The following is a 144,179-nucleotide window of genomic DNA, read 5'->3' as shown; positions in this document are numbered from 1 at the left end:
TTTAAAAACGTATTTCTGGGATGGAGGCATCGCCGGCTAGATCCACATTTGTTGCCCATCTCTAATTTCTTTTGAGAAGGTGGTGATGAGCCGTCTTCTTGAACTGCTGCAGTCCCTGAGGTGTAGGTACACCCAAGGTGCTGTTAGGGTCGGGAGTTACAGGATTTTGACCCAGCGCAAGTAAGGGACCGATGATATATTTTCATGTCAGGGTGGTGAGGGACTTGGAGGGGAACCTCCAGTGGTGCCGTTCGCAGGTATCTGCGGCCCTCGTCCTTCTAGATGGTAGCATTCGTGGGTTTGAAAGATGTTGCCAGATACAGACCTAGACGGACTAGAAAGGGTGATTCCTGGTTTGTTCTGAGTTGTCAAATCTCAAGATGGCACTGGGCTACTTTATTTCTTCATGTCAAACTGAAAAAGTCCACTTAATTTCCAGTTCTTGAGTACACTCCAATGAAGATTACTTTTTGAAGATGCTGAGACCATCTTTCTGTGTATTCACTATCATTTCCACTTAAAACCTCACCTCATCTCCATGCATAATAGAGGACAGAGTTTTCCCATCTAGGTGTAGAGAGGTTTCAGTCTGTGTGGACCGGTACGGTCCTGGAAAACTACATTGGGTCAGGATTTCTGACCTTATCCAGTCATCTTCCAGTCTTCCCACAGTGGGTTCTGATTCCCATGGAGGAACCCCCAGCTGGTCTAGCATGAATGCAATTAAGGTTTGAAGCCTTTTTAACAATGAATTTCATCTTTCCCAACAGCACCCAGCTTCCGCGCTGTTTCTGCATTTTGCCACAATCACTGAGGTAAGTGCACAGCTCCTTCAGTGAAGCGACAGCCTGGAAAGCCTTTGATCAGTGACTCAGAAGAGCTTCAGCCATGGCCATCGGGCTGCTGTTGTTGAAAGTGCTTCTTCTCTCCGAGAGTGCTTTCACTGTTTGACATGTGATTGTCAACTTCTTAGAAGGCACATCACTTGTCTGGCTTTTCACTCACATTCAGTGGCACTTCGCTGCCTTCATCATGACATGGGAGTAGCTTATTCAGCTTTTCTGAAAGGCAAGATCAGAGGCCTCACCACTGCCACCATTTCCAGCTGCAGCAGCAGCAACACCAGAATCGGCTCCAGCTGCCTTCCACTCAACCGTATACCTCTCCACCGGACATTGAGATCCAGCTTGAAGAAGCCAAATCCACCCATGGTGGGACTACAGACGGACGATCAACTCACTTGATATGTCCAAGCACCATTGCCTCAGGAAGCTCTGGCTGCCATGACGGACCACCAGTCACATCTGAGGCCTCCTTGAGCAAGACGTCCTTCCCACTGGAGCAGATGAGCATGCATTACCAATGGCTGACAATGTGCCTGTTACTATTGGGCACTCTCCACTCCTGCCGCCTCCACATCTCTGCCTCTCACCAAGTTATGTGCTCTTTCCTCGTAGAAGGAGAGAAAACAGAGAGTTGTGAATGCCAGTCATGGTTTGTAAGGAGAGGAAGGAAGGTGACCATCTGTGAAGCATCACTGTGAGGCTTGGGAATCAGACATTCTATTCAATGCAGCTACATGACTCTCAATTGACGGATGTGCTTCCTTAACACAAAATTTTGTGCAAAGATTTTAGAATTGTAAAATATCTAGTAAGGCAATCATTAGCATCATTCTTCCATTGTAAACTATTTTATGATAGTTACAATTTTCTTGGTAGTGTCTGTAACGGGCAATAAGAGGAGGCAGAAATGGTGCCCGATTGGAAAACATACATATTTTTCAAGCAAAGTTCTTGCTGTCAGTCCTTAGCAAGCGCACTGGACTACAATTTGTACAGTTAAGGGGGTTTGTGTCAGGCTATGAACAAGGGTAATTAAGGCTGTGGTCTGAAAGTGCTGCACTGAATTTCTTTTATACATCTCTTGGTATAAATCCAGGAGCACAGGAGGCAGTACATCAATCCAGGTCTTAGAAAATTCAGCTGCAAATCCATCTATAGCTGACGATTTTTACCACAGTATATAACAGATTGCATTCTGAACATCTCTGGTCTTAGGGATGATTGAGGTTGAGTCTTTCTGGAGCTGAAGTATATGTTAGTGAGATATGAAGTAGCAAAACGAAGAGTCCAGATGTTGCTCTGCTGAGGGAGGCTCTGATTTACCACAGTTGTTGCAGAATTCTATAAACATCTAATGTGTTTATTTTACTGAGGTCTTGGATTTCTCCATTAGTACGTAATTGTCAGAATCTGACATTTTAATTCATGCTTTTTAGTGCTCCTGGCAATTAGCCAGCCTTTTCATTATGCTCATATTACCCATTTTATTCACATTAGTACATATTCGGTCATATTTATGAAAATTATATTCTGTTTAGATATTAGGACAAGGAGATTGCTTAATATTCATTGTACTCCAGTGTCTACGCGCTCCAGTTCTGATATTTGAAGATAACTCCCGATAAACAATGACCAAATCCTTTTGCCTTTTAATATGTTGCACTGTGAGTGCCCCATTCTAATCTCCTTAAGTTCTGCTGTGCCTCAACTAGTTGGGTCAAATTTATGAGATATAGATCTTGGGGATTCAGTGTTGGCAGTAAAGGGGGATGGGGGGGGGGGGGGGGGGGGGGGGGGGGGGGGGTGGTAACGATTCTGCTTGCCTACTAAATGTAAATGATTTACAAAGAATGGGTTTATGATTTTGCAGCCTGCTCTAGAGAAATTGTTCCCTCTCCCATTTGCATTCCTGTAATCTTATACACACAAAAGGGTTATTCTGCCTCTCACAGGAATCCTGGAAGTGTTCAGCCACAATTGACATCAGGACATATATCTATCTTGTAGAATGGATGCCTTTAACCTCCACTGAAATGTCCTATTAGCCTGTACACCTAATGAAAGATGTGAGAAGTTTGCATGATTTGACAATGTGTTACGCTCTATGAGCATATTTATTACCAAATTTAACAAGACAGTTGGCACTGACAAATAGTCAATCCATGTGTATAGATCATGTCGAGGACAAATTGTCTTTATCTGTTGGATGTTGTCACCGCTATATATCTGTCAGACCTAATTCTCTGGCTATCTCATCAATCACTGACCAGGATCCAGAAGGACAGCAGGTCACCCAGTTAAAAGCCTATGTAATAATCTAGAAGCTGTTTGAAGTAATCTCCCAAGAATATTGTTTCTCGAACACATTTGAATGTGATTGAGGCCACGTTATGTCACAAAAAGCTGCAAAATTATTTTCCGTATTTATCGCACATTTGAACCTTGATCTAAGCCACCTCGGAAACTGCCTCAATTCAGGAACTGAGGTAAATAGTTGCCTGGGAAGGAAGAATAATACTTATTCTTTCGACTGCCAGAAACATTAAACAACATCAGATTGGAATCCAGTCTCATATTTAGATATTTGTCCATATTTATTACAAATGTACACAATAATAGTTGGCTGGAGTGTGTTTTAAAGTTGTATCATGAGTGAGAGATTCCAAAGTTGATGTTTGTTACATCCCTAGAACGTATTCCCTTTTTCCATCACATGTAATTGTTTTGCGTGGTTATCATTGGTCCCCTGTTAACCAGTTTTTGCCTACCTTCTGTGACTATATTTTTCTGTTCAGACTCACATTACATCACAAGAAGAGATGCTCAATGTATCATAGAACATCCAGTGCAGAAGGAAGCCATTCGGCCCATCGAGTCTGCACCGACCCACTTAAGCCCTCACTTCCACCCTATTCCCGTAACTCAATACCCCTCCCAATCTTTTTGGACACTAAGAGCAATTTAGCATGGCCAATCCACCTAACCTACACGTCTTTGGACTGTGGGGGGAAACCGGAGCACCCGAAGGAAACCTACGCAGACACAGGGAGAACGTGCAGACTCCGCACAGACAGTGACCCAGCGAGGAATCGACCGTGGGACCCTGGCGCTGTGAAGCCACAGTGCTATCCACAATGCTACCGTGCTGCCCCACGTATCCTCAGGATAATCCTAAATTTCATCTTTCTTCAAGCGACAGTAAAGTCTCAATGAATTAAATCCCTGAGGAACTGTCTGGAAATTCAGGATAAGCAGAGCTTAGTGATAGCCGCAGAGGCTCAATGGCCAGATGAACGCATCTCTCTGTAACCCGGAATGCCTACAAATATGGCCAATTGGAAAAACTATATATTGAACCCTTGCTGCAATGCATTAAACACCGCCCTAATGCAGTGGTTCGAAAAGAGTAAAAAAATCTTTATTCCATTTGTTTACTGAGATTGTAACTGTTTGACATGCTTCTTTTTTGTCAGATTCAACTGCACATTCACAATTTTTCAGCTCAGCAGATTTCTGGCACTGTGAAAGGGATGAATCTCACATGCCACCATGTGATGGCAGAATCTCCCACTCTTTCACAATGTCCACTTTCTGCCTCACACCATGGTTTTCCACTTCCTCAATCAACTTTTTTCACCCTCTCTCCAATCGACTTCTTTAACTTTTTCATAGGTTTTGCCCAACGTGCCCAGTTTGCATGTCACTTCAGAGAGAAATCACTACGTGAATGTATAAAATCGCTACAGTGCAGAAGGAGTCCATTTGGCCCATCAGGTCTGCACTGACCCTCCGAAAGAGCTCTCTTACTTGGCCCGCTTCCCCGCCCTATCCCTGTAACCATGCGCTTTGATCATGACCAATCCACCTAACCTACACATCTTTAGAGTATCCAATTAATCTTTTCCAATTAAGGGGCAATTTAGCATGGCCAATCCACCTAACCTGCATATCTTTGGACTGTGGGAGGAAACCGGAGCATCTGAAGGAAACCCATGCAGGGATGGGGAGAACGTGCAAATTACACAGTCACCCAAGGCCAGAATCGAACCCGGGTCCTTAGCAGCAGTGCTAACCATTGATGTTTTTCCCAACATTTCATATTTGAGACATGCTTGGGTCGAACCACACTGCCCAATTGGTCGGTGTCGTCACTTGACCGCTGTCAGAAGAGGCTGGTTTGCTTACACCGAGGAAGCACCTTTTTTGCCAAAAGTTTTGCCATTATTTTTCTTGGCAGAGCCAAACAAAAGGTTCAGCTAAATTGAATCAACAGCTGCAGAAGTTTGGCTAATTACAGGCATTGTTCTGTGGCTTTTCTAATTCTGTTGGTAGGAATGGTTGAAATTTTGACACAAGCATAACTTTGTGTCATTCGAGTTGAAATCATTGAGATTTAACTGTATTATGACGTATTCACAACAGAGAAACAGACCATTTGGCTCAACAGGCTTAGTCCACTGTTTATGCTCATGACCCTCCTCGTCATCTAACCTCATCAATATATCCTTCTATTCCTTTCTCCCATCTACACTTATTTAGCTTTCCCTTAAATTTGCCTCAACATTGAGTTCCAACGAGTTGCAATGCTGGGTCTAGTTTGGGGAATGAAGTGGAGCAAGTAGGGTATGGAAAACAATGATCACGATATGTTTGAAGTAATTATGGAAAAAGAAATAACAAAGATCAAAAACTACTCAACTGATAAAGTTGCCAGAAATTTCACCAATTTGAGAAAGAAACTGTCCCAGGTAGGATGGAATAAAGATTGGCAGATGCAACAGTAAATTAACAATAGGGGCCGTTCAAATTGGAGAGAACTCACAGACATGTTCGCACAAGGGAAACAAGAAAGACAGCCAAAACCAATGTTTGTTGAATGACTGAAGATATAAGGATTAAAATGACCAAAACAGAATGCTTTTGATAAATGTTAGGCTCATCATATAATAGAGAAGAAAGTGAAATACAGAAAGTACAGAAGAAGTTAAAAAAATAAAAAATAAGAGAAGCAAAGAAGGTGTATGAAAATAGATCAGTGGATAACATAAAACTGAGCCCTAAAATCTTTTTAGAAACATATAAATAGTAAAAGAGTCAATAAGGAAAGGGTGAGACCAACTCAAGACCAAAAAGGAAATTTTCATGTGGAGGCAAATGGAACGGCTGAGGTACTAAATCGGTCTCCACTAAAGGTGAAGGTGCTGCCTATGTCACAGGAAAGCAAGAGTTTTCAGAGGAATTGGTTCGGATAAAAATAGATAAAGAAGTTCATAAAATGTTGGGTGGGCTCATAGTAGAAAAATCACCTGCTTCAGACGAGATGCACCCCAGGTTGCTAAGTGAAGCTGGCCTGAAAAATTCATAGAATCTGGCCATCATCGTCCAATTCTGCTCAGATATCCAAGCGGTGCCAGAGGGCTGGACGGCTGCAAATGTGATACCCCTATTTACAAAGAAATGGAGGAGGGACAAAATCATAAACCACAGGCCAGCCAACCTAGCTTTGGTGGCTGTATTAATCCAGGTCAAATTAATTGGCGCTAATAACATATGGGTTGATAAATGAAAGCATCCAGGGAAATGTTCGAGGGAAATTAGGTTTGACTCGATTGATTGAGTTCTTTGAAATGAAAGATCGGTATGGACTTTCCAAAGATAAAGTACCACACAATATACTTGTTAACATAATTTAAACCCATTGATACAAATTTGGTTAAGGGACAATAGTAAATGATTGGTTTTCAGTTGTATTGTATACGGATCGGTATTAGGGCCTCAGTTCCATTTAAATATATATTAATGACCTTGACTTGGGTAATTAGAGCATAGTTTCAAAGTATGAAGATAATATAAAACACAAAAATGAGGATAGTAGTAATAAACTCCAGGAGGGAAGAGATCTTTGAAATGGGAAGACAGGTGGGAGATAAAATTTAATTTTGAGAAGTGAGAAGTGTGAAGTGTTTTAATTTAAGGGAAGTGTTGAATAAGGAGAGGCATTTAAAATGTATATTTTTAATGTGGATTCAGGAACAAAAAGGCCTGGGGGTGGGAGTATTAAAAAATTTGAAGTTGATAGTACAAGTTGAGAAGGCTGTCAGAAAGCAACCAGGAGAGATCCTCAACCTTAGAACTAGAAGCATAGAGTGCAAGGAAGTTATGGTAAACAGTATAAAATACTGGGCAGGCCTCAGATGGAGTATCCTGGTCAAATCTGAATAATAATAATAAAAATCTTTATTTGTGTCATGAGTAGACTTACATTAATATCGCAATGAAGTTACTGTGATATTCCCCTCGTCACCACATTCCGGCACCTGCTCGAGTAGACTTGAAGGAGAAGTCAGAATGATCAATTCACTTTACAAGCATGCCTTTCGGGACTTCTGGGAGGAAACCAGAGCGCCTGGAGGAAATCCACGCAGACACGGGGAGAAAGTGCAGACTCCGCACAGACAGTAACCCAAGCTGGGAATCGAACCTGGGTCCCTGCCGCTGTGAAGCAACAGTGCTACAGTTTAAAACAGAAGACCTCCTCAATAGAGGAGCGTTATGAGAATGATACCATGAATGCAAGACTTCGATAATGAGTGAGACCAAAGAACGGAAAATTGTTACCCTTAGAGCAGAAAAGTTAGAAGTTATAAGTGTTCGAAATTTCGGAGAGTAAATTAGGAGATGCTGGCAGAAAGAAACAGATTTAATGTATTTGCAAAGGGACCAAACAAAGAACAAAGAACAAAGAAATGTACAGCACAGGAACAGGCCCTTCGGCCCTCCAAGCCCGTGCCGACCATACTGCCCGACTAAACTACAATCTTCTACACTTCCTGGGTCCGTATCCTTCTATTCCCATCCTATTCATATATTTGTCAAGATGCCCCTTAAATGTCCCTATCGTCCCTGCTTCCACTACCTCCTCCGGTAGTGAGTTCCAGGCACCCACTACCCTCTGCGTAAAAAACTTGCCTCGTACATCTACTCTAAACCTTGCCCCTCTCACCTTAAACCTATGCCCCCTAGTAATTGACCCCTCTACCCTGGGGAAAAGCCTCTGACTATCCACTCTGTCTATGCCCCTCATAATTTTGTATACCTCTATCAGGTCGCCCCTCAACCTCCTTCGTTCCAGTGAGAACAAACCGAGTTTATTCAATCGCTCCTCATAGCTTATGCCCTCCATACCAGGCAACATTCTGGTAAATCTCTTCTGCACCCTCTCTAAAGCCTCCACATCCTTCTGGTAGTGTGGCGACCAGAATTGAACACTATACTCCAAGTGTGGCCTAACTAAGGTTCTATACAGCTGCAACATGACTTGCCAATTCTTATACTCAATGCCCCGGCCAATGAAGGCAAGCATGCCGTATGCCTTCTTGACTACCTTCTCCACCTGTGTTGCCCCTTTCAATGACCTGTGGACCTGTACTCCTAGATCTCTTTGACTTTCAATACTCTTGAGGGTTCTACCATTCACTGTATATTCCCTACCTGCATTAGCCCTTCCAAAATGCATTACCTCACATTTGTCCGGATTAAACTCCATCTGCCATCTCTCCGCCCAAGTCTCCAGACAATCTAAATCCTGCTGTATCCTCTGACAGTCCTCATCGCTATCCGCAATTCCACCAACCTTTGTGTCGTCTGCAGACACAGACCAGAGATGATGTGAGATAAAAACAGCTTTACAGAGCGAGTTATTGTGACCTGGAATGTATTTTCTGAGAGGGTTGAAGCAGATACAAAGGGAATTGTATAAATAATTGAAGAAGAAACATTTGCATCTAATAGCGACATTTGATGCTGTGGAAATATTTTTCACTTATCATTCGAAATGTTCCAGACACGTCAGCTGTCACAAACTCTCTGAAGGCGTGCATTTTTAGGGCTTCTGAAACCCCCACCAGCACGTGAAAATAGTGTGCGGGGGGAAGGGAAATACAGATTTCCTGCGATCCTCACAATAGGGGCTCCGACCTTGGATGAGGTTTGCGTACGCTTTCCACCCAAGGCATTCCCTACCCCACTGAAAGACCACACATAAAATGGCACGGTGTCAGGAAGGCACTGGAAAATTGTTTCTTCAGAAACAAAAAATTGAGTCGGCTTTTCATGACCTAATTCGCACTTTCATTGGGAGTTGAAAATCTGGCACCATATCCAGATGATGCATATTATTTATTTATTATTTTAATAAATTTAGAGTATCCAATTATTTTTTTCCAATTAAGGGGCAATTTAGCATGGCTAATTCACCTACCCTGCACATCTTTGGGTTGTGCAGGTAAAACCCACACAGATACAGGGAGAATGTGCAAACTCCACACGGACAGTGACTCGGGGCCGGGATCAAACGTGGGTTCTCGGCACCGTGAGGCAGCAGTGCGAACCACTGTGCCACCGTGCTGCCCAAGGCATATTATTTTAAATGTCACTGGGGAGTATGTACCCAGATCAGTAGTAAATCTACTCTGTATATTGCAAGCGTGTAAAGCATTTTTGACTGATTCAGAAAACACTGGTTTTGGGGATGTTATTTCACAGGAAAAGGAGATGTAACCCATAGCATTCCGTCTCTGCATCTATTATGTGCGTTTTCCATCCTAATGGGCCATGGCAAGGATAGAGTAAGCTTCTCCCTGAAAGAGCTGAGAGAATGATTATAGTATTGAAATGACACTGGAATGATATGATAAAAAGCCCATATATTTTTTTACAAGATTGCACTGACCCGATACTACATTCAAAATATATCATATGAATAAGCATCCACGTGCTGCATTGTATAAGGAAATTACATTAGGTTTTCATAAATCTCGGTGCCAATTGCTTATATTTTTATGTTCTAGTGTCATGACTGAGACTAATGAGCTTCTCGATGAGGATCGTCCAATATGGTGTGTAGATAAGACGTGTGGGCATAGCAGGCTCTTTCTGCCAATAGCAAGGGGTGAGTTTTGCCCTGGTTCCAATACCAGTAAACCCACCCTTGCAGGCTGAGGTGATCATATCATGTTTTGGCAATTATCATAGGAACATTAAGAACGTTCATCCCTCCAACCTGCTTCATTGTTTTATTAGATCACAGCAGATCAATCCTCCAACTTTAAGTAGCTGCCTTTGCACCACACGGACAAACATATGAACGTATGAATTCAGAGCAGGAATAAGCCACTCAACCCTTAGTGCTTGCTCTGCTTTTCGATAAGCTCATGGCTGATCTCAAATTCACATTCCTACCAACCCCGATAACATTTCACCCTCTCGCTTATCAAGAATCTATCCACCTCTGCCCTAAACATATTCAAGGACTCTGCCTTGATCATTTTTTGAGGAAAAGAGTTACAAAGACTTTCAACCCTCTGAGAGAAAAAGATCTTCCTTATATCTGTCCTAAATAGACAACCCCTTGTTTTGAAACAGTGGTCTTGAGTTGCAGATTCACCCACAAGAATCCTTTCCACATCCACTCTGCCAAATCCCCTCAGAATCTTATCTGTTTCAATCAAGCCTCCTCTGATTGTTCTAAACTCCAGCGGATACAAGTTCAGCCTGCCCAACCTTCCCTCATATTAATCTAGTAAATGTTCCCTGAACACATTTACATCCTTCTTTAAGTAAGGAGACCAATACTGTACACAATACTCCAGATGTGAGCTCACCAATGCCCTGTATAATTGATGCATCACCTCACTGCTTTGTTATTGAATTCCCTGCTATAAATAATTACATTCTATTAGCTTGCTAAATACTTGCTGCATCTGCATATTAGCCTTTTGGGCAGGATCTTCCGGTCCCGCTGATGGCGGTCCCCTACTGTGGGTTTCCCAACGGCAGAGGGTGTGAAGAACTGGAAATACCATAGACAGCAGCAAGACCCACCGCCGGCCAATAGTGGCCATCTCTGCTGCCGCAAAATCCCATCCTTTGTGGTAAATGCACCATGACACCCAGATCCCTCTGCATCTCAGAGCTCTACAATTCCTCACCATTTAGATAATATGCCTTTCTTATTCACGCTGCCCAAATGGACATGCTCACACTTTCCCACATAACACTCATCTTGCCAGATCTTTGCCACTAATCTAACCTATCTATATCTTTTTTAACCTCCTTATGTCCTCTTCACAACTTACTTTCCGACCTAACTTTGTGTCATTAGCAAATTTAGCAACCATACCATTGGTCCCTTCACCTCCATTTATATAAATTATAAAGAGTTGATGTCCCTGCACTGACCCCTGTGACACACCACACGTTACATCCAACAAGAAAATGAGCCATTCATGCCTACACTGTTTTTTGTTAACCAGCCAATGTTCTATCCATGGCAGCATGTTTCCACTCCCCACCATCACCCTCTCCCCCCCCCCCACCCGCCGCCACCCCCCCCCCCCCACCCCCCCCCCCCCCCACCCACCCCCCCCCCCACCCCCACCATGAGCATTTATTTTCTACAATAATCTTTGATGTGGCTCCTTATCAAATGCCTTCTGGAAATCTAAATACAGTACATTCATTGATTCCCCTTTATCAACAGCACCTGTTGCTTCTTCAAAGAACTCCAATAAATTGATTTGACATGGTGGCACAATGGCTAGCACTGCTGTTTCACAATACCAGGAACCTGGGTTCAATTCCGCCACACTTCACTGTGGAGTTTGCACATTCTCCCCGTGTCTGCGTGGGTTTCCTCCGGGTACTCCAGTTTTCTTCCACAGTCCAAAGATGTGCAGTTTCGGTGGATTGACCATGCTAAATTGCCCCTTAGTGTTCAATGGTTAATTGGGTTGCAGGGTTATGGGTAAGGACAGGGGATTGAGCCTAGGTAGGGTACTGTTTTGGAGGGTGGGTACAGAATCGGTGGGCTGTGTAGCCTCCTTCTGCACTGGAGGCATTCTATGATTTTATTCTATGAAGTTTGATAAATATTATTTTCCTTTCACAAAACCATGTTTAATCTGTCTGATTACCTTTAATTTACCCAATTGCCCTGTTATAATGTCTTTAATAATAGCTTTGAACAATTGTCTGATGACAGATATTAAGCTAATTGGCCAGTGGTTTCCTGCTCTCTGTATCCTTCCCTTTCTAAATAAAGGAGACACTTTGGGCGCAATTCCCCAGAAAGATTTCTAAGTGTGGTAGCGAGTGGGAACTGCTGCGTGTTCCCCAGCGCTCAACTCAGCAATGCTGGCAATGCTGTTCAACGTTAATTGGTACACTTAACAAGGTCACACGGGCTTCTCGTCGCAAATGAAGGCTCGCCAGTTGATTCGCCTGTCCCCCGCTAACAAGGTCGAGCAGCACATAAACAGCTCTTGCACAGCCAACCCCAGTCAGCTCACAACCATGTCACCGAGAAGACCGGTCCCACGATTCAGCGATGCGTATCTGGCGAAGCCCCTAAACGCAAAGGAGGCCAGGAGGGATGCCCTGTTCCTCCAAGGGTCCAGGGGAGTGAGCCACAGGGCAACCAGTACTGCCTGAGATGAGATGTTGGTGGTTTAAGCTCTGGGAGTGGGACCAGGTGGCCCTGTTCCTCCAAGGGTCCAGGGGAGTGAGCCACAGGGCAACCAGTACTGCCTGAGATTAGATGTTGGTGGTTTAAGCTCTGGGAGTGGGACCAGGTGGCCCTGTTCCTCCAAGGGTCCAGGGGAGTGAGCCACAGGGCAACCAGTACTGCCTGAGATGAGATGTTGGTGGTTTAAGCTCTGGGAGTGGGACCAGGTGGCCCTGTTCCTCCAAGGGTCCAGGGGAGTGAGCCACAGGGCAACCAGTACTGCCTGAGATGAGATGTTGGTGGTTTAAGCTCTGGGAGTGGGACCAGTTCTCGCACAATTGTTGGGAGAGGGTCCAGACTGGCAGTGGGGTGCCGGCCGTAAGAATCCTCACCACCTCTGAGGAATGGGCCCTTGAGGTGACGGGAGTGAACAGAGAGAGAGCGGTCACCAACGCAGAAGTTGGTAGAAGCTGCAGGGATGAGGAACCACTTGGTCCAAATCGGGGGACCTGTCAAAAGTGAGTTGTTATTGCCTTACTGACTAACCCATTCCTCCTACTGACCACGTGTCCATTCTCCCACAGATCCTGCAGCCGACGGCGTGGCCAATCCGGGGTGCCCTCCTCTCCAGCCTCTCATGATGCATCCTCAGCGGAGAGCTCCGAGGAAGACACGATCGATGCGCCAGAGCTGTCATCCCCAGCCTCCACTGACGCAGATGCACGCATCTCGGTGGGAAACGTTTGTCAGGCTTCTGGGGCACAATCTGTTGAGCACCACACAGCTGCTGATGCACATGAGGTGGAGGCAGTAACCCCCAGGCCAGACAGCAGTCGGAGGTCTTCTGGATCCCAGGACCCAGCTGGGTCCCAGCCAGATGTTCAGCCTCTGGAACAGGGTTACCCAGAGCAGATGAACATGTTAGGGAGCAGCGGGACATTCAGAGGGAGATGTCTGCGACACACCAGCAAGTCGATAGTTGACTGGAGGAGTCCCAGAGTCTACGGGCGCAGGGGATGTCACCGGCAATGCGTAGCACCGAAGCCAACACTGCTAGGGTGGCACCCCCAGTGGAGAGCCTGGTGCACGACATCGGCACAATGAGTGAAGGTGTCCAAGGCATTGCACAGTTGGTGAGGGCCACGGCTGAGGGTCTCAGCAGAATGCCCACTCGCTCGGGGATGTGACCCAGTACCAGGCTGACCCTGATGAGGCTCTGCGGGACATGTCCAGCTCTCAGATGGGAATGGCCGAGTCACTGCGGAGCTTGTCCCAGTCACAGGTGGGCATGGCTGAGGTGCTGCAGAGCTTGTCCCAGTCACTGAGGAGCACCGCCGAGGGTGTTGACACCATGGTGCAGTCATCGGGGAGGCACCAGGGCTGGCAGAGCCAGAGGATGCCGGGGCAGCCGGGACTCAAACCAGCTGCCCCTCCCTCCCAAGGTGAAATCCAAGGTCCTTTGGGCGCCGCTCGGGAGGAGGTGATGCCGGGTGCCAACCTGGACCCGTCCCCTGGTGTGGCGAAGGTGGCCACCAGCTCCCCTGGGTTCCACCCCTCTGATGAGGCCGTGTCTCAAGGTCAGCACACGGGAAAGAATGGCACGGCTGTGCATGTGCCATCGACAAGCTTGTCGGGGCCCTCCGGCCCCAGAGCCCCCAGGTGATGCCTGCCAGGGGCATTAAAGGCCACGTGACAAGGTAAGCAGCTGGCTACCTCCATCTCAGATGTGCATCCTGGGGAGATGCTTAGATGTGCTAGGGGCTGTTTAGCACAGGGCTAAACTGCTGGCTTTGAAAGCAGACCAAGGCAGGCCAGCAGCACGGTTCAATTCCCATGTCAGCCTCCCCGAACAGGCGCCGGAATGTGGCGACTAGGGGCTTTTCACAGTAACTTCATTTGAAGCCTACTTGTGACAATAAGCGATTTTCATTTCATGTCATTCATGTCGCGGTAGAGTTAGGGGGCCAAGCACTTCTAGGATCACTGAGGGCACCGGGGGAGGGGAGAAGTGGAAGGGTGGTGGGGAGCATGGGGCGGCACCATCGGGAGAGTGGGGAATTGTATGACACCTGTGATACATTAAAAACATTGAGCACAATCAGTATGATGTCTCTGTCACTTTCTTCCACAATGCGGGCCAACCTCTGAACGTTTGGCCCATCTCTCCAGCCATCTCCCCCTCCCCGGGCACACCGTGTGCAGGTGATGGGTGTAAATGAGCAATCAGCAGGGGTCAGACTGGCTAGATTGCGGAGCACCAGCGCTCAGCTCTCTGCAGGTTATCATCACGCCCCTGCCTTCGACACTGACCCGCTGACGGTGCCGACACAGTCCCAGCACCCTGGAGTGATGTAACGCATGTCCTGGGAAGGTGCGAAATGGGCTGGGGGGTGGATAAGGTGTCGATGATGGACCAGGCCATGTCCTATGCGAAGTGGGGAAGTATAAGGGCCTCCCTGGCCCTCATACTGCAGGGCAGCCCTGGAGCGATCGAGGCATCAAAAATGCATTTTGAGCAATCCGACGCACCTCTCAAATATAGCCCAAGTGGCCACATGGGTCTCATTGTATCGGGTCTCCTTCGGCCTCCATCTTCCATACTGGTGTCATTAGCCAGGTCCTCAGCAGATACCCCTTATCCCCCAAGAGCCAGCCGAGGTGGTCCTCAAAGAGGCCGGGAATGACCACCTACCCCAGGATGTAGCTGTTGTGCACACATCCCGGGAAGTGTGCACACACGTGCATGACCTTCATGTGGTGGTCGCACACGAGCTGAATGTCGAGGGAGTGGAACCCCTTCCTGTTTATGTAGGGCACTCCCAGATTGCCCGATGAGCGCAGGGCAACATGTGTGCAGTCTATCAGCCTGGGGCATCCCAGCGATGGTGGAGAATCCTGCTGCCCGGGCATCCTGTTGGTCTTGGTCCATGTCAAAATATTCATAGATTTCTGCCCGGGGAAACAAGGCACCTGTGACCTGTTGGATGCACTTGTGGGCTGTGGTCTGCGAGATGCCGCACAGATCCATGCTCGAGACTGGGAATGATCCCAAGGCATATAAGTTCAGGGCTGTGGTGATGACCTTGACGGCCACCGCAAGCAAGTGTCCTCCTCCTCCACATGGTGCCAAGTCCACGAGGATATGGCACAGTTGTTGCACCATCTCCTTGTTGAGGCGGAGCCTCTAGTGGCACACGCATTCCGTCATCTGCCCGAACGGCCAGCGACCCTTGTACAGCTGGGGCATCACAGGGTTCCCCCTCGGAGTTCCTCCCTAGCCTGATGGGTCGAGTCTTCAGGGTGTGGGGCGGGGTCCGGCACATGGGCTGCTGCTGTCAGCCTCTCTGGTATCTGGCCACTCAGCCTAGTAGCAGCATCACGAAGGCAAGTTCTGCTGGGTCCAATATACTGTCCATACCATTCAATATCTGTCAGGTATTGGGAGAGGGTGTCAGACTGACAAACAGTGGTGGCTCCCACCCCGGGACCCTCCATTAACCCATTGGTTCCCCACACCCGGAACACCGTGCCGATGCACTCCCGGTGACAGCAGGCCCCCTCAACGGACCCCCGACCCTGTACTCCAGGCATCCACACATAACCTAAGCTGGACCGGGCGATGGTCCCCTCTCCATAGCACTCACACACCCTCCGGCAGTGGACATGTCCCTGCCATCCCCGGGGTGTTCGAATGTTGGCTGCTGCGTCCATGGTGTTGCCTCCTGCAGTGTTCAGGCACAGTGCCCAGGCACCACGGTCTCATTGGGATGCTCGGCAATGATTCCCACGTGCTACATGGCCCACCCACCCAGGGGACCCACTTGGGTTTTCTGAAGTGCTCACTTAACCACGATTGTCAATTCCCTATAAGCAATAGCCTTCGGCCACAAGGCCAGAGGCCTCGGTTTTAGTTGGGGTTTATGATGTGGTCAGCGGGGCAGACGGGAAGGCACAAGGGTTGCTTCCAGAACAGACACACATGATGCACGGGTTGACATGGTGGTGCTGAATGTGGTTGCCCCTCCCCCCCAGCACCTCCCTCACCCTCCCATGGTGGCCCACCAATGCGGAGGGCTCCCCCCCTTTGGGAGCAGGCCAATTGCATTGTAAACTGTTTGGCACCTGGCAAGGTTCTTGTTTTCGGCCTCTCCCGCTATTCTCCGGCCTCGTTTTGCTCGAGCCGAGAGTGCAACGAGGCCAGGGAATCGCGCCCGTAAGCTATTTTCCAATCTAATGGAACCTTCCCTAAATCTCATTAATTTTGGGAAATTAAAACCAACACGTCAACAATCTCACTCGGCACTTCTTTCAAGACCCCAGGATGAAATCCATCAGGACCTGAGGACTTGTTAACACTTGGTTCCAACATGATTGCAATTTTCCTGTTAATTTTCCTCCCTTCTAATTCCTGCTTTACAGCTATCTCTGGAATGTTACATGTATCTCCTGCAGTGAAGACCAATGCAAGATATCTATTCAGTTTATCTCCCCAAACACACTTCCTATAGGACAAACACTCACATGTTAACGTTTCTTTCTTAAATACCTATAGAAACTCTTACTATCTGTCTTTATAGTCCCAGTTGGCTTTCTTTCGTGCTCAAATTTTCCCTCATTATTAATTTTTTCGTCATTCTTTGCTGTTTTTTACATCCTGTCCAACCATCTTTGCACAATTATATGTTTTTTCTTTAAGTTTAATACTACTCTTCAATTTTTTTCAGTTAACTGCAGATAATGGATCCTCCTCTTGGAATTTTTCTTTCGAGTTGGAATATACCTATTTTGTGTTTTCTGAAATATCCTCTTAAATATCTGCTACTGTATTTCTAGGAATCTATCCCTTAACTTAAATTCCAAGTTCACTTCCGCAGTTGTGCTCTCATGCTTTCATAATTGTTCTTATTTAAGTTTAAAATACCAGTCTTAGATCCACCCTTCTCTCCTTCAAACCGGAATGTAAAATTCAATCATATTATGATCACTGCTACCGAGAAGCCCCTTCATTTTGATGTCATTAATGAATCTTATCGTGTTGCACAATGCGAGGTCTAGTGTAGCCTTCACTTTGGTTAGCTCCAGAATGTGCTCTTTTAAGGAACTATCCGATACAACATTCTATGAACTCCTCAAATAGGCTACATTTGCCCATCCGATTGTTGCAGTCTATATATAAATTAAAATTCCCCATTATAATCACTGTTCCTTTCTGACAAGCTCCACTATTTCTTCTTTGAAACAGTGTCTGACCATGTGATTACTGTTAGGGGCCCTGAACACCACTCTTACAAGTTAACATTCCTATCTCTACTCAAATTGCTTCTGTATCCTGGTTTCCTGAACGTAGGTCATCCCTCTCTATTGTGATGTAATCTTCAATGAATAAAGCCACCCCCACACCTTTTCCTAAGTTCCTATCCCTTCCTAAATGTCACATATCTTTCAATACTCAGGTCTCAATCCATGCCATCTCTTGAAAAGGATGAGGAAGTAGAGGAGTTAGATTGCAGGATCTTAGAATTAGACACCACAGAAGGTATTTCTTTACAACATGTAAAAACCCAGTCAATAGAATTTACTGACCTCGAAGGTCTTGCTTAGAATTTTCTATCGATTAGTGCCTTAGAAGATTGTGTTTCACCCTTGGAGGAGATTGGGAAACTATGCCTGTAACTGATGGAAAATATGCTTCCCACTTCAATAAGGAAACAAACATTGTTAGTTGCAGCTAAAGTGGCCACTGCATTGATTTTTCGTCTTGTCTTTGGACCTTACAAGTAGCCTCAGATTACACTTTTCACAGCAATTAAGGCAGCAGTTCACCACTGTGGGTCGCATTTGCTCTCTTCAGGCAGGTCTAACAGTTTATATGCTTCCTCAGGGAACTGTAATTCTAAAACCAGCAGAGTCCCATCGGTAGAACTCATGATGGAACCTATGTCAACGAACAGATAAACCCATCAATATTATAAATAATAATGGGTCCCATTCAATAAATAAATATAAAATATAAATAATCTTTATTGTCACAGTAGGCTTACATTAAAGCCCCTAGCCACCACATTCCGGCGCCTGTTCGGATACATAGAATTTACAGTGCAGAAGGAGGCCATTCGGCCCATCGAGTCTGCACCGGCTCTTGGAAAGAGCACCCCACCCAAGGTCAACGCCTCCACCCTATCCCCATAACCCAGTAACCCCACCCAACACTAAGGGCAATTTTGGATACTAAGGGCAATTTATCATGGCCAATCCACCTAACCTGCACATCTTTGGACTGTGGGAGGAAACCGGAGCACCCGGAGGAAACCCACGCACACACGGGGAGGATGTGCAGACTCCGCACAGACAGTGACCCAAGCCAGAATCAAACCTGGGACCCTGGAGCTGTGAAGCAATTGTGCTATCCACAATCACAGAATTTACAATGCAGAAGGAGGCCATTCAGCCCATCGAGTCTGCACCGGCTCTTGGAAAGAGCACCCTACCCAAGGTCAACACCTCCACCCTATCCCCATAACCCAGTAACCCCACACTAAGGGCAATTTATCATGGCCAATCCACCTAACCTGCACATCTTTGGACTGTGGGAGGAAACCGGAGCACCCGGAGGAAACCCACGCACACACGGGGAGGACATGCAGACTCCGCACAGACAGCGACCCAAGCCGGAATCGAACCTGGGACTCTGGAGCTGTGAAGCAATTGTGCTATCCACAATGCTACCGTGCTGCCACAGAGGGAGAATTCAGAATTCTCAGCTGGTACGCAAATTGAACCCACGTTGCTGGCCTTGTTCTGCATCACAAACCTGCTGTCTAGCCCACTGGTCTAAACCAGCCCCATAGTGGGCATATATGTAGTGTGCAAAACCACCCATCTTTTCATGCAAAATAATTTTCATTACTTTGGAAGGTGTAATTACGTATCCTGTACCAATCTATCAGGTCAGATCAGAAGACCTAATAGAATGGAATAGTTGAATGGGGATCAAGGCTCGTCAGTCTAGCCACCGTTTATGACTTTAGTATGGTGCTACAGATATAAAGGACCCAAGCAATCATAAGAAATGCATTGGAACAATCATGTTTTGAAGTCTCATTTTAGGTTGCTGATTTTTGAAGCTGAAGTGAATGATGATGATGAAGCTAAAGAAGATGTAGATCAGAAGAAGGTTGCGTATGCAGCAGAGGAAGAAGAACAAGACAGGCATTCAGTAAAGTCGGCAGACTATATAATATTTTCTTCCATTTCACTCACCACACCCAACTATTTCACTCGGGTTGCATTCCTCGTGGTTTCTGTAATTTGCCTGTAATGTACAGAAAAAACACATGTCATCATCCAAGTCCCAAACATCTGGACAGCCAAGCTATATAGCCTCATTGGTAAAATTATGTTTATATTTTAGAACAAAATCAAACAAATGGAATGCAATAATTTCAGATTGATTACTGCTACTATTTCTTATCCCTATGAGTAAAGCCTGTGTCAGCTACCTTACTTGCTCTCTGAGCTGCTCCCTGTCAGATGCAAGATTGAGAGACAGGTGACTGGGAAGATTCCTTCAGTATAAATAAATAATAATCTTTATTGTCACAAGTCGGCTTACATTAACACTGCAATGAAGTTACTGTGAAAGTCCCCCAGTCACCACACTGAACATGCACGAACAGACTCAAAAACAGCTTCTTCCCCACTCTTACTAGACTCCTAAATGACCCTCTTACAGACTGACCTCATTAACACTACACCCCTGTCTGCTTCACCCAATATCGGTGTTATCTAGTTACATTGTGTACCCTGTGTTGTCCTATTATGTATTTTCTTTTCTTTCCTTTTCTGTTCATGTACTTAATGATCTGTTGAGCTGCTTGCAGAAAAATACTTTTCACGGTATCTCGGTACACGTGACAATAAACAAATCCAATCCAATCCGCCGCCTGTTTGGGTACACAGAGGGAGAATTCAGAATGTCCAATTCACCTAACAGCACGTCTTTCTGGACTTGTGGGAGGAAACCAGAGCACCCGGAGGAAACCCACGCAAACATTGTGAGAATGCAGACTCCGTTCAGACAGTGACCCAAGCCGAGAATTGAAACTGGGACCCTGGCGCTGCGAAGTAACAGTGCTAACCACGCCTATGTATTTGCATGTATTTGAGAACTAAGGTGGTTCATCTCAGCAGAATTGTTCTCCACGAGTGATCCATTTCCATTCATCATTCTTTTCTTGGCATCGGGATTTCTGAGCTTTCAAAGTTCCATCAGCCATAATTTTCACCACCATGAGAGGAAATAAAATCTGCTCCAACTCATTGCAGCTCACTGCTGCAGGCCCTAGGCCCAGATTTGGCCACTTCAGACAAATAGTTCCAACACGTCTTGAAAATTATGTTCCGTCTGACCTTCAAATAGTCAATTGAAGCACTGTTAACTGCTAGTCTCGAAGATATCAATGTCCTTCGAGCTTCTTCCAGGCACTATGTTGCCATGGAAACATCCTGGACTTTCATTCTCTCCAGGGTGTTTAGAAAGCTATGAGAAGCTCCCTGCAGTGTTTTGCAGATGTCAATTCTTCCAATTGTCCATCACCGCAGCCCTAAGAGTGGAAACCATTTCCTTCCATCAGTACATGTGATCTATGCTCCCTAATCATAATTTTTTGGAAGATCAAGCACTTGGTTTATTGACAAAAGTATAATTACACATCCACTTAATACAGAATTGGTTCACTTCCTCCCTTCTTCACTCCCACGGTCATTCTGTTTCGTATCACCCCTTGGCTAATGAGGGCTAATTCAAGAAACTTCAGAGGTTAGTTTACGTGGCATAAAGTTAGTTGTACCACCAATGGAAGAATAATTCAGCTTCTCACTTCAATTTAAAACCGTTCAGAAGAAGTGGGGGTAATTTAGCAAAGCTGCCCTCTCAGCCTCATTTGGCTTAAAATGTCTACAGCTGTTTTGTGACAAAACCTCGAGACACATTTTCTGGGATCAGCCTGGATAATATCCTAGATGCTGATAATGCAGGGGCTGTTTAGCACAGGGCTAAATCACTGGCTTTGAAAGCAGACCAAGGCAGGCCAGTAGCACAGTCCAATTCCCGTACCAGCCTCCCTGAACAGGCGCCAGAATGTGGCGACTAGGGGCGTTTCACAGTAACTTCATTTGAAGCCTACTTGTGACAATAAGCGATTTTCATTTTTCATTCATTTTTCAATCCCACAGGCAGCATTGACAGAAAATCAGCCTCCAAAAACCATACGATCCAACACTTCAGGAGTTGACTACATTCCAGACCCTAATTGAGCCAAGCCAACTGTAGGAGTAGATTGCAATTCAGCTCCCCTGTCAGCTGAATCAACATGCAGAGCGAGCTGTAAGCCAGCCCATATGTTCACTGTACAAACCAACAGAGCCTTTGGAAAATGGCCCCATGTTATGTGAAGTAATGCAGGAAAAGTTGATCTGAAAATTACCTCGAGTGAGTCACCTCTGATGGAATTGTAATTACCGGATCCTAATTCATTGCTGCAATAGAAAATGTTAAAACAGGAATCACAGCCAGAAGTTCAAATTACATCAATAAATAATTAACCCTTAGCATATCTTAATGTCGCTGAGCCTGGAATTACATCATTGGATACAAATGTATAAATCCTCAATGCACTCACCTGAAATTGCCTATATATTTTGAATACATTGCTCCGCTCTGACAATGGAATATCACAGGAGTGCACAACGCATTGGTACCACAGAAAAGCATTTCAGGACTATTACGTCCTTAATTCAATATATTCTTTTGGGTGGGAGAGGGTTGATTTCTCGTCTTTGGGGTGGGAGTTCTTCCTGCTTCATCCACTTCCCTACTCATCCCAACCGCTCCTTTAAACATCTCCTGGGGCCGCACCCATGTCCCGATATTTAAAGGGAGGTGAGGAAAAAGTAGAGGTTACAAGAAGTAGATGAATTACCCGGCAAGGCAAGTACCCGATGTGAACCATTTTATCCGACGGTAGGGCATCAGTGAGTGCCATCTGTTTTTGATGGTGTTGGTGATATAACTGAATAGCTGGCAACGTGAGCAACCTGCGTACTGTGGATTTGAGACTTGCAGAAGTGCTATGTGCCTGTGATAAGGTGAAATAACATAGAAAAAAGCACAAATTGTTCGGGATTGTTGATCATAGAATCGAATCATAGAATTCCTACATGCAGAAGGGGGTCATTCAGCTCATTGAGCCTGTCCCGACCCTCTGAAAGAGTACCCTATCTAGGCCCACCTCCTCCACCCCTATCCCTGTAACCCCATAACCCCACCTAACCTGCACATCTTTGAACACTAAGGGCAATTATAGCATGGCCAATCCACCTAACCTGCACATCTTTGGACTGTGGGAAGAAACAGGAGCACCCGGAGGAAACTCATGTAGTCACAGGTGTTATGGGCTAAGGTTTAGAAAGCTCCAAAGTATGTCATGGAGTTCATCTGACCTACAACTGTCCATTTATTTTGGTTACGATGAGCACAAGGGCCTGCCTTTCAGGTGTTATTCAACAGAGGCCTTAAGCATTTTTAATAAAAAACAAAGTTTATTCTACGAATTTAGTTAACATTTTTATGAACACACAAAATAAGCATTTTTATCAACTACCAGCATAAATACCCCACACAGCTACAGTACTCTATGTATAACCCTTAATAAATTTCCCCTTTTAACTGTCCTAACTTAATAACAAGATCCAAGTAGAAACCAGAAACCCCTTTGAAAGGTGTGGCCCAGCATTCGGCACTCTAACTATCTTTAAGACTTGGTATTGATACTCTGTTTCCCTTCGCAAACAGCAGGTTTGAATTCCTTCTGGAAAGCAGTTATCTCTTTGCAAGTTATCAAGCAGTCTGGAAACAGCTTTTAAAATGAATATGGAGAAAAAAATCTTCTTTTAACCTGTGCAGAACAAAACCAGTTCAAACTCAAAGCGAAAGTAAAACCGCCACAGTCCAGTTCCACCCACACAATGACATCACTGAAACCATGTGATAAGACAAAAACATTTCTTAAAGGGACACTCCCATGACACAGGGAGAAAGTGCAAACTCCACACAGTTACTCAAGGCCGGAATTGAATCTAGGTCCCTGGCACTATGAGGCAGGATTGCTAACAACTGTGTCAGCGTGTCGCCCTTCATGAGTGATGGGGGTGTGGTGATTTGAGTATGGCTGAGGCAAATGGTGCAGTGATAAGATATGGCATTTGAAGGTGTATTCACAGACCTTGACCATCGTATGAAGTTATGGAACTTCTTTCTGCATTGTATCAGATCCTCAGGGTTGCCATATATCTGCCTATTGTACCAGTCTATCTATATTCTCTGAACTCTGCAACTATCCTCTGCATTTTTTTAATTCATTCTAGAGATGTGGGCTTTGCTGGCTAGGCCAGCACACATTGTCCGTCCAAATTACCTGTGAGAAGGTGATGGCGAGCTGCCTTCTTGAACCATTGCAATCCATGTGGTGTAGCTACACACACCATGCCATTAGGCAGGGAGTTCCAAGATTTTGACTCAGCAATAATGATGCAACGATGAAATATTTCCAAGTCAGGATGGTGAGTAGCGGGGCGGCACAGTGGTGCTCTGAGGACCCAGGTTCGATCGCAGCCCGGGATCGCTGTCCATGTGGAGGTGGCACATTCTCCCTGTGTTTGCATGTGTCTCACCACCCACAACCCAAAGATGTGTATGTCGGTGGATTGGCCATGCTAAATTGCCCCTTAATAGGAAAAAAAAAGAATTGGGTAGTCTAAATTTAAATAAATAAATAAAAAGGATGGTGAACAGCTTGAAGGAAATTTTCTCAGAGGTGATGTTGTCATGTATCTGCTGCCCTTAACCTTCTAGATGCTAGTAGTCGTGGGTTTGGAAGATGGTGTGTAAGGAGCCTTGGTAAGTCCCTGCCGTGCATCTTGTAGATAGTACACACTGCTCATTGGTGGTGGAGAGAGTGAATGTTTGTGGAAGGGTTGCTAATCAAGCGGGCTGCTTTGTCCTGGATGGTATCAAGCTTTTTGAATGCTGGAGCTGCACTCATCCGGGCAACGGGAGAGTATCCCATCAGACTCCTGAGTTGTGCCTTGTGGATTGTGGAAAGATTTTGGGGGTGGAGGGGGGAGGTGAGTTACTCTCTGCACAATTCTAGCCTCCGACCTAGCTCTTGAACTATAGTATTTATATGGCCAGTCCACTTCAGTTTCTGCTTAGTGGGAATAGAGAGTTGATAATGGGAGATGGTAATGCCATCGAAAGTGAAGGGATGATGGTTAGATCTTCTCTTGTTGAAGATGGTCATTGTCTATCACGTGTGGCATTAATGTTACTTGCCACTTGTCATTTGGATATTATCTAAAGCTTGTTGTATTTGGACATGGACTGCTTTATTGTTTACTAAATTTCTAAGTTTTGTGTAATCTGTAAATATGAAAATCATGTCCAAGGTACCCAAATCTTGGTCATTAATATATATCAAAACAAAGAGTGGTCCCAACATTGACACCTGGGTAACACCTCCATAAACTTCCCTTCAATCTGACAAAAACACCTGTTCCCTCCTTCAGTCTGCTTTCTCTCACACAGTCACTGGCCGTTTAATCCCATGAGCTTCAATTTTAATAAAGTCTACGATGTGGAACGTTATCAAACATCAACTATATTATCCTGATCCTCCCTTTCCATTACTTCTTCAAAGAACTCAATCAAGTTAGTCAATATGATTTGCCTTTAAATAAATTCCTGTTGGCTTTCATTCATTAAACTAAAGGCTGATCTAAACGAATTGAAATAAAATCCTGCGTCGAGCGCATTTAGCCGGGTATTTCCTGGCACTCACAGTGGCAAGAAACACCATGCTGCCTAATGGGACCCCTGGACCCCCCCCCCCCCCCCCCCCCCCCCCGCAAAGGGCAGGTCAACTCACCGATAAGGGGGTTTAACACGGACACGGCACTCCCAGGCCAGATCCCTGGCATGGGAAAAATGCCAGCCTGGCACTTTTGCACTGCCAGCCTAGCACCCTGGCAGTGCCCCTGCAGTGCCAGGATGGCACCCAGGTGGCACTGCCAGGGTGAAAGGCTGGCTGTGCCAATGAACCCAGGTGGAACCAGCAGTGCCAGGGTGTTACCCTGCCCAGCGGACAACTGCCTGGGGATTTCCGATTCCTTAGGAGGCTCCTCAAGTGCCATTCCATTTGGTCCCTGTTTGTAGGGACCAGCACTGAACAGCGTTCACTTGAAGTCTCCAAAGCGAAAGGATTAAATCCCTGTGCCACGCTAGATCAGATCAGCGCATATTGGAATGAGACTAGCTGTCTCACTCTTTGCCAGATACTGATCCCACCCACAATGGGCTGGATTCAGATCGCGTTGTCTCGTGCAATCCCATTGGATCTCACGAGGTGTGGTGAGCTGTGTGGATCTCAGAAGACGAATCTCCCAGCATTTACCAGCTGTGCCATACCCCCATTCACCCAAATGGTGGCGTGACCTATAGATGAAATGAAATGAAAATCGCTTATTGTCACAAGTAGTCTTCAAATGAAGTTACTGTGAAAATCCCCTAGTCGCCACATTCCAGCGCCTGTTCGGGGAGGCTGGTACAGGAATTGAACTGTGCTGCTGGCCTGCCTTGGTCTGCTTTAAAAGCCAGCGATTTAGCCCAGTGAGCTAAACCAGCCCCTGATGTTTCATAAACATCGCTCCCTAAATGTTTCCAAGTGCTGGATAGTGTCTCTGAAAATGTTCTCCTCAGTTAGGTTTGTTGGTTTGCAATTGCTAGATTTATCCTCTCTCCCGTTTTTTGAACTGAATTGGAACAATGGCAAGCTCTAGTCCTCCAGGACCACACTTGTATCTAAGGAGGATTGGACAATTTTATCCAGAGCCTTGGCAATTTTCACTGTTGCTTCCCCCAGCAACCTAGGATGCAGCTCATGTAGTCCTACTAACTTTTCTGTGTTTGCTAATTAAGTATCCCATCGTTGCAAGATGGAAGACCTGCCTGCCTCATTACCAGCTGCTGTACAAATGGCAACAACCACATACACCTCCAGTTGGTGTTGTTTCTTGCTGTTTTATTCAAGGATTAAAAATCCCTGCCCATCCTTGGAGGGTAGGGTTAATTTGTAGACAATTGTTTTTGGACAGCTGGCAGCCAGTAGAATGTCCAGCAAGGAGTTGGTTGATGCAAGTGAGGGAACTTTGGCAAGGCAACAGCAGATATGTTGCCTCAGAACAACAAGAGCTGGCGAGATCTTAAATCGGCAAAAATATCCCTAAAGATCTGAAGGAAACAAGGAAAGTCCCCACCCAAAAGCCAAGATCAGAGGTCTTCAGCAGATGAACTTTTAAACCAAAGAGATGGAGATTAGGCCAGCACTCTATCCTTTCCTACCACTGGGGAATGGCATTTCAATGGACCGTAGGAGCAGAGAAATAAAAGTAGACAATTCAACCCATCGAACTGTAACTAATTCCATTTACCATCATTTCATCATAGAATTTACAGTGCAGAAGAAGGCCATTTGGCCCATCGAGTCTGCACCAGCCCTTGGAAAGAGCACCCTACCCAAGCCCATACCTCCACCCTATTCCCGTAACCCAGCAACCGCACCTCACCTTTTGGACACTAAGAGGCAATGTAGCATGGCCAATCCACCTAACCTGCACATCTTTGGCCTGTGGGAGGAAACCGGAGTGCCCGGAGGAAACTCACCCAGACACGGGGACAACAAGGATTTGCCCATAAGCTTTGTACCATTATATGACAAAAAACAATAATCTCAATCTTGAAAATCCCAAATATCCAAGCATCTGCAATCCTTTGGAGAGAGAGGTCTAGATATTGACTGCCCTTTGTGTGCAAATAACCTAGTTCTAGTTTCAGATTGTGTCCACTTGTCTATGATTCCCAGACCAGAGGGATTAGGGTAGATATGGAGAAACTAGCAAATCCCTCTAACATTTCAAGCACTCCAATCTAACTACCTTTCAATCTCCTATATTCAAGGGATTACAAGTCAGGTTTATGCACAATTGAACCCTTTAAGCTTTAATATCATGCTGGTGAATCAATGTTGCATTTCCTTAAGGCCAATATGTTCTTCATGAGGTGCCATGCCGAAAATTGTACTCCAGTTGGTATTCGATCAACTGGAATCAGCATTCTATTGGACCAAACAATAGATGTTCTGAATCTTGAGGGAGGAAAGAAAAGTCACAAGCCTTAGAACTTACCCAGGAACCAAGTTATCAAACACAGGCACTCATACGCAGAATTATAGAGTCATTTATGGTGCCAAAGGAAGCTGTTCAACCCATCAGGCCACGGAACAATCCAGTAGTCCCATTCACCGTTCTACCCCTCCTTGTCCTTGGCCATATATGAGGAAACCCACCATGGAAAAAATAGTTTTTTCCGCTGGAAACTGATGTGCCTGATAGCTTTTTTCTGATCCTTTCCTTTGACACCACTGTTTAAAAAAGGAGGTAGGCAGAAAGCGGGTAATTATAGGCCAGTGAGCTTAACTTCGGTAGTAAGGAAGAGGCTGGAATCTATCATCAAGGAAGAAATAGCGAGGCATCTGGATGGAAATTGTCCCATTGGGCAGACGCAGCATGGGTTCATAAAGGGCAGGTCGTGCCTAACTAATTTAGTGGAATTGTTTGAGGACATTACCAGTGCGGTAGATGACGGGGAGCCAATGGATGTGGTACATCTGGATTTCCAGAAAGCCTTTGACATGGTGCCACACAAAAGGTTGCTGCATAAGATAAAGATACATGGCATTAAGGGGAAAGTAGGAGCATGGATAGAGGATTGGTTAATTAATAGAAAGCAAAGAGTGGGGATTAATGGATGTTTCTCTGGTTGGCAATCAGTAGCTAGTGGTGTCCCTCAGGGATCAGTGTTGGGCCCACAATTGTTCACAATTTACATAGATGATTTGGAGTTGGGGACCAAGGGAAATGTGTCCAAGTTTGCAGACGACACCAAGATGAGTGGTAAAGCAAAAAGTGCAGAGGATACTGGAAGTCTGCAGAGGGATTTGGATAGGTTAAATGAATGGGCTAGGGTCTGGCAAATGGAATACAATGTTGACAAATTTGAGGTTATCCATTTTGGTAGGAATAACAGCAAAAGGGATTATTATTTAAATGATAAAATATTAAAACATGCTGTTGTGCAGAGAGACCTGGGTGTGCTAGTGCATGAGTCGCAAAAAGTTGGTTGACAGGTGCAATAGATGATTAAGAAGGCAAATGGAATTTTGTCTTTCATTGCTAGAGGGATGGAGTTTAAGACTAGGGAGGTTCTGCTGCAATTGTATAAGGTGTTAGTGAGGCCACACCTGGAGTATTGTGTTCAGTTTTGGTCTCCTTACTTGAGAAAGGACGTACTGGCACTGGAGGGTGTGCAGAGGAGATTCACTAGGTTAATCCCAGAACTGAAGGGGTTGGATTATGAGGAGAGGTTGAGTAGACTGGGACTGCACTCGTTGGAATTTAGAAGGATGAGGGGGGGATCTGATAGAAACATATAAAATTATGAAGGGAATAGATAGGATAGATGCGGGCAGGTTGTTTCCACTGGTGGGTGAAAGCAGAACTAGGGGACATAGCCTCAAAATAAGGGGAAATAAATTTAGGACTGAGTTTAGGAGGAACTTCTTCACCAAAAGGGTTGTGAATCTATGGAATTCCTTGCCCAGTGAAGCAGTCGAACCTCCTTCATTAAATGTTTTTAAGATAAAGATAGATAGTTTTTTGAAGAATAAAGGGATTAAGGGTTATGGTGTTCGGGCCGGAAAGTGGAGCTGAGTCCAGAAAAGATCAGCCATGATCTCATTGAATGGTGGAGCAGGCTCGAGGGGCCCGATGGCCTACTCCTGCTCCTAGTTCTTATGTTCTTATGACTCCTAGCACTGAAATACAGAGGGGTGTTCAATCCAATACACATCAAAACATATTTGATTACGGCAATAAAAAATGAGGCAATAAAGTTTTAAATGCTCACTACTTGGAAGTCGAGAGAACGCCTTGTCTTAAATGGCCATTTCATACGAGTGAGCTGGATGGACAATATCTTCCTCCCGGGAAAATTATGAAATCGTGCTCATCTCCTTTATTTCCATAGATCAGAATGTTCAAATAAGGCTTTTGCATGGCACGGTGCATTACTTCAGTGGGAATTTGCCGAGCTGGAGCTACACCTCTTTATCTGGCCCTCACTTTGGCCAAGTGGGGAAAAGGATCGACATTTCAGAAATAAACCTTTTCAGAACTGTGGGGGAAGACCAAGGGAGTGAGACGAACTGAATAGCTTTAACAAAGAGCAATAATGTGCTCAGTGTCTTCCTTTGACTCCAGAGGATTCCAATGATTGGAAGCAATTGGATATATACTTGAAAAGGATTTTAAAAATTGCAGGGCTATGGGGAAAGAGGTAAGGGAGTGGGACTATTTGGATAGATCTTGCAGACTGCCAGGCTCAGTACAATGGGCCGACTGGCCTCCTTATATGCTGTAGGTCTCTGTGGTTCTATTTCCCTATCAGTTCTATAACATAGTAGTTTATAAAAAGCATACTCCAGTGTATAAACTGTATATAATACTCCTCTGTATCCTCGTAACAAGGACAAATCCTTACATTTCTATGAAGCTGGCAAAGCATGTCCTATAGCACAAGGATCACTCCTACCCTTCACCCTGTCACCCATACCAATTAGAACACCTTTCAACTTCCCAGCAGCAGCTGGGCAAAGCCAGACAGGAGCCATGGCCAAGTGACTCAAACCAATGAGACATATTAACCTGCACTATTATAATGCGATCAAAAATGGCTGGCAGATACAACGTAGAAATTAAATCAAGGTTTATAATTTCAACAGAGCCCCTTGATTCAATTATAGTCTCATGTCCTGCCGTCAGCTAGCTATTACTTTCCATTTAATTATTGCATTACTTCTCTGTAGTGCTCAGCATGCAGCTTCTTACCTTTTGTCATTTTTCAAACATGTTCCAGCCTGCACCACAATTCAAAATTCATTAGTAATGCTCCCAACATATGGAAAAGGAGAGGATGAGAAGGTGGGGGAAGAAGAGGGGTTGAGAAGAGGTGAGGGAATGAAGAAGTGATGCGGAGTTAACATTGAACATACAGTGCAGAAGGAGGCCATTCGGCCCATCGAGTCTGCACCGACCCACCCAAGTCCCCACCTCCACCCCATCCCCGCAACCCAACAACCCCTCCAAACCTTCCTGGTCACCAAGGGCAATTTATCATGGCCAATCCACCTAACCTGCACGTCTTTGGACTGTGGGGGGAAACCGGAGCACCCGGAGGAAACCCATGCAGACACGGGGAGAACGTGCAGACTCCGCACAGACAGTGACCCAGCGGGGAATCAAACCTGGGACCCTGGCGCTGTGAAGCCACAGTGCTATCCACTTGTGCTACCGTGCTGCTGATAGGAAGGAGAAAGAGGCAGGGAAGGGTTATAAAGTGCTGGGGCACATTAAGGTTGTGAAAGGTGCGCTATAAATGCAAGTCCTTTTCCAGAGAAGAGAATAGGTGATTGGAGAATGGGGACAGGTTTGGAGAATAGGAGGAAATGAGGGGAAAGGGACAAGGGAAGCACAGAGAGGAGGAGTGCAAGGATAAGATTTTGGAAAGAAAGGGAGTGGAGAGGTAGAGGAGGAAAGAAAGGGTCCAGAAGAAGAGCAGGAGGATGGAGAAGTGGATGAGGAGGTGGTAGGAAGGTGTTGTACCCTCAATAATGATGCGAGAAAGTAAAACGGTAAAGAAGGCTTTAATAAGCTAAGAACTAGCCTGGTGCCGAGACGGGTGCTCCCTGGGTGCCGCCTGCAAGGCGGCCCCTTCTATACGGCTCCCAGGTGGGCGGAGCCAGAGACGGAGTCCCCCAGGGTTCCAAGCCCGGTCTTAAAGGGGACATCACCTTGCATGATGATAAGGGTACAGTAATACAATAACCGTTCATCACAGAAGGGATGAGAGGAGAATGGGAAACAAAGGTCGTGAAAATTTCTCAGCAAGGAAAAATGAGACTTAAAGCACATGGGGGGGGGATCGAAATGGATACTGGCCTCCACTTCAACTTCCTCGCTGTGTGAGAGGGAGAGTTTACAAGTTCAGAAATATGGAAACCGTGTGACCTAACATTTCACACAGCGACAGGTGTAGGGGCTGAGAAAAGCCATCAGGAATTGGCGAATCTTAAATCGGCATTTGTTTCGGAAACATTCAAGTTCAGGCGATGAGCGGTTATCTCAGGCTATTTGCCTGCCCCAGCTGCAATTATGTTTCCCTGAGGTTAGGGACACAGAGGGAGGTTTGCTGACCATGACTCATCTTTTCAAAAGACAGCAAAAACAAAGCTGCAAGAATATAAATCCATTTCTACTTCAGCTACCGATCTGGAAGATTAGAACAACAAGCCTGTAAGGGAAAAATAGATTATGATAGTGATATCCAAAGTCCTGTCAAAACATTTACTGCTGCAGTGTGGGATGCCATGCTGGGTGACTGTGTGGTAAGGAAGAGGTGCTATCCTTGACAATCACAACGACAGTGAGGTTAAGGTGATGGTAATCGGGTCGAAATGGAAATAAAAGTTGATAATAAGATGCGGGCCCCGTGTACTGAGTTTCATTGATAGTAGATTCTGCTGCTTGTAAATTAGCTCTGTGAAAACATGAAAATCATTTGCCAGTTGTCCACTGTAGATTTGTATTTGGAATACTCCAATGTTTTCATCATTAACTCAGTTGTTTTATTTAAACCAGACCCAGTGAGTCGGCTTCGTCATTCAATCATGGCTGACTTACTTCTCCCCATAACCCCTGATCCCCTTATTAATCAAGAACCTATCTATCTCTGTCTTAAAGACACTCAGTGATTTGACCTCCACAGCCTTCTGCAGCAAAGCGTTCCGCAGATTCACCACCGTCTGGCTGAAACATTTCCTCCTCATCTCTGTTTTAAAGGATCGTCCCTTTAGTCTGAGATTGTGCCCTCTGCTTCTAGTTTTTCCTACAAGTGGAAACATCTTCTCCACGTCCACTCGATCTAGGCCTTGCGGCATCCTGTAAGTTTCAATAAGGTCCCCCCTCATCCTTCTAAACTCCAACGAGTGCAGACCCAGAGTCCTCAACCGTTTCTCAATGACAAACTCTTCATTTCAGGGATCATTCTTGTGAACCTCCTCTGGCCCTTTCCGAGGCCGGCCCATCCTTCCTTAGATACGGGCCCAAAACTGCTCACTGTACTCTAAAAGAGGTCTGACCAGAGCCTTATAAAGCCTCAGAAGTACATCTTGTATTCTAGCCCTCTTGACATGAATGCTAACATTGCATTTGCCTTCCTAACTGTCGACTGAACCTGTATGTTAACCTTAAGAGAATCGTGAACAAGGACTCCCAAGTTCCTTTGTGCTTCTGATTTCCTAAGCATTTCCCCATTTCGAAAATAGTCTATGCCTCCATTTCTCTTTCCAAAGTGCATAACCTCACGCTTTTCCACATTGTATTCCATCTGCCACTGCTTTGCTCACTCTCCCAGCCTGTCCAAGTCCTTCTGCAGCACCCCTGCTTTCTCAATACTACCTGACACTCTACAGATCTTTGCATCATCTGCAAACTTAGCAACGGTGCCTTCAGTCCCTTCTTCCAGATCATTAATGTATATTGTCAAAAGTTGTGGTCCCTGCACTGACCCCTGAGGCACACCACAAACACCATGGGCTGGATTCTCCTTTTGGGAGACTAAGTGCTGACGCCAGCGGAGCATGTGTGGACTTCCACGACTGAAAAATCGGCGTGTAACCCTCACCGATTACCGGTGAGGGGCTAGCACTGGCATCGACTGAAACTCCTACGGACCATGCCGAAAATGGCTGGAGAATGGGCCCTGGCCGCGAATGCGCACGATCGAGGCTGGTGACCTGCACCGGTCACACCGCCAACATGGCGCCAGCCGTGCACGACCCCAACCCGCCAATCGCGACCCAACAGCCCACCCTCTTGGCACCCCGTACAGTCTGAGCAGTGACCTCCCCCCGGCCAGCGACCCGGATCCCAGCCGAGTGTGACTGCGCTGGACACAGTCTGCAGCTGGCACGCTGGGTTCCCGCACGGTTGGGACGACACGTGGTCTACGCCGCCAGGAACCCGGCCCACCGAGGATGGCGCATCGTGGGTGGGCTGGCCGATGTTGCACCAATGGCGTTGAAACGGCGCTCATCACGATACTGCCAGTTTAGAGGGGGCAGAGCATGGCAAACCGGTTTCAAACCGGCAATGTCCCTGATTTCGGCTTGGGAATCCATTTTCTGCCCGATTGCCAAACACGATTTCAGTGTCGGGCTATGGAGAATCCAGCCCCATGTCCCTTTGACTTTTCGCATCAGCAAGAATGCTGACAATACTCAACCAAACTGTACTTGCAGAGCTCAGATGCATAATGTAGATGTAATTCTACCATTGGGCAGCATTTGATGAACAATCCCAAGTGTGCTTCAAATTATGCGAACAATCAATTTAAGACTATCAGTTGGGCTTTCAATGTAGCTCACTCATGCTAGCTAGAAGGTACATATATTAGTATTCAGGGAGTCGGCTCTGCAGGCAAATGAGGGATATACAGACATTGCATCTATCCTGGATAAATAGTAGCAGTATCTCCCTGGACATTCGCTTAGGCAATGCCTTGACCAATCAGAACTAATTTGCAAACCAATTAATTGAGTGTATGTGGTAGGGGCTCAAGAAACGTGGTTTTGATCTTCTCACCATTTAACTGCAGAAAGCTGCGGATGTGGATAAATGGTCCAACAATATAAAAACCAAAGAATTGGGTACCATCAGCATACAATTGGAAACTGACCCAATTGTGGAGAATTACATTTCTGTCGAACTGAAGGCTATTTGGGCAGTTCAGTGTGAAGCTAAAGGCATTTAAGTGATTGGTACAAAATTGGTTTCATCTGACCCTCGCACATTACCATCTACCTTTATGTGAAGAGGTGGTGTAGAGACGTTTACTTTTCTTAAACGCTTGCAGATTTTACCTTTTGTTTCTTTTGTAAATGAGGGATGAAGCTCTCCAGAACCTGACACATTCTTACACAGCACCCACTGAAAACCATCCATCATTTCTATGCTAAGCTTGGGATAAATCTTATCTGTTTCAGCAGTTGCCCTTCTGTCAGCAATGTACCATCACCATAAACTCACTGCACTTCAGAATATACCACTCAGACATCTCTCTCCCAAATACTCTTACCATTTTGGTCTCTCTGAGTGAGGTTGCCAAATTAGTGCTAATCAGTGTCAAATTTCAAGATGTGTTTATATCATGTCCACTGAACTAGATTGAGATTGTCAAAACTAATTTTGCTTTTGAAGTTTCATACTAATCAGAGGAGACATCTATTGCATCTAAGCTAAAATCAAACCTTTGTCCGCTGAAGGACTATGAGTATCCAGTTACTTGCCAAAGACCTGCATATTAAGTATGCTTTGTCTCCCCTGAGTTTTGAAATGTCCTTTATAATGTAACATGCAACAGAGTCAGCAAGTTCATGTATCACCATGGAACAGAGTCACATTCCCAGTTTGAATCTGGGTCATGTTAGCTGATCTCAGCAAGGGGAGGCTTTAAACATGTAGTTAGCCAAGATAGCTATGGACAATGGATTTGCCAGAAAGAGCTGTGCATCTTTCTGGTTCAGAGACCCATACTTGAATACATGACGAGCATGTTATCCAATTGTTTACTGCCTCATCAAGTGTAAAAGTGCATTTTGATGATTTTTGAGTCCAATTCAATCTTGATCCAATGTGGGTAAGCTTGCCTCTGTGCAATTCTACAAAACAGGTGTACATCTAGTATCCACCTCTCCAGATGTTTATTTCCCAATGAAGTGAGTGAAAATCAAAAGCATGCAAAATGGTAACATGGGCTGTCAATTATCTATTAATTATTTTATTCTATTGCACAAAGTCAAAGTGAACCCCAGTGCCTTCACATGGTCATTTTAGAGCCGGGGCGGTTACTGCAAATTTGAGTTAACATTTAGTTCACCTAACCCAGCTGCACCGAGGCCAATGGTAACCCTACCAACATCCCAGCTGAAATTAGCTAAGAGAATGCAAAATGGATAGAGAAGGTGGTACATTGTTCAAATGTGTGGTTCAGTTACACCCCAGATAAACATTTCCTCTGTCACTGAACCATTGTGAGAACTCCATCGCAATTTATTTTTTCCAAAATAAAGAGCAGGATTCAATCATTGATATTGGTAGTTTCATGCCTGGTTGAGCTGCCATAGATATGTAGGTAGACAGATTACATGGTTAATATATATATAGATAACAGATCGATGGTCATAGATAGGATAGATAAGGATAGATAACTCAGTTGAACAGATAGAATAGGGTATAAGACCATAAGACATAGGAGTGGAAGTAAGGCCATTCGGCCCATCGAGTCCACTCCGCCATTCAATCATGGCCGATTTCAACTCCATTTACCCGCTCTCTCTCCATAGCCCTTAATTCCTCGAGAAATCAAGAATTTATCAACTTCTGTCTTCAAGACACTCAACGTCCCGGCCTCCACCGCCCTCTGTGGCAATGAATTCCACAGACCCACCACTCTCTGGCTGAAGAAATTTCTCCTCATCTCTGTTCTAAAGTGACTCCCTTTTATTCTAAGGCTGTGCCCCCGGGTCCTAGTCTCCCCTGCTAATGGAAACAACTTCCCTACATCCACCCTACCTAAGCCATTCATTATCTTGTAAGTTTCTATAAGACCATAAGACATAGGAGTATAAAGGTATTGAATAGGCAAATCTATTGGATAAAAAACTGTAGCATGTCATAAATGTATCATAGTACAGAACAAAGAACAAAGAACAAAGAAATGTACAGCACAGGAACAGGCCCTTCGGCCCTCCAAGCCCGCGCCGACCATACTGCCCGACTAAACTACAATCTTCTACACTTCCTGGGTCCGTATCCTTCTATTCCCATCCTATTCATATATTTGTCAAGATGCCCCTTAAATGTCCCTATCGTCCCTGCTTCCACTACCTCCTCCGGTAGCGAGTTCCAGGCACCCACTACCCTCTGCGTAAAAAACTTGCCTCGTACATCTACTCTAAACCTTGCCCCTCTCACCTTAAACCTATGCCCCCTAGTAATTGACCCCTCTACCCTGGGGAAAAGCCTCTGACTATCCACTCTGTCTATGCCCCTCATAATTTTGTAGACCTCTATCAGGTCGCCCCTCAACCTCCTTCGTTCCAGAGAGAACAAACCGAGTTTATTCAATCGCTCCTCATAGCTTATGCCCTCCATACCAGGCAACATTCTGGTAAATCTCTTCTGCACCCTCTCTAAAGCCTCCACATCCTTCTGGTAGTGTGGCGACCAGAATTGAACACTATACTCCAAGTGTGGCCTAACTAAGGTTCTATACAGCTGCAACATGACTTGCCAATTCTTATACTCAATGCCCCGTCCAATGAAGGCAAGCATGCCGTATGCCTTCTTGACTACCTTCTCCACCTGTGTTGCCCCTTTCAATGACCTGTGGACCTGTACTCCTAGATCTCTTTGACTTTCAATACTCTTGAGGGTTCTACCATTCACTGTATATTCCCTACCTGCATTAGCCCTTCCAAAATGCATTACCTCACATTTGTCCGGATTAAACTCCATCTGCCATCTCTCCGCCCAAGTCTCCAGACAATCTAACTCCTGCTGTATCCTCAGACAGTCCTCATCGCTATCCGCAATTCCACCAACCTTTGTGTCGTCTGCAAACTTACTAATCAGACCAGTTACATTTTCCTCCAAATCATTTATATATACTACAAACAGCAAAGGTCCCAGCACTGATCCCTGTGGAACACCACTGGTCACAGCCCTCCAATTAGAAAAGCATCCCTCCATTGCTACCCTCTGCCTTCTATGGCCTAGCCAGTTCTGAATCCACCTTGCCAGCTCACCCCTGATCCCGTGTGACTTCACCTTTTGTACTAGTCTACCATGAGGGACCTTGTCAAAGGCCTTACTGAAGTCCATGTAGACAACATCCACTGCCCTACCTGCATCAATCATCTTAGTGACCTCCTCGAAAAACTCTGTCAAGTTAGTGAGACACGACCTCCCCTTCACAAAACCGTGCTGCCTCTCACTAATACGTCCATTTGCTTCCAAATGGGAGTAGATCCTGTCTCGAAGAATTCTCTCCAGTAATTTCCCTACCACTGAAGTAAGGCTCACCGGCCTGTAGTTCCCGGGATTATCCTTGCTACCCTTCTTAAACAGAGGAACAACATTGGCTATTCTCCAGTCCTCCGGGACATCCCCTGAAGACAGCGAGGATCCAAAGATTTCTGTCAAGGCCTCAGCAATTTCCTCTCCAGCCTCCTTCAGTATTCTGGGGTAGATCCCATCAGGCCCTGGGGACTTATCTACCTTAATATTTTTTAAGACACCCAACACCTCGTCTTTTTGGATCACAATGTGACCCAGGCTATCTACACCCCCTTCTCCAGACTCAACATCTACCAATTCCTTCTCTTTGGTGAATACTGATGCAAAGTATTCATTTAGTACCTCGCCCATTTCCTCTGGCTCCAGACATAGATTCCCTTGCCTATCCTTCAGTGGGCCAACCCTTTCCCTGGCTACCCTCTTGCTTTTTATGTACGTGTAAAAAGCCTTGGGATTTTCCTTAACCCTATTTGCCAATGACTTTTCATGACCCCTTCTAGCCCTCCTGACTCCTTGCTTAAGTTCCTTCCTACTTTCCTTATATGCCACACAGGCTTCGTCTGTTCCCAGCCTTTTAGCCCTGACAAATGCCTCCTTTTTCTTTTTGACGAGGCCTACAATATCACTCGTCATCCAAGGTTCCCGAAAATTGCCGTATTTATCTTTCTTCCTCACAGGAACATGCCTGTCCTGTATTCCCTTCAACTGACACTTGAAAGCCTCCCACATGTCAGATGTTGATTTGCCCTCAAACATCCGCCCCCAATCTATGTTCTTCAGTTCCCACCTAATATTGTCATAATTAGCCTTCCCCCAATTTAGCACATTCATCCTCGGACCACTCTTATCCTTGTCCACCAGTACTTTAAAACTTACTGAATTGTGGTCACTGTTACCGAAATGCTCCCCTACTGAAACATCTACCACCTGGCCGGGCTCATTCCCCAATACCAGGTCCAGTACCGCCCCTTCCCTAGTTGGACTGTTTACATATTGTTTTAAGAAGCCCTCCTGGATGCTCCTTACAAACTCCGCCCCGTCTAAGCCCCTGGCACTAAGTGAGTCCCAGTCAATATTGGGGAAGTTGAAGTCTCCCATCACCACAACCCTGTTGTTTTTACTCTTTTCCAAAATCTGTCTACCTATCTGCTCCTCTATCTCCCGCTGGCTGTTGGGAGGCCTGTAGTATACCCCCAACATTGTGACTGCACCCTTCTTATTCCTGATCTCTACCCATATAGCCTCACTGCCCTCTGAGGTGTCCTCTCGCAGTATAGCTGTGATATTCTCCCGAACAAGTAGCGCAACTCCGCCTCCCCTTTTACATCCCCCTCTATCCCGCCTGAAACATCTAAATCCTGGAACGTTTAGCTGCCAATCCTGCCCTTCCCTCAACCAGGTCTCTGTAATGGCAATAACATCATAGTTCCAAGTAGTAATCCAAGCTCTAAGTTCATCTGCCTTACCCGTAATGCTCCTTGCATTAAAACATATGCACTTCAGGCCACCAGACCCGCTGTGTTCAGCAACTTTTCCCCGTCTGCTCTGCCTCAGAGCCACACTGTCCCTATTCCCTAGTTCTCCCTCAATGCTCTCACCTTCTGACCTATTGCTCCCGTACCCACCCCCCTGCCATACTAGTTTAAACCCTCCCGTGTGACACTAGCAAACCTCGCGGCCAGGATATTTATGCCTCTCCGGTTTAGATGCAACCCGTCCATCTTATACAGGTCACACCTGCCCCGGAAGAGCTCCCAGTGGTCCAGAAAACGGAAACCCTCCCTCCTACACCAGCTGTTTAGCCACGTGTTTGTCTGCTCTATCTTCCTATTTCTAGCCTCACTGGCACGTGGCACAGGGAGTAATCCCGAGATTACAACCCTCGAGGTCCTGTCCTTTAACTTTCTGCCTAGCTCCCTGAACTCCTGCTGCAGGACCTCATGCCCCTTCCTGCCTATGTCGTTAGTACCAATATGTACAACGACCTCTGCCTGTTTGCCCTCCCCCTTCAGGATTCCCTCTACCCGTTCGGAGACATCCTGGACCCTGGCACCAGGGAGGCAACATACCATCCTGGAAGCATTCTGCCCATTGTGACAGTCCAAATTCTTTGGTAGAACTATCTCATTAATCCCACTCCCCTGCTCTGTCTCCAATGCCTTTAACACATTTTGTTTCCAAGTCTGCATTACCTTTTGAAAGTTACTATTACATCTATAGTTCCACCTCTCTTCAGTCATGGCAACCTGGTACTTAAAAGAAAACCAAATCACATCTCATCTGCCATCCTCTTAAATCTGTGTCATCTGGTTTTACATTGTGTATTTATCGTATGTTTTTCATGTATGGAACGATCTGTCTGGACTGTGTGCAGAACAGTACTTTTCACTGTACCTCGGCACACGTGACAATAAATCTAAATCTAATCTAATAGTTATATAGTCAGTCGAAGCAGTTTCCTCTCATTTACTCTATCAAAGCCTTGCATAATTTTGCACACCTTCATTAAAACCGCCCTTAACCTACCTGTTCTTGGAAGAACAATCCCAACTGCTCCAGTCTCTCCACATAACTACAGCTCCAATTCCCTGGTGCCATTCTGCTTAACCCCCCCTGCTGCCATTCTGCTTAACCCCCCTGCTCCTCTCCGACTCGCAGATATTTGCCCCAGAGCACGGTTTCAGAACTGGACTCCAATAGGGGGCTAAACAGTGATTTATAAAGGTTGAGCAGAACTTCTTTTTTCTTTCGCTTTTAATAAACAGATTGACATACAAACAAATCAATGATCCAGCCAGCCTAACCATTTTGTTTTATCATTACCAGCCGAGCGGTTCATGCATGACCATTCTACAAAATCTTCTCAATCGACAGAAAGAACCGGGATCCTATCCTTTAAGCACAGTAGATACTTGGAGCAGACACTGATCCTCGCAATGCCTGTCTCCTGTAAGCAGCTTTGACAAGCTTCGATTGCTTCTCATTAAAAGTGAGTCGACTTTGAAACACTATTACTTTAAACTGGGAAGCGATATTAAATTTATTATTATTTTTTTTTTTTAACTTTCTTTTTCCACAAAAGACCTGTCCTGGCACGATTTGCTTCCATAAGCATCACTTAAATCCCACAGCATGCATGTCACAACAGCTTCCATTATAAGCCTCTGATGGCTGCTGCGGCCACTGCGTGCGGCTTTTGGTTCATTAAATTTTGCAGCTGAACAAGCTCCCCTCCTCCCATTTCAGCTATTAGTCTTGCTTCCAATGAATCATTGCTGGACCCGACATCCTCGATGCTCTGCACCTGCTCACAGCTATTAGTGAAGTCACTGAAATGGTAAATAAAAGGCGGTGAGTGCGGGAGTTGTGGTGGCGCTTTCCCTGTGCTCTCCTCACTCTGAGGTAGCTCATCCCTTGCATCCCTCACTCTCTCTCACACTCAGCAAAGTCAAAACCTTTTCAATCACCAAATCTTCCGCGGTAAATTTCACAAATTAGACCAGGCACTCAGTCATAATAAACCTGCTATTGTTTTTAGGTGCGGGGAAAGCGTGTCCCTGCCAGATGTGCCCACAGTCCCAGTTATGCCACGGAGCGCATAATAATAAAAGGAAAAATAAATGGCCCATTGTTTGCTTATTTTCACATAGCTTTTTGCTAAATGCTCATCACCATTTTAAAACTCTTGAAATTGAGGTGCTGTCCCTTCTTCATCGTGACATTTCTTCACCCACAGAGTGGTGAGCCTGTGGAATTCGTTACCACACAAAGTAGTTGAGGCTAAAACATTATGGGCGTGTTCGGCGATCGGGCGGATAATGAATTTCCGCGCGGACATCGGGGCCGGTGCCAGCCTGACGCCTGTCCGCCATGCTCCAAGCTGCTGGCATCATGATGCGCGCCGCGCGCCATATCAACGCCGTTGGCGCGTCAGCGGCCGGCCCACCCACGATTCTCCGCCCCGGATGGGCCGAGTTCCCAATGGTGCATGCCACATGCCGCATTCCCAACCATGCGGAACCAGGCGTGGCAGCTGCGGACTGTGTCCAGCGCCGCCACACTTGTACGGGATCTGTGCCGCTGGCCGGCGTGGCTTCTGCCAGGGCGGGGGGAGTGGTGGGGGTAGCCAGGGGTTGAGCTATGCAGTCATGGTTGGCGGGTTGAGGTCACACATGTCCGGCGCTATGTTGTCGGGGGAAACCAGTGCAGGCCTCAACCGTGCGCATGGGCGGCCTGGGACCAGGCCATTCTACAGCCGTGGGTGGCTGGAGTTTCAGTCGGCGTTGGTGCTAGCCCCTCACTGGTACCGGAATTGGCAAGGGTTTCACACTGATATTTAGGTCACACATACTCTGCTGGCATCAGCACTACTCTCCCATATGGAGAATCCAACCCTATATGTTTTCAGGGAGCAGTTAGATATTGCATTTAAGGCGAAGGGGATCAAAGGGTATTGGGGGAAAGCGGGATTAGGCTAGAGTTGGATGATCAGCCATGATCATAATGAATAGCACAGCTGGCTCGAAGGGCCGAATGGCCTCCACCTGCTCCTATTTTCTCTGAAGATGTATTCAGCGAAGCCTTTTCTATTCAGATCTATTTATGATGTAAGTTGAAACTTAACAGTCACCAAGTCAAAAAGAAAAGTCACAGTTTTTTTAAAAAGCAGAAAAAAAAAGGTCACGGTGGTTTGGGTTCCGATCTTTTATTTTGCTACCAGTGACAATTTCTGAAAATATCTATGTAAGCCTTGACAATGCGGGTTTGTTTTTAACCAAGAACCCCCATCTGATTTCCTCTCCCCCAGCAGCTACTCAACTGTAGCAATCATCACTCGAATTGTGCTAAGCAGATTGCACAGATAGGAATTAATCTCGGAACTTTTTTTCAGGCTTGGATCACCAATTCGTTGGGGGCCCTGATACTTTTTGTTTTCAATGTCTTTTTTTTTGCTGCCGATGTTATGGCAGAAATGTAGGAATGTAGAAAATTGTCAAATATTCATCAGTGTGAGGTTATTGTATGAATCATTGAATACAGGTGTTTGTTTTGCTATCTGATTTTTTTTATTTCAGATTTCCAGCCCACAGTATCTTGCTTTCATTGTGAACCGGTGATATACTAGTGTACGCATTTCAGTTGGGTCCATGGTCCGTGTGAGAATAACCAATTTCTGTTGGAGGAACAACGGCGCTACTTTTGACTCCAGATCTCCAGTATGGCTGGATAAACATCAGCCACGGGTTGCCCCATCCTATACACATGTGGATATATACAGACATTGTAACCTCATGGTTAAATAACCAGTTGACATTCACTGCCTGGGGACATTAAGCGGAACATAGGAACAGGAGTGGGCCATTCAGTCCCTCGGGCCTGCTCGAGATCATGACTGATCTGTGCCCTAACTCCATAAACCTGCCTTTGGCCCATGTCTCTTAATATTTTTGCTCAACAAAATGCATTCATCACAGATTTAAAATTAACAACTCATCTAGCATCATTTGCAGTTTGTGGAAGAGAGTCCCAAACGTCTCCCACCTTTTGTGTGTAGATGTACCTTCTAACATCTCTCCTGAATGGTCTGGCCCAATTTGTTAGACTATACACCCCCCCCCCCCCCTCCCACCCCAGTTCTAGAATCTCCAAGATGAGGATTTAATTCTCCAAGACGCTGTGATCCCCGCCATCGCAGTTAAAATGTCAGGAAGGGGAGCCTGAGCAGCGGAAGGCCGGCCGCCACGCTGTCATCGGACCAGAGGTGGGATTTTTGCCCCTCTGGAATAGGAAGTGTCGCCTCAGGGAGCTGGCAGCCAATCAGAGGCTGGAAAACTCTTGCCAGCCAGGAGCATGTCCATTGCCGGGACTGCACTCTGGTCAATAAGGAGGCAAGCTGATCTGCATTTTCTCAATGTTTAGGGGTCAGTGAGGAGGGTGGGAGCTGATGTTGAGAGACCATTGGGGAAGGAAACCTATGGGGGGTGGGGTAAGGCTGTGGGTTACGCCCAGAGTGGGCCCTTCTATGGGCTCTTTAAGTATGGACTCCCACCCACCACCAGCGGATACAAGGAAACCTCCAGGCTGGGCAATGCCCAAGGACTTCAATTGTTTCAATGGCAGTCACGCCATCCCTGTCACTGATAAAACTGCTGTGAAGACAGGGACTGATGGGTAGTCTGGTGGGCAGGCTGTCCATTGAATTTAATGAAATCCCCCACCTGTGAATCAGCAGCAAGGGTAGGGGCTGCATTAAATCCAGCTAAAATGCTTAAGGAGGCTCTGGAAGGCCACCAATGCCAATGGATCTAGTTTCAATGTGAGTTACTGCCTTGTTCAAGAGAAGAGATGAAAGAGAGAGGGCGAGGAAACAGAAAGACCTTGAAGCTTTATTTCCAGGCTGCATTTTAACTATTTTCTACTGGTCTTGTCTTCCCTTGAGTACAGCAAATTAATAGGTAATTTACTGAGATGTTTAAGATAATTAAAGGCTTTGACTGGATAGGTAGAGATAAATTGGTCTAGGGGGAATGCAGAACAAGAGGGGATAACCTTAAAGGTAGAACTAGGATATTCAGTGGTGATGTTCGGAAGCACTTCTTCCCACAAAGGACATGGAAATCTGGAACTCTCTTCAGTGAAAGATTTTTGAATCTAGGTCAATTGAAAACTTAAAACTGAGGTGGCGATATTTTTGTCAGGTAAATATATTGGGGGATAGAGTGCAAAGGCTGGTAAATGGAATTGAAGTGCAGATCATCCATGATCTAACTGAATGACAGAACAGACTTGAGGGGCTGAATGGTCCATTCCTGTTTCCTCCCTCTGTTCCCATTGCTGAATACTATTCAGCTTACGGATTTCTCTGATGAGGCTTGGCGATGTACTTTCACTTAAAAAAGAACCTGTCGTTTTACAAACCTGCATTTCTTCAAGGGAGCGCCGTTATCCCTGCCACATGTATCCAGATATTTTGATATTTAATAATCTTTATTAGTGTCACAAGTAGACTTGCAGTAACACTGCAACGAAGTTACTGTGAAAATCCCCTCATCGCCATATTACGGCGCCTGTTCGGGCACACTGAGGAGATTTCTGAATGTCCAATTCACATAACAGCATGTCTTTCGGGATTTGTGGGAGGAAACCGGAACAGCCGGAGGAAACCCAAGCCGGGTCCCTGGCACTGTGAAGGAACAATGCTAACCACTGGGCTACTGTGCCACATTTAGCCATTCGCAGCACAAACGCGTATGATTCACTTCAGGAACCAAGCTGAATCTTTAAGGGGACTATTTTACATTAACTCCCATTTCGCAGATGAATGGTGGATAGTGTTTAAACTGAAAATGAAATGAAAATCGCTTATTGTCACAAGTAGGTTTCAAATGAAGTTACTGCGAAAAGCCCCTAGTTGCCACATTCCGGCGTCTGTTCGGGGAGGCTGGTACGGGAATTGAACTGTGCTGCTGGCCTGCCTTGGTCTACTTTCAAAGCCAGCGATTTAGCCCTGTGTTAAACCAGCCCCAGACTGACCAACTGTCCTGTAAGTCCATGAATAACGAGCGGCATGTGTCAGCTTTGTATGCAATTTGAGGAAATGTCTATCACCTGGTCCCTCAACTGGGGATTTTTCAATGAGGACTGAAAGTAATTATGGGTAATTTGCATTGGATCAAAGGAGACCATGATGGGCATAATCACTGAGATCACAATGTCAACCCACCAATAAATGTTCATTTTTTTTCTAAACATACATTATTCTAATTTTAGAACTGCAATAAAATACAAATACATTAGTTTGTATTTCCCCTCCACCAATCCCACCTCCCCACCCCCAATGGCAAAGTGCGTAAAGTTTCCAGAAGAAAGGTCAGAAAGGTCCAAATATAATTTCAATATTACTGGGTTAAGGAAGAGAAAGGATCAGTCAAAGCTCCTATTGGCCTCTATGGCAAAGTATAAATAAGTAAAACAAGTAGGGGCTGGTTTAGCACACTGGGCCAAATAGCTGGCTTGTAATGCAGAACAAGGCAGCAGCGCGGGTTCAGCTCTCCTACCGGCCTCCCCGAACAGGCGCATGAATGTGGTAACTGGGGGCTTTTTCACAGTAACTTCACTGAAGCCTACTTGTGACATTAAGTGATTATTATTATTAAGTATAATATGTTGTCCTATGGGAATGTACAAAGGTTCCTTAGGCAGCACATCCCAAATCCATGACCACCACCATCTAGAAGGACAAGGGCAGCAAATACATGAGAACACCATCACCTGGAAGTTCCTCTCCAAGTCACTCACCATCCTGACTTGGAAATATATTGCCATTTCTTCATTGTCACTGGGCCAAAATCCCTCCCTAATAGCAAAGTGGGTGTATCCACATCTTAGGGACTGCAGCAGTTCAAGAAAGCAGCTCACCACCACCTTCTCAAGGGTAATTAAGGATGGACAAAAAATACTGACCTAGCCAGCAATGCCCACATCCACAAATTCTACTACTTTTTGTACCAAGGTTAATAAAAATCAAACTGGATGGACCATCCAGCATTTACCGAGGCACCAGATTCAGACATGACAGAGGCACACCTAGGCCAGTTGAACCTGTCAAGTCCACCTCACAAATATAGAACATAGAACATTACAGTGCAGTACAGGCCCTTCGGCCTCAATGTTGCGCCGACCTGTGAAACCACTCTAAAGCCCATCTACACTATTCCCTTATTGTCCATATGTCTATCCAATGACCATTTGAATGCCCTTAGTGTTGGCGAGTCCACTACTGTTGCAGGCAGGGCATTCCACGCCCTTACTACTCACTGAGTAAAGAACCTACCTTTGACATCTGTCTTATATCTATCTCCCCTCAATTTAAAGCTATGTCCCCTCGTGCTAGACATAACCATCCGAGGAAAAAGGCTCTCACTGTCACCCTATCCAATCCTCTGATCATCTTGTATGCCTCAATTAAGTCACCTCTTAATCTTCTTCTCTCTAACAAAAACAGCCTCAAGTCCCTCAGCCTTTCCTCATAAGATCTTCCCTCCATACCAGGCAACATTCTGGTAAATCTCCTCTGCACCCTTTCCAATGCTTTCACATCCTTCCTATAATGCGGCGACCAGAATTGCACGCAATACTCCAAATGGTACACAGGGCTGGTTTAGCACAGGGCTAAATCGCTGGCTTTGAAAGCAGACCAAGGCAGGCCAGCAGCACTGTTCAATTCCCGTACCAGCTTCCCGAACAGGTGCCGGAATGTGGCGACTAGGGGCTTTTCACAGTAACTTCATTTGAAGCCTACTTGTGACAATATGCGATTTTCATTTTCATTTCATTTCATTCATTTTCATTTCATTCATTTTCATGCGGGCGCACCAGAGTTTTGTACAGCTGCAACATGACCTCATGGCTCCGAAACTCAATCCCTCTACCAATAAAAGCTAACACACCGTACGCCTTCTTCACAACCCTCTCAACCTGGGTGGCAACTTTCAGGGATCTATGTACATGGACACCGAGATCTCGCTGCTCATCCACACTGCCAAGAATCTTACCATTAGCCCAGTACTCTGTCTTCCTGTTATTCCTTCCCAAATGAATCACCTCACACTTTTCTGCATCAAACTCCATTTGACACCTCTCAGCCCAGCGCTGCAGCTTATCTATGTCCCTCTGTAACTTGTAACATCCTTCCGCACTGTCCACAACTCCACCGACTTTAGTGTCATCTGCAAATTTACTCACCGATCTTTCTACGCCCTCCTCCAGGTCATTTATAAAAATGACAAACAGCAGTGGCCCCAAAACAGATCCTTGGGGTACACCACTAGTAACTGGACTCCAGTCTGAACATTTCCCATCAACCACCACCCTGTGTCTTCTTCCAGCTAGCCAAACATCTGCCTGATGGCAAAACATCTGCCAAAAATGGAAGAGCTCTACCACAGATTTGTCAATCAACAACCAGATATCGATATATTGCCAGAATCATATCTATTAACCAATGTTCCTGACTCCTCTATCATCATCCCTGGGTATGAGCAGTTACATTGGCAGGGTAGACCTACCAGAGCTAGTATCTGGTAAGCAGTTAGAAGGAAGTGGCCCTTTGAATTTTCAATATTGACTCTAACATAGGGGACACGAGGGCTCTGGGGGGAGAGGGGGTGGTGCTGGATGTAGGAGATTGAAATTGACATGGGGGCATGATGGACACCTTTTGAATTTACCTTAAAAAATGTCTCCTCCTGCAGACTAGGATTCACAACTACTCTGAGGTGCTGTGAACAAGAACACTTTAAAAGTCCTGCCCAACTCTATGAAAATTGCAGTTACCAATTATTGGGATAGCGTTGGTTACATAATGGGCTGGATTCTCCCATTTTCAGAATATGTCCTGATGCCGGCGTGGGAACAGTGTCGTTTTACGACTGAAAAATCAGCGCAAAACGGTCACCGATCCTCTGTTTGGTGGGGGGCTAGCAGGCAGGCAGTGTGGAGCACCCGGCTCCAGCTGCCGATATGGCCGGAGAATTTCCGGGTCCGTGGCAGCGCATGCCCATGTGCAACATGGGGCCAGCCGCGCGCGGACTCAGCCTACCAAATAGGGATCCCCTTTGGCCAGACTTGCGACCCCCGGATCACCCCCCAACAGTGCCCCCAACCCCTGCCAAAGTCCTCCCCTGCCCGCGGTTCATCTCTCCCCCGACTGTGGTGGTGCTGGACTGAGTCCACAGCCGCTGCGAGTTCCCGACAAAAAATAACTCGGCCGGTCGGGGGCGGAGCCTCAGGCAATGTCCTAAGGCCGTCAATATGGCGCACGGCATTGGAGGGGGCGGCACATCCCGAAAGCTGATTTCGTCGGAAACAGGGATTCTCCGGCCGATCGGCGAACGCGGTTTTGGTGTTGGTGACCAGAGAATCCCGCCCAAAATGTTTTCGTTCATTTGGAGGTCATTCAGTAAATTTGGTTATTTTGGTTTACAGGTGGCCACAGGGATCTTAACAGAGTGCAGGAAAGAGAAAAACAATGTTAAATGAGTGTTTCGGAAAAGATAAGAGAGAGGCATACAGAGCCTAGCTAAACACCTTTGTACACTGTTGCATACCATAGTCATGGGACCTCTGATGATATCATTTGTAAACAAAAGTTTTAGGGCAGTCGGCATTTTACACAATGCTAAATGGAATTCCCCTGCTCCTCAGCGATGCAGCCCGTACTCCTCGAGAACAAAGGGAAGATAATCATTCCCACCTTGTGAGGCAACAATATACAGGCGTATAATATCCGTACGGGATATTATAATGGGCAAACAGAGTTCACTGAAAATAATTCTGTGAAGGTGAAGTATAAATGACATAATAGTTTGGTGTGACATATTCGGAATAGGATTTTAATATCTGACTATGGGTCATTAATAGGTAATTAATGCTGCACAATAGAAGATGGAAGGGATCAATGTCACCTTAACTCACTAGTCGGGAGGACAGTGTAATTAAAGAAGCTTCTCTGAGCATCAGTATAATTCATTCATTTGAAATGGACATTCGGTCACCAATCAGCTGCTATTAAAGTTTTCATCACCGTGGGCCCGATTCTAACACAGTCAAAACCCACCATTTGCACAGAGTTAAAGTCAGGCCTCATAGAATTGTACAGCACAAAAAGAGGCCATTCCACTTATTCTACCTGTGATGATTCTTTGAAAGAGCTGTATCTTTATTCACACTCCCTGTTTCCTGTTTTTCTTTCCCTTGGCCCTGCATCTTTTCCTTTAAGTATCTTTTCTTTTAATTTCTCTACATTACCACCCTCTGTGCACATCCCGCCCGCCCCCCCCACCCCATCACTTCTAATTTGTTCCCTACCTGTTGTGAAGATGTTGACTCCAGTTGGTACAAAGTTCCACAGGTACAATCGCCCTTCTAGTACCTCACCAAAGGTGAAGAAAAATGATTGAGCCAGGCAAACTTTAATTCTGTGGAACAGAAAAATATGCCTAATGGCATGGAATCTTCACTGAGGAGCCTATCGGCCAAGCTCTAAGTTGAAGATTGTGCTCTCTTGTTGTGGTTTCCCACACCAGTCATGCTTGACCTCATCCTCACCAACTTGCATGCCACTGATGCATCTGTCCATGACAGTATTGGTGGGAGTGACCACCGCACAGTCCTGCTGGATGTAAAATCCGGTTTTCACATTCACACCCTCCATCGTTTTGTGCGGCAGTACCACCGTGCTAAATGGGATAGACTGCAAACAGGTCTGGCAACTCAAGACTGGGCATCCATGAGGGGCTGTGGGTCATCAGCAGCAGCAGAATTGTACTCAACCAAAATCTGTAACTTCTTAACCTAACATATCCCGCACTGTACCATTACTACTAAGCCAGGGGATGAACCCTGGTTCAATGAAGAGTGCAGGAGAGCATGCCAGGGGCAACACCAGGCATACCTAAAAATGAGGTGCCAACCTAGTGAAGCTACAACACAGGACTATTCCCAATGCTTTGTTCAGGCAAATTAAGCGGGATTCTCCGCAATCGGCGCGATGGCCCGACGCCGGCGTCAAGAACGGCGCGAACCACTCCGGCATCGGGCTGAACGGAAGTAGCGGAATTCTTTGCACTTCGGGAGGCTAGGTGGACGCCGGAGGGGTTGGCGCCAGGCCAGCCGGCACCGAAGGGACTGCGTGAGTCTACCCATGCGGCAAAGGGCCGGCGTGCTCCCGCGCATGCGCGGGATGATCCTGCATCCAACGGGCTTGCAGAAAAGGCCATACAGACTTTTAAAAATGCTACGAGGAAGCCGTGCTTGTATATAGTTGCCTTTGCTTACTGATAATAAACCCGTTGTAGTTGTTATGGAATTTCCAGGGTATTGTCTCGAGCCACCACTCCCTCCATGACGCTCACCATTCTGACTTGGAAATATATCGCCATTCCTTCACTGTCCTGGAACTCCCTCCCTAACAGCACTGTAGGCGTACCTACATCTCCGGGACTGCAGCGGTTGGAGAAGGCTTCTCGCATCCCGTGAACGAATAAAGCAGAATAAAAAAATGAGCCAAAAAATGAGCCAAATGATTTGGGTGTTCAGGTACACAAAACACTGGAAGCAAGTGGACAGATACAGAAAAGCAATCAAAAATGCAAATGGGAGTGTTTTTTATTCATGTATGGGATGTGGGCATCGCTAGCTAGGCCAGCATTTATTGCCCATCCCTAGTTGCCCTTGAGAAGCTGGCTAGCCACCTTGAACGGTGAATAAAGGAAAGGGGATTCAAAGGACAGTCATAGATGTATATATTCTGCACATAGAGTGATGCACAATCAATTGCACAAAGACAAGAGTTGAATAAAACTGAGGCTTTATTGTTCTAAGATTTGTGGCCTCCCACAGCAGCTGGTGAAATGGCTGCTGCACGGAGGACAGACATATTTGTACACCGCCTACTGGGCGGAGCCAGCAGGCAGGGACTACCGTCGTACCTGTAGTACAGGTCCTACCATACATCACCTAATATAGGTGCAACAGTGGTTTACCACATTCACCCCCTGTTAAAATTGAGTCCGGCGGGGGTGGTGGAGAATTATATACAACGACTGAATTTTACATGTACAATATTTGTGAGAAAAAAAAATGTCTTTTGAAGTCCAGTGGACCAGTTAGAGATGCAACCGTTCGGGGCCTTGATGTGCCACTGGGAGCGACGCAGTGGTGGCGGCGATGCCAATGCTGGTCTGGTCTTCGGTGACTCCGGGAGCATGCCAAAATCCTCTTCATCCTCGGGCATGGGCAGGGGGAGGACGGATGGTCCTGGGGGGGCATACTGCTGGGAGCGCCGGGGGAGGGGAGGGTGGCACCGGGCCGGAGGGGTGTGTTTGTGGTGAACCTGCTGGTGCCAGGTCCCTGAGGGAGACAGTATCCTGGCGGCCATCGGGGTACGCCACGTAGGCACACTAGGGGTTCGGTTCGCATGGATCAACTGCACCCTATCCACCAACGGGTGCGCCTTGTGGAGTTGGACGTGCCTACGGAGAAGGACGGGTCCTGGAGCTGCGAGCCAGGTCGGGAGCGACACCCCGGATGTGGACTTCCTGGGGAAGGCAAAGAGACGTTCATGGGGTGTGTTGTTAGTGGCAGTGCACAGTAGTGACCGAATGGAGTGCAGTGCATCAGGGAGGACCTTCTGCCAGTGGGAGGCCAGGAGGTTCCTGGACTGTAGGGCCAGTTGGACGGCCCTCCATACCGTCCCATTCTCCCTCTCTACCTGTCCATTTCCCCGGGGGTTATAGCTTGTCGTCCTGCTGGAGGCGATACCCCTGCTGAGCAGGAACTGACGCAGCTCATCACTCATGAATGAGGATCCCCTGTCACTGTGGATGTAGGCGGGGAAACTGAACAGAGCGAAGATTAGGTTGAGGGCTTTGATGACGGTGGCAGACGTCATGTCGGGGTATGGGATGGCGAAGGGGAATCTGGGGTACTCATCGACCACACTGAGAAAATACGTGTTACGGTCGATGGAGAGGAGGGGCCCTTTGAAATCCACGATGAGGCGCTCAAAGGGACAGGAGGCCTACACCAGGCGCGCACGGTCCGGCTGGTAGAAGTGTGGCTTGCACTCCGCACAGATTTGGCAGTCCCTGGTGATTGTCCGTACTTCCACGACAGAGTAGGGCAGGTTGCGGGCCTTTATAAAATGGTACAACCATGTGACTCCCGGGTGACAAAGGCTGTCATGCAGGGCCTGGAGTCGGTCTACTTGTGCGCTGGCACATGTACCTCGGGCTAGGGCGTCTCGGGGCTCGTTGAGCTTGCCGGGTCGATACAAAATCTCGTAATTGTAGGTGGAGTGCTCGATCCTCCAGCTCAAGATCTGATCATTCTTGATCTTGCCCTGCTGTGTGTTATTGAACATGAAGGCTACCAGCCGTTGGTCAGTGAGAAGAGTGAATCTCCTGCCGGCCAGGTAATGCCTCCAATGCCGCACAGCTTCAGCGATAGCTTGGGCCTCTTTCTCGACGGATGAGTACCGAACTTCTGAGGCATGAAGGGTGCGGGAAAAGAATGCCACGGGCCTGTCAGCCTGATTGAGGGTGGCGGCTGGCAACGTCTGATGCGTCGCTCTCCACTTGAAAGGGCAGCGTCTCGTCTACTGCGTGCATCGCGGCCTTGGCAATATCGGCTCTGATATGGGCGAAGGCCTGTTGAGCCTCGGCCATCAGGGGAAAATGGGTGGACTGTATGAGTGGGCGGGCCTTGTCCGCATAGTTTGGGACACACTGGGAGTAGTATGAAAGGAACCCCAGGCAGCGTTTGAGGGCCTTGGGGCAGTGGGGGAGGGGGAGCTCCATGAGGGGACGCATGCGGTCGGGATCGGGCCCCAGAACTCCATTCTGGACCACATAGCCGAGGATGGCTAAGCGGTTCATGCTGAACATGCACTTCTCCTTGTTGTAGGTGAGGTTTAGGAGAGTGGCGGTGTGGAGAAATTTGGCAAGGTTGGCATCATAGTCCTGCTGACCATGGCCGCAGATGGTGACGTTGTCTAGGTACGGAAAGGTCGACCATTCGGTCCATCTCCCTTTGGAAGACCGAGACCCCGTTGGTGACGCCGAAGGGAACCCTGAGGAAGTGATAGAGGCGACCGTCTGCCTCGAAGGCAGTGTGTGGACGGTCCGCTTTACGGATGGGGAGCTGGTGGTAGGCGGATTTGAGGTCTACCGTTCAGAAGACCCGGTACTGTGCAATCTGATTGACCATATCAGATATGCGTGGGAGGGGGTACACGTCAAGCTGCGTGTACCGATTGATGGTCTGTCTGTAGTCCACGACCATTCTGTGTTTCTCCCCAGTTTTAACTACTATCACTTGGGCTCTCCAGGGGCTCTTGCTGGCCTCGATGATGCCTTCCCGAAGGTCCTGTCCTGAGTGCTGTACCGTCTGCTCCTGGTGGCGACGGGTTTGCAATCCGGGGTTAGATTTGCAAAGAGGGAAGGTGGATCGACCTTTGGGGTCGCGAGGCCGCACACAGTAAGGGGTGGTAGGGGCCCGCCGAATTTCAGGGTTAGGTTCTGGAGGTTACATTGGAAGTCCAGGCCGAGTAGTAGGGCAGTGCAGAGATTAGGGAGGACGTACAGGCGGAAGCCGCTGAATTCTACGCCCTGGACCGTGAATGTGACCGTACAGGACCCCCGGATCGCCACGGAATGGGATCCGGAGGCCAGGGAGATTCTTTGATTGGTGGGGTGTACCACGAGGGAGCAGCACCTTATCGTATCCGGGTGGATGAAGCTTTCGGTGCTCTCGGAGTCCAGCAGGCAGGAGGACACGTGTCCATCGATTTTAACGCTGGTCGATGTGGTAGCCAGGTTGTGTGGACGAGACTGGTCGATGGTCACTGAAGCAAGTCGTGGTTGGTCGTCGCTGGTGTCGGATGATGGGATGCCCGGGGGGCACGGGGTCCTGGAACGCTGGTGGTGCCCATGTGCCGTGGGGGAGACAAGATGGCGGCACCTGAAGATCTTGGGGAGAACAAAATGGCAGCGCCCATGGGCCGCACGTGTTGCGCGGAGGTGAAGATGGTGGCACCAACTGGCCGCGCTTGGTCTGAGGGGAGAAGATGGCGGCGCCCACTAGCCGCGCATGCTCTGAGGGGGAGAAGATGGCGGCGCCCACTGGCCGCACGTGGTCCGAGAAGGTGAAGATTGCGGCGCCCATTGTCCGTAAACGAGGAGAGTGGGGGCGATAGTGGCAACTGCGCGGGCCTGGCACACCGCGGCGAAGTGCCCCTTCTTACCGCAAGCCTTACAAAGGGCAACGCGGGCTGGGCAGCGTTGGCGGGGGTGGTTCTGCTGGCCGCAAAAGTAACATCGGGGACCCCCGGGGTTCACTGGCTGGCACGTGGGGCAGGCGTATTGGCTGGGTAAGGCCCCCGCTGGGGCAGCCGTCTGCGGGGTCCACGACGCGTAAGAGGGGTGGGCCGCGTGGCTGGGGGTGTAGGCCTGGATATTGCACGAGGCAACCATCATAGAGAGCGCTAGCTTCTTTGTCTCTGTGAGATCGAGCGTGGCCCCCTCTAGAAGTCGCTGGCGTATGAGGTCCGACCCAATCCCCGTAACAAAAGCATCCCGCATAAGGAGGTTTGAATGTTCCGTGGCTGTAACGCCCTGACAGTCACAGTCCCGGACTAGTGGGATTATGGCCCGCCAGAAGTCTCCTATGGACTCACCAGGGAGTTGAGAGCAGCGGCGAGTACGTGCCTGGCGAAGAGCGTGTTCGTCTTCTGGGTTAATTTTCTTTGAGTAGCGTCATGGCTTCGGCGTAGTTTGGCACGTCCTGGATCAGCGGAAAGACGTTGGAGCTCAACCTCGAGTATAATATCTGTATTTTCTGAGCCTCCGGAACAGGGCTGGGTGCCGAGTTGATGTACGCCTCGAAACAAGCTAGCCAGTGCTGAAAGTCCTTTTTGGCGTCGCTTGATTGCGGATCCAGCTGCAGGCAACCCGGCTTGATACGGAGGTCCATCTTCTGAAAATCTTAGAGCAATAAATTGATGCACGATCAATTGCACAAAGAAGACAGTTTAATACAACTGAGGCTTTATTGCTTGAAGATGTGTGGCCTCCCACAGCAGCTGGCGAAATGGCTGCTGCATGGAGGACACACATATTTATACTCTACCTACTGGGTGGAGCCAGCAGGCAGGGACTACCGTTGTACCTGTAGTACAGGTCCTACCATACATCACCTAATATAGGTGCAACAGTGGTTTACCACATAGAGAATTATAAAGAAGATACAATATGGAAACAGAACATCAGGTCCAACTAGTCTGTTTTGGTGTTTTCCCTCCAGGCAAGCAAATAATTCATACCGCATTTACCCACCATGTTCCTATATCCCTTCAACTTCTTTTCCTTCATTCACCCATCCCAATTTAATCCTGAATGTTGACATAATTTCTATCCTGACCTTCAACCCTGGAAGTGTTATCTGCAGCCTCATGACTTCCTGCGGAAATAATTTTTCCCTGCCCTTTCTGTTTCAATGGCCCCTGTGGTCTTCAACCCCCAATGAGGCTGCTTCTACCGACTCATCTTTTAATCATGATAAACACTTCTCCCTGTAATTTGCAATGTTCAAACAAAACAAAAAAAAAGTTGATTTTCCAATTCTAAAATTAACTGAAATTTAAATTTAATTTATTTCACATGGAAATTAGCCCCTCTCTGCCTGGTTTTTAATTAAATGGTAGCACAAGCAAAATGAAAGCTCAGAAACCTCATTTAATGAATCACACACCATGCATCCATCTCAAGCGGAGTTGGAAACAATTGATTTAATAGATAGTCACAATTAAGAAATAGGCTATGTAAGGAATGATATTCCCGCATCAAGAAAAGTGCAGAATGTCTGCTTTCTTCTGAAATTAATGACCCACTGTGAATATTACGTTCTCAGAAATTGGCAATTAAAGGCACGGTCTGGATCGTAGAGCGTGAGGCCATTCTGACAGGAATTATCTGACACTAAACCCAAGCAAGATAACTAGCCTGAATGCTGAAAATATCCCACATTCAAAGCCATTTTTTCCTGCACTTTTATTAGCAGATTGTTAATTATAGAGAAAAATTGGCACCCTTCATCCTCCTGTTTTTTTCATTCAGAATGACATTTCAGTCCTGCGATGTGATTTTTTTTCCCCCAGTCACTTAGAGCAGAGCTCGCTCTCTCTCTAATTCAACTGCATATTTTTGCAAGCCTTGTGGCTGCATTCAAAATGAGAAGCATCAGAGGGAGGCAGAGTGGCACTATGCATTCTGCCACAAAGCACCAGCTCGAACTTGCAAATTCTCTGCACCGCATGACATTGATTTCAATCTTGGCCAAGCACTTCTGCCTATAGTGAGGGAGGGAAAATGAGTCACTGACAGGCTGCTCACATACACCTTCCATGAGGTACAACAAAGATCCGAGTGCAGACTGTCTTACTGTCTCTCATCCAGAAATGGTAGGTGACATTTAAGAGACTAACAAATCAAAGGGTGGAGGGGGCATGGTGAGACTGTCTGCACTATCTCACTTACTGATTTTACAGAGTAAAAGAAAAATTAGGCGAAATAAATGATACATATACTCCACAAATGGTAGCGATGTGGCGAAGGGTACAGATGAAGATTAATACGTTCAATGCTAAAAATGGCCAACTATTGGAGAGAGCAATAATTGCAAAGGTAATAGGATGTTGAATACATAGACAAAATAAAATGAACAAATCTTCAGCATGATCATGGGTCAGAAGAGTCTTGTATTTTCCCCGAGTAGCAAATACTCCAAGCTATACCCATCAAATGACTGGGTACTGTGTTCACTAATTCCTTCAACAAGAATCAGTCTAAATGTCTGGTTGGAAAAAAGGATTGGAGATTGTAAAATAGGCTGAGTTGGGCAAGTCAGCAGTGAGGCAGTGGTGTTGTGGTATTGTCACTGAACTAGTAATCCACAGGCCCGGTGTAATGCCCATGGGGACTGGGGTTCAATCCCACCCGGGCAGCTGGCAAAATTTGAATTCAATAAAGAAAACAACCTGGTCCGTGAAGGGAATTTTCCATCCTTACCTGGTCTGGTTTACATGTGACTCCACATGCAGAGCAATGTGGTTGACTCTTATATGCCCTACGAAATGGCCTAGCAGGGCAATTAGGGATGGGCAATAAATGCTGGCCCAGCCAGCAATGTCCAGTTCCCATGAATTAATAAAATATAAATTAAGCCATGAGGCGGAATTTCTGAAGTGATTTGCCCAACCTCTCATCCAGAAATAGTGGGTGACATTTAAGAGACTAACAAATCAAAAGGCGGATGGGGTGGGTGGGGGCTCGGTGACTCTTGACTATCTCACTTACTAATTTTATAGAGTAAAATAAAAATTAGGTAAGATAAATGATGCCTATCTTGATAAATATATGACAAAGCTTTGGCAAAGTGTCATCCAGACTCGAAACGTTAGCTCCCTTCTCCCTCCACACAGGCTGTCACACACTCTAATAATAATAATCTTTATCGTCACAAGTAGGCTTACATTGTAATGACGTTACTGTGAAAAGCCCCTAGTCGCCACATTCCGGTGCCTGTTCGGGTACACAGAGGGAGACTTCAGAATGTCCAAAAATACCTAACAGCACATCTTTCGGGACTTGTGGGAGGAAACTGGAGCACCCGGAGGAAACCCACGCAGACATGGGGAGAACGGACAGACTCCACACAGACATGTGGGGCGGCACAGTGGCACAGTGGTTAGCACTGCTGCCACACAGCGCCAGGACTTGGGTTCAATTTCGGCCTTGGTCACTGTCTGTGTGGAGTTTGTACATTCCCCCCGTGCCTGCGTGGGTTTCCTCCGGGTGCTCCAGTTTCCTCCCACAGTCCAAAGATGTACAGGTTAGGTGGATTGTCCAAGCTAACGTGCCCCTTAGTGTCCAGGGAAGTGCAGTTTAGGTTATGGAGTTAGGGGCTAGGGAGAAGTAGTTAGGTAAGTAGATATTGTTGGTGCAGACTCAATGGACCAAATGGCCTCCTTCTGCACTGTGGGAATTCAATGATTCTTTGACTGATAATCAAATTTGATCACACAGGTAGATTTCAAAGCTTTCAACAAAGAAAAAAGTAGTGAGAAGAGAGTTTTAGGGGGAAAATTCCAGAACTTAGCAGCTAGAAAGCTGAAGGCATGAATACCAATGGTGGGAAAAAGGAAATCTGGAATGCACCTGAGGTCTGAGTTAGAGGAGCACAGTTTCAGCGGGTTGGAGAGGGAAAATGTGCGGGTGCGTGGGGGAAGCATGGAAGAATTTAAACATGAGATTATGCAAATTTTACAGTTGAAGTAGCCATTATATTTCAGTGATCCAGAGGCACACAGAGCAATTGGTGCATCCATAATGCCGCCACAACTGGAAATAAATAATTGGTGCCTTCTGGTCAGCACAACCTAGCATTCTACCACTTAACTAACTCAGAAACTGAACTAGCGCATCCAGTAAGTCCACTTTCTTTCAGACTGAAAGATTTGAGAGAAGCAAACAGCTTCATACAAGGGCAAGTTATTATTATTACATTATGAGTGTGAAGTGAAAAGAGGAAAGTCGTTGATGTAGTATGTCGAAATTATAATGAAAATGCCAGATAATCCTTCTGAAAGTGGGAGGATTAAGATGTATAAAGCAGGGAATTCTATAATAAAGAGCAATGAACCAATTAATATCACTGAGCACCTGAAAGTCTCCCAGTTGAAAATTATAATGTCAACCCCCAAAAATCCAAAGTTACAGATTTAACAAGGAAAACAATACTTAGTCTATTACCATGATATTTACAACATTTAGATGCTCTAGTGGTTTGTACAAGGCTATGGAGAGAAACCTGTCCCCTTCAAAAATTAATCAAGGGGCAGGGTCATTTCTGGATTCCAACCCTGCACTTGCTGTCAGGAAGTACATCTTGGAAACCTTCCTGGATCCAGCCAATTAAGAGGCCGCTTCCAAATCCACTGTCCTTTGGCCGACGCCCAATTAAGGAAGGCGGGAAGGTCCCTGAGATTGCAAGTACATTCAGAGGGCATGCAACATTGGAAAGATGGCAGAATCACCACCAGAGGTGGGAACGGCCACCATCAGAAAGTATGGGGGGTGGGGGGTGGGGGGGGGGGGGGGGGGGGGGGGGGAGTCATCTCAGTATTGAGATGTATTCTGAACAGATTTAAGTTTAATAAAATAGATAGAGACCTTCAGGCACATGCTGGGCTTGATCCTCATTCAGGGTGGCTGGGAGTTGCTATCCACTGGAGGGAAGATCCAGCCTGCCCAGAGATGGGCAGTTAATTCTTCAAATTAGCTACCCGCCTCTGTTGGGTGGGCAGCCACTGCTGGTGATGATTTATCTCTGGAAGATCAACCAGAGGTGGGTATGTGCCAGACCACTGACCCAACACCAGGATATTTTAATTTTCCCCTGTCTTCAAGCCCATGCCCAATCCAATGATTTGAGCTCCAAATCTAGACTGTCATGCCATGCAATACTGATGGGGAATTATGCTGTTTCAAGTGTTGTCCTTCAGCTGGTACTGCAAATCCAATGGATGTGGACAAAAGTGTGAGGAGGTTCGTGTGGAGAATAAAACACCTTGACAAACCATTTGGGCCTAATTACCTGTTTCTGGCACATAGATTCTGTGTAATTCTACATCAGGGGTCTTGCCTTTCAATGGGATGTCAAGTCAAATCCTTACTCCTGTCATTATTGAAAAGGAAAAAAAGGTCCCGTGTAGTGTCCACCTGGCCCAGTGCCAGCATCATTGTGGATAACCAAATGGAACAAAAATACAAGGCAGAATCTTTCACTTTAGTCCCTGCCAGGAGAGTAGACACATTTTCATTTTGGGCCTCTGAGGCATTGATTTTCATGCCCTGATTACAATATGGCCTCCAGGTTCCCTGACCAACTGGGAGATCAGGCAGGGAAGCACTCCGATAGAAGCAAGGACAGATCTCTATTTATAGGCACTCTGTCAGCATGATTGCAGGAAACAATCTAATGTGAGGATGAAAGGACTAGAGGATAGGTGGAAAATGTGGAAAATAAAGAACAATACAGCTCAGGAATAGGCCCTTCGGCCCTCCAAGCCTGTACCAGCCATGGTACTACCCTTAGCCAAAACTCTCAGCACTTCCCAGTGCTGTATCCCTCTATACCCATTCTATCCATGTATTTGTCGAGATGCCTTTTGAACGGCCTTAATATATCTGCTTCCACAACCTCCCCAGGCAACGCGTCCCAGGCACTCACCACACTCTATGTAAAAATAAAACCTGCCTTGCACATCTCCTCTAAACTTTGCCCCATGGACCTTAAACTTACGCCCCCTGGGAAAGAGTGCATGCCCAGCCACTGTATCCATGCCCCTCATAATCTTGTAGACCTCTATCAGGTCACCCCTAGTCTGTCATAATATACACCAGTATATCATGGTGCAGACACACACTGATGGACACACAGTGGGACCAATCAACACACACAACACCGCAGCCAATCACCAGTTAAAGCACACGCACTATAAAGACAGGGGGCATCAGAGTTCCCGCTCATTCGAGCTGCAGCTAGCTAGGAGGACAGAGCTCACAGACTGCAGCACAGACATTCACCATGTGCTGAGTGCATCGACTGGTTAGGACAAGGCAAAGGTCTTTAGTTAAAGCTAGTATCGTGTTAACCCACAGTCAGAGTATGTTAAACAGTTAATGATTCAATAAAATAGTGTTGCACTATTTCAAGTGTTGGTGACCTGTATGTGTTCCACGGATCCAGAGCACCCACCACAACGTGATACCAGGAGTTGAGGGAAAATAGCACTTCTTAGACCTACCTGCAAGTGATCCGCCTTCCGCCAGTATTCTGTCATCCTGCAACATGGACAACATCAGCCCGCCGCCGCCGCTCCGCATCGCCGGCAACCTCAGGGGCCAACTGGAAGATATTCAAACAGCGCTTCCAGCTCTTCCTTGAGGCCACAGACAGGGAGGACGCCTTGGACACCAGGAAGATTGCTCTCCTCCTCTCCACGGCTGGAGACCATGCCATCCACATTTTCAATTCTCTCACCTTTGCGGATGGTGAAGATAAAACAAAGTTCAAGATGGTCCTCCTCAAGTTTGACACTCACAGCAGCGTAGCGGTGAATGAAAGTTTTGAGCGCTACGTGTTCCGTCTGACAGGGTAAGGATGAACCTTTCCAATACTTTCTCACGCACCTTCGCATCCTTGCGCAGTCTTGCACCTACGGGCCCACCTCCGACTCCATGATATGCGACCAGATCGTTTTCAGTGTTCAGTCGGACCCCCTACAACAGCAGCTCCTCAAAGTAAAGCGCTCACACTAGCGAACCCAATTGAGACCTGTGTCTTACACGAAAACGCCACGAGTCAGTATTCCAACATCCAAGCGGCTGAAACGAGGCGGAACGGGTCCAAGCGATTGAGCAACTCCAGGGCCTCAGCCTGGATGAGGGCGGCCATTTCACGCTCTTTTCGCAGACTCCCTCGCTTGTGCACACCAAACGAGGGAACGGCGACGTCGAAGAACGTAATGCGCAGGCGCGCACCACGCACGACCGCACCGCGCATGTGCGGTGGTGCAGCGAACCTGCTGACGCTACGACGTGCGGCAACTGTGGCTCCGCCCATTTAAAACGCAATGCCCTGCCAAATTTCGACAATGCCTAAGATGTGGCAGACTTGGCCACTATGTTGCCTTCTGCCGAGCAGCTCAGCCTGCCAATTCATATCGCTTCAGCCAGCCTCGCAGTAATGTCCGGGCAATTCAACCCAAGGTCACCAAGTCCGATGTGGACCCCCCACACAGCACTGACACCGAGGACCCAAAGGCGCCTTTCCGAGACGGTGTCGTGACAAAAAACAGGGTGTCCCCGAAGCAAAGACACCAGCCATTGTCGGTATACAGCATCGATCCGGACGATGAGTGGTGTGCCAACCTGACGGTCAACCAGTCCCAAATACGATTCCGCCTGGACACTGGTGCTTCCGCCAATCTCATTTTGCGGTCTGACTTCCAAAGCCTTCGTGACAAACCAGCCATCCTTCCATCAGCCTGCCAGCTATTGGATTACAATGGCAATGTCATTGCTGCTAGCGGCTCGTGCCAACTTGAAGTGACACACAGGTCACGCAAAGCCATCCTTCCTTTTGAAATCGTGGGCTCCTCGAAAGCCTCCCTGCTTGGCGCACAGGCATGCAAGCTGTTGAACCTAGTTCAGAGAGTTCACTCTCTCTCTCCTGATGACACGTCTGCCTTTCAGGACTCTGACTTCAGGGCGCAACTCGACGCCATCATCAACCAGCACCACAACGTCTTCTAAGGCATGGGCACGCTCCCATATGCCTACAAGTTCTTATTGAAACAAAATGCCACGCCTGTGGTGCACGCACCTCGCAGGGTCCCAGCACCCCTTAAGGACCGCCTCAAGCAGCAGCTGCAGGACCTCCAGAACCAAGGAGTGATTTCCAGAGTCACGGAACCAACCGACTGGGTCAGTTCCATGGTATGTGTAAAAATGCCTTCTGGCGAATTGAGAATTTGCATTGATCCCAAGGATCTAAATCGCAATATCATGAGGGAGCATTATCCAATTCCCAAGCGCCAAGAGATCACATGCGAGATGGCTCGCGCCAAGCTCTTCACCAAACTCGACGCCTCAGAAGGATTCTGGCAAATCCAGCTCGACAAATCCAGCAGGAAACTCTGCACATTTAACACCCCCTTTGAATTGGATTGGATTGGATGGATTGGATTGGATTTGTTTATTGTCACGTGTACCGAGGTACAATGAAAAGTATTTTCCTGCAAGCAGCTCAACAGATCATTAAGTACATGAGAAGAAAAGGGAATAAAAGAAAATACATAATAGGGCAACACAGCATATACAATGTAACTACATAAGCACAGGCATCGGATGAAGCATACAGGGTGTAGTGTTAATGAAATCAGTCCATAAGAGGGTCATTTAGGAGTCTGGTGACAGTGGGGAAGAAGCTGTTTTGAGTCTGTTCGTGCGTGTTCTCAGACTTCTGTATCTCCTGCCCGATGGAAGAAGTTGGAAGAGTGAGTAAGCCGGGTGGGAGGGATCTTTGATTATACTGCCCGCTTTCCCCAGGCAGCGGGAGGTGTAGATGGAGTCAATGGGTGGGAGGCAGGTTCGTGTGATGGACTGGGCGGTGATCACGACTCTCTGAAGTTTCTTGCAGTCCTGGGCCGAGCAGTTGCCATACCAGGCTGTGATGCAGCCTGATAGGATGCTTTCTATGGTGCATCTGTAAAAGTTGGTAAGAGTTAATGTGGACATGCCGAATTTCCTTAGTTTCCTGAGGAAGTATAGGCGCCTATATGCATATAGGCGCTCTTTGGCAGATATTGTTACAACAGGATGCCGTTTGGGATAATATCTGCATCAGAAGTGTTCCATAGGATTATGGAACAAATGATGGAAGGTATTGAAGGTGTTCGTGTCTATGTCGACGACATAATCATTTGGTCCACCACCCCGCAGGAGCAGGTCAGTCGCCTCCAGCGCTTGTTCAAACGTATAGGTGAGCATGTCCTCCGCCTCAACAGGGCCAAATGCTCTTTTGGTCAGACGGAACTCAAGTTCCTTGGGGACCACATCTCCCAGTTGGGTGTGCGGCCGGATGCGGACAAGGTGGCTGCTATCACAGCCATGAAAACGCCAGAGGACAAGAAGGCGGTCCTCCGATTTCTGGGCATGGTCAACTTTTTAGTGAAGTTCATCCCTAACCTCTCCTCTTATACCACGGCTCTCAGGAACCTGGTCAGGAAGACGACAGACTTCCAATGGCTCCCTGCTCACGAGCGCGAATGGAGAGAACTCAAAACCAAACTCACCACGGCCCCGGTCTTAGCTTTCTTTGATCCAGCAAAAGAGACCATAATTTCAGCATTGCGGACGCTCCCTCCAGGGCAGTCAACATTCCATGTGACCCAGCGGGATTTGTCTGCCAGGTTGACACCCATGTGGCCTTCGTGGCCTCCAATCTACATGCCACGGATGAACGCCTCGTCCAAACTCGCTGCGAGACGGCGGCTGACCCTTTGCTACAGCGTGTCATGCGCCACCTAACAGACAGGTGGCTCAAGAGCCAATGCCCTCAGTTCCATAATGTCCGAGATGATCTGGCGGTAGTAGACGGGGTTCTTCTGAAATTGGACCGCATTGTCATCCTGCGCATAGCATGCGCCAGCTCGTCCTGGAACAACTACACGAGGGCCACCTTGGCCGCCGACGGGCCCGAGAGGCAGTGTACTGGCCCGGCATTAATGACGACATAGCCAACACAGTGCTCAACTGCCCCACTTGTCAGCGCTTCCAGCCGACCCAACCACGTGAGACCCTGCAGCCCCATGAGTTGGTCACGTCACCTTGGACCAAGGTGGGCATCGACCTGTTCCATGCGCTGGGTAGAGACTATGTCCTGATCGGGACTACTTTTCAAATTACCCAGAGGTGATTCGGTTGCACGATATCACATTGTCTACAGTCAACCGTGCCTGTAAGGACACCTTTGCTCGACACGGCATCCCACTCACGGTTATGTCGGACAATGGCCCCTGCTTCACAAGCCAGGAATGGTCCAACTTTGCCAGGCGGTACAATTTTGCACATGTGACATCCAGTCCCCTGTACCCCCAATCCAACGGCAAAGCGGAGAAGGGCATCCACATAGTCAAACGGTTCCTCTGCAAGGCTGCCGATACTGGGTCCGACTTCTACCTCACCTAGCTGGCCTATCACTCCGCCCCACTGTCCACTGGCCTGTCGCCAGCCCAGTTGCTCATAGGTCGCACCCTGAGGACGACGGTGCTGTCCATTCATGTCCCAGACCTTGACCACGTTCCGGTCCTTCGACGGATGCAGCTGTCTCGTGCACAGCACAAGGCGGCTCATGACTCCCGTGCAGCTGATCTCCCTGCTCTGGCTCCAGATGACAACGTTCGCATCCATCTTCCGGATGGTGGCTGGTCTGCAATCGCTGTGGTCCTTCGGCAGGTGGCCCCCCCGCTCATTCCTGGTTCGTCTACCGGATGGCTCTATTCTACGCCGCAATCAACGCGCCCTTCGTCTCGTTCCTAACTCGCTACGTGATCCTCCACTGTCGCCTCGCCCTCCTGCTGACCCTGCCATGGACTATGCAGAGATATCCCGGTCACTCTGCATCCTCCTCACTCTGACGCAGTCCAGCCCGCTCCTCAGCCGGCGGCTCCCGACCCACCCTTGAGGCGGTCGACCAGAATTTGTCACCCACCTCAGAGACTTAATTTGTGAACTTTGTGGACTTATGGACTTTCTGATTTGTTCTGTTCTTCCGTTTGATCGTTTACATGGTCTGTATATAGTGTTCATCTCGTTATTCTTGTGGCATACTGTTTTTCTGCACCAGGCACCTTCCCATGTAAATAGCTTAGTTCTTATGTACATAGCCCTGTAATTATTTCGCACACACATAGTCAGGGATATTCTCACCATACACGATTTATTGCCACACAGGTACATTCATTTATAAAAGGGGGGATGTCATAATATACACCAGTATATCATGGTGCAGATACACACTGATGGACACACAGTGGGACCAATCAACACACACAACACCGCAGCCAATCACCAGTTAGAGTACACGCACTATAAACACAGGGGGCATCAGAGTTCCCGCTCATTCAAGCTGCAGCTAGCGAGGAGGACAGAGCTCACAGCCTGCAACACAGACATTCACCATGTGCTGAGTGCATCAACTGGTTAGGACAAGGCAAAGGTCTTTAGTTAAAGCTAGTATTGTGTTAACCCACAGTCAGAGTATGTTAAACAGTTAATGATTCAATGAACTAGTGTTGCACTATTTCAAGTGTTGGTGACCTGTAGGTGTTCCACGGATCCAGAGCACCCAACACAACATAGTCTATTCAGCCTCTCAACACAGCTAACACCATCCAGCCGAGCAACATCCTGGTAAACCTTCTCTGCACCCTCTCTAAAGCCTCCACATCCTTATGATAGTGTGGCAACCAGAATTGTGCGCAATATTCCAAGTGCGGCCTTACCAAGGTGCTATACAACTGTAGCATGACTTGCCAGTTTTTATACTCGATGCCCCGTCCAATGAAGGCAAACATTGCGTACGCTTTCTTGACTACCTTGTCCACTTGTGTTGCCACTTTCAAAGATCTGTGGACCTGCACGCCCAGGTCTGTCTGACTTTCTACAGTCCTAAGAGTTTTGCCATTTACGGTATATTTCCCCTCTATGTTAGACTTACCAAAAAACAACCCCACCCCTCCCTCCCTTCCCCCCCCCTGCCCTGCTCCATTCGTTGGTTCAATGATTCATCCCTGACTGTGATTATTCAGGTACATTGCCCGAGGCCAGCAGGAGGAGGTTAACCGGCCTTACCAGGCAGGCATCGATTCAAGTTTCTAAGTCTGTCAGCAGCCAAAGTTCGTTACAAAGACCTGGGGCGAAATTCTCCGGTATCGGCGTCCGCCGACCGGTGCCCAAAACGGCGCATATCAATCGGGCATCGCGCCGCCCCAAAGGTGCGGAATCCTCCGCATCTTGGGGGGCCGAGCCCCAACCTTAAGGGGCTAGGCCCGCGCTGGACTAATTTCCGCCCCGCCAGCTGGCGGGAAAGGCCTTTGGTGCCCGCCAGCTGGCGCGGAAATGACATCTCCGGGCGGCGCATGCGTGGGAGCGTTAGCGGCCGCTCACGGCATCCCCGCGCATGCCCTGTGGAGGGAGTCTCTTCCACCTCCACCATGGTGGAGACCGTGGCGAAGGCGGAAGGAAAAGAGTGCCCCCACGGCACAGGCCCGCCCGCGGATCGGTGGGCCCCGATCGCGGGCCAGGCCACCGTGGGAGCCCCCCCAGGGCCAGATCGCCCCGCGCCCCACCTAGGACCTCGGAGCCTGCCCGCGCCGCCTTGTCCCGCCGGTAAGGTAGGCGGTTTAATCTACGCCGGCGGGACAGGCATTCTAGCAGCGGGACTTCGGCTTATCCGGGCCGGAGAATCGCGGGGGGGGGTGCCTGCCAACCGGCGTGGCGCGATTCCCGCCCCCGCCGAATATCCGGTGCCGGAGAATTCGGCAACCGGTGGAGGCGGGATTCACGCCAGCCCCCGGCGATTCTCCGACTCGGTGGGGGGTCGGAGAATCTCGCCCCTGAATCCAGAAAAGCTGCAATGATCTCATGAGGTCCAGACAAGGTAAGTGGCGTGCAACTCTCAGCCATCCCTCTCTCACATCCGCAGCCTTCTCCTGTATAGCAATCCTCTCACCCATACACCTTGTGGCCACACACAAGCCTTTCTCTCCACCTTCCTCCTTAAATTTCCATCAATGTTTTTCTTTCATGAGATGTGGGCATCACTGGCAAAGCCAGCATTTGTTGCCCATCCCTAATTGCCATTGAACTGAGTGGCCTGCAGGGCCATTTCAGAGGGCATTTAAGAGTCAACCACTTTACTGTGGATCTGGAGTCACATGTTGGCCAGACCAGGTAAGGATGGCAGATTTCCTTCCCTTAAAGGACATTAGTGGACAAAATGGCTTTTTTTTTTTACTGACAATTGATAATAGTTGTCATGGTCACCATTACTAAGACTACTTTTCAATTCCGTATTTATTAATTGAATTTAAATTCCACCAGCTGCCGTGGTGGGATTTGAGCTTCTGTCCCAAGAGCCTAGGGACTAGTCCAGTGGCATTTTCACTCTGCCACCACCTGCCCCTCAATAGGCAACACCTATTATTCACTCTTTTTATTCCTCTTTCAATCTCATTTCTCAGTCACCCTCTGCAAATTTTACCCTCCATTTCACTGGAGTGAATCAATTTGGCTTGTGCAAGGCTTCCATAGTGGTGTTATAGGTGGCACTACATGGACCAAATTCTGATGCACAATGTTGTGAAGGCCTACCTGGGGAGGGTTGGATGTCATAGGCCTCCCGAGGAATTCCATGAGTCGTGCCTTTGTTCGTCCTATTGGCAGTTCGACTTGTGGCTAGTAAAGGGTCAAAACAGTTCTGAAAAAGGAAGTAAGCAATCCCAATTTAAATTGATTGTCCCATCAAAATAGTTATTCTTTAGAGGATGTTAAAATACATTTCCCATTGTTTTCTTTCTTGGCACTCCCGGGGCCTCAGACTTGCCATGGAATTAGTCCAATCTTTTTGCTGGCAGGCGAGACAGGCCATCCTGCTGTGTGGACACAGAAGTGAGTCACCTGACCCAAATATCCACATCGGAGCTTTGGGACAGGATGTGTGACCTCACCTGTCGACTGCATTTCTCAACACGTCAGGCCCAAATTCCATTCCCACTTCTGGGGCATTAAATCGCCAACTGGAGGATAAGGGCACACACAGCTGCCCAAATCATTTGGTAATTCCATTATCAAGAGGTTGTGCCCTGACACAACAGTGCCATCTTATCCAGAAGAGTGTGAACTCTGCACTATATTCTGGTATTGCTGTGAAAATATGTCACGATAAAAATAAAACGCCTGGAGAAAAAGTGAGCTTTTACAGACCTTGGCAATGACACAGGACCATAAACCAATGCCAGGAGTACTCACAGAATAAATTGCTCGAGGTGTTATGCTCAAACATATTCTCAAAAGATGCAACATATTGTAGGCCGGAGCTCATTTTCTTCATCAAACATTTAGTGTTATTTTCAGTCTATAAATAATCAACAAATTGGAGATTATTTCCTGTCTCTTCAGGAGATTATTTTATCTGCTCATCTTATCCACATGGTATATCTGTGTCACAATAAAACTTACTCAGTTGGAATATTATAAGGGTTGTGCTGGTACGAAGCTGTCAATAGTGGACAAATGTGGAGTGCAAGGTTTTCAGTCAGGGGGGAATCTGCTTACCCAGAGCATCCCCGGCTGGTGAAATAAAAACCAGGCTAAAAGCAGCATTGCTGCATCACATGGGTCACAAGGGGGCAAACCAGTCCACAGGAGTTTTAGTTTTCAGTTAGGGCTGGTGCAGCTGTGGTCAATCAATGATTTCCTTCTGTTGGTGATTCTGAGCCAAATCCCCGTGCAACTATCGGAAGAGATTTTTGTGCCATACATTCATCAGGAATGAGCTGAAAGAGCTGGTTCCTCAGTGGGGCAAGCAAACTTTGGCAACACTGCCAGGAAAAAGAAATATGTACAAGCTTTTAAAGTTAAAATACTGGAAGCCGAACCCTCAACAATCTTGGTGGAAAAGGTCAAGGCGGACCTGTAAAGATGGAATGGTCTCCCATTATCCCTGGCAGACCGAGTGCAATCGGTTAAGATGAATATCTTGCCGAGATTTGTATTTTATTCCACTACCTTCTGATATTCTTGCCCAAGGTGATTTTTACAGACATTGACAGGTTGGTGACTGGGTTTATTTGGAGGGGTAAAGGCCCGAATATCAGGAGGATGGTGCTCCAGAGTGAGAGGCAGGTAGGGCGCTTGGCCTTGCCAAACGTTCAGTACCACTACTGGGCGGCTAACAGTGAAAAGTTGCTCGGGTGATGTGGGGATTCGGATGAACTTTGGGTCCGGCGGAAGTTGTCTGTGAGGGGAGCAAGCCTAGCGGCATTGGTAACGGCTCCATTACCAGTGGTCCTGAAGAAATACTCGGCTAACCCGGTGGTCACGACCACCTTAAAAATTTGGGGCAACGCAGTCAACATGTTAACTTGAGAGCTTCCTCAAGGCTATTGCCCATCTGTGGGAACCAACTTTTCGAGCATGCTAGGTCAGATGTGAGGTTTAGGGAGTAGAAGGAAGAGGATTTGGAGAGGGTGGGAAACTTATTTTTTCGCGGATCGGTTTGCTATTGGGGGAACTAAAGGAAAACTATGGCTTACAGAAGCTGATGGGTTCAGGTACCTCCGGTGCATAACTGGGTCAAAAAGTACCTCTCTGACAGCCAGACCTCCGGTGGCGATCGCGAACGGAGCGGCCGCAGCAAAGACGCTCCCGCACAGCCACAAAATCATGGCTTTTTTCAGGCGGTTTTCTCGGGGAATTTTCAAAAAAAAAAAAAAAATTCCTTAGGCCCCGCGAATTCGGCCCTGCCCAGACGCCAAAGCTCCGATCCACGGAGCTGGAGAGGGAGACAAAAAAAAAGGAGAGACTGGTCCCGGTGAGCTGCTCGTGGAGGAGGAGTGGGGATCGCTCAGAAACGGCCTGAAAATCGGAGCACGGAGAGGATCACAAGAACAAAATAAGAATTTTTAAATTCAACCTTCCTTGTTCGTCTCCTGCAAATTTTTTTTTGAAAAGAAAAACTTTTTTAAAGGGGAAAAAAAACTTTTTTTTTTTTAAATTCCTTTTCATAAAAAAAAAATCGTGGATACAAGCCTAATATGTCCAACATTTCCTCATAAGACAGCCCACTCATTCCTGGTATGAATCTAGTAAGGCTTCTCTAATGCATTTATATCTTTCCTTCAATAAGGAGACCAATACCACAATACTCCAGGTGTGGTGCCGCCAGTATCCTGTACAACTGAAGCAATCCCTCCCTACTTTTGTTATACCCATGGCCACACTTTTTGTTTGCAGGAAGTGAGACCAGTTAAAGAAGGAATTATTGAGTGACATAGAATAACTTCAGCAAGGCGGAGGAGAGTAGTGGTAGTCCCCCAACTCCACACAGCCAGCTTCCACCTCCATATCAAAATCCGTAAACAGGACTGCTGTGGTGAATGTCCCTTTAAGGGTAACAAAGCAGAAAAGGGTCACCTTGCTTGTGGGGCCAATTGACAAAAGTCTATTGTCATGATATGCAAACATGCAGCTAATGAACACACAGAATAGGACACGGCCAATGAGCAGTCAGGATACTCAGGGGTGGTATCTCACTATAAAAGGGATGAGGCACTCACACCCCGCCTCATTCCACAGACCAACATCTACAGAGTGAGACAGGGTGTATCCTCAGCATCACGCCCCAGCACGTGACTTAGAGCAAGGCTGGTTCAGTTAGACTGAGTTACTACATTTAGATTAGCAGAGAGTCAAACTCATTGAGAACTGTGCTAATAGTTCAATAAAACACAGTGAACTCACTCAAAACTGCATCAAGTGGCAGCTTGTGTTATTCTAAATTACATAACACAACATGATACCAGGAGTCTGTTCAATCTAGTTAGTTCAACTCAGCAAGATCCGTGACGACCAGCGAATGTATACCGGCACAATGGAAAAGATTCAGGCTCCTCACCAGCTCAGGACCTCCGGCAATCTCAGTGCCAACTGGTGGACATTCAAGCAGAAATTTCAGCTTTACGTCGAAGCACCAGAACTCAATGCTGTGTCTGATGCACGGAAGATAGCTCTTTTCCTCACCACAGCGGGTGATCACGCCTTGGAAATATTCAACTCCGTTCACTTCGCCGAAGACCAGGACAAGGCAAAGTTTCAGATCATCCTGGACAGGTTTGACAGCCACTGTGAGGTGGACACCAACAAAATCTTCGAGTGTTACATATTCAAGCATCGATTGCAAGGTAAAGACAAAACCATCAACTCATATTTAACTAACCTTAGACTGCTCGCGCAATCCTGCAACTTCGGTGATATCACTGACTCCATGATCAGAGACCAAATCGTTTTTGGAGTTCACTCTGATCCTCTGAGAGAGCAGTTATTGAAGATCAAGCATATGACCCTGCCAGTCGCGATTGAAACATGTACAGTGCATGAGCACGCTGAAAATCGCTATTCCCAGTACAAAACAACAGAAAATGATAAACTATCCTTCCACGAGGTGGAGAGTGTGCAGGCCATCTCCCGGATGCAGCGCCTCAACATTGACGAAAGCGGCCATTTTGCGCGCTCTTCCCGGGACCTGCGCATGCGCGATGCGAACGGGATAACAAAGCGGTGGAAACCCACACTGCGCAGGTGCAGACGTCTGAGAACCGCACTGCGCATGTGCAATGACGCACGGAGCGTCAGGACGGCGACGTCATGACGTATTCGAACTGTGGCACCGACCATTTAAAGAAACACTGCCCTGCAAGAGGCTGACGCTGTTTAAACTGCGGGAAGCCAGGCCACTATGCAGCCCTGTGCAGATCTGCACCACCAGTCAGGAGCCAGCGCTCCCAATTCCAACTACGGCGCATCCGGAGTGTGCAACAATGCCTACAGGATTCTGACCCCGGCAGTGCAACGGATCCAGATGATGAATGCCTGGACAACGCCTACCTTGTGGGCAGTATTACAACGTGTGAATATGCCACACCAGACTCATCGCAAGTCCAGTCAATCCTAGCTGTGAATTCCAAGGACGAATGGCGAGCAGTGATGAAGGTCAACCACTGCCCAATCCAATTCAAGCTGGACACATGTGCCTCTGCCAACCTCCTCTCACAGGCAGACTGCAGACGCATTAAAAAGCCCCCCACGGTCCTTCCAGCTGCCTGCAAGCTCCTGGATTACAACGGGAATGCCATCACGGCACTGGGATCCTGCCATCTGCATGGATCCAAGCGACACACACAAGCACGGTTACGCTTTGAAATTGTTAAGCTGGACAATGAAAGTGAAAAGTGAAAATCGCTTATTGTCACAAGTAGGCTTCAAATGAAGTTACTGTGAAAATCCCCTAGTCGCCACATTCTGGCACCTGTTCAGGACATCCCTACTAGGTGCGCACACCTGCAAGCAGCTGAACCTCATTCAACGGGTTTACACCACAACATCCTCCCATGTGGATCTTCAGGCGAGCATCGACGACATCCTCGCCCAGTATCCAGATATGTTCAACGGGATGGGCATGCTGCCGTATCGATACAAGATTCTGCTACGACCTGATGCCAAGCCAGTGGTCCACGCACCACGACATGTCCCTGCTCCACTGAGACAGCGCCTGAAGGCACAGCTCAAGGATCTTCAGCAAAAAGGCATAATATCCAAGGTAACCGAACCGACTGACTGGGTCAGCTCGATGGTGTGCGTAGAGAAGCCTTTGGGGGACCTGCGCATCTGCATTGATCACAAGGATCTCAATAAGAATATCATGCGGGAACGCTCCCCTCCTGAAGTGGGAAGAACACACGAGTGAGAGGGCACACGCGTGCTTCTTCACCAAATTGGATGCATCACAGGGATTTTGGCAAATCCAGCTGGAAGAGTCCAGCAGAAGGTTCTGCACCTTCAAAACGCCTTTTGGCAGATACTGCAAAATCACATGCCATTTGGAGATATTCCATCGCATCATGGAGCAGATGATGGGAGGCATTGAAGGGGTTTGTGTAAGCGTGAATGACATCATCATATGGTCCACGTCCCCTGAAGAACATGTGCCCCGTCTCCAGAAAGTATTCCGCCGTGTACATGCCAACAGCCTAACGTTAAACAGGTCCAAATGTTGTTTTGGCACATCGACGCTCAAGTTCCTAGGCGACCAGATCTCACAGCATGGTGTGCGCCCGGACACAGACAAAATCAAGGCCATCGCGCGATGAAGGTCCCTGAGGACAAAAAAGCGGTGCTGCGCTTCTTGGTATGGTCAATTTTCTGGGCAAGTTCATTCCAAACATGGCCACACACACCACGGCCCTACGCAACCTGGTGAAAAAGTCAACTGCCTTTGAGTGGAAGGCAGAGAGTCGAACTCATTGAGAACTGTGCTAATAGTTCAATAAAACACATTGAACTCTGGAGCATCTTTTACTCAAAACTGCATCAAGTGGCAGCTTGTGTTATTCCAAATTACATAACACAACATCTATAATAATATTTATTAGTGTCACAAGTAGGCTTTACATTAACACTGCAATGAAGTTACTGGGAAAAGCCCCTAGTCGCCACACTCCAGCGCCTGTTCGTGTACATTGAGGAAGAAATCAGAATGTCCAAATTACCTAACAGCACAAGTTTTGGGACATGTGGGAGGAAACTGGAGCACCCGGAGGAAACCCGTGCAGACACGGGGCGAACGGGCAGACTCCGCACAGACAGCTACCCAAACCGGGAATCAAACCTGGGACCCTGGCACTTTGAGGACAGGGGAGGGTGGGGGCTCAGTTAGCGAGGCCAAAGGGAGGGTTAAAGGGGAGGAATGAACTTTAGGGGAAGGGGGAAGCATTTGATGGGTTCAGGGGCCTGAAAAGGGGGCTCCTGAGCACAGCCAATGCACCTGAAGCTGCCACGCTTCCTACTTGTTGTAGGCCTCCCTGCGGGAGGTAAAATAACAACAGGGGTGGGATGAGGCCCTAAAGTGGCCTCTTATGGGCCTCAATAAGCCTAAGGGTGACAAACTACCCGAAACTTCTCGCGCATCCCGTAAAATTTCAGGCAGGTCGAGAAGGCCACCCACTGGATTTTGCATGTTGTCCACTGCCCAACCACGTTCAAAACCTTCGGTGGGGGATAATGGGCAGGATTCTCCCAGCCCCGCACCGGGCTGGAGAATCCCCGCATCCGCGCCACGCCACCCCGACACGGCACGCGATTCTCCGCTCCGCGTTTGGCGCGGCGCCGGTCGCGGGCCGCTCTACGCAGCCGGGCTGCCGATTCTCCGGCCCGAATGGGCCGAGAAGCCGCTCTAAAAAGGCAGAGTCCCGCCGGCGCCGTCCACACTTGGTTGCAGCCGGCGGGAACTCTGCACGCAGGGTCGGGGGGCGGCCTGTGGGGGGAGGGGGGGGGGCTCCGACCCCTGGGGGGCCCTCTGATGAGCCCTGGCCCGCGATTGGGGCTCACCAATCGGCGGGCCAGCCTCTCGCTCCCCGGGCCTATTTTCTTACGCGCCGGCCCCTGAACTCCCGCGCCATGTTGCGTCGGGGCCGGCACGTTGAGGGAGGACACTGCGCATGCGGGGGTTGGCGCCGGCGCCACTGCGCATATCCTCGTTGACGCCAGTGCCACTGTGGGTTGGCGAGGTGCACAGTTCACGCCGGGATGGGAGGCTGGAGCAGCGTGAACCGCTCCAGCGCCGTGCTGGTACTCCCAGCGGCCCGTTTACGCCGTCATGAAACGCGACGGCATTTCAGACGGGGAGGACAGTCTGCCGCCAAATGGGAGAATCCCGCCCAATAACTTTGGAAAAAAGACATGTAAGTAGCTAGCTGCAACCGTGTGGCTGCTGAACAATTCTTATTCATAATTCCTTTTTGTGTTTACTAATGGAGTCTCTGAAAGTGACCTTTACAACTGCCCTGGTAGACCCATTGTATCAGCCTGTTCCTGCCCCAAAGAATTCATTTCTTCATTTCTTGACTCCATCCTCTCTCCCCTTATCCAGCCGCTTCCCACTTACATTTGTGATTCCTCTCATGCCCTACACCTTTTCAACAACTTCCAGTTCCGTGGCACTAACCGCCTTCTCTTCACTATGGATGTTCAATCCCTCTACACTTCCATCCTAACTAGTGTAGTGATATGCATCACTGTATATACACAAGGGGTTAATGTAAATACACTATAACTAAGTAACCATTAGAGGGAGCACCAGAGATGTCATGACACCCAGAGGTGGAATTACCACAAGAGGGCATTACATGACCCATATAAAAAGGACAAGGCACACAGGCTCTGCCTCTTTCACCGGCAGAAACCAAGAGAGCAGGACAGGGTTGATTATCAGCAACATCACACCTTAGCACATGGTCGAGAGCAAGCTTGTATAGTTAGCAGAATAGACTGAGTTACTAGAGGCAGATTAGTAGAGTGTCGAACTCATTTAAGAGCATTGTTAATCATTCAATAAATACATTAAACTTATCTCCGAGTCTGGAGCATCTTATAGCAGAGCCTACATCAAGTGGCAGCTTATGTTATTAGCAATAACATAGCACAACAACTAGGATGGTCTGAGAGCTCTCTGCTTCCTCCTTGAGCAGAGGAAATTGAAAGCCACGTGAAATTGTGGCTTTCAAAGGGGAATGTAATAAGCACCTGAGGGGCTACTGGGAAAGGGTCAGGGACAGGGATGTGTGACGAGCCGAATTGCTCTTACAGAGAGCCAGCATACTCCCTCATTCACTATCCAGATCTATTAAGGTAAATTACTCCATACACTAATCATTTCCATTCACTTAGACGTCAATCCTTTTCATAATTGGTGATAGGATCTATTGACCAGATACAGCAACCGGTACCCACTGCTGGCCTAGTAATATAGGTTGACAGCAGTCTAATATAAAAGCAAAATACTGTGGATCCTGGAAATGTGAAATAAAAAGAGAAAATGCTGGAAAAAAGCAGTAGGTCTGGCAGGCTCTGTGGTGAGGGCAACAGAGTTAATGTTTTAAATTCAATGTGGTTCTACTTTGTTACCTCTGATGATCGTCTAAGTCTCCCTTGATGGTCTGAGGAATGTAAGGAACTCCCTCATTAGAATGCATCGCTTGCTTCCACTTCCTCGGGGAACGAATACAGCCTGTTTTACTTTTTCAATCGTTGTGATAAAATAACAAGCTTCTACCTTGAGGCCAGAAGCCTATCAAAAAGTTCCGCTGAAGCAGGAACGGCTGTAAGGAATTGTGCACCAAGGTTAAAGGTAGGTGGTCATTGCAGATATATGGGGTAGATCTTGACTTATTAATAATAATAATAATAATAATAATGATCTTTATTGTCACAAGTGGGCTTACATTAACACTGCAATGAAGTTACTGTGAAAAGCCCCTAGTCCCCACATTCCAGCACCTGTTCGGGTACACAGAGGAAGAATTCAGGATGTCCAAATTACCCAACAAGCACGTCTTTCGGGACTGGTGGGAGGAAACCGGAGCACCCGGAGGAAACCCACGCAGCCACAGGGAGAACGTGCAGACTCCACACAGCCAGTGACCCAAGCCGGGAATCAAACCTGCGACCCTGGCGCGGAGAAGCAACAGTGCTAGCCACTATGCTACCGTGCCGCCCTTTGAGCTGTTGCGTAAAATGGGTGTAGAGACTTGGAAATCTGCGTCACATCTCTGCCTATTATTATGGCTATCCATACTCAATATAAAATCAGGCAGTTCTGTGAATATCGCTGTAACTTATTCTTCCACAGATATATCTGGAATCTACCTTAAAGGTATCAGGTGAACTCCATGTTAACTGTTCCCTCTGATCTTCAAATGAAATATTGTCATATGCCATTTGAATGGTAGTAAGCATTAACTATTTATTTTTTCAGTTAGCATGCAGCATTAGCTGAGAGAAATCATAGAATGCGGCGTGGGGCGGCACATGAAATCACAATCTCAGGACACATGGATCAAATTGCTACCAACTGAGTCACACTGATGCTAATTTAAAAGCCTGACTTATAGCTGCTTTGTTTATTTCTTATGCCACTGCTGTAAAAATCAACAACTAAAAATGTCCCAAATAACTCTGGCACTTCCTCCAAGGGTGGCAGCAAATTAGGATTGATACTGAGAAGCACAATGGTATTCTTAAGCTTTTAGCTTGCTAAGACATGCCTGAGTTAATGTGCCACATCTGCAAGGGGCAGCCAGTTGTTGTCCTGTATAAACACATTTATATAATCCTTTGACACATGAGGTGTCTGTTAGACTAACCAACGTTAGGACATGCAATCCCTAGTGGACCTAGTTAGCACGCCAGCTGCATGACCAATGACTGCACAGTCATTATCCTGTTATAGACACTTTGCCTTGCAGTTTTAGAGACTGGAGTTGTCAAATGTAATTGTGTGGAATATGTGATATGCATACAATTCTCAGTGCCTGCACTTCCAGGGTTTGTATTGATTAAACAGCTGCAGTACTTTGAATCAGTGACCCTCAATTCATTGACATCGATTCTGTTTAAATAATAAGAAGAAATGCTTGTATGAATTGATGCACATTTTTCCCCCATCTCTTCTCATACCACATATATCAACAGTATTCTGACAAACATAGAGGAGCTCTTACCAATGGCATTCACTATAGGATGTCTATTCTCATTATCTTTCAGCACATGGCATTACCTTATTCAGTTCTTCCTGAGAACAATTTCAAGGTGGCGAATGAAGGAACAGCAAAACGTATCCATCTTTCTTGTTGTTAAATTGTGACTGACATCTTTATTTTGTTTGATTTTTGCCTTTCACTGTTTGTGTTGCCACAAAGAAGTAATCAAGCTAAGTCCTCATAGTGTAGGACCAAAAGCTCCCCCTGATAGATGTGTTTCAGAAAAAAATGGAGAAAACAGGTGCCTGACCCAGCGTTAGGTGTCACCTAAAGTAGTCCTGACTTGAGCCAAGCCCCATTAAACCATCACCCCTGTGCTCGCTCAGTTACATCGGGTACCAGTCAAGCATGCCTCAATTTTTCAGCCTTGATTTCAATCTTCCTCACCCCTCCCTATCTTTGTAATCTCCTCCAGGATGACAACCCTTCGTGATATCTGACTTCATCTAGTTCTGACCTCTTGAACATCTCGGATTTTAAATGCTTGACTGTTAGCGACTGTGCCTTCAGCTGCTGCGATCCAAAGCTCTGGAATTCTCTCCCTAAAACTCTCCGTCGCTTTGCCACTCTTTTCTCCTTTAAGATGTTCCTTAAAGTCTACCTTTTCAGCCAAGCAGTGTCAGATTTTGCTTTATAACGCTTCTGTAAAATGCCTTGGGACATTTTATTACATCAAAGGTATTCTGTAAATACAAGTGGTTGTTGGAGCTTTTCATGAAACGATGAAGCTTTTAGAGGAGGCCTGAGGTCCAAATTTGAGACTTTTCCAGGCCAACTTCTTTGGACACATGTTGCAGTTGTGCAGCTCATTTTGCACCCATAGGTGGACCATTAACAAATTCATTCACAACAAACGTGTTTGCCAGAATGCCATTGGTACGTAGAGCATGAGAAGAGTGGGAGGAAAACATGCAAACCATTTTGTACTCTCATTCTTACTTGCACTTATGCAGTTAAATCATATGGAAGTAACTTCACCTGCAATATCCCTTTCAAGTCACATACCACCCTGACTTGGAACTATATCACTCCTTCACTGTAACTGTGTCATTTCATTCTTAACAGCACTGTGGGGCTACCAAGACCAGATGGACTGCAGCAGTGATAGTTAAATGTAGCAGCTCCTTTTGCAGGCTGATTTCTCACCGGTTTAGTGGGTATTTAACTGTTTCAATCGTTTCTGGTCTTTTTGTGATATGCAAGTAAATAAATTATTCAAATTCAGTTGAGCTAACCAAAAGAAAATTTGGAAGAGGTGAGAGCCAAATTACAGTTGGCTGAAGAAAATGAATTGGGTCTGTGCCGAGCAGAGGCAGTGGGTTAAACACAAGTCTAACAAATCTTCTCTATTCATTCCAGGTCACAAGTATGTTTACATTCCCACAGTCATCTGTTCATCTCGTGAGAGCAGCATAGAAAACCAATTCTCCATTTGTAATGCCTGCAGCTCTTCACAATGGGAAATGTTTATTCTGTATAAAAGCACAAGATGGTCCCCAGGTCATGTGTTTCTTGGCGCTACACTGTCCGTTGATGGTGGGATTCTCTACTCCCATTCCTTGTCAGTGCGATTTCCCATTGAAGCCACTCTACGCCACCAGGAAACCGTGGGCGGGGTGTGCTGACGGCGCATACAAGGAATCCCGCTGGCAAGCGATTGCCCCCCCCAGTTCTTCTCTACACACACAGGGCCCAAAATTCCAAACGGCCATTCTGGCCCAATGTTGCATTGCTGAGCCAAGACGCCTGGCTCTTCAGCATAATCCCCACTGTGATTCATCAGTTCCGCGCATTCACATCCAATAGCATTTGATGAGCACAACATGGGAGATCTGGGCTGAGGGCGCATTTGGAAATTCTCAACTGCACCCTTTAAAAATCCGAGAATGGCTGAAGATTGTCAGGGACAGGCAGAGCTATAGGATAATCCCCCCCCCCCCCCCTCCCCCCCCACTGCCTTTACTCACCTCTCGACTGACCACAACAAGATGGGCGGAATTTTCACTTTTCTCTTCTAAATGCAGGCTCAGGCGAGAATAGTGGCATGCAGCTCGGTGACTGCACAGCCAGCTTTACTCCCACACCGGTGGTGTGGCCCACGCCATCACACTGACAGGGCTGGGCCAGGGAAAGCCGGCAATGGTGGGATTCCATTTTGAAATGGAGTTGAAAAAAAAGAGGAACAGGAGCTCTCCCCCAACGCATATGGAGACCGCACCCCTCGCAAACATGGGAACCCCCCTTCACAGGGACCCATCCCCCCATGTACACAGTGAACCCCCCCATACACAGGGGAACCATGGCCCCCAAATCATGGGGAACAATCCCCCCCATACACATGGGGAACCCTGCCGTACACATGGGGAAACATCCCCCCTACACATGGGGAACCCCCCATACACATGGGGAACCCCCCTCATACACATGGGGTACAACCCCCCATACACATGGGGCACAACCCCCATACACATGGGGAACAGCCCCCTATGCACATGGGGAACAGCCCCCCATACACATGGGGAACAACCCTCCATACACATGGGTAACCCCCCCCATACACATGGGTAAACCCCCCCATACACATGGGGAAACCCCCCCCCATGCACATGTGGAACAGCCCATCATATATATGGGGAATAACCCCCATACACATGGGGACAAACCCCCCCATCTGCATGCCGCTGACAACCTGCTTTAAACCTGGTGCCCAGTGTCGTATTGGTGATTCCCCCGGGGAACCCCTTTGGGTGCCCACTGGCCCCAGCCGACCCATCAGCAGTATGGGCGCTCCAACACTACCTGTCCCACCTTTTCAGCCTCGATCAGTGTGTGTGGGAAGTGTATTGTTTATGCGCGGATGCAGCGTGTCAGCTTTGTGAGTGTCCATCATGGACACGGCGACTCCCGCACCGTTTTTCATGGGAACCTATTGTGGTATTATCAGGTATTACAGTACCCAAGAGGCCAAAGACCATTGGTTAAACCTCGGAGTTTACCATTGGCTGTTGGTACGTTGCTCCGCCTTGACAGGTGGGGTATAAGAACAGGTGCCATCCCAGCAGCCGTCACTTTCTGTACCAAAGCTGCTGGGGAACAGTTCTAGTCGATTAAAGCCTTCAGTTATGTTACAACCTCGTCTTTGTGTTTAATTGATCGTGCATCAATTTAATCGACAAGACTTAAGATGAAAGAATGTATCTCCGAATCAAGCCGGAGTGTCTACAACTCAGCCCCCACGCGGAGAACTCGGCGGTGATATTTAAGCACTGGCTGGCGTGTTTTAAAGGCTACCTCGAGACGGCTGGAGTCACCACCTCAGGAGAACAGAAACTGCATCTCCTGCACTCGAGAATAAGCCTTGGAATCTTCTCCCTCATCGAGGAGGCGGAGGACTACGATGCTGCGATTGAACTGTTAAAAGGACATTATATCCGCCCTCTAAACCAGGTCTATGCACGTCACCTGCTCGCAACTAGACGGCAAAGCCCCGGGGAATCGCTGGAGGACTTCTACCGTGCGCTACTGGTGCTGGGCAGAAACAGCGAGCACACGGAACTTCTAATCCGGGATGCCTTCGTAGCAGGTATGAGCACCTCAGAGATCCGCCAAAGACTCTTAGAAAAGGACACCCTGGGACTGAGAGAGGCACGGGCCCTGGCAGGGTCCATGGATGTTGCCTCCAGAAACGTGCAATCCTATGCGCCCGACCGCGCGGCGGCCCCCTGGGCTGCGTGGCATCCCGCAGCGGCACCCCACTGACCTTCCCCGTGTCCCCGCAGGCCTGTGCTGTAAGACGGCCCGCTAACTCCGTCGGGCCCCCTTGTTTCTTCTGCGGGCAGGAGAAGCATCCCCACACGCGCTGCCCGGCCCGCACCTCCACCTGCAAAGGGTGCGGCAAGAAGGGCCATTTTGTGGGGGTCTGCCAAGCACGTGCCATGGCCGCGGTCTCCAGCGACTCCGGACCACTGCGGCAATCTTCCCCTCGGGCCCCAGGCGGCCAGTACTCACCGCCAACCCCCCATGCTAGGACCACGCCCGGCCCACGGGCGCAGCCATCTTGCCCCTCGGACACCACGCTGGACGGATGGGCGCAGCCATTTTGTCCATCCCCGCCGCCAATTTGTCCATCACCGACCACCTGTGCGATCCACGGGAGACGCCATCTTGGATGGGGCCCCAGGCCCCCAGCACGGCCGACTACACGCTGCCCGATCACAACCCGCAACTGCTCCATCTGGCCTCGGTGACGGTGGACCAAAATCGACCTCGGACACTCGCAACTGCAACGACGACGGTGTTCATCAACGGCCACGAGACGTTTTGCCTGATCGACTCTGGGAGCACCGAGAGCTTTATACACCCCGACACGGTAAGGGGCTGTTCACTTGTTACCCACCCTGTAAACCGAAGAATCTCACTGGCCTCCGGGTCACACTCAGTGAAGATAAAGGGGTTCTGCCTAGCAGACCTCACTGTCCAAGGCAGGAAATTCAACAATTTCCGCCTTTATGTCCTGCCGCACCTCTGCGCAGCTACACTCCTGGGGTTGGACTTCCAATGTAACTTGCAAAGCCTGACCTTCAAATTCGGTGGCCCTATACCTCCCCTTACTTTCTGCGGCCTCGCGACCCTTAAGGTCGACCCGCCTTCCCTGTTTGCAAACCTCACCCCGGATTGCAAACCCGTCGCCACCAGGAGCAGACGGTACAGTGCCCAGGACCGGACCTTCATCAAGTCAGAGGTCCAAAGGCTACTGAGGGAAGGGGTCATTGAAGCTAGCAACAGTCCCTGGAGAGCTCAAGTAGTGGTGGTAAAGACCGGGGAGAAACATAGGATAGTCATTGACTACAGTCAGACAATCAACAGGTTTACGCAGCTGGATGCGTACCTCTCCCCCGCATATCCGACCTGGTGAAGAGGATCGCGCAATACAAGGTCTTCTCCACGGTGGATCTCCATCAGCTACCCCTCCGCACTAGTGACCGCAAGTACATTGCCTTCGAAGCAGATGGGCTGTTCTACCAATTTCGGTGTCATTAATGGGGTCTCGGTCTTCCAACGCGAGATGGACCGAATGGTTGACCGATACGGCTAATGCGCAACGTTCCCGTATCTGGATAACGTCATCATTTGCGGCCATGACCAGCAGGACCACGACACCAACCTGCGGAGATTTCTCCAGACCGCGAAAATCCTTAACTTAACGTATAATAAGGATAAATGCGTATTTAGCACCGGCCGCCTAGCCATCCTCGGCTACGTAGTGCGAAATGGAGTAATAGGCCCCGACCCTGAATGCATGCGCCCCCTTATGGAATTCCCCCTCCCTCACTGCCCCAAGGCCCTGAAGCGCTGCCTCGGGTTTTTCAGTTATTACGCACAGTGGGTCCCCAACTACGCAGACAAAGCCCGACCCCTAATCCAGTCCACAACCTTCCCCCTGTCGACGGAGGCCCGCCAGGCCTTCTGACACATCAAAGCAGACATTGCAAAGGCCACGATGCGCGCCATCGACGAGTCCCTCCCCTTCCAGGTCGAGAGCGATGCGTCCGGCCTATCTCTGACCGCCACCCGCAACCAAGCGGGCAGACCCATGGCCTTCTTCTCCCGTACCCTCCATGCTTCAGACATTTTCCATTCCTCGGTCAAAAACGAGGCGCAAGCTATAGTAGAAGCTGTGAGACATTGGCCGCATTACCTGGCCGGCAGGAGATTCACTCTCCTCACTGACCAACGGTCGATGGCGTTCATATTTGATAATGCACAGCGGGGCAAGATAAAGAACGACTAGATCTTACGGTGGAGGATAGAACTCTCCACCTACAACTACGAAATCTTGTACCATCCTGGGAAGCTAAACGAGCCTCCGAGCCCTCCACAAGGACCTCTGCCACCCGGGGGTCACTCGTTTTTTCCACTTCATTAAGACCCGCAACCTGCCCTACTCCATCAAGGAGGTCAGGACAGTCACCAGGGACTGCCAAATCTGCGCGGAGTGCAAACCGCACTTCTACCGGCCAGAGAGGGCGCACCTGATAAAAGGCTTCCCTTTGAACGCCTCAGCATGGACTTCAAAGGCCCCCTCCCCTCCACCGACCGCAACACGTATTTCCTGAACGTAATTGACGAGTATTCCCAGTTCCCATTCGCCATCCCCTGCCCCAACATGACCGCAAACACCGTCATCAAGGCCCTCCAGGGTATCTTTACACTGTTCGGGTTCCCCGCGCACATACACAGTGATAGGGGGTCCTCCTTTATGAGCGACGAACTGCGTCAATTCCTGCTCAGCAAGGGCATCGCCTTAAGCAGGACGACCAGTTACAACCCCCAGGGAAATGAGCAGGTAGAGAGGGAGAACAGAACGGTCTGGAAGACTGTTCTACTGGCCCTACGGTCAAGGAATCTCCCAGTCTCCCGCTGGCAAGAAGTCCTCCCCTAGGCCCTCCACGCCATCCGGTCGCTGCTTTGTACAACTACCAATCAGACACCTCATGAACGTCTCCTTGTCTTCCCCAGGAAGTCCTTCTCCGGGACCTCGCTCCCAACCTGGACAGCGACACCCGGACCCATCCTGCTTCGGAAGCACGTGTGGGCGCACAAGTTGGACGCGTTGGTCGAGAGGGTCCACCTGCTGCACGCAACCCCCAGTACGCCTATGTGGTGTTCCCTGACGGCCGGCAAGATACAGTCTCCCTCCGGGACCTGGCGCCTGCCGGAACCCCACGCGCACCCGAACCATTGCCCCCCCCCCGCACAGCTCCTCACTGGAGGGTCAGTCCTCCCAGTCCATCCCATCCACCGACGCCCCTTACAGGCGCCCCCCTCTCGGCCCAACCGTTGGCCCCACCAGCGCCGTCTAGGGGTGACGAAGCTGCCATGGAGACCGACGCCACGCTCCCGGAGTCGCAGACGTCCGCACCCCACCAGAATCACGGCCGAAGCCCAGACGATCCAGGAGGACGAGCAGGCCACCCGACCGACTGATTGTTTCACTGTAACTATAACCGTAAACGTACACTGAATGTATATATCTTCCACGCTTGTAAAATATTCTCGACAACTCTGTAAAGAGGTATCACGGTACCTCCATATCTGATCATACCATGTAGATGCAATTGGAACCACTGGCCACCACCCCCGCTGGATTCCTTTTTAACAGGGGGTGAATGTGGTATTATCAAGTATTACAGTACCCAAGAGGCTGAAGACCATTGATTAAACCTAAGAGTTTACCATTGGCTGTTGATACGTAGCTCCGCCCTGACAGGCAGAGTATAAGAACCGGTGCCGTCTCAGCAGCCTTCACTTTCTGTCCCAAAGCTGCTGGGGAACAGTTCTAGTCGATTAATACCTTCAGTTATGTTACAACCTCGTTGAGTTTAATTGATCGTGCATCACCTATGGTGCTCCAAGCGGCCCCGGTGCTAGCACCTCACCAGTAGCAGAATCGGTGCAGGCACGGCACCAATTTTCCTGTTGTAGAAGTCCACGGATTCTCCGTTGTGGTCAACACTTAGTCGCAGAAATGGAGAATCCGGCCCATGGTGTTTAAAGTACATGCAGCGTGCATCCCATTGACGCTGTTTTCGAGGTGACGGAGCATCGCGATTTGGCGTCAAATCGTCACCTCCTGCGATTTGACATCGAAAGCTATTCTCCACCCAATCGCCCCAGCATTGGCTAAAGGAGAAACCTGCCCAGGATGTTCCAATGCACATACATTGATTCATATTTAGTAACAATGGTGGGACCCTCCGGTAGTATTTTGATAGGTCCCAGATCATTTCAAGTATCAGTAGAAAGCTCCTTCCGAAGTCAGCCAGAAGTGTTACAGCACAGGTACAGGAAAAAGTCGGGTTCAGTAAGTTGAAAAAAGGAGAACAGAAATAAGCTCTGAGCTAAATAAAGAGCTTCAGTTAGCAGGCTGAATCTGTAGTGTGGGCCGCTAGGGCAAAAGTATCCGTTTGGAGCAGTGGTATTCTGCTTGGTACAGCGATAGATCTGAAAGAGTGTTTGTGCGCTAGTGTTTTAGTGTACGTGGGAATCCAGGGATAAGGGATCTCGAAAGTGAAATTGAATCACTGCAAGGTAGCCATTGTTAAATCTGTCCGAGTGGGATCAACATTTGGAGAGAATTCCAATGCAGGATCTTCAAAGGTGGAGACCTGCAACCCTCATGTGAAAGACGAGCATCCATTGAGAAATCCATGGAATCCGATTTTGTTATTTACTTTGTGTCATTTACATTGGAATGTGGTGTGTCTGACCACAGTTTTCCCGTTAATTCACATGGACCTCGTGCTTACCCTGAATGTTAGAGTCTAAGGTATATTTTGTAAATTGTTTTGTTTTTTGAACTTGTATAGTAAAGTTTATTTTTGTTTGTTCAAAAGACAGGCTTCAGGATTCTCAGTCAGCTCCTCTTCACCGGCAGTGCACCCACGCTCGAGAGTTTCCCGACGACATGGGATGTCCACAATGGGAAAGCCCATTGGCCGGCTGCCGGAACGGAGGATCCTGCTGCCGGCAGGGGTGCACTGTGCCGGAAACCAGGGCTGGCGGGATGGAGAATCCCGCCCATGGAACCTTGTGGCTTCATTCACTTGGTAAGCATTTTAAATCTCGACCATGATCTATTTTTTAAAATTTAAAATACCCAATTCATTTTATTTTTCCAATTAAGGGGCAATTTAGTGTGGCCAATCCACCTACCTTGCACATCTTTGGGTGTGGGGGTGAGACCCATGCAGACACAGGAAGAGACCATTATCTACTTTATAGGAAACCCTCAATGGGAACTCTGTTGAGTCTAACATAAGTTGGGGGCTCATCCGGGAATTAAAATCCATACCAAATATGAGAACTGATATACTTGTTGAGGTGAAGGATTATAAGATTCCCTTGTGAATTTTCCAACACTGACTGAAAAGCAGAATGGCTTTGTCAGTTGCTAAGACATTTCTAGAGAGGAGAAGAGTTATCACAGAATGATTTGCAACAAGTAACCAAGGCTAGGTTAATGGTATGAGCAGGAAAGTTAGGTTTAGAATTGAAACCAGATATAATTGACATAATAGCACAACATCTAGGATTGGAAATAGAAAAGTCTATCTGCGACTGATGGTTTTGAACACTGAAGTTAGAACTAAATTTTGAAAATGTGAAGGTGCTGGTGATATTGGAAGAATCACATAGACAGCTAAATTAAAATAGGTCTCTACTTGTAAACTCACAGAGAAACTGGAGGAATGGCAACGAGTCTAGCTTAAGGAGAAAGCAGACAACGCTAGTCAAGAAAAATGGTAGTGTCCAAGAATAAAAGGAGTGATAATAAACAAGTATGCTTTGATTGCCATAAGACAGGACATTTCAAAGCCCATTGGGCTACTGGAAAGGTTGATGTGACTAAGAACTGTCAACCTGATCTTTCCCTGATTATAGCTAACAGAAGTCAGGCTACTGGAGATGTTGTCTTGAAAAAGAGGTGTTCCCTTACTCTTCCAACAAAAAAAGTAAATAAATTAATATGTTTAGAGATACTGGGGCAGATCAACCATTGATGGTTTTGATGATATAATTTGCATTCTAGGTAGTTTATGATAAAAAAGATGTTAATCGGAGATATTAATGAAATTTCTAAACATGTTCCTTTGTGTATAGTCAATTAATGAAGTGGCTTAGTAAACTGAATTGTTGCAGTGGGAATTGTTCCTAGTTTACTTATGGAAGAGATAGATTTGTTATTGGGTAATGATTTGGCTAGTGGAGATAGTAACATGGTGACAACTGTATTGCAGCAGGTACTTGATCATGCTCATGTTACCAATTGCCTAAACAATGACTGGGGCCAATCAGGAGAGGCTTAATGCCGATTATGAGCAATTCAAGGGAAAACTGATCAGTGTGGAGAACTAACTCTTCCACATGAAAGATGAATTTGCGAACGAAAAAGAATTGGTGAGAATACTTGTGTTGGTCACAGGAAACAAAACATTTGAATGAAGACGTTAAATGTCTAAATGATAAACTCGTTGATGTAAATTCAAGAAAGGTAGATCTTCAGTTGAAACTTGATGAATTTCAAGCATCAGAAGTCTCGAGAAGAACCTCGGCGCCGAGGTCCCAGGTTCGATCCCGGCTCTGGGTCACTGTCCTTGTGGAGTTTGCACATTCTCCCCATGTTCACGTGGGTTTCACCCCCACAACCCAAAGATGTGCAGGCTAGGTGGATTTGCCACGCTAAATTGCCCCTTAATTGGAAAAAATGAATTGGGTTCTCTAAATTTAAAAAAAGAAGTCTCGAGAAGTATTACCTTGAAAAGGACAAGGAATTACTGGTCGATCAGAAAACTTGGTTGAAGACTGAATTAAAAACCGAGATTGATGAACTGTTCAATCTTCATTGTGAAAAGAGTAATGAGCTTAGAGTAAGAATTATGTCAACAGCTAGCGGAAAAGATGACAATTAGGCTGTATATTTAAGCAAAATATTCTTTGCCAAGTTAAAGGCTGAGGATAAGAGGAAGAAGGAACACAAGTGTCAAGCTATGATAATTCTATGATGTTTAAATCCTGCTGATCCTACGAGTTACGTGTATTGACTATTATTTTGGTTAAACCGTTGTAAGTTTAAAATATAATATGTGTAGTTATGAAACAAAATAAACATTTACCTATATAGTATGTAATAAGCTATTTGTTAAAAGTTAAGATTTTAAGTAGTTCTTGCAAATAAATTGCAAAGCCATTGTAAATAAACCTTCACTGCAGTGAAGATTTATTTCCTCAATGGGGAAGGCGCCATGAAATATATTGATCTTTGTGACCCTAGATGCTAAATTAGATGTGTGTGGAGATTGTGACATTTAAGCTGCCGGTTGTTCCAATTCTTGTTACATTGGTACCTGCTTAAAAATCCTCTGGGAGTATTTGAATAGGCCCCCTTTTCAGTTCAAGGGTGAGTACACAGCTATTTTTGAGATACACTGCCAATCAGACATCTCACAGACACAGGGACGAGAATAAGTCTTGTTAAATAGGTTGAATGAAGGGAGTGAGAGGGGGCGGGATTCTCCAATCATGGGGCTATGTCCCCATGCCGGCGTGAAAAGCGGCGCCAACCACTCCGGCATCAACGGTCCCCGATAATGGGGAATGCTCCCTTTCCGCGGGGCTAGGTCGGCGCCAGAGTGGTCCCCGCAGCTCCGGCCAGCGCGAGTTCGCGCATGCGTGCTGTGGCCGCCGTATTTCCGCACGTGCGTGCTACGGCCGCGGTATTTCTGCGCATGCGCAGGGGTTCCCTTCTCCGCACCAGCCCCTGGGCAATTTGGTGGAGCCCTACATTGGTTCACCGCAGAGTAAAATATGCCCCCATGGAACCAGCCCGCCCTTCGATCAGTAGGCCTCGATCGCGGGCCAGGCCACCATGCCCCCCCCCCCCCCCCCCCCCCCCGCCCCCCCCGGGTCGGATTCCCCACCCCCCCTCCAGGACAGCCCCCGCAGACTCACCTTCCAGGTCCCGCCGTGTGGGGCCTGAATAACCCATGCCGGTGGGACTAGGCCAAACCCGTCGGCCACTCGGCCCATCGGGGCCCGAAGAATCGCCGGGAGGGCCGCTTTCAACGGCCCCCGACCAGCGCGCCAGAAATCCCGTGGGCGCCCGAGAATCGGCGGGGGAGAATCGGGAAGTCGGCATCGGCGTGGCGCGACTCCCGGGTCCCTAGGGAATTCCCCAACCCGGCGCGGGGTTGGAGAGAATGAAAGAAAGAGCCACAGTTAGCAAACTGTGGGTCACTGGGGCAAAGGTAATTCATTTGTAAGCATCTTAAATCTCAACCGCTATCTACCTTAAGGAAAATGTTATTGGTCACTAATCTTGACCTCCTGTCTGACCAGATATCATAATATAAGAAAGAGATTAAATGTCCCAAAGATTCTTCGAAAATGTACGCAGAGAATGTAAGTGTGTAAGACAGTTGGGTGGGTGAGGAAATGGTGTCGGGTGGGTGTTGCAGGAGGGTGAGATGGTGAGATGGTAGGGTGGTAGGTGGGTAGGGTGATGGGGTTGGTAAGGGGTTGGAGTTGGGTGGTGTAGTCTAGTCAGGTCAGCTCTGGTGGATATTATTTTGAGGGGGCAGTTGGGCGGTGAGGTCATATCAGGTCAGATTGGGGGGTTCGGGAATAGTCAGGTGGTGGGGGATTGGATCAAGGAAACTAGGGTTGCCAGTGGATGCGAGGAAAATGGGGATGTTGTGTTTGAAGTACATGCACCTTCAATGAGGTTATATCTTAAAGTGCTGTTGTCATGAATATCACACTGACCACAGAATCAAATGAAGTAAAAGCTTTTAATAGAACCAAACCCATGACCTAAAGGTAGAAGCCAGCACACATATGTAGCTGTGCAGTTAGACAGTTAGGCCTCCAGGTTCCGGATGGCAAAGCACTATAAATAAAGCCTGTATCATGTGATTATCATTCATGGATCCTGAAAGCCTATTGGGATAGAAACATAACAAATAGAATTATGAATATGACTTAATTAGTTTAAAATACCCCAAACAACGAATGTAATACAAAGCATATAAACTGCACTGTTGCTTCACAGCGCAGGGTCACTGTCTGTGCGGAGTCTGCAACGTTCTCCCTGTGTCTGCGTGAGTTTCCTCCGGGTGCTCCGGTTTCCTCCCACAAGTCCCGAAAGATGTGCTGTTAGGTAATTTGGACATTCTGAATTCGCCCTCCGTGTACCCGAGCAGGCGCCAGAATGTGGCGACTAGGGGCTTTTCACAGTAACTTCATTGCAGTGTTAATGTAAGCCTACTTGTGGCAATAAAGATTATTATATTATTATGTAAAATGGCAGAGTCCAAAGCAACCCACTGCAGGCCAGCACCATTATGGCTAAAAGACAGAAGGCTATTCCAAAAAGTGTATTAAAAAAGAGAGCCTTTTTCGGAGCACTATTCCTGCACCTCTCCTTGAAAGAGAGGAGTGGAAGGTTCTGTACCTTGCCTGTTCATTGAATAAGTCATTTGGACTTGTAACTATGTCTTTCTTACTTTGCTAAAAGTTTATGTAGTAGAGGTAGCTTTCTGGATAGCCATGATTATTATATTCCCTTTTTGTAATGACAACTGTTACAGGACTTATATTCTGTAAACTCTGTAAATCCATCTTATATTTTATAAGTTTTTAATCAAACCCTCCTAAAAGATATAACTGGGGATGTGTTATATTGATTAAGCCTAAGTTCCAAGAATCCCATTAGGAAGTCCTAAGATAATAATCTACAGGCAGCTCGGTGTTGCAGTGAGTAGCACTGCTGCCTCAAGGCGCCGAGGTCCCAGGTTTGATCCCGGCTCTGGATTACTGTCCGTGTGGAGTTTGCACATTCTCTAGAGAATAACCTATGCTGAAAAAGTAACAATTTTGTTTGCGCAACTTATCTGGAAAATCCCCACTAGGAAGTAACTGAGAATTGTTTGACTATTCGGGGCCTTGGAGGTTATCTCCCCAAAGTGAGGGCTGCTCATTGTTCTGTCCAGGAAGATAGCTTTCCCTCTTTCCGTGGCTTAGTCCTAAACAGACTAGTAAGGTAATTATCTAGGTCAGAAATCCTAAATCCTTCACACTGTCAATCACCTTGACAGGATGTAATGTATTGTCCCATGACTTATATTCAGTCTACTGCAGCAGAGGGTATGAATCAGTCATGTCTCCCTATCCCCCTTGTTAGTATTTCTTGTAAATAGCTTTACCTTCAAATAAGGATTCTGGCTGTTTCAGATGAAATTATAGATGAATTCTTGTGGTGGAGAAATATAACCTTGCTATTAAAATAAGTTAGCCCATTTTCACTGCCCTGAGATGACGTTGTTTGAGGTAAAGTTCTTTCTTTTCGCTGGGCGATCCCTCCCTCTGAGGTGCTGGTCCTAAACTGCCTTTCTGGGTTTTCTTTCTCGATTAGGAAGGCATTAGTTCCCTCTCTGGCCAGTTTCAGTCATGTGATGGCTGTATCCATGCATTCAATTGTCCACAGAGCTTGAAGTTGATGAAATTGACACATTAAGGGCGGGATTCTCCCAGCCCCGTGCCGGGCCGGAGAATCGCCACAACCGCCCCACGCCACCCCGACGCCGGCATGCGATTCTGCGCGCAGCCCTCCACACCTGGTCGCAGCCAGCAGGAGCTCTGCGCGCAGGGTCGGGGGGCGGCCTGGAGGGGGGGGGGGGCTCCGATGGGGCCTGGCCCGCGATTGGGGTCCACCAATCGGTGGGCTGGCCTCTCGCTCCCCGGGCCTATTTTCTTACATGCCGGCCCCTGAACACCCGCGCCATGTTGTGTCGGGGCCGGCACATTGAGGGATGCCACCGCGCATGCGCGGGTTGGCGCGGCGCACAGTTCGTGCCGGAATGAGAGGCTGGAGCGGCGTGAACCACTCCAGCACCGTTCAGGCCCCCTGTAGGTGCCAGAATCGGTACTCCCAGCAGCCCATTCACGCCGTCGTGAAATGCGACGGCGTTTCCAACGGCGTGGACACTCTGCCGCCGAATGGGAGAATCCCACCCAATGTGTAAATGTTTGATATCCTATCAACACCCCAGCTCTAATCATCTCACTGAATGACTTTATTTGAAATCCCGCCTTCAAGGATTCTCCCATTCATGGAGCCAGCAGGTTCAGCAGCCATTGTCACTTTAAAGCTCTTCCATTGAAATGGTGAGGGGTAATCAATTAGCACCTGGGAAATTCATTTTTATTTTAAGTATCTTCCAGAATGTATGTTATAATATCTGCCCTCAAGCCACAAAAGGAATCACCTCATTTTCCAGAGGGCATTTTATAAAGGTACAATGCCAATATTCCATGATGCTGCCTTTTCTTTTTCAAAAGTAGTAAAATATCAATTTCACAATTAGCTTTACGGGTATGACAGGACCCTCTCAAGATATACCACACCAGGCTTGGAAGCAGCCAGTATGCAGAAAATGCTTTGGAAAAACTAAGGTCGGGATTCTCCAATCCCGTGGCAGAGTGTCCACGCCACCGTAAACGGCATCACGTTTTACGATGCCGTGAATGGGCCGTTCCCACGTCTAATCGACTAACTTGAGAGAGTTTTTACTAACTTGATAGAGTTTTTACTAACTTGATAGAGTTTTTACTAACTTGATAGAGTTTTTCGAGGAGGTCACTAAGATGATTGATGCAGGTAGGGCAGTAGATGTTGTCTATATGGACTTCAGTAAGGCCTTTGACAAGGTCCCTCATGGTAGACTAGTACAAAAGGTGAAGTCACACGGGATCAGGGGTGAACTGGCAAGGTGGATACAGAACTGGCTAGGCCATAGAAGGCAGAGGGTAGCAATGGAGGGATGCTTTTCTAATTGGAGGGCTGTGACCAGTGGTGTTCCACAGGGATCAGTGCTGGGACCTTTGCTCTTTGTAGTATATATAAATGATTTGGAGGAAAATGTAACTGGTCTGATTAGTAAGTTTGCAGACGACACAAAGGTTGGTGGAATTGCGGATAGCGATGAGGACTGTCTGAGGATACAGCAGGATTTAGATTGTCTGGAGACTTGGGCGGAGAGATGGCAGATGGAGTTTAATCCGGACAAATGTGAGGTAATGCATTTTGGAAGGTCTAATGCAGGTAGGGAATATACAGTGAATGGTAGAACCCTCAAGAGTATTGAAAGTCAAAGAGATCTAGGAGTACAGGTCCACAGGTCATTGAAAGGGGCAACACAGGTGGAGAAGGTAGTCAAGAAGGCATACGGCATGCTTGCCTTCATTGGCCGGGGCATTGAGTATAAGAATTGGCAAGTCATGTTTCAGCTGTATAGAACCTTAGTTAGGCCACACTTGGAGTATAGTGTTCAATTCTGGTCGCCACACTACCAGAAGGATGTGGAGGCTTTAGAGAGGGTGCAGAAGAGATTTACCAGAATTTTGCCTGGTATGGAGGGCATAAGCTATGAGGAGCGATTGAATAAACTCGGTTTGTTCTCACTGGAACGAAGGAGGTTGAGGGGAGACCTGATAGAGGTATACAAAATTATGAGGGGCATAGACAGAGTGGATAGTCAGAGGCTTTTCCCCAGGGTAGAGGGGTCAATTACTAGGGGGCATAGGTTTAAGGTGAGAGGGGCAAGGTTTAGAGTAGATGTACGAGGCAAGTTTTTTACGCAGAGGGTAGTGGGTACCTGGAACTCGCTACCGGAGGAGGTAGTGGAAGCAGGGACGATAGGGACATTTAAGGGGCATCTTGACAAATATATGAATAGGATGGGGATAGAAGGATACGGACCCAGGAAGTGTAGAAGATTGTAGTTTAGTCGGGCAGTATGGTCGGCACGGGCTTGGAGGGCCGAAGGGCCTGTTCCTGTGCTGTACATTTCTTTGTTCTTTGTTCTTTTAATTCTGGCCCCTACAGGGGGAGCGGTTCGCGCCGTTCCAGCTGCACATCCTGGTGCTAATTTTTTTCCGGGAGCGGGAGGGAGAGAGGGAGCTGGTGTGCAGCTTGGGAATCAGGTAAGTGTTTAAACTTACCCCCAGGTTCCAGCAGCCTTCATTTCCGGGAGCGGGAGAGAGAGAGGGAGCCGGAGTGCAGCTTGGGAATCAGGTAGGTTCTGCATATAAGTTGGGCGGTTGCTAAACCCGAGACACTACACTTGTAGTGTCCCCCACCCTTCCACCTCCTCTAACCTAAGGGGTTTAGTGAATATAAGGTAAGCTCTTCTTTTCTTTTTTTTTTCTTCTTTCATCTTGTTTTATCTAGAGGGGATGGCAGGGAAGGCAGTGCAATGTTCCTCCTGCAGAATTTTTGAGGTGAGGGACGCCGTCAGTGTCCCTGCTGATTTCATATGTGGGAAGTGCACCCATCTCCAGCTCCTCAGAAACCGTGTTAGGTAACTGGAGCTGGAGTTGGATGAACTTCGGATCATTCGGGAGGCAGAGGTAGTCATAGATAGAAGCGTTAGGGATGTAGTTACTCCAAAGAATAAAGACAGATGGGTGACGGTGAGAGGGGCTGGGAGGAAGCAGTCAGTACAGGGATCCCCTGTGGTCATTCCCCTGAATAATAAGTATACCGCTTTGGATACTGTTGGGGGGGATGACTTGCCATGGGGTACAGGTCTCTGGCATAGAGTCTGTCCCTGTTGCTCAGAAGGGAAGAGGAGTAGAGCATTAGTCATTGGTGACTCTATAGTTAGGGGGATAGATATGAGATTCTGTTGGAATGAGAGAGACTCGCGGTTGGTGTGTTGCCTCCCAGGTGCCAGGGTCCGCGATGTCTCGGATCGTGTTTTTGGGATCCTTAAGCGGGAGGGGGAGCAGCCCCAAGTCGTGGTCCACATAGGCACCAACGACATAGTAAGGAAAAGGGATAGGGATGTAAGGCAGGAATTCAGGGAGCTAGGGTGGAAACTTAGATCTCGGACAAACAGAGTTATCTCTGGGTTGTTACCCGTGCCACGTGCTAGCAAGACGAGGAATAGGGCGAGAGAGCAGTTGAACACGTGGCTCCAGGGATGGTGCAGGAGGGAGGGTTTCAGATACCTGGATAATTGGGGCTCATTCTGGGGTAGGTGGGACCTCTACAAGCGGGATGGTCTACACCTGGACCAGAGGGGTACTAATATCTTGGGGGGAAATTTGCTAATGCTCTTCGGGAGGGTTTAAACTAGTTCAGCAGGGGTCTGGGAACCTGAATTGAAGCTCCAATATACAGGAGGTTGAGAGTAGTGAGGTCAGGAGTAAGGTTTCAAAGTTGCAGGAGTGTACCGGCAGGCAGGAAAGTGGTTTAAAGTGTGTCTACTTTAATGCCAAGAGCATCCAAAATAAGGTGGGTGAACCTGGTGCTAAGTGAAATAAGGTTGGTACCTGGAACTTCGATGTTGTGGCCATTTCGGAGACATGGATAGAGCAGGGACAGGAATGGTTGTTACATGTGCCGGGGTTTAGATATTTCAGTAAGCTCAGAGAAGGTGGTATAAGAGGGGGAGGGGTGGCATTGTTAGTCAAGGACAGTATTATGGTGGCAGAAAGGATGTTCGATGAGGACCCGTCTACTGAGGTGGTATGGGCTGAGGTCAGAAACAGGAAAGGAGAGGTCACCCTGCTGGGAGTTTTCTATAGGCCTCCGAAAAGTTCCAGAGATGTAGAGGAAAGGATTGCAAAGATGATTCTGGATAGGAGCGTAAGTAACAGGGTAGTTGTTGTGAGGGACTTTAACTTTCCAAATATTGACTGGAAAGGCTATAGTTTGAGCACGTTAGATGGGTCCTTTTTTGTCCAATGTGTGCAGGAGGGTTTCCTGACACAGTATGTAGATAGGCCAACGAGAGGCGAGGCCATATTGGATTTGGTACTGGGAAATGAACCTGGACAGGTGTTAGATTTGGAGGTAGATGAGCACTTTGGTGATAGTGACCACAATTTGATTACGTTTACTTTAGCGATGGAAAAGGATAGGTATATACCGCAGGGCAAGAGTTATAGCTGGGGGAAAGGCAATTGTGATGCGATAAGGCAAGACTTAGGATGCATAGGATGGGGAGGGAAACTGTAGGGAATGGGCACAATTGAAATGTGGAGCTGGTTCAAGGAACAGCTACTGCGTGTCCTTGATAAGTATGTCCCTGTCAGGCAGGGTGGAAGTGGTCGAGCGAGGGAACCATGGTTTACTAAAGTAGTTGAATCACTTGTTAAGAGGAAGAAGGAGGCTTATGTAAAGATGAGACATGAAGGTTCAGTTAAGGTGCTCGAGAGTTACAAGTTAGCTAGGAAGGACCTAAAGAGACAGCTAAGAAGAGACAGGAGGGGACATGAGAAGTCTTTGGCAGGTAGAATCAAGGATAACCCTAAAGCTTTCTATAGATATGTCAGGAATAATAGAATGACTACGGTAAGAGTGGGGCCAGTCAAGGACAGTAGTGGGAAGTTGTGCGTGGAGTCCGAGAGGAGATAGGAGAGGTGCTAAATTAATATTTTTTGTCAGTATTCACACAGGAAAAAGACAATGCTGTCGAGGAGAATACTGAGATACAGGCTACTAGACTAGAAAGGCTTGAGGTTCTTAAGGAGGAGGTGTTAACAATTCTGGAAAGTGTGAAAATAGATAAGTCCCCTGGGCCGGATGGGATTTATCCTAGGATTCTATGGGAAGCTAGGGAGGAGATTGCTGAGTCTTTGGCTTTGATCTTTATGTCATCATTGTCTACAGGAATAGTGCCAGAAGACTGGAGGATAGCAAATGTTGACCCCATGTTCAAGAAGGGGAGTAGAGACAACCCCGGTAACTATAGACCAGTGAGCCTTACTTCTGTTGTGGGCAAAGTCTTGGAAAGGTTGATAAGAGATAGGACGTACAATCATCTGGAAAGGAATAATTTAATTAGAGATAGTCAACACGGTTTTGTGAAGGGTAGGTCGTGCCTCACAAACCTTATTGAGTTCTTTGAGAAGGTGACCAAACAGGTGGACGAGGGTAAAGCAGTTGATGTGGTGTATATGGATTTCAGTAAAGCGTTTGATAAGGTTCACCACGGTAGGCTATTGCAGAAAATATTGATGCATGGGATTCAGGGTGATTTAGCAGTTTGGATCAGAAATTGGCTAGCTGGAAGAAGGCAAAGTGTGGTGGTTGATGGGAAATGTTCAGCCTGGAGTCCAGTTACTAGTGGTGTACCACAAGGATCTGTTTTTGGGGCCACTGCTTTTTGTCATTTTTATAAATGACCTGAAGGAGGGCGTAGAAGGATGAGTGAGTAAATTTGCCGATGACACTAAAGTTGGTGGAGTTGTGGACAGTGCGGAAGGATGTAACACGTTACAGAGGGACATAGATAAGTTGCAGAGCTGGGCTGAGAGGTGGCAAATGGAGTTTAATGCAGAAAAATGTGAGGTAATTCATTTTGGAAGGAATAACAGGAAGAAGGAGTACTGGGCAAATGGTAAGATTCTTGGTAGTGTGGATGAGCAGAGAGATCTTGATGTCCATGTACATAGATCCCTGAAAGTTGCCACCCAAGTTGAAAGGGTTGTTCAGAAGGCATATGGTGTGTTAGCTTTTATTGGTAGAGGGATTGAGTTACAGAGCCATGACGTCATGTTGCAGCTATACAAAACTCTGGTGTGGCCGCATTTGGAGTATTGCCTGCAGTTCTGGTCGCCGCATTATAGGAAGGATGTGGAAGCATTGGAAAGGGTGCAGAGGAGATTTACCAGGATGTTGCCTGGTCTGGAGGGAAGATCTTATGAGGGAAGGCTGAGGGACTTGAGGTTATTTTCTTTGGAAAGAAGAAGGTTGAGAGGTGACTTAATTGAGGCATACAAGATGATCAGAGGATTGGATAGGGTGGACAGTGAGAGCCTTTTTCCTCGGATGGTGATGGCTAGCATGAGGGGACATAGCTTTAAATTGAGGGGAGATAGATATCGGACAGATGTCAGAGGTAGGTTCTTTACTCAGAGAGTAGTAAGGGCGTGGAACGCCCTGCCTGCAACAGTAGTGGACTCGCCAACATTAAGGGCATTCAAATGGTCATTGGATAAACATTTGGATGATAAGGGAATAGTGTCGATGGGCTTTTGATTGGTTTCACAGGTCGGCGCAACATCGAGGGCCGAAGGGCCTGTACTGCGCTGTAATGTTCTATGTTCTATGTTCTAATTGGGCGCTTGGGGATCCGCGCACACGCTGTTGCGCTGTGCCAACGAGCGCATGTGCAGTGGCCTCCTTCAACGCGCCGGCCCGATGCAACATGGCGCAGGGCCGGCGCGTAGGAAAGGAGGCCCTCAGCCACAGAGGCCGGCCCGCCAATCGGTAGGACCTGATCGCGGGCCAGGCCACATCAGAGGTTCCCCCCCCCCCACCCCAGGGTCGGAACCCCCTCCCTCCCCCCCCCCCATAGGCTGCCACCCGACCCTTACACGCCGAGGTCCAGCCGGCCCAGAGCAGGTTAGAACGGCGCTGGCGAGACTCGGCTCTTTTCCTATGGCCGCTCGGCCAATCCGGGCCGGAGAATCAGCGGGCCGGCCGCGCAGCACGGCCCGCGACCGGCGCCGTGCCAGCGCCAATGAGAATCGCGTGCCGGCGTCCGGGCGGCATGCCCCGTTCACGGGGATTCTCCGGCCTGGCGCGGGGCTTGGTGAATCCCGCCCTAAGTTTACTAGTTGCAGTTTCCTGAAAAGTTCACGTAAGATGTTATGGTGGTCGTGAAGAATGTCTTCAAGTCAGGTATAGACAGAAGCATCCAAATAGTGGGAGTTGACATTTCAAGGAAACATCACACCTGCGTCACACTTAAGATCAGTGTCCAAGTACATATGGCAACTGGCAGCTGTGACGGCAGAATCTATACCCCTCATTTGTACGAACACCATGGGAGATTTTTCTTCATTGCAGGATTCAATGGAGTGTGTGGCAGCTTCAACGTAATATTCATCAGCCCCAAGTCTCAGAAACAGCCAGGGACAGGTCAGCATCTCGGCCTCCACAGAAATGAAATGAAGCCACAGACGCTGCCCTGGTGACAGCAGGGGGCAAATTCGACAGCTCCCTTTGTATTAGTACTCATACATTTTGTGGGGACAGGCATCTGTGTCTCTGGGCTTTCACGATCTGGTAGCTACCATTAGGCCAAATGATTAATGCACTCACAGAAACAGGGCTCAGTACAATTTCATTACATAGAACCTGCAGCACAGAAACAAGCCATGTGGCCTAACTAGACACAGTGAGAGCTTAACGCAGAGAGAGAGAGAGAGGGAGTGGCCTAGAGACTGCTTAAAACAGTGAGAGAGGGAGAAGAGCTGAAAGCAGTGAGTGAGAGAGAGACCCTGTGAGTACTATGTCATAATATACACCAGTATATTATGGTGCAGACACACACTGATGGACATGCAGTGGGACCAATACACAGCTCCGCAGCCAATCACCAGTGAGACCACACGCACTATAAAGATAGGGGACAGGAGAGTTCCCGCTCATTCTAGTAGCAGCCAGCTCGGAGCACAGAGCTCACAGCCTGCAACACAGACATTCACCATGTGCTGAGTGCATCACCTGGTTAGGACTAGGCAAGGGTCAACAGTTAAAGCTGGTATTGCATTTACCCACAGTTCAAGTATGTTAATATAGTTAACCATATAATAAAATATTGTTGCACCACTTCAAGTGTTGGTGACCTGTTTGTGATCCAGAACACACAACACATCATACTAAAGCGGCAAGAGACACAGCGAGCGCTGAAAGAGGTGAGAGAGAGAGATCCAGTGAGAGAGAGAGAGACCCAGTGAGCGAGAGAGAGACTCAGTGAGAGAGAGAGAGACCCAGTGAGAGAGAGAGAGACCCAGTGAGAGAGAGAGAGACCCAGTGAGCGAGAGAGAGACTGAGAGAGAGAAACCCAGTGAGAGAGAGAGAGAGACCCAGTGAGAGAGAGAAACCCAGTGAGAGTGAGAGGGACCCAGTGAGAGAGAGAAACCCAGTGAGCGAGAGAGAGAGACCCAGTGAGAGAGAGAAGCGCAGTGAGAGAGAGAGACCCAGTGAGAGGGAGAGACCCAGTGAGAGAGAGTGGGATCCAGCGAGAGAGAGGGGGACCCAGTGAAAGGGAGAGAGAGAGAGAGACCCAGTGGGAGAGAGAGGGACCCAGTGAGCGAGGGAGAGACAGTGAGAGAGAGAGAGAGAGACCCAGTGAGAGAGAGAGATCCAGTGAGGGAGTGAGGGACGCAGTGAGGGAGAGAGGGACCCAGTGAGAGAGAGAGAGATCCAGTGAGAGAGAGAGAGGCCCAGTGAGAGAGAGAGAGACCCAGTGAGAGGGAGAGAGAGACAAAGTGAGAGAGAGACACAGTGAGAGAGAGAGACACAGTGAGAGAGAGAGAGACAGTGAGAGAGAGAGGGACCCAGTGAGAGAGACCCAGTGAGAGAGAGAGACAGTGAGAGAGAGAGGGACCCAGTGAGAGCTGAAAGCAGTGAGAGAGGGAGAGAGAGACACAGTGAGAGAGAGAGAGGGACCCAGTGAGAGCTGAAAGCAGTGAGAGAGAGAGAGAGAGAGACCCAGTGAGAGCTGAAAGCGGTGAGAGAGAAAGAGAGAGAGACCCAGTGAGAGCTGAAAGCGGTGAGAGAGAGAAAGAGAGACTCAGTGAGAGCTGAAAGCGGTGAGAGAGAGAGAGAGAGAGAGAGAGACCCAGTGAGAGAGAGAGAGACCCAGTGGGAGCTGAAAGCGGTGAGAGAGAGAGAGAGAGAGAGACCCAGTGAGAGCTGAAAGCGGTGAGAGAGAGAGAAAGAGAGACTCAGTGAGAGCTGAAAGCGGTGAGAGAGAGAGAGAGAGAGAGACCCAGTGAGAGAGAGAGAGAGACCCAGTGAGAGCTGAAAGCGGCGAGAGAGAGAGAGAGACTCAGTGTTGTACCCTCAATACAATTACTCACGAGTCGAGATGTGATGAAGTCAATCGAGGCTTTTATTTAAGCAAGACTTGTTCCCCAGCAGCTCAGTTACAGAATGCGGCTGCTGGGAGAACCCGGGCTCTTATACTTCGCCTTACTGGAGCCAGCAGGTGGCAGATCCAACCAGGACCCAGTGTCTGTCTACCAATAGCCTCTCGGCATCACAGGTACCGTACTGCCCCTAATACATACCACCACAATGCTAAGAACTAGCCTGGTGCCGAGACGGGTGCAAACTGGGTGCCGCCCACAAGGCGGCCCCTTATATACGCCTCCCAGGTGGGCGAAGCCAGGGGCGGAGTCCCCCACGGTTCCAAACCCGGTCTTAAAGGGGACATCACCTTACATGATGATAAGGGTACAGTAATACAGTAACCGTTCATCACATTCACCCCCTGTTTAAAAAGGATGTCCGGCGGGGGTGAAGTTAAATCATAAATCCATTCGTTTCGGCGGCCTGATCGTCCTCATCGACCTCCTCAGCTCAGGCGGTGGTGCGGCGGACATGGGCATCTTAGTTGAGTGTACATCCGGGAGCACGGTGGTCGGAGACTTGGTCCGGGTCGGGCTAGGGGATCGGGGCACAGGGGAAATAGCTGGGGCTGGGGGTAGCGGTGCCAGCGGGGTGTGTAGAGGGGGGGCGCTAGGGCGCGCACGCGGTCGGTGTCCACCGACAGTGAGTGGCACTGGAGGGGGGGGGGGCGTTGTTGTGGGTGCCAGATCCCGCAGGGGAGCTGTGAGGGAGGGGGAGTCTGTAATGGGGGAACCAGCGGGTGCCAGATCCCAGAGGGAAAAAGTAACTTGCCTGCCGTCGGGGTACTCGACGTAGGCGTATCTGGGGTTCGCGTGTAGTAATCGGACCCTCTCGACCAGGGCGTCCGTTTTATGCCTCCTCTTGTGCCTCCGGAGAAGAACAGGTCCCGGAGCCGTCAGCCAAGGTGGAAGCGAGACCCCGGAGTTGGACTTCCTGGGGAAGACAAACAATCGGTTGTGAGGGGTCTCATTCGTGGACGTGCAGAGGAGCGACCTAATGGAGTGTAGGGCGTCGGGTAGGACCTCCTGCCAGCAGGTAGTTGGGAGACTTCTCGACCATACGGCCAGAAGGACAGCCTTCCAAACTGTCGCGTTCTCCCGCTCCACCTGCCCGTTTCCCTGCGGATTATAACTGGTCGTTCTGCTCGAGGCGATGCCTTTGCTGAGCAGATACTGACGCAGTTCATCGCTCATGAACGATGTATCCCGGTCGCTGTTAATATAAGCGGGGAAACCAAACAGGGTGAAGATGCTGTGCAGTGCCTTTACCAAGGTGGCCGAGGTCATGTCGGGACAGGGGACGGTGAATGGGAAGCGGGAGAACTCGTCGATGATGGTGAGGAAATAGGCACTGCAGTTGGTGGACGGGAGGGGGCCCTTGAAGTCCACACTTAGTCGCTCAAAGGGCCCCGAGGCCTTCACGTGACGAGCCTTCTCTGGCCGGTAGAAGTGCGGTTTGCACTTCGCACAGATCTGGCAGGCCCTGGTCATGGCCTTGACCTCCTTGGTTGAATGAGGTAGGTTGCGGGACTTGATAAAGTGGACGAGCCGGGTGACAGAGGTCATTGTGGATGGCTTGCAGGCGGTCCTCCTGCGTGTTGGCGCACGTGCCGCGGGACAGGGCATCTGGGGGCTCGTTGAGTTCCCCTGGACGATACTTGATATCATACGTGTAGGTGCAGAGTTCGATCCTCCACCTCAAAATTTTATTGTTTTTTATTTTGCCCCGTTGTGCATTATCAAACATGAAGGCTACTGATTGTTGGTCGGTGACGAGGGTGATCCTCCTACTGGCTAGGTAGTGCCTCCTGTGCCGCACAGCCTCCACAATGGCTTGTGCCTCCTTCTCGGCTGCAGAGTGTCGAACCTCGGAGGCGGTGAGGGTCCGGGTGAAGAATGCTACTGGCCTGCCTGCCCGGTTGAGGGTAGCAGACAGGGCGATATCTGACGCATCGCTCTCTACCTGGAAAGGGATAGTTTCATCCACCGCGCGCATAGCGGCATTGATGATGAAGGCCTTGATGCGGCTGAAGGCCAATCGGGCCTCAGCTGACAGGGGAAATATCGTGGTCTTTAGGAGTGGGTGGGCTTTGTCTGCATATTTGGATACCCACTGGGCGTAACAGGAGAAAAGCCCCAAGCACCGTTTGAGGGCCTTGAGGCTGCGGGGGAGGGGAAGTTCCTTAAGGGGGCGCATGCGGTCGGAGTCGGGACCTCGGACCCCGTTTTCCACGACATAGCCAAGGGTGGCTAGCCGGGTTGTGTGGAAAACACATTTTTCCTTGTTATAGGTCAGGTTGAGGGCTTGTGCGGTCTGGAAGAACTTTGTGAGGTTCACATCATGGTCCTGCTGATCATGGCCGCAGATGGTGACATTGTCCAAGTACAGGTAAGTAGCCCGCAGGCCGTACTTGTCCACCATTTGGTCCATCGCCCTTTGAAAGACGGAGACCCCATTTGTGACGCCGAAGGGGACCCTGAGGAAGTGGAAGAGCTGGCCGGCTGCTTCGAAGGCGGTATCAGGGCGGTCTTTCGGTCGGATAGGGAGCTGGTGGTAGGCGGATTTGAGATTGACCGTGGAAAATACCCGGTATGGGCGATCCGATTTACCATTTCTGCTATGCGAGGAAGGGGGTGCGCATCGAGTTACATGAAGCGGTTTATGGTCTGGCTATAATCCACGACCATCCGTTTCTTTTCCCCGGACCGGACTACCACCACTTGTGCTCTCCAGGGGCTGTTGCTAGCCTCGATGACCCCCTCTCCCAGTAAACGCTGGACCTCTGACTTGATAAAAGTCATGTCTTGGGCACTGTACCACCGGCTCCTGATGGCAACGGGCTTACAGTCGGGAGTGAGGTTCGCGAATAGAGAGGGGGGGTGCGACTTTCAGTGTCGCAAGGCAGCATACCATGAGGGGGGCAAGGGTCCGCCGAACTTCAGTGTCAGGCTTCGGTGGCTGCACTGGAACTCCAGTCTGAGCAGCAAGGGGGCGCAGAGGTGAGGGAGGATATACAGTTTGAAATGGGTGTATTCGGCCCCCTGGATCGAGAGATCCACAATACAATACCGCTTGATTTGGACCGAGTGGGACCTGGATGCGAGGGCTATGGTTTGGGACATGGGATGGGTGCACAAGGAGCAGCGCCTTACCGTTTCAGGATGAATAAAGCTATCCGTGCTCCCAGAGTCGAAAAGGCACGGAGTGTTGCGCCTGTTGACCTGGACCTTCATCATAGAGTTCTGCAGGTGTTTTGGCCGCGTTTGGTAGAGGGTGATTGCTCCCAGTTGCACGTAGTCCGAGTCCTCAGCCGAGTCGGATTCGTAAAATGGACGCTGCCGTCGGTCGCACGTGTCGGGTCGAGAAGATGGCCGCCGACAAGATGGCCGCCCCCATGATTCGCACGAGGCAGATGACGCATCAGAAGGGGGCGTGTCGATGCGCAGCTGCGTTGCAAGGCCTGCGGGCCTGTGAGCCAGATTTTCAGGCCTGCTATTCTTTGTGTTTCTGGCCCTTGGGTCTGGCCAGGCAGGCCCTCGCAAAATGTCCCTTCTTCCCACAGTCGCTGCAGATGGCGGAGCAGGCTGGCCAGCGTGGGTGTGGGTGCTGGCCCTGTGCACAGAAGTAGACCGGTATGCCCCCGATCTGGGCGGGTCGCCGCGCGGCGCAGGCCCGTAACATGGCCGAGTCTGGGGAAGTCCGAGGGAGGCTCGCAGGGTCCGCAGGGTAAGTGCCACTTCCAGCGAGGAGGCGAGCGTTAGCGTATCCTGGAGGTCTTTTGCCCTGTGTTTGAGTAGCCTCTTCCGGAAGTAGATCGAGTGGATGCCGGACACGAAAGCGTCTCTGATGTGCAGGTTCATATGGATTTCCCCCGTCACATTCTGATGGTCACAGTCCCTGGCGAGCGCGGTGAGTTTTTCTACAAATTCGTCTAGTAATTCCCCCGAGCGCTGCCGGCAGGTAGAGAGCAGATGCCGGGCATGTACCTCGTTGATGGGTTTGACAAACCGCTTGCGTAGTATCTCGACAGCCTCTTCATAGGTAGCCACCTTTTCGAGCGTGGTGGAGATTCTGTGACTAACCCGGGTGTGGAGTAGTCGCAACTTGCGTGGCCCTAGGATGGGAGTCTCTGAGGAGTCCAGGTAGGCCTCGAAGCATCGGAGCCAGTATTTAAAAATTTCCTTTGCCTCCGGTGTCCGTGCTTCCAGATTGAGCTTCTCTGGTTTTAGGCCTGCGTCCATCCTGATGTAGTTTAGCTTATTGAATTGTTGTACCCTCAATAACAACGCGAGAGAGTAAAATGGTAAAGAAGGCTTTAATGAGCTAAGAACTAGCCTAGTGCCAAGACAGGTGCTTACTGGGTGCCGCCCACAAGGCGGCCCCTTATATACAACTTCCAGGTGGACGGAGCCAGAGGTGGAGTCCCCCAGGGTTCCAAGCCCGGTTTTAAAGGAGACATCACCTTACATGATGATAACAAGTCAATGCATTCCTGCATGTTCTGACTCCAGACGTGCAGCTTCAAGAAATCTCAGCTGACTCCAGTGAACCTGCTAAGACTCATGACGGGGAGCATCAAAAAACCAGCATTGACTCAGTTAAAACAGACCAGACTCCAGATGGGGAGCAACCAAACTCCGACTCTGATTCACGTAAGCCGGACTTTGCTCCAGACAGGGAGTGCCGCAACCTCAATGATGGCACACTCAGGGTGACAGCAGATACCACAATGACAGGAGATGGACCACTTAACAATTACACTGGGTCAGTAATAACAAGCAGCGGCTACAGTCCAAGAGGAATACACCAATATTCACCACAGCTATATCCACACATTTTTTTCCACACCAGCAGTGCAGCCAATGAAAGCTCATGCTGGACAAACCCAGTATTCAGGCATGCAGCAGCCAGCAGTCTATGCAGCATATTCTCAAACAAGCCAGCACTACAGATTGCCCATTACTGGAATCAAGACCGAAGGAGGACTACCGCAAGCGCAATCTGCATTACAGACTGGATGCCGTAGTTACAGCCCAGGATTTGCTGCACCCCAGCCTGGCCAGACGGCATATTCCTATCAGATGCAAGGTTCTAGTTTCACACCATCACCAGGTATTTATGCGAGCAGCAATTCTGTTTCCAATTCGACAAGCTTCAACGGTTCTCAGCAGGATCACCCTTCCTGCACAGCATGTGGCCAGAACCAGTATGTACAGTCTTATCCAACTTCAACATATGGCACATCCATGACCTCGAATGATACTGTTGATGGTACCTCTTCAACATCAACACATTATCAGCTACAAGATGCCATCCGACAGCATCATCACAAACATCGAAAAAAGAAAGGGACTCCAAATCAGACAGCGAAGTGATTTGACCACTTCTTGGTTCCTGTGGCACAGGGACGTTGATGGCGTTCATACTAAGAGAGACATTTGACCATGATGATTGATGGTTTATGGACTCACACGAATGATTTGGACTTATTGTTTCATCACTATTTCCATGACTTGTATATACTTTTGCTTATCTACCTGTTCTTTATTCAGTTTTCTCAAAGTGTGCAGAAAATATGTAACATATAAAAAAAGGGGGGATGTGGTGATGTGCATCAATGTAAATACATGTAGGCTAGCGAGACACTAGAGGGAGCACAAGAGACATCATGCACACACACTCAACCAATAGTCAAGTAGATAGGACACGGCCAATAGACATTCACGATACACAAGGAGGTGACACAACCAAAGGGTGGCATTACACCAACCCCATATATAAAGGACACCACACACATGATCTGCCTCTTTCCAGTGGAGACAGTCAGTGAGTACAGACACAGGGTTGCTTCAATATCACTCCCACCACGTGGACTGCAGCAGCTGGTTAGTCAGTCTGGGTAGCGAAAGTAGGATTAGCAGTAGTGTCGAACCCGAGTAATAGAAGTGTAAATAGTTTAATAAATGTGTTGAAGTTATCTCCATGTCTTAACCTTCCTTTGTCAAGTGCACCACAAGGAAGCTGCTTATGTTACACCTACAACATAACAAATCAAGAGGGAGAGAGAGACTCAGTGAAAGCGAGAGGGACACAGCGAGAGAGAGAGAGAGATGTCGTGTTAGGTACACTGGTCTAATACTGGCTGCAACTGGATGCAGTTTAGATCAGACAGATACTCCAGACCTTGAAGTTAGTTCAATCAGGTTTATTGAACTAATAGCACAGTTAGCACAGTTCTCTGTGAGTTCGACTCTTTGCTAACTTAAGTGTGGTTACTCTGTCTGACTGAACCAGACTAGCTCTTAGCCATGTGGTGGAGGTGTGAGATTGTAACAACACCCTTGACTGACTCTCTGGATGTTCATCAGTGGAAAGAGGTGGAGTGTGAGTGCCTCGTGTCTTTTATAGTCAGATGCCACCCCTGAGTGTCCTGCCTGCTTATTGGTTATGTCCTGTTCTCTGTGTCCATTAGCTGCTTGTCTGTATATCATTATGTGTGTGTCTGCATATCATGACATCTCCCCTATTTTTTTAATGTTTGGATGACATATGTGAACATATTTACATGAAGAGGCCAATATTAACATATACACATGCAGTGGATGTGAACATATGTACATGTGAAAACAGCTGTCTAATGCGAGAACACAGAACATAGCAAACAGAACAAATGTTCATAAGTCCAGTCTCTGTGGCTTGCGTCTGATCCTGGTCGACCGCCGGAGATGTGGTGGTGGGGACGACAGCGCCTTGATGGGCGGGATTGAAGCCTGACTGGTGGCCTCGTGAGTCGAGGTATCAGGAGGTGGCAAAACAACAGAAGAAAACGGAGAAGAATGTGGTTGCGGGCAGGCAACTTTGCGCAGTGCCCATCTGTTTCGTCGCACAACAGAACCATCAGCCAGACGCACAACATACGAGCGGGGGGCAGCCTGTCGAACAACGACAGCTGGAGCTGACCAGCCTCCATCAGGGATCTTGACCCGAACAGTGTCTGACGGGGATAACACGGGCAAATCGGTGGTATGAATATCATTGCCCAGTTTTTGCCGGTCTCGGAGTTGCTGCACCTTCTGCAGCACCAGGAGGTGATCCAGGTTGGGCACGTGTATGGCTAGAAGTGTCGTTTGCAGGTCCCTGTTCATCAGGAGTAGAGCCGGCGAGATGCCAGTGGACAGTGGGGTCGCCCTGTACGCAAGCAGCGCAAGGTGAATGTCAGAAGCAGAATCCGCGGCCTTGCATATGAGCTGCTTCACTATGTGCACCCCTTTCGCAACTTTTCCGTTTGACTGCGGATAGTGTGGGCTGGAAGTGACGTGTTTGAACTGATACGACTGGGCAAACAGAGACCATTCACGGCTGCTGAAGCACGGGCCATTGTCACTCATGACAGTGAGTGAGATACCATGCCTGGAGAACGTCACCTTATAGGCTTGATGAAGGTCCGAGATGTGAGATCTCAGAGCTTCACGACTTCAGGGTAATTGGAAAAATAATCAATGATTAACACGTAATCACGACCATTTGTATGAAAGAGGTCGATGCCAACCTTGGACCATGGAGACGTTTCGATTTCATGCTGCTGAAGTGTCTCCTTACTCTGCGCTGGCTGGAAGTGTTGACAGGTCGCATAGTTAAGGACCATGTTCGCGATGTCCTGGTTGATCCTGGGCCTGTAGACAACCTGCCTGGCTCTGCATCTGCACTTTTCCACACCCAGGTGGCCCTCATGGATTTGACGGAGCACCAAGCTCTGGAGACTGTGTGGAATTACAATCCGGTCCAGTTTGAGGAGGATACCATCAACCACCGTCAGGTCATCCTTTACATTGAAAAATTGAGGGCACTGCCCTTTTTGCCAGTCATTGGCTAGGTGTTGCATAACACGCTGCAAGAGGGGGTCTTTGGCTGTCTCCTCACGGATACGAATCACCTTCTCATCAGATGCCGGGAGGGTGCTAGCACACAGCTGCACCTGTGACTCAACCTGTGACTCAATTTGCTGGATGACGTTCGGTGGTTCACTAGGCACGGTGATGGAGCGGGACAGTGTATCGGCAATGATGAGCTCCTTGACAGGCGTGTAGACCAGGTCAAAGTCGTACCTTCTGAGTTTGAGGAGGATGCGCTGCAACCGAGTTGTCATGTCGTTCAGATCCTTGTGGTTAATGTGGACCAGGGGCCCGTGATCCGTCTCGACTGTGAATGTCGGCAGGCCATAGACATAGTCGTGAAACCTGAGAATGCCAGTGAGAAGGCCCAGGCATTCCTTCTCTATTTGTGCATACCTTTGTTCAGTGGGCATCATTGCCCTTGATGCGTAGGCAACAGGTGCCCAGGATGAGGTGTCATCGCGTTGCAGCAGGACCGCACCGATGCCAACCTGGCTCGCATCTGTCGAGATTTCCGTTTCCATGTCTGGGTCGAAAAATGCCAATACGGGTGCAGTGGTGAGCTTGGCTTTCAGCTTGCAGATGCACACGTCTCCAGGGGATTTTTTAACCACCACCATCGAGCTGACCCAGTTAGTTGGTTCGGTTACACTGGAAATAATCCCCTGCTGTAGCGGGATCCCCTTTTACCTCCCCCCCCCCCGTGGGCTTCTACCAGGCTTGGCACCCCGTCGTCCAAGCCCCACCACTGCCCGGGTGATCCTCTCTCTCACCGGTGGATTCGCTACCACCTGCGCCTGCTTCACCTGAGCAGCGCCCCCAAGAGAGCGAGGAAAGGAAAACCTCTGCCCACCTGTACCTGGCAGCCTTTCCTGAGTGAGCGGGTTCGAATCGCCCATGGATTTCCCTCAGTTCTCGACACCGGATTTATGGTAAGGAGTATTTTAATAGAGTGACTTGGCTAGAACTCGTTGGTGAGGGATTGAAGGAATTGAGACAGACTCCAATTACAAAATCCAAACACATATATTTATTAATTGCCAAGATCAACCACCACCAAATACAGAAAACACACAATTATCTTATACTTTAATGACTATTACTGTGGAAGGAATACTATCGCAGCACAACGTAAAACTTACAGACACAATTTTAGCAATCTTTTAAAAGGACAAAATAGGAGCATGCACCCCCTTTCCCCAAAGCCTTAACTACTATACTAGTCCCGGGAGCTTCGCAAGCTGTTGCGGGATACTTACAATCCAAGGCTGATGTTGTAGGAGCAGAGAGTTCAGCACGAGCAGAAGATCCTAAGAGATCGAATGTTCCTTCAGGAGTTCCTTCAGCGGAGCTGTGACCCGGCGTGATGCATGGACCACTGGCCTGGCATCAGGTTGCAGTACGATCTTGGACCGAGGTGGCAAAGTGCCCATCCTGTCAAACACATCTGGATACTGAGTGAGGATGTCGACAATGCCAGCTTGAAGATCCACGTTGGAGGATATTTACGAATAAACCCGCTGCACCAGGTTTCACTTTTTGCAGGCATGCGCGCCCAGTAGAGATGCCCTGTCCGGCTTGACAATTTCAAACCTGAGCCGTGCATGGATACTCCAGTTAGAGGTGAGTAGATGGCAGAACCCCAGTGCCGTGATAGCATTACCGTTATAGTCCAGCAGCTGGTAGGCTGCTGGAAGGACCTTGGGGGGCTTCTTGATGCGTTTGAAGTCTGCCTGTGAGAGGAGGTTGGCAGAAGCACCTGTGTCCAGCTTGAACTGGATGGAGCAGCAGTTGACCTGCATCACCGCACGCCATTCGTCCTCCGAATCCACAGCGAGGATGGACTGAATGCGACATGAGTTAGGTGTGGCATGTTCACGTGTGGTAATGATGCCCACTCGGTAGGTGGGCTCCAGGCACTCGTCCCCTGGATCCGTTGTACTGCCAGGATCAGAATCCTGTAATCGTCTTTGCACATTCTGGACGCGCCGTCGTCGGAATTGGGAGCGCTGGCCCCTGACTGGTGGTGCAGACCTGCACAAGGCTGCATAGTGTCCAGGCTTCCCCCAGTTTAAATATCGCTTGCCTCTTGCAGGACAGTGTCCCTTTAAGTAGGAGTTGCCATATGCGCAGTGCGGTCGGCAGACGTCTGCACCTGCGCAGTGTGGGTGTCGGCCGCTTCGTTATCCCGTTCGCATCGCACATGCGTGGGGCTCCGGCAAAATCGCGCGAGATGGCCGCTGTCTTCAATGCTGAGGCGCTGCATCCGGGAGATGGCCTGCATACTCACTGCCTCGTGGGAGGCAGGTTTCTCATTTTCAGCCGATTTGTATTGGGAATACCGATTTTTTGCGTGCTCATGCACTGGACATGTTTCAATCGTGACTGGCAGGGTCACATGCTTGATGTTTAAGAGCTCCTCTCTCAGAGGATCAGAGTGAAATCCAAACACCATTTGGTCTCTGATCATGGAGTCAGCAATATCACCAAAGTTTCAGGACAGCGCTAGCAGGCAGAGGCTAGTTAAGAAGGCATTGAAAGATTCATCTTTACCTTGAAGACGTTGTTTGAATATGTAGCGCTCGAAGATTTCATTGGTGTCCACTTCACAGTGACTATCGAACTTGTCCAGGATGGTCTGAAACTTTGTCTTGTCCTGGCCTTCGTTGAAGTTAAACCAGTTGAAGAGTCCGATGGCTTGATCACCTGCTGTTGAGAGGAGAAGCGCAATCTTACTTGCATCAGACGCATCCTCGAGGTCTAAGCTCGCGATGTACAGCAGAAACATTTGCTTGAATGTCCGCCAGTTGGCACTGAGATTGCCGGAGGTCCTGAGCTGGTGAGGAGTCTGAATCTTCTCCATGGTGCCGAGATACAGTTGCTGGTCGTCACGGAACGGACGGAGGTAAGCCACCTTAAATTAGTAGTCTTCTGGTATCATGTTGTGTTAGGTACACTGGTCGAACACTGGCTGCAACTGGATGCAGTTTAGATCAGAAAGATACTCCAGACCTTGAAGTTAGTTCAATCAGGTTTATTGAACTAAGAGCACAGTTAGCACAGTTTTCTGTGAGTTCGACTCTCTGCTAACTTAAGTGTGGTTACTCTGTCTGACTGAACCAGACTAGCTCTTAGCCACGTGGTGGGGGTGTGAGAGTGTAATAACACCCTTGACTGACTCTCTGGATTTTCATCAGTGGAAAGAGGCGGAGTGTGAGTGCCTCATGTCTTTTATAGTCAGATCCCACCCGAGTGTCCTGCCTGCTTATTGGTCATGTCCTGTTCTCTGTGTCCATTAGCTGCTTGTCTGGATATCATTATGTGTGTGTCTGCATATCATGACAAGAGAGACCCAGTGAGAGCTGAAAGCAGCGAGGGAGAGAGAGAGACCCAGTGGGAGTTGAAAGTGGAGAGAGACTCAGTGAGAGCTGAAAGAGGTGAGAGAGAGAGAGGCCCAGTGAGAGCTGAAAGTGGAGAGAGAGAGAGAGACCCAGTGAGAGCTGAAAGCAGTGAGAGAGAGAGAGAGAGAGACCCAGTGAGAGCTGAAAGCAGTGAGAGAGAGAGAGAGAGACTCAGAGCTGAAAGCAGTGAAAGGAGAGAGAGAGACTCAGTGAGAGCTGAGAGCAGTGAGAGAGAGAGAGACCCAGTGAGAGAGAGAGAGAGACTCAGTGAGAGCTGAAAGCAGTGAGAGAGAGAGAGACTCAGTGAGAGCTGAAAGCAGTGAGAGAGAGAGACTCAGAGAGCTGAAAGCAGTGAGAGAGAGAGAGACTCAGTGAGAGCTGAAAGCAGTGTGAGAGACACAGAGAGAGAGACTCAGAGAGCTGAAAGCAGTGAGAGAAGGAGAGAGAGAGAGACTCAGTGAGAGCTGAAAGCGGTGAGAGAGAGAGAGAGAGAGAGAGACCCAGTGAGAGAGAGGGAAAGAGAGAGCCCCAGCGAGAACTGTGATGTACCATCAATGACCACGAGACGAGAATGGTGAAACAATTGAGGCTTTATTAATGTGATGAACGGTTACTGTATTACTGTATTGTCATGTGAGAGTACTTTTAAGACATGGATGTTTAAGCAATGTACCTTTAAGAAAACAGTCATGTCAGAGAGTGGGTGCGGCTCAGCTCAGTTCAGCCATTTTGCAGTCTGTGTTTTGCAGGTTTTTAGTTTCAGTTAAAAGCAGTGTCTGCGTGTTTCCAGAGAGCTGCATGTTTTGCAGTTTGGTTTTGCTGAGAGCAGCTAAAAAGTGCCTGGATGGTTTTGCTGGGAGCAGTTTGATGCACGATCAATTAAACTCAAAGACGAGGTTGTATCATAACTGAAGGCTTTAATAGACTAGATCTGTTCCCCAGCAGCTTCGGTACAGAATGAGGGTTGCTGGGACCGCACCTGTTCTTATACCCCGCCTGTCAGGGCGGAGCCACATACCAAACAGCCAATGGTAAGCTGCTAGGCTTGCCCAATGGTCTACAGCCTCTCGGGTACTGCAATACCTGATGCTACCACACAGTTTAAAAGCAGAAAGCCGGTTTGTGACAGTCTGCCATTCTACAGAAAATATATATATCCTTTAACCGAATGTGATACTGTTTAAAGGTGTTAAGTCTCTTGGAAGTTTGAAGGAACATTTTCAGGAAGTATTTACTGTTGCAATATTTTCTGGGTTATCTTTGAAGTAAGGGGTGTTAAGAGATCCAATGTTTATTTAAGATGTTCAGTTGAGTTCATGGAATAAACAGTGTTTTGTGTTTAAAAACCCACGTGTCCATAATTGTAATCCCACACCTAGGGAAAAAGCCGTGTGCTCTGAAAAGCAACAAATCCATTAAAGGGAGAGGTTGGTTGAACTCCATGATACATTTTGGGGTTCTGAAAAGCCTCGCCCATAACAACTGGGGGCTTGAGGGGGATAGAAGTCTATCTATTGGATTAGCTTTTGTGAACTTAAAGACAGTGAAGGATTGCTGCTTTTCCGGTGTGGTATTTTAGTTGAAGTGGGGAGAGTGTTGTGAACAATGGCTCCTTCAGAGGCTCAGAAGTTTTTGGGGGTGGAGAATATTACACGTGGTACGTTACAGGCAGAAACAAAAAGCAGACTGTTAGATTTGGCAAGAACATTGCAGTTAACATTACCTGACAAAATGCGAAAAGATGAGCTAATTTTGGCAGTGGTTAAGCATTTAAAGTTGCCTGAGATACAGTTTGACTCATTGGAAATGGCAAAAAATTCAGTTGCAAATTAAATATTAAACAAATGGAACATCAGAAAGAATTATAGCGGCTGGAATACGAGAGTGAGAGAGAGGAAAAAGAAAGAGAAAGAGAGAGAGAGGAAAAAGAAAAGGAGAGAGAAGAAAGGAGAAAAGAAAGAATAGCCCGAGCAGAACAAAAAGATAAAGAGAGGGAGTTTGAACTTCAGAAAATGGCCATGAAATATGACAATCAGTTAAAATTGGCAGACGTAAAGGGAAAGGTACAGTTGGATGATAGTGATGAGGATAGTGAGAAAGAGCGTCATAGTCGAAGGCTTGGTGGGAATCTATTTAAATATGTCCAAGCATTGCCAAGGTTTGACGAGATGGAAGTGGAAGCCTTTTTCATTTTATTTGAGAAGGTAGCTAAACAAATGAAATGGCCACAGGACATGTGGGTGTTACTGATTCAAACAAAGCTGGTATGTAGAGCTAGTGAAGTGTTTGCATCACTACTGGAGGAGGTATCTGGAACGTAGGAGGAGGTGACGGAATTCATCTTAAGTGCATATGAGCTAGTGCCTGAAGCTTACAGACAAAGATTTAAAAATTTAAAGAAAGAATTTGGTCAAACATACATGGAGCTTGAAAGGCTCAAACAGAGTAATTTTGATAGGTGGATAAAGGCTTTGAAAATAGACCAAACATATGAAGCTCTCAGAGATATTATACTTTTGGAGGAGTTTAAAAATTCAATTTCTGATGTAGTGAGAACTCATGTGGAAGAGCAGAGGGTTAAAACTGCGAGATTAGCAGCGGAAATGGCAGATGATTATGAATTAGTTCATAAATCAAAGATTGGTTTCCAACATCAGTTTCAGCTGGTGAGGGATAGAAACTGGGGACATGAGAAATACTCAAGTGGTAAAGGTAAAGGTGATCTGATGGGAGACAATAAAGAGAGTGTACCTCAGATTAAAAAATAAATCCAGGAGGGTGGAAAAGAAATGAAAAGTCTCAGATGTTTTCACTGTAATAAACTAGGCCATGTAAAGTCACAGTGTTGGTGGTTGAAGAAAAGCACTGGGAAGGCTGATGTGGTAAAACAGGATAGGACAGTGGGATTTGTTAGAGTGGTAAAGGAAAGCCCAAGGGAAGGGAAGGAGGTGCAAACGATTGTACAGCCTGTTCAAGAAGTAATTGTTAAGAAGGTGCCAGATGTCTTTAAAGAATTTACTCGTGTGGGTAAAGTTTACTCATGTGTATCAGGAGGAGCAGGTAAAGAAGTCACAATTTTAAGAGATACAGGGGTTAGTCAATCTTTAAGGGTAAGGGATGAGGAATTATGTAGTTTGGGAAGAATGTTGCCAGAAAAGGTGGTGATATGTGGAATTCAGGGTGAGAGGAGTAGCGTTCCATTACATAAGGTAAGGTTGGAAAGTCCAGTGAAGAGTGGTGAAGTGGTAGTAGGAGTAATAGATAAACTATCTTGTCCAGGAATACAGTTTATCTTGGGTAATGATATAGCTGGATTGCAGGTGGAAGTGATGCCTACTGTGGTTGATAAGCCATTGGAAAATCAGTCAACTGAAGTGTTGAAGGACGAATATCCTGGGATTTTTCTGGATTGTGTAGGAACAAGGTCGCAAAGTCACAGGTTAAGACAAGAGGAGAAATCAAAGAGTGAAGATGAAGTTAAAGTGCAATTATAAGAAACGATTTTTGATCAGATGGTTGAAAAAGAACAAGAACAGGTGAAGGATGAGGCAGATATTTTTAGGTCAGGAAAATTGGCAGAGTTACAACAGAAAGATGTAGAAATAAAACGAATATATCAGAAAGCATATACGGAAGAGGAATCTGAGAGTATACCAGAGTGTTATTACCGTTAAAATGATGTCTTGATGAGAAAATGGAGACCTGCACATATGCAGGCGGATGAAAAGTGGGCAGAAGTTCATCAAGTAGTATTGCCGGTAGGGTATAGAAAGGAGATGTTGCGAGTTGCACATGAGGTACCAGTGGGAGGTCATTTGGGGATAAGGAAAACTCAAGCTAAAATCCAGAAACATTTTTATTGGCCTGGACTACATAAAGATGTAGCTACATTTTGTCAATCATGTCACACATGTCAAGTGATAGGGAAACCTCAAGCAGTGATAAAACCAGTGCCCTTAATACCCATTCCAGCATTTGAGGAACCTTTTACAAGGGTCCTAATCGATTAGGTAGGACCGCTTCCGAAAACAAAAAGTGGGAATCAATATCTTTTGACTGTAATGGATGTTTCTACTAGGTTTCCAGAGGCCATTCCAGTACATAATATTACAGCAAAAGGATTGTGGAGGAGTTACTTGAATTCTTTACGAGATATGGACTACCCACAGAAATTCAATCGAATCAAGGAACAAATTTTACTTCAAAGTTATTCAAAGAAGTTATGGATAGCTTAGGAATAAAACAATTTAAATCAACTGTGTACCATCCATAATCGCAGGGAGCGTTAGAAAGGTGGCATCAGACATTAAAGACAATGTTGAGGGCGTATTGTCAAGATTATCCAGAGGATTGGGATAAAGGAATTCCATTCGTATTGTTTGCAATTAGGGATGCACCTAATGAGTCTACCAAATTTAGTCCTTTTGAACTAATTTTGGTCATGAGGTAAGAGGACCACTTAAATTGATCAAGGAAAAATTGGTGGGTGAGAAATCGGAAATTACACTATTGGATTACGTGTCAAATTTTAGGGAACAAATAAATTGAGCAGGTGAATTGGCTAGACAATGTTTGAAAGTTGAAGTTCAAAATGTGATGAAATGGGTAGCGGACAAGTAATCCAAAGTTTGTAGTTTTGCCAGTGGAGATAAAGTTTTAGTGTTGTTACCAGTGGTAGGGAAGCCTTTAAAAGCTAGGTTTTGTGGACCGTGTCAGATTGAAAGGAAATTAAGTGAGGTGAATTATGTGGTAAAAACACCAGATAGAAGGAAGACTCACCGAGTGTGTCATGTGAATATGCTTAAAAGGTACTTTGAAAGGGAAGGAGAGAAAAAGGAGGTTTTAATGATTCTAACTCAAAGTGATGAACCAAATCCAGATGACTGTGAATTTGACATACCTCAAATTAAATTGGAAAATGAGGATGTTCTTAAAAATTGGGATGAATTGTTAAGTTCCCTTCCAGAGGAAAAACAAACTGACCTGAAAGAGTTATTGATATCACATGGGCAAGTTTGTAGAGATAAATTGGGAAGTACTAAAATGGGTATACATGATGTAGATGTGGGAAATGCTGTTCCTATCAAACAACATCCATATAGACTTAATCCTTTAAAATTGGCACAGGTTAACAGAGAGATTGAGAGTATGCTGAAGAATGGCATAATTGAAGTGGGTTGCAGCTAATGGAGCTTACGCATAGTGATGATACCAAAACTAGATGGTACCCAATGGTTGTGTGTGGACTATAGGAAGGTGAATGCAGTTACAAGAACGGACTCTTATCCTGTCCCACCATTGAAGGATTGCATGGAGAAAGTGGGACAACCTGCTTTTATTTCCAACTTCCAGACATGGAAAGAACATTTAAACAATCGTATGGAGTTCTTCGATCGACTTCAGGAGGCGGGTTTGGTGATGAACATAGCCAAAAGTGAATTTGGAGAAGCCCAAATCAATTTCCTTGAGGAGTTTCCAATACCCTCAAGACAAAGGGAAATAATGCGATCTCCTAGCATGAATGAATTTGATCGAACAGTTGTGCAAAGGTTTTGTGGCGTGATTACTCCACTGATGGAATTGCTGAAGAAACGTTTAAAAGTTCAATGGACAGCGAACTTTCAAAGGCATTTGACTGCCTGAAAGCTGTGATCATCGATGCTCCTGTATTGGATAATTGCAAGCAACTCTGTGGTCAGATTGAACTAAATTATCTGATTCTGAAGAGAAATGCCGAGGAGTAGAGGAATGGATGGATCGTGCAGAGACTTTGTTCAAAGAGGCTGTCAATCGAGAAGGATTTTGGTTGGAGGAAGAAGAACAAAGAAAAATGGACTATATTATTATACCTGTTTGCGCGTGTTGTTTTCTTTAATTGAAAATGTATATTTACTGTGTGTATTTCTGAGTGGATGGTGCAAAAGTGAAAAATGAAACCATCTTGAAGTTGATGGGTTTTTTGTCTTGGGGGGAGGTGTCATGTGAGAGTACTTTTAAGATATGGATGTTTAAGCAATGTACCTTTAAGAAAACAGTGATGTCAGAGAGTGGGTGGGGCTCAGCTCAGTTCAGCCATTTTGCAGTCTGTGTTTTGCAGGTTTTTAGTTTCAGTTTGTCTGTGTGTTTCCAGAGAGCTGCAAGTTTTGCAGTTTGGTTTTGCTGAGAGCAGCTAAAAAGTGCCTGGCTGGTTTTGCTGAGAGCAGTTTAAAAGTAGAAAGCCGGTTTGCGACAGTCTCTGCCATTCTACAGAAAATATATATATCCTTTAACCGAATGTGATACTGTTTAAAGGTGTTAAGTCTCTTGGAAGTTTGAAGGAACATTTTCAGGAAGTATTTACTGTTGCAATATTTTCTGGGTTATCTTTGAAGTAAGGGGTGTTAAGAGATCCAATGTTTATTTAAGATGTTCAGTTGAGTTCATGGAATAAACAGTGTTTTGTGTTTAAAAACCCACGTGTCCATAATTGTAATCCCACACCTAGGGAAAAAAGCCGTGTGCTCTGAAAAGCAACAAATCCATTAAAGGGAGAGGTTGGTTGAACTCCATGATACATTTTGGGGTTCTGAAAAGCCTCGCCCATAACAGTATCTTTATCATAATGTAAGTTGATGTCCCCTTTAAGACCGAGCTTGGTACCTTGGGGGACTCCGCCTCTGGCTCCACCCACCTGGCAGTTGTGTATAAGGGGCAGTCTTGTGGGCGACACCCAGTTAGCACCCGTCTCGGCACCAGGCTCGTTCTTAGCTTATTAAAGCTTTCTTTACCATTTACTCTCTAAGCATCGTTATTGAGGGTACAACAATTCAATAAGCTAAACTACATCAGGATGGACGCAGGCCTAAAACCAAAGAAGCTCAATCTGGAAGCACGGATACCGGAGGCAAAAGAAAATTTTAAATACTGGCTCCGATGTTTCGAGGCCTACCTGGACTCCTCAGAGACTCCCATCCTGGGGCCACGCAAGCTGCGCCTACTCCACGCCCGGGTGAGTCACCGAATTTCCGCCACGCTCAAAAAGGCGACTACATATGAAGAGGCGGTCGAGTTACTCCGCAAGCGGTTCGTCAAACCCATCAACGAGGTACACGCCAGGCACCTGCTCTCTACCTGCCGGCAGCGCTCGGGGGAATCGCTAGACGAATTTGTAGAAAAACTCACCACGCTTGCCAGGGACTGTGACCATCAGGATGTGACAGGGGAAACCCATATGTACCTGCACATCAGAGACGCGTTCGTGTCCGGCATCCGCTCGACCTACATCCGGCAATGTCTACTCGAAAACAGGGCAAAGGACCTCCAGGGCACACTAACGTTCGCCTCCTCGCTGGAGGTGGCCCGACATAATTTGGGCACGTACCCCGCAGACTCTGCGAGCCCCCGTCGGACTTCCTCAGACTCAGCCACTTATGGGCCTGCGCCCCGCGGTGACCCGCTCAGACTGGGGGCACACCGTGCTACTTCTACTGGCAGGGCCCGCATCCATGCCCACGCTGCCCAGCCGCTCCGCTATCTGCAGCGACTGCGGGAAGAAGGGGCATTTTGCAAGGGTCTGCCTGGCCAGGCCCAGGGACCAGAAACACAAAGAACAGCAGGCCTGAAAATCAGGCTCATAGGCCCGCAGGCCTTGCAATGCGGCTGCACATCGACCCGACACACCACCTTCTGTCGCGTCATCCGCCTCGTGCAAATCATGGGAGCGGCCATCCTGTCGGCGGCCATCTTCTCGACCCGACACCTGCAACCGACGGCGGTGGCTATTTTACTAGTCCAACCCGGCTGAGGACTCGGACTACCCACGATTGGGAGCGATCACCCTCGACCAAACTCGGCCAAAACATCTGCAGAACTCGATGATGAAGGTGCAAGTCAACGGGCGCGACACTTCATGCTTCTTCGACTCCGGGAGCCCGGAGAGCTTTATTCATCCAGAAAAGGACGTCTACCTCCGGGGTCTCGCTTCCACCTTGGCTGACGACTCCGGGACCTGTCCTTCTCCGGAGGCACGTGAGGAGCCATAAAATGGACCCCCTGGTCGAGAAGGTCCGATTACTACACGCAAACCCCAGTTACGCCTACATTGAGTACCCCGACAGCAGGCAAGATACGATTTCCCTCCGGGATCTGGCACCCGCTAGTTCCCCCACTACAGACACCCCCTCCCACGTAGCTCCCCTGCAGGATCCGGCACCCACTACAACACCCCCCCTCACGGCCCCACTTCCCGTTGGTGGGCGCCCCCTAGCGCTCCCCCTCTACACTCCCCGCTGGCGCCGGCACCGCTACCCCCAGCCCCAACTATTCCCCCTGCGCCCTGATCCCCTACCCCGACCAAGGCTCCGTCCACCGTGCTCCCGGATGTACCCTCAACTAAGACGCCCGGGACCACCGCACCACCGCCCGAGCTGAGGAGGTCGATAAGAACGATCAGGCCACCGAGACGAACGGACTTATGACGGCACTTCACCCCCTCCGGACTTTTTTTTTAAACAGGGGGTGAATGTGATGAACGGTTACTGGATTACTGTACCTTTACCATCATGTAAGGTGATGTCCCCTTTCAGACCGGGCTTGGCACCCTAGGGGACTCCGCCTCTGGCTCCACCCACCTTGGAGTCGTATATAAGGGGCCGCCTTGTGGGCGGCACCCAGTTTGCACCCGTCTCGGCACCAGGCTAGTTCTTAGCTTATTAAAGCCCTCTTTACCATTTACTCTCTAAGCGTCATTATTGAGGGTACAACAATTGCACAAGATGTTGAGCCTCCTGCAGCTGGTACCAGAATGGGAGCAGCGCAGGAGAGCGTACACTTTTATACGGCGCCTGCTGGGAGGAGCCAGCAGGCTGGGATTGCTGTGGTACCTGTAATGCAGTGGTGCAACCATCAATTCACACGAGACGATGAGTAGAAGTGAACAGTGGTTTTAATAAGCTAGATCTGTGCCTGCCTGCGACTGCTCTGTACTGAGTGCCGCCTACAGGCTGCAGATCTATACACCACCCCCGAGGGGGCAGAGCCACAGGCGGAGCCCACAAGGTCATCAACATAATACAATACACTACAGTAGTGAATTGTAGCAGCAATATGTTCACCACATTCACCCCCTGTTAAAAAATGGAAGTCCAGGCGGGTGTAGTGTGCTCACAGATCGAGTCTGTCCGGTGCCTTGATCGTTCTCTGTGATTGCCTCAGCTCCGGCTTCGCTGCGGGCACAGGTGTTGGGCTCATTGACTCCGGGAGCGTGTCGGCTGGAGCTTCATCACGGTGGGTCGGCGATGGGGGGAGGGGAGGGTGTAGGCCGTGTAGGGGCGGGGATGGTGTTTGGTGTACGGGAAGGGGGCGTAGGTGATGGTCGCTGGGGAACCGGCGAGTGCCAGATCCCGGAGGAAAACTGTATCTTGTCGGCCGTCGCGGTGCGCCACGTAGGCATACTGAAGGTTGGCATGTAGGAGCTGGACCCTCTCGACCAGGGGGTCGGACTTATGGCTCCTCGCGTGCTTCCCGAGGAGGACAGGCCCGGTGTCGTCAGCCAGGATGGAAGCGAGACCCCGGAGGTGGATTTTCTGGGGAAGACAAATAGACGGTCGTGAGGGGTCTCGTTCGTGGCTGTGCAGAGGAGCGACCGAATGTAGTGGAGCGCGTCGGAGAGTACCTCCTTGCAGCGGGAAACCGGGAGACTTCTAGACCGTAGGGCCAGAAGGACGGCCATCCACACCGTCGTGCTCTCCCTCTCCACTTGTCCATTTCCCCGGGGGTTGTAGCTGGTAGTTCTACTCAAGGCAATGCCCTTACCGAGCAGATACTGACGCAGCTCATCGCTCATAAACGAGGAGCCCCAGTCACTGTGGACGTAAGTGGGGAAACCGAACAGTGTGAAGATGCTGTGCAGGGCCTTAATGACAGTGGCCGAGGTCATGTCGGGGCATGGGATGGCAACGGGGAAACGGAAGTACTCGTCAACGATGTTGAGAAAATACACGTTGCGGTCAGTGGAGGGGAGGGGCCCTTTGAAATCGACGCTGAGGCGCTCAAAGGGCCGGGATGCCTTCATCAGGTGGGCCCTGTCGGGACGATAGAAGTGCAGCTTACACTTCATGCAGACTTGGCAGTCCCTGGTCATGGTCCTGACGTCCTCGGTGGAGTAGGACAGGTTGCGGGCCTTGATGAAGTGGAGAAGCAGGGTGACCCCCGGGTGACAGAGGTCATTGTGGATGGCCCGAAGTCGGTCATCTTGCACGCTGGCGGATGTGCCGTGGGGCAGGGCATCTGGGGGCTCATTGAGCTTCCCAGGACGATACACGATATCGTAATTATAGGTGGAGAGTTCGATTCTCCACCTCAAGATTTTATCATTCTTGATCTTGCCCCGCTGTGTGTTGTTGAACATAAAGGCTACCGATCGTTGGTCGGTGACGAGGGTGAACCTCCTACCGGCCAGGTAGTGCCTCCATTGCCGCACAGCTTCCACAATGGCTTGAGCTTCCTTTTCGACAGAGGAGTGTCAAATCTCGGAGACGTTGAGGGAAAAGAAGGCCACGGGCCTGCCTGCCTGGTTAAGGGTAGCGGCCAGGGCAACATCCGACGTGTCACTCTCCACCTGGTAGGGGATGGACTCGTCCACCGCGTGCATCGTGGCCTTGGTAATGTCTGCCTTGATGCGGCTGAAGGCCAGGCGGGCCTCAGTTCTCAGGGGAAAGATGGTGGCTTTGATAAGTGGGCGGGCTTTGTCCGCATAGGTGGGGACCCACTGGGCATAATATGAAAAGAGCCCCAGGCATCTTTTCAGGGCCTTGGGGCAGTGGGGGAGGGGGAGTTGCAGGAGGGGGCGCATGCGGTCGGGGTCGGGCCCTAGGACTCCGTTTTCCACGACATAGCCAAGGATGGCTAGTCGGGTTGTGCAGAAAAAGCATTTCTCCTTGTTGTAGGTGAGATTGAGGGCTTGGGCGGTTTGGAGGAACTTCTGAAGGTTAGCGTCGTGGTCCTGCTGATCATGGCCGCAGATGGTGACATTATCCAAGTATGGGAACGTGACCCGCAGCCCGTACTGGTCAACCATTCGATCCATCGTTCTATGGAATACCGAGACCCCATTGGTGACGCCGAAGGGGACCCTGAGGAAGTGGAAGAGGCGGCCGTCTGCCTCAAAGTCAGTATTTTGGCGGTCTTCGGGGCGGATCGGAGCTGGTGGTATGCGGACTTCAGATCTACCGTGGAGAAAACCCGGTAGTGTGCAATCTGGTTAACCATGTCCGCTATGCAGGGAAGGGGATACGCATCGAGTTGCGTGTACCGATTTATGGTCTGGCTGTTGTCTACAACTATCCGGTTCTTTTCCCCGGTCCTGACGACCACCACTTTGGCTCTCCAGGGGCTATTACTGGCCTCGATGATCCCTCGAGAGCCGCTGGACCTCCAACTTGATTAAAGTCCTGTCCTGGGCACTGTACCGCCTGCTCCTGGTGGCGACGGGTTTGCAGTCGGAGGTGAGGTTCGTGAAGAGCGAGGGAGGGGTGGCCTTAAGGGTCGCAAGGCTACATAACGCGAGAGGGGGTAGGGGTCCGTGAACTTCGGGGTCAGGCTTCTGAGGTTGCACTGGAAATCCAGTCCTAACAAGAGAGGAGCGCAGAGGTGGGGGAGGACATAGAGTTTAAAATCGGAGTACTCGGCGCCCTGTATCGCGAGGTTCGCGACACAGTACCCCCGGATCTGCACTGAATGAGATCCAGACGCAAGGGAGATTGTTTGGGATGCGGGGGAAATCTGCAGGGAACAGTGCCTTACCGTGTCCGGATGGATGAAGCTCTCCAAGCTCCCAGAGTCAAACAGACAGGGCGTTTCGTGCCCATTGAACTGGACAGTCATCATGGAGTTCTTGAGGTGCTTGGGCCATGACTGGTCAAGAGTGACAGCACCAAGCTGCAGGTAGCCGGCATGGTCGGTGGTCCCAAGGTGGTGGCCCCCGGCGGTCGCACGTGTCGGGTGGCGTTGAAATATGCGGCCAAGGTGGCGGCTCCCATGAGTCGCACGTGTTGGGTAGAGTTAAAGATGGCGGCCCCCACAGATAGCACGAGGCGGATGACACGTCAGAAGGGGGCGCTACCTGCAGGCACGCAGCCACACTGCGGGGTCTGCGGGCCTGTGAGTCTGTGAGTCGGGCCTGCGATTTTGGAACTTTGGGTCGGGCCAAGCAGACTTTGGCAAAATGTCCTTTCTTGCCGCAGTCGCTGCAGGTCGAGTTCCAAGCTGGGCAACGCTGCCTGGGGTGCTGGTTCTGACCCCATAAATAGCAAGGCGGCCCCCCGGGTTGGGCGGGCAACCGCGCGGCACAGGCCTGGGACACCCTCGGGTCAGGTGACGGTCGCGCCTCCGGCGCCCACGAGGAAATCGCGTGGTCGGAGGGGAAAGCATTTAGGCTCTGGAAGGCTACCTCTAATGAGGTGGATAGTTTTAGCTACTCTTCTAGGTCGAGGGCGCCCTTTTCGAGCAGGCGCTGTCTGACATAGTTGGACCGGACTCCAGCCACATAGGTGTGAGGCCGTGACGTCCTTGTAGTTCCACTTTCGAGCGAGTACCCTCAGGTCGCGTAGATATTCCTCCAGCGATTCCCCGGGGCGTTGTCAATGTGTGGTGAGGAGATGCCGCGCGAATGTCTTTTCAGGATCGCGACCGCATCTGCGTACGTGGTCGCGTCTTCGATTAGTGCAGAGATTCTGTGGCTCACCCGGGCGTGAAGGAGACTCAGCTTCTGTGCCTCAGGAGGCGGCGAGGTAGGCCTCAAAACAGCGGAGCCAGTGTGAAAATATTCCTTTTGCTTCAGCTGCCTGTGGGTCGAGTTCCAGTCGATCTGGTTTGAGGGTGGCTTCCATTGCGATATCTTAGCTTATTAAATTGATGCGACCATCAATTCACATGAGACGATTAGTAGAAGTGAACAGTGGTTTTAATAAGCTAGATCAGTGCCTGCCTGCGACTGCTCTGTACTGAGTGGCGCCTACAGGCTGCAGATCTATATACCATCCCCAAGTGGGCGGAGTCACAGGCAGAGCCCACAAGGCCATCAACATAATACAATACAATACAGTGGTGAATTGTAGCAGCAATACGTTCACCACAAATGGCAGTACCGTAATACACGTAGTGTGTTACCAGTGGTGTTTACCACATTCACCCCCTGTTTAAAAAGAGTCCGGCGGGAGTGAAGGACAACATTACATATTTAGTCTGTCGGGGTCTTTGGCCCTCTGCTGCGATCGCCTCAGCCCTGGTGGTGGTGTGGGCGCCGATGTGGTCACCTGCGACTCTATCATCATCCCGTAGTAGATCCAGTAAGGGGACAGATACTGCTGGAGTGGGGGAGACAACCGGAGGGGGGAGAAGTGGTACCAGGTTGGCGGTGGGGACCCAGTGGGCGCCAGGTCCCGGAGGGAGACTTTGTCCTGTCGCCCGTCGGGGTGTGCCACATAGGCGTACTGTGGGTTCGCATGGAGCAGGAGGACTTTCTCGGCCAGGGGATCCGATTTGTGGCTCCTCACATGCTTCCGGAGGAGGATGGGCCCAGGGACTGTCAGCCATGTTGTGAGCGAGTCCACGGAGGTGGATATCCTAGGGAAGGCAAACATATATTTGTGAGGGGTCTCATTAGTAATGGATCACAGGAGCGACCGGATGGAGTGGAGCGTGTCGGGGAGGACCTCCTGCCAGCGGGAGACCAGGAGATTCCTAGACCGAAGGGCCAGCAGGACGGCCTTCAAGACCGTCCCGTTCTCCCTCTCCACCTGCCCGTTTCCCCGGGGGTTGTAGCTGGTCGTCCTGCTCGAGGCGATGCCCTTGCTGAGCAGGAACTGACGCAGCTCATCACTCATGAAGGAGAATCCCCGATCGCTGTGGATGTAAGTGGGGAAACCAAACAGGGTGAAGATGCTGTGAAGGGTCTTGATGACTGTGGCAGAAGTCATGTCGGGGCATGGGATGGCGAATGGGAAATGGGAGTACTCATCAATAACATTGAGAAAGAGGGGAGGGGCCCTTTGAAGTCCATGCTGAGGCGCTCAAAGGGGCGGGAGACCTTCACCAGGTGTGCTCTATCTGGCCGGTAGAAGTGCGGTTTGCACTCCGCGCAGACTGGGCAGTCCCTGGTCACGGGCCTGACCTCCTCGATGGAGTAGGGCAGGTTGCGGGCCTTGATAAAATGGAAGAACCGGGTGATCCCTGGGTGGCAGAGATCATTATGGAGGGCCCGGAGTCGATCCACTTGTGTGCTGGCACATGTACCGCGGGATATGGTATCTGGAGGCTCATTGAGCTTCCCCGGGTGATACAAGATCTCATAGATGTAGGTGGAGATCTCGATCCTCCACCTCAAGATCTTGTCATTCTTGATCTTGCCCCGCTGTGTATTGCTAAACATGAAGGCAACCAACCGTTGGTCAGTGAGGAGAGTGAATCTCCTGCCGGCCAGGTAATGCTGCCAAAGCACAGCTTCCACAATGGCTTGGGCCTCCTTTTCGACAGAGGAATGCCGAATTTCGGAGGCATGAAGGGGGCGGGAAAAGAAAGCCACGGCCTGCCCGCCTGGTTGAGGGTGGCGGCCGGAGCCACGTCCGATGCATCGCTCTCCACTTGGAAGGGGAGGGACCCATCGACCGCGTGCATCGTGGCTTTGGCGATGTCCGCCTTGATGTGGTTGAAGGCCCGGCGGGCCTCAGCCATCAGGGGAAAAACTGTGGACTTGATGAGTGGGCGGGCCTTGTCGGCATAATTGGGGACCCACTGGGCGTCATATGAGAAAAACCCCAGGCATCGTTTCAGGGCCTTGGGGCAGTGGGGGAGGGGGAGTTCCAGGAGGGGGCGTATGCGGTCGGGGTCGGGCCCTAGGACTCCATTTTCCACAACGTAGCCAAGGATTGCTAAGCGGTTGGTGCGGAAAACCCATGTCTCCTTATTGTAGGTGAGGTTAAGGAGTTTGGGGGTATGGAGGAATTTTTGGAGGTTTGCGTCGTGGTCCTGCTGATCGTGGCCGCAGATGGTGACATTATCTAGGTACGGGAACGTGGCCCGCAGCCCGTACTGGTCAACCATTCGGTCCATCTCTCGCTGGAAGACCGAGACCCCATTGGTGACGCCGAAGGGGACTCTAAGGAAGTGATAGAGGTGGCTATCTGCTTCGAATGCAGTGTATTGGCGGTCCTCCGGGCGGATGGGGAGCTGGTGGTAGGCGGACTTCAAGTCAACTGTGGAGAAGACTGCGCAATCTGATTGACCATGTCAGATATGCGTGGGAGGGGGTACGCATCGAGCTGCGTGTACCGATTGATGGTCTGACTGTAGTCGATGACCATTCTGTGTTTCTCCCCAGCCTTGACTACCACCACTTGAGCTCTCCAGGGGGTGTTGCTGACCTCAATGAACCCCTCCCGCAGAAGCCGTTGGACTTCTGAATTGATGAAGGTCCTGTCCTGGGCACTGTACCGTCTGCTCCTCGTGGCGACAGGCTTACAGTCCGGGGTGAGGTTTGCAAACAGTGAAGGCGGCTCGACCTTAAGGTCGTGAGGCCACAAACGGTGAGGGGGGGCAGGGGTCCACCGAATTTCAGAGTAAGGCTTTGGAGGTGACATTGAAAATCAAGGCCTAGTAACAGGGCAGCGCAGAGGTGGGGGACGACGTAGAGCCTGAAGTTGCTGAACTCTACGCCCTGTACGGTGAGGGTCGCGACACAGTACCCCCGGATTTGCACGGCATGGGATCTGGAGGCCAGGGAGATTTTCTGTGTGACGGTGAGTACCGGGAGGGAGCAGCGCCTTACTGTAACAGGGTGGATGAAACTCTCTGTGTTCCTGGAGTCAAAGAGGCAGGTCGTCTCGTGCCCGTTGATCTTCACCGTCGTCGTAACGGTCGCGAGGTTGTGGGGCCGAGACTGATCCAGGGTGATGGAAACGAGCTGCGGAAGATGTTGGGAGGTCCCGGGCTGATCAGCGGTGGCGGAGATATCAGCGGGCCGCGAACGGCCAGGTAAGCAGGGGTCCTGTGGCACGGTCCAAGATGGTGGCGCCCACGGGGCGCACATGGCGGCGACATCAAAGATGGCGGCACCCACGGGCCGCACGTGGCTTGTGGTGGAGAAGATGGCGGCGCCCCTGGATCACACGTGGGGGGTGTAGCGATGCTGGGCCTGGAAACAGCGGCGACCGACCGGGCCTGGCAAACGGTAACGAAGTGGCCCTTCTTCCCACACCCATTGCAGGTCGCGCTCCGTGCTGGGCAGCGCTGCCTGGGTTGTTTGCTCTGGCCACAAAAGTAACATTTAGGCCCTCGGGAGTTGGTCGACTGCCGCGTGGCGCAGGCTTGCGGTGCAATCGAGTCGGCCGCTGATGGGGTCCACGATGCCCACGAGGGTGCCGCGCGGTCGGAGGTGTAGGCCTCCAGATTACGGGAGGCCACTTCTAGGGAGATATCAAGCTGCACAGTCTCTGCAAGGTCGAGCGTACCTCCTTCCAATACCGCTGGCGAACGAAAGTAGACTTAATGCCCGTGATATAAGCGTCTCTGATTAATAGTTCAGTGTGTTGGACTGCCGAAACTGCCTGGCAGTTACAGTTCCTACCGAGTATCCGTAGAGCCCGCAAAAAATAATCCTGAGACTCCCCCGGGAGTTGCCGTCTCGTGGCCAGGAGGTGACTGGCATACACTTGGTTCACCGACTTGATGTACTGTCTATTTATTAGTGCCATTGCTTCTGTGTAGGTGGTCGCATCCCGGATGAAAGGAAAAGCTTGTGGGCTCACCCGTGAGTAGAGGATCTGGAGCTTCTGTGGATCTGAGAGTTCTTCAGTGGCTGCTCTGAGGTATTCTTCAAAGCAGGCTAGCCAGTGCTCGAAGGTGGCTGTGGCGTCGGCTGCGTGAGGGTTCAGCTCCAGGCGATCAAGCTTGATTAAGACGTTCATCTCGTAAAATCTTGTGCAATAAATTGATGTACCATCAATGACCACGAGACGAGATTGGTGAAACAATTGAGGCTGTATTGCACAGGATGTTGAGCCTCCTGCAGCTGGAACCAGAACAGGAGCAGTGCAGGAGAGCAGACACTTTTATACGCCGCCTGCTGGGAGGAGCCAGCAACCTGGGATTACTGTGGTACCTAAAATACAGTGGCAGTACCGTAATACGCGTGTGTTACCAGTGGTGCTTACCATAAGCTGAAAGCAGTGAGAGAGAGAGAGACTCAGTGAGAGCTGAAAGCGCTGAGAGAGAGAGAGAGAGAGACCCAATGAGAGCTGAAAGTAATGAGAGAGAGAGACCCAGTGAGAGTTGAAAGCAGTGAGAGAAAGAGAGAGAGACTCAGTGAGAGCTGAAAGTAATGAGAGAGACCCAGTGAGAGCTGAAAGCGGTGTCCAACTGCAGATTCGAAGCTCCCCTGACAGCTTCTTGATGCAGACCATGGAACAGACCCAGTCCGTGGGTTCTGTGACCGTTGATATGATGCCCTGGTCTGGAGGTCCTGTAACTGCTGCTTGAGGCGGTCCTTTAAATGTGTCGCTTTAAATGAATTATTGGAAACTCCGAGTTGGCATGGGCCACTGGCATTTCCATTGTAGTCAAGGAGCTGGCAGGCCGGTGGAAGAATGTTTGGTCTAATGCGGATGGTGTCGAGATCGGATTTGGAGATGAGGTTCGCCGATTCGCCGGTGTCCAGTTTGAACCGGATGCGAGCCTTGTTGACTGTGAGGACAGCACGCCACTCATCGTTGGGGTCCACGCTGAGGGTCGGGAGATGCGTCGCTGTCTTGGGGAAAGGCAGCGCATGCTTCGTAATGATGCCCACCCGGTATGGAGATTTGAGGCACGCAGCATCAGGATCTGTTGGGCTGTCGGGTTCGGAGTCTGGCATGGCCTGCTGTATTGAACGGACGCTTCTGCGCCGTGGCTGGGATCGCTGGATGTTTGTCAGTGGAGCAGATCTGCAAAGGGCTGCATAGTGGCCAAGCTTGCCACACTGTAGACACCGTCGTGATTTTGCCAGACATTGCCGCTTTAAATGGGCGGAACCACAATTCGGACACCTTATGACGCCAACATCAGCGCGTTCCGTGTGCCATCGCGCATGCGCAGTGCGGTCGAATGACGTACGCACCTGTGCAGTCTGGTCGTCGGTCTCGCCGTCCCCTCGGTTGTGGCAGGGCCCCGGGAAAAGCGCGCGGAATGGTCACTCTTGTCGATACTTAGGCCCTGCATTTGTGCGATGGCCTGCACCCGTTCCGCCTCGTGGGAGGTTAGCTTGGACCTTTCTGCTGCCCTGATGTGGGAGTACTGATTGTTACCATGTTTGTGGAGAACGCACGTTTCGATGACGATGGTGAGGGTGAGCTGCTTGACTTTCAGGAGCTGCTGGGGAAGGGAATCGGATTGGACCCCGAAAACGATCTGATCCCGGATCATAAGAACATAAGAACATAAGAACTAGGAACAGGAGTAGGCCATCTGGCCCCTCGAGCCTGCTCCGCCATTTAATGAGATCATGGCTGATCTTTGTGGACTCAGCTCCACTCTCCGGCCCGTACACCATATCCCCGAATCCCTTTATTCTTTAGAAAGGCATCTATCTTTTTCTTAAAAATATTTAAAGAAGGAGCCTCAACTGCTTCACTGGGCAAGGAATTCCAGAGATTCACAACCCTTTGGGTGAAGAAGTTCCTCCTACACTCCGTCCTAAATCTACCTCCCCTTATTTTGAGGCTATGCCCCCTAGTTCTGCTTTCCCCGACCAGTGGAAACAACCTGCCCGCATCTATCCTACCTATTCCCTTCATAATTTTATATGTCTCAATAAGATCCCCCCCGCATCCTTCTAAACTCCAATGAGTACAGTCCCAGTCTACTCAACCTCTCGTCATAATCTAATCCCCTCAACTCTGGGATCAACCTAGTGAATCTCCTCTGCACTCCCTCCAGTGCCAATATGTCCTTTCTCAGGTAAGGAGACCAAAACTGAACACAATACTCCAGATGTGGCCTCACCAACACCCTGTACAATTGCAGCATAACCTCACTAGTCTTGAACTCCATCCCTCTAGCTATGAAAGACAAAACTCGATTAGCCTTCTTAATCACCTGTTGCACCTGCACACCAACATTTTGCGACTCGTGCACCAGCACACCCAGGTCCCTCTGCACAGCAGCATGTTTTAACATCTTACCGTTTAAATAATAATCCATTCTGCTGTTATTCCTCCCAAAATGGATAGCCTCACACTTGGCAACATTGAATTCCATCTGCCAGACCCTAGCCCATTCACCTAACCTATCCAAATCCTTCTGCAGACTTCCGGTATCCTCTGCCCTTTTTGCTTTACCACTCATCTTAGTGTCGTCTGCAAACTTTGACACATTGCACTTGGTCCCCAACTCCAAATCGTCTATGTAAATTGTGAACAACTGCGGGCCCAACACTGATCCTTGAGGGACCCCACTAGTTACAGGTTGCCAACCAGAGAAACACCCATTTATCCCCACTCTCTGCTTTCTGTTAGTTAACCAATCCTCTACCCATGCTACCACTTTACCCTCAATGCCATGCATCTTTAGTTTATGCAGCAACCTTTTGTGTGGCACCTTGTCAAAAGCTTTCTGGAAATCCAGATATACCACATACATTGGCTCCCCGTTATCTACTGCACTGGTAACGGCCTCAAAAAATTCTACCAAATTAGTCAGACACGACCTACCCTTTGTGAACCCATGCTGCGTCTGCCCAATGGGACAATTTCCCTCCAGGTGCCCCGCTATTTCCTCCTTAATGATAGATTCCAGCATTTTCCTTACAACCGAAGTTAAGCTTACCCGCTTTCTGCCGACCTCCTTTTTTAAACAGTGGTGTCACGTTTGCTATTTTCCAATCCTCTGGGACCACCCCAGAGTCTAGTGAATTTTGATAAATTATCATTAGTGCGTTTACAATTTCCCTAGCCATCTCTTTTAACACTCTGGGATGCATCCCATCAGGGCCAGGAGACTTGTCTACCTTTAGCCCCATTAGCTTGCTCAATACTGCCTCCTTAGTGATTACAATCATCTCAAGGTCCTCACCTATCATATCCTTATTTCCATCAGTCACTGGCATGTTATTTGTGTCCTCCACTGTGAAGATTGACCCAAAAAACCTGTTCAGCTCCTCAGCCATTTCCCCGTCTCCTATTATTAAATCTCCCTTCTCATCTTCCAAAGGACCAATATTTACCTTAGCCACTCTTTTTTGTCTTATATATTTGTAGAAGCTTTTACTATCTGCTTTTATGTTCTGAGCCAGTTTACTTTCATAGTCTACCTTACTCTTCTTTATGGCTTTTTTAGTAGCTTTCTGTTGTCCCCTAAAGACTTCCCAGTCCTCTAGTCTCCCACCATTTTTTGCCACTTTGTATGTTTTTTCCTTCAATTTGATACTCTCCCTCACCTCCTTAGATATCCACGGTCGATTTTTCCCCTTTCTACCGACTTTCTTTTTTGTCGGTATGAACCTTTTCTGAACACTGTGAAAGATCGCTCGGAAGGTTCTCCACTGTTCCTCAACTGCTTCACCATGAAGTCTTTGCTCCCAGTCTACCTTAGCTAGTTCTTCTCTCATCCCATTGTAATCGCCTTTGTTTAAGCACAAAACACTAGTGTTTGATTTTACCTTGTCATCCTCCAACTGTATTTTAAATTCCACCATATTGTGGTCGCTCCTTCCAAGAGGATCCCGAACTATGAGATCATTAATCAATCCTGCCTCATTACACAGGACCAGATCTAGGACCACTTGTTCCCTTGTAGGTTCCATTACAGACTGTTCCAGGAAATTATCCCGGGCACATTCTATAAAGTCCTCCTCAAGGCTGCCTTTACCAACCTGGTTAAACCAATCGATATGCAGATTAAAATCTCCCATGATAACCGCTGTACCATTTCTACATGCATCTGTTATTTCTTTGCTTATCGCCTGCCCTACCATCCTGTTACTATTTGGTGGCCTATAGACTACTCCTATCAGTGACCTTTTCGCCTTACTATTCCTGATTTCCACCCAAATTGATTCTCTTGCACCATCAACTCATTTACCTTATTTCGTATACTAAGAGCATTCAGGTAAAGTACACTTATGCTGTTTTTTATGTCTTTGTTATGAATCCTAACACCTTGATCAGTAACTTTTCGCAATTTATTTTTCCTCTTACCCTTTCTCCTAATTTTCCTTGTCTTTGAACCCATATCTCTACATAATAACCTGTCACGTAACCTGCTGCCTTGATCTCCATTAACCATTATACTGTCCGTAGCTTTACACTTCCCTTCCCCCCAACTTGCTAGTTTAAAGTCCTTGTGACCAACCTATTTATCCTATTCGCTAGAACACTGGCCCCAACGGTACAGGTCCCTCCTGCCCCAGTACTGATGCCAATGCCCCATGAAATGGAATCCCTCTTTCCCGCACCACTCCTTTAGCCACGTGTTAACTTCTCTAATTTTCTCAACCCTATGCCAATTGGCACGTGGCTCGGGTAGTAATCCAGAGATTATAACCCTGGAGGACCTGCTCTTTAATTTAGTCCCTAGTGTTTGATAATCCCCAAACAGGTCCTCTTTCCTAGTCTTACCTATGCTGTTAGTCCCAACGTGGACCACAACAACTGGATCTTCCCCCTCCCTCTCCAAATTCCTTTCAAGCCGATCAGAGATGTCCCTCACCCTGGCACCGGGCAGGCAACATACCATGCGGGACTCTCGATCTGGCTTACAAAGGATGCCATCAATCCCCCTAATTATAGAATCCCCTACAACTACCACCTGTCTTTTTGCTCCCCCCTCTTGAATGGCTTCCTGTAACACGGTGCAGTGGTCAGTCAACGCATCCTCCCTACAGCCCTCTTCCTCATCCACACAGGGAGCAAGTACCTCATACCTGTTGGACAAGGTCAAGGGCTGAGGCTCCTCAACTCCTAAACTCAGGATCCCCTACCTGCCTCCCTTGCAGTCACACCACTCTGTCCCTGACCACTGTCCGAACTAACAGAACTTAGTCTACCGGGTGTGACTGCCTCCTGAAACAAAGCGTCCAGGTAATGTTCCCCCTCCCTGATGTGCCGCAGTGTGTGCAGCTCGGTCTCCAGCTCATCAATTCTGAGCCGAAATTCCTCGAGCAGCCAACACTTGCTGCAGATGTGGTCACTGACGGTCTCAATGGGATCCACCAGTTCCATCATCATACAGCAACAGCACATCACCTGTCCAGCCATATTCAACTAGTTAATTAATTTAAATATTTTTAAAAAAAACATTTTTTATATAACCTCAAGGATAAACCCGAACACCAACAAAAAAATGGAATCAGTGGTTGAGTCATAGTTACATGACTGCGCGAGGATGCGGAGATGGGTCAGAAAGGATTGAAAAGGTTCATCCTTACCCTGAAGCCTCTGCTAGAAAACGTACCGTTCAAAGCTCTCATTCACCTCAATGTCGCAGTGGCTGTCAAACTTCAGTAGGACTGTTTTAAATTTTGTCTTGTCTTCGCCTTCAGCGAATGTAAGGGAGTTGTAGATGTGGATGACGTGGTCCCCGGCTGTGGAGAGGAATAGTGCGATTTTCCTGGCGTCCGATGCGGCCTTGAGGTCGGTGGCTTCGAGATAGAGTTGGAACTTTTATTTGAAGATCCTCCAATTTGCACCGAGGTTGTCGGCGATGCGGAGCTGTGGAGGGGGACGGACGTTTTCCATGTCACCGGATGGCTGTTTGCTGGTCTGCACTGATTCACTCAAGGTAGGTCCGTCAAATTTTCAGTATATAGATCTGCTGCCTGCAGGTGGTTCTCAGTGCAGAATAGCCGCAGGCAGGCACAGTTCTAGCTGATTAAAACCACTGTTCACTTCAACTCTCCGTCTCGTGTGAATTGATGGTCTCATCAATTTAATCAGCTACAACATCGCAATGGAAGCAGCCCTCAAACCTGATCGACTGGAAGTCGACCCACAGGCCGCTGAAGCCTAAGGGATTTTTTTGCACTGGTTCCGCTGTTTTTAGGCCTACCTCACCACCTCCTCCTCGTCCTCCGTCACCGAGGAACAGAAACTGAGCCTCCTCCTCACCCGGGTGAGCCACAGAATCTCAGCGCAGATCAAGGAAGCGACCACGTACGCAGATGCGGTCGCAATCCTGAAAAGGCAATGCGTGAGGCCGGTGAACAAAGTGTTCACGCGGCATCTCCTCACCACTCGCCGCCAACGCCCCGGGGAATCGCTGGAGGAATACCTACGCGACCTGAAAATACTCGCACGAAGCTGCAACTACAAGGCCATTACGGCCTCACAGCACATGGAACTCGCCATCTGGGACGCCTACGTGGCTGGAGTCTGGTCCAACTACGTCAGACAGCGCCTGCTCGAAAAGGGCGCCCTCGACCTAGAAGAGACAGTAAAAGTATCCACCTCCCTAGAAGTAGCGTTCCAGAGCCTCAACGCTTTCCCCTCCGACCACGCGATTCCCTCGTGGACACCCGACCAGAGGGTGCCCCAGGCCTGTGCCGCGCGGCTGCCCGCCCAACCCGGGGCGCTGCCCTGCTATTTCTGCGGACAGCACCCCAGGCAGCGTTGCCCGGCTCGGAACGCGACCTGGAGCGACTGCGGCAAGAAAGGACACTTTGCCAAACTGTGCCTGGCCAGATCCAAAACCTCTAAATCACAGGCCTGTCCTTCAGACTCACAGGCCCGCAGACCCCGCAGCGTGGCTGCGTGCCTGCGGGCTCCGCCCCCTCCGGACGCGTCATCTGCCACGTGTTGTCTGTGGGGGCAGCCATCTTTGACTCTACCCAACATGTGCGACTTACAGGGGCCGCCAACTTGGCCGCCGTCTCCCACACGGCCTGCCATGTGCGACTCATGGGGGCCGCCATCTTCATCGCCGCCTGACACTTGCGACCGTCGGGGTCAGCCATCTTGTGACCACCCCATCACCTCCGACCAGGCCGGCTACCCGCAACTCAGCGCGGTCACCCTCGACCAGTCACGCCCGAAGCACCTCAGGAACTCGATGTTGACCGTCCGGGTCAATGGGCACGAAACGCCCTGCTTGTTTGACTCCGGGAGCACAGAGAGATTTCTACATCCAGACACGGTAAGGCGCTGTTCTCTCCCAATTTCCCCCGCATCTCAAACAATATCCCTCACTTCCGGATCGCATTCAGTGCAGATCCGGGGGTACTCTGTCGTGTACCTCGTGATACAGGGCGCCGAGTACGCCAATTTTAAACTATATCTACTCCCCGATCTCTGCGCTCCTCTCCTGTTGGGACTGGACTTCCAGTGCAACCTCAGGAGCCTGACACTGAAGTTTGGCGGGCCTCTGTCCCCTCTCACCGTATGTAGCCTCGTGACCCTAAAGCTCGACCTTCCCCCGCTCTTCACGAACCACACCGCAGACTGTAGACCCGACGCCACCTGGAGCAGGTGGTACATTATCCAGGACAGGACTTTTATCAAGTCCGCGGTCCAGCGGCTCTTGCGGGAGGGGATCATTGAGGCCAGTAACAGCTCCTGGAGAGCCCAGGTGGTGGTCGTCCGGACTTGAGAGAAGAACCGGATGGTTGTAGACTACAGCCAAACCATAAACCGGTACACGCACCTCGATGCGTACCCCCTTCCCCGGATAGCGGACATGGTGAATCAGATTGCACACGACCGGGTGTTCTCCACGGTAGATCTGAAGTCCGCATACCATCAGCTCCCAATCCGCCCGGAGGACCGCCACTACGCAGTCACTACACAGCAGACGGCTGCCTCTTGTACTTCCTCCGGGTCCCCTTCGGCGTCACCAACGGGGTCTCGGTCTTCCAAAGAACGATGGACCAAATGGTGGACCAGTACGGGCTGCGGGCCACATTTCCGTATTTGGACAACGTCACCATCTGCGGCCATGACCAGCTGGACCACGACGCCAACCTTCAGAAGTTTCTCCAAACCGCCCAAGCCCTCAACCTCACTTATAACAAGGAGAAATGCGTTTTCCGCTCAACCCGACTAGCCATCCTCGGCTATGTCGTGGAAAACGGAGTCCTAGGGCCCGACCCCGACTGCCTGAGCCCCCTCCTGCAACTTCTTCTCCTCCACTGCCCCAAGGCCCTGAAAAGATGCCTCCGGTTCTTTTCCTATTATGCCCAGTGGGTCCCAACTGTGCGGACAAAGCCCGCCCACTGATCAAAGCTACCATCTTCCCAATGGCGACTGAGGCCCGCCAGCCCTTCAGCTGCATCAAGGCAGATATTGCCAAAGCCGCGATGCGCGCGGTGGACGAGTCCATCCCCTTCCAGGTGGAGAGCGATGCATCAGAGGTCGCCCTCGTCGCTCCCCTTTACCAGGCGGGCAGGCCCGTAGCCTTTTTCTCCCGTACCCTCAACGCCTCCAAGATTCGACACTCCTCAGTCGAAAAAGAGGCTCAAGCCATTGTGGAAGCTGTGCGCATTGGAGGCACTACCTCACTGGTAGGAGGTTTACGGTCGTCACCGACCAACGATCGGTAGCCTTCATGTTCGACAACACACAGCGGGCACGATCAAGAACGATAAAATCTTGAGGTGGAGGATTGAACTCTCCACCTATAATTACAATATCGTGTATCGTACTGGGAAGCTCAATGAGCCCCCAGATGCCCTGTCCCACGGCACATCCGCCAGCGTGCAAGATGACCGACTTCGGGCCATCCACAATGACCTCTGCCACCCGGGGGTCACACAGCTTCTCCACTACATCAAGGCCAGCAACCTGTCCTACTCCACCGAGGACGTCAGGACCATGACCAGGGACTGCCAAGTCTGCGCGGAGTGTAAGCCGCACTTCTATCGACCAGATAAGGCCCACCTGGTGAAGGCATCCCGGCCCTTCGAGCGCCTCAGCATCGATTTCAAAGGGCCCCTCCCCTCTACCAACCGCAACGCGTATTTTCTCAACGTCGTTGACGAGTTCTCCCGCTTCCCCTTTGCAATCCCTTGCCCCGACATGACCGCGGCCACTGTCATTAAGGCCCTGCATAGTATCTTCACCCTGTTCGGTTTCCCCACTTATGTCCACAGTGACCGGGACGCCTCGTTTATAAGCGCTCGGTAAGGGCATCGTCTCGAGAAGGACTACCAGTTACAACCCCCGGGGAAACGGACAGGTGGAGAGGGAGAACGCGACGTATGGAAGGCCATCCTCCTGGCCATATGGTCTAGGAGTCTCCCAGTTTCCCGCTGGCAGGAGGTCCTCCCCGACGCGCTCCACTCCATTAGGACACTCCTTTGCACAGCCACGAACGAAACACCTCAGAAATCCACCTCCGGGGTCTCGCTTCCAGCCTGGCTAACGACACCGAGGCCCATACTCCTCCGGAAACACGTGAGGAGGCATTAGTCCGACCCCCTGGTCGAGAGGGTCCAGCTGCTTCACGCCAACCCCCAGTATGCCTACGTGGTGCACCCCGATGGCCGACAAGAAACAGTCTCCCTCCGGGACCTGGCACCCGCAGGATCCCCTACATCCATCATCTACCTTCCCAACCTACATCGAAGAGCGTCCCCGCCCCTGCATGGCCTACACCTCCCTCCTACACCCCTTCCCCCCATCGCCGACCTACAGGGAAGAAGCTCCAGAAGACACGCTACTGGAGTCAACACCCGTACCAGCATCGACGAGTTCAACACGCGTGCCCGCAGCAAAACCAAAGCTCTTGCGATCGCAGCGCACGATCAAGGCGCCGGACAGATTCAACCTTTTTTAACAGGGGGTAAATGTGGTGAATGTATTACGGCAACCATTCACCACTGTATTGCATTGTACTATGTTGTTGTCCTTGTGGGCTCCACCTATGGACCATTGTATTACATTACACCGCACTGTATCATGTTGGTGCCCTTGTGGGCTCTGCCCCTGGCTCCGCCCCCTCGGGGGAGGTATATAGATCTGCTGGCCTACAGACGACTCTCAGTGCAGAGCAGTTGCAGGCAGGCACAGTTCTAGCTGATTAAAACCACTGTTCACTTCAACTCTCTGTCTCGTGCGAATTGATGGTCGCATCATACATGTATTGTGGTAAACCACTGCCTGATGGCTCCACCTCCCCTCTGGCTCGGTATAAAGGTGGCTGACCTCCGGCTCTGCCCCAGTTCAGGATCAGTGGCCATGAGGCTTTCTATTTAGCTTATTAAAGTCACAGTTTTGTTCACTACTTGTCTTGTGTTAATTGATGGCACATCAAGTGGAGAGAGAGAGAGAGACTCAGTGAGAGCTGAAAGCGGTAAGAGAGAGAGAGACCCAGTGAGTGCTGAAAGCAGTGAGAGAGAGAAAGAGAGACCCAGTGAGAGCTGAAAGTGGAGAGAGAGAGAGACCCAGTGAGAGCTTAAAGCGGTGAGAGAGAGACTCAGTGAGAGCTGAAAGCAGTGAGAGAGAAAGAGAGACCCAGTGAGAGCTGAAAGTGGAGAGAGAGAGAGAGAGAGAGACCCAGTGAGAGCTGAAAGCAATGAGAGAGAGACTCAGTGAGAGCTGAAAGCAGCGAGAGAGAGAGAGAGAGAGAGAGAGACCCAGTGAGAGTTTGAGGTACCCTCAATAATGACACTTAGAGATTAAACTGTAAAGAAGGCTTTATTAGACTAATAACTATGCTAGAGCTAGAGACAAGAGCTGACTGTTACAGACCATGAGGCAGCCCTTATGTATGGCTCCCAGATGGGCGGGGCCAGAGGCGGAGTCCCCAGGGTTACAAGCCCGGTCTTAAAGGGGACATCACCTTACATGATGATAAGGCAGTAACCGTTCATCACATTAGAGCTTAAAGCGGTGAGAGAGAGACTCAGAGAGAGCTGAAAGCAGTAAGAGAGAAAGAGAGACTCAGTGAGAGCTGAAAGTGGAGAGAGTGAGAGAGAGAGACCCAGTGAGAGCTGAAAGCAGTGAGAGGGAGACTCAGTGAGAGCTGAAAGCAGCGAGAGAGAGAGAGAGACCCAGTGAGAATTGAAAGCGGTGAGAGAGAGAGAGAGACTCAGTGGGAGCTGAAAGCAGTGAGAAAGAGAGAGAGAGAAAGAGACCCAGTGAGAGCTGAAAGCGGTGAGAGAGAGAGAGAGACCCAGTGAGAGCTGAAAGCAGCGAGAGCGAGAGAGAGCCAGTGAGAGCTGAAAGTGGAGAGAGAGAGTGAAAGAGACCCAGTGAGAGAGAGAGAGACCCAGTGAGAGAGAGAGAGGGACACAGTGAGAGAGAGAGAGACTCAGTGGGAGCTGAAAGCGGTGAGAGAGAAAGAGAGACTCAGTGAGAGCTGAAAGCAGTGAGAGAGAGAGAGTCCCAGTGAGAGCTGAAAGCGGTGAGAGAGAGAGAGTCCCAGTGGGAGCTGAAAGCAGTGAGAGAGAGAGAGTCCCAGTGAGAGCTGAAAGCGGTGAGAGAGAGAGAGAGACTCGGTGGGAGCATACATCAACTAAGGCATTAAACTTTGTTTAAGCATTTGAAGTAATCACTGATGCTTCTAAGAATGAACATTACATCAGGGAGACTCGTAAACAGCCCGGCTTAAAAAACTTCGCAAAATCCAAATGTACTTTAGCTTTGAATCAGCTGGGAGGACAGGCGAGCAAACATTAATGTTCTTGAAGGAGTCAATAGCACCAGTATCGAGGCCATGATCATCTGAAACCAACTCCGCTGGGCCGCCCATATGCTTAGGATGTCAGAGTCCTGACTGCCAAATCAAATCTTCTTCACCCAGCTCAAGGAAGGATCCTGAACAAGACAAAGGAAGCTCTTCAGGGACACCTTGTGGGCTTACCTCAAGAAATGGAACATAGACATCAATGATTGGGAGACCTTTGCAGGGAGGAGACATGAAGTGTCACACTTCTTTGAGAATATAATTCTTGTTGCAATAAAATATGTTTCCTCACTTAAATAGTCCCATCTACTGTCAAAGGACATCCCAAAATGATGTTAGAGAACAAGAGGGGGCCCACTAAAGAAGGCTGAGAAAGAAATACCCATGACTTTGCGTACAATACCGATCCCACCTTTTGGAACTCCTGCCAAGTGACTGATTGAAGATGCAGCTCTAGGATCGGGCTCATCAGCTACACAAGCACCCACAGAACCCATGGCCAGTAACATGGAGTATCTTAGGTCGACAATCATACTCGTTAGCGAGTGATCACCGCATTCTATCTATTATATTCCTTTCATGGACTTATTGACAAACCAAAGTTTATTAAAAAAAAATTCTTTCACCTTCTTCGACTTCAAACTCACTTTATACACAGTAAAGGACCCTTTTAATGGAATTAACAACTCAAAGTTAAAAAATAAATAAAAATATATATTTGCATTTTAAATGTTTTTGTCAAAGCCAAGCACTAATAATTAAAAACTTTAACCTACCAAAATAAATGTCTGCCAATGTCTCCTGCCTCGGCTAGACTGAAAAATTTCCGTGTAAATAAAAAGGTGTAAAAACTCACCAAAAATCCAGGTAAACAGCCCAAGTTAGCGCTGCAGCTGGATTTTTCATTCAGCAGCGCAGGGCTTCAAGCAGGAAAAAGAAAACGGCCAGCAGTTTGAACACTGCGTGCTTTTGGCGCAGATGCCTGACACCCCCACTTCCGGATCATCGCGCTGCGCATGCGCAGTGTACCGGCGACGTAAAGTCTCAAATCCTCCTAGAAGTTGCGGGCCAGTGTTATCTTGAATTGTCAAGGCTACCACTCCCCTCCCCCCAGTTTACCTATCCTTCCTGTAGACTTTCCATCCGAGTTTACAGTTCCTAGTCCGGACTATCTTGCAGCCAAGACTCAGGTCAGGATGTCCGCACCCTGCGTGGACTGGCTTCTGGAGGCCGTGGTGGTGGTTCACTGTTGGCCAACTGGTAGGATCTTCTGATTCCGCCAATGACTACGTTTTTTGGACATTTTGCGTGGCTCGCCCGTTCCGCCGCTGAAGAACCCGCCGCAGGGGCTTGTCTTTGACAGGAATGGAAGATCATTCCGGAGGGAAGGGCTGAAAAATCCAGCCTCAGTAATGGTCACCATGTCTTATCCTCCAAGTTCACCTTGTGCCTGAAGTTCATTTAGTTCACTGCACCATTCCATGCGTTTGTATTAAAAATCCTAACGTGTTCTTCTGCTCTCCCGTTTGCTCACTCATTTCTTATTTCTCTCTCTTGAGATACTCTTGAGAAGTACTTCTAATCTTTTAGTTTGCTCTCTATCTGTCATGCTGAAAACATACAATTTCTGATCACTTCTCTGCTCTCATTCCTCTTGTTTGTTTCAGAATAATTGTTTATTCCACTTGAGCCTCCACCGACACCTCCATTCACGGGCTAAAACTGTGACTGCTCTCTTCATCTTTTCTGGCCCCAGTGGTGTTCAGGTGGAAACTTTGCAGCTTCTTCCTTTTTCTATAATTGCATAAGAAAGTTCACGGGGTGGGGAAGGTTGTTAAGGAAGGAGTGGGAGACGGGGAGGGACGGGGACCGGGGGGGGGATGCGTGTGGTGCAATGCGTCTGTTAAGCTAGTATGGCTTCTACAATCCTCCTGTTCCAAATTGAGGAACTGTCCAAACAATGTAACTTGCACACTGTGAAATATCCTGGTTGAAAGAGTCTCGAGCAAGTGACTGCGGTACAGCTGTAAGTTATTATCCAGATTCAAATCCCTTTGTGCCTAATCAAGAATACAGAAAAGCCTCTGTGCAGCTTTACAAGGGAAAATAAGCAGTGTGTAATTGTAGGAACCAAAGGGTGCCCACTTTCATGGAAAGGAGGTGCTTTTTAATGACATTAAATTGTTGCATTTGAAACAGGCGGCGAACATCTGGAGCGTTTACAGGTGCCCCAGCACATTACGAGGCTGAATGAATAAGATCTAGATGTCTTGGTGAGCTTTGCACGAACCATTAGCATTTTCCAACTGTGAAGCTATGAGTAGTACACACCTGACAGGCCTCAAGCATCCGCATCCAAGTGCAGCAATGATTCTAAAGCTTCTAAACAGAATATTCCCCCGCCCCTCCTCATTCTTTCTTGTTCCATTTTCTGTTGCAGACATTTGGCTTCCTGTCAGGAAATATAACACACTATGCCTGAGGATTGATGCACTATC

The sequence above is a fragment of the Scyliorhinus torazame genome, chromosome 11, assembly GCF_047496885.1.
Source record: "Scyliorhinus torazame isolate Kashiwa2021f chromosome 11, sScyTor2.1, whole genome shotgun sequence".
Taxonomy (NCBI): domain Eukaryota; kingdom Metazoa; phylum Chordata; class Chondrichthyes; order Carcharhiniformes; family Scyliorhinidae; genus Scyliorhinus; species Scyliorhinus torazame.
The sequence above is the reverse complement of the archived record's forward strand: the minus strand, read 5'-3'. Positions refer to the sequence as shown.